The sequence below is a fragment of the Schistocerca americana genome, chromosome 1 (assembly GCF_021461395.2).
Source record: "Schistocerca americana isolate TAMUIC-IGC-003095 chromosome 1, iqSchAmer2.1, whole genome shotgun sequence".
Classification (NCBI taxonomy): Eukaryota; Metazoa; Arthropoda; class Insecta; order Orthoptera; family Acrididae; genus Schistocerca; species Schistocerca americana.
The window spans coordinates 987,832,288-987,965,578 of record NC_060119.1 but is presented as its reverse complement, the minus strand read 5'-3'; the positions used below and the strand labels follow the sequence as shown (position 1 = coordinate 987,965,578).

The 133,291-nt window shown below is 39.6% G+C and overlaps 1 protein-coding gene across 1 annotated transcript; it reads right to left on the bottom strand.

Moving 5' to 3' along the window:
* Window positions 1–27,662: 27,662 nt before the first annotated feature.
* LOC124615964 (protein PBDC1) lies at window positions 27,663–96,801 on the bottom strand. The gene is made up of 5 exons (XM_047144168.1): window positions 96,660–96,801; window positions 96,500–96,565; window positions 82,837–82,896; window positions 56,220–56,360; window positions 27,663–27,933 (listed from the first exon to the last, which is right to left on the bottom strand). Exons 1-5 carry the CDS (start codon window positions 96,681–96,683, stop codon window positions 27,724–27,726), a joined length of 501 nt encoding a protein of 166 aa, XP_047000124.1. The 5' UTR covers window positions 96,684–96,801; the 3' UTR covers window positions 27,663–27,723.
* Between the last annotated feature and the right edge of the window lie 36,490 nt (window positions 96,802–133,291).

Here is a 133,291-nt window from a genome sequence, read left to right as displayed (position 1 = left end):
ACTTCTGACCTAAATAAACTTCTAGCAACTTACATTCCAATACTTAATGTTTTTGAAAAATTTTAACTTATTGCACCCTTTCAACAACAATCTTTTTTGTTGCTAACATATGTTCTCACGCGCCCGCACACACACACACACACACACACACACACACACATTTACCTACCTCCCTCTCCATTGCCAAATTGACAATTCCTTGATGCCACAGGATGTGTCCTAGCAAAAGATTCCTTCTTTTCCTCACATGCCATAAATTACTTTTGTCCTGATATCATTTTCAGTACCTCATAATTAATTATCCATTAATTAAGCATTCCTAATCTTAAGCATTTCTCTTTACTAATGAAATATCTATTCTCTTCTTCTTGTACATGTTTCACATCCATAGAGGCTACACTTAGGAAAAGACTTTGTAACATTTAAATATATATTTGATATAAACTATCTTCTCTTCTTTTAGAAATTCATCTCTTCCTGTTATCAGTCTGCATTTTATATCCTCTTAAATTCCATCATCAGCTGTCATTTTGCTGTTCAAATAATGAAAATTCATTTACTGCTTTTAGTATGTCATTTCCTAATCATAATTCCCTAGGCAATACCTGATTTAATTCAACTCCATTCTATTGCCCTAGTTTTACTTTTGTTAATGTCCATCTTTCAACCTCCTTTCAAGGCACTATCCATTCCAGTCAACAGATTTTTAAAGTACTTTGCACCTCTTCCACAGTTATAATACCATCGCGAAGCCTGCCCCCCCCCCCCCCCCCCCCCCCCCGCCCTTTCTCACACACTAATAATATCTTCTCCCTGAACCTTAATTCCTTCACCAAATTTCTCCTTTATTTCCATTACTGATTGCTCCCAGTTGACCCCTTACCTAGCTTGCATTTACTGCGAATATCTCGCTCAGTACAAAGTCCCAAGCGACTGGAAAAAGGTGGAGGTGACTCCATTATATAAAAAGGGTAAAAGAATGGACCCACCGAATCACAGACCAATATCCTGACTTCTGTTTGCTGCAGAATCCTTGAACATACTGTCAATTTGAATATAAAATTTCTTGAGACTGAGAAGCTTAGGTCCACAAATCAGCATGGTTTTAGAAGGCATCACTCACGCGAAACTCAACTTGCACTTTCCTCGCATGATATCCTGCAAACTACGGATGAAGGGCTACAGGCAGATTCCATATTTCTAGATTCCCAGAAAGTATCTGACAAGGTGCCCCATTGCAGGCTGTTAATGAAGGTACAAGCCTACGGAGTAAGTTCACAGATATGTGAGTGACTCAAAGACTTCTTAAGTAATAGAACGCAGTACGTTGTCCTCAACAGTGAGTGTTCATAGGAGACAAGGGTATCATCAGGAGTGCCCCAGGGAAGTGTGATAGGACTGCTGTTGTTCTCTACATACATGATTTGGCGGACAGGGTGGGTAGCAATCTGCGGTTGTTTGCTGGTGATGCCGTGCTGTATGGTAAGGTGTCGAAGTTGAATGACTGTAGGAAGATATAAGACCAACTTGGACAAAATTTCCAGTTGGTGTGATGAACTGCAGCTAGCCCAAAATGTGGAAAAATGTAAGTTAATGCAGATGAGGAGGAGGAATAAACCTGTAATGTTTGGATAAGTATTATTAGTGTCTGTTTGAAACAGTCAAGTCATTTAAATATCTGGGCATAACTTTGCAAAGCAATATGAGATGGAACGAGCATGCAAGAACTGTGGTAGGGAAGGTAAATGGTCAACTTCAGTTCATTGGGAGAATTTTAGTAAAGAGTATAAAGGAGACTGCTTGTGAGGGGAGGACCCAAAAGTAACGGGAATTGGGCTGTGGTGGGTAGGGAGAGTGGGCGAACACATTGTTCGACCAAGTGTACGTTACAGTCACACCATCTGAGTCAGTGTGGAAGTTGTGTCGCTGTGAGTGCATCGGTTTGCCCATGAGTGGCAAAGGGACATGAAAGGAAATTGTTTTGCCATTGTGAAGGAGGTAAAACAAAATCACCGGAAGGCATAAAGAACAGTCCAATAAGTGAATATAAAAAATGTTTTGAACAATGGAAGGATCATCTGAAGAGGTGTGTTGTGATCAATGGAGAATACTTTGAAGGTGATCAATTTTTTTTTTTTCTAGATTTGTCACCAGTAGGTTCGAACAACATGTAAGTGTTACAGAGATGCTTCGGGAACTCGAATGGGAATCCCTGGAGGGAAGACAACTTTCTTTTCAAGAAACAGTGTTGTGAAAATTTATAGAACCGGCATTTGAAGCTGAGTGCTGAACTGTTCTACTGCCACCAACATACAAAGCAAGTAAGGACCACGAAAATAAGATACGAGAAATAAGGGCTCGTACAGAGGCATATAGGCAGTCGTTTTCCCCTCGCTCTATTTGCAATTGGAATGGGAAAGAAAATAACTAGTCGTAGTACAGCCTACCCTCTGCCACGCACCGTATGGTGGCTTGCGGAGTGCCTATGTAGGTGTAGGTGTATGTGTACGTACTGAAAATCAGTGGAGACTGGCTACAACTTTGCCTCACTCCTTTCTCCACTATTGCTTGCCCTTTCATTCACTATATTTTATCCCTGCTACCTTCAGAATTTCAAAGAGTATTTTCCACTCAGCATTGTTAAAAACTTTCTCTAAATCTACATGTACTATAAACATAGGTTAATCTTTCTTCAAACAGTCTTCTGTAGTAGCAACTTCTGATGCTGAGTGTAGCAGCAACACCAAATGTAGCGGGAAGAGGTAGAAGGCAACATATTAAGACTCGTCCGGCTTTCCAAGTGATTTGTTGTTTCCAACTACAGTGCCGCATTCCCCTCGGTCTGTCACTGGGTCCCGCAATGCTGAGGACACCACTTCACTGTCCGTGAAACAGCTTGGTGTAGAATGGCTGCCTCAGCGACCCTTGCACACACTGCTGTGTGTCGACCTCGTACGGCCGCGGAGTTGCGTCATCGTCTGGATGTGCTGGCAGCCGACTCAGCAGCCTACATCGCTGTTGCCTCAGCTCCGTTTGCTGGGAAGCCACAAGGTGACCTAGTGGCGTGCTTCCTTGCTGGCGTGGCTAAGATCGCGGCGACAACAAGTTCCCACGATCCAGCAGCTGAATCTGCGGACCTCATCCTGGATGTCTCCAGTGCATGTTGGGAGCTAAGACGCCTGCCCACGGCAGCGAGCTGTGGAGTGGCCCGCCACCGGCTGGCTATGGACCCCGCATCAGCTTCAGAGGGTTGAACCAGCGACCCACTGTGGACTGGAAAGCTGGCGCCCCACCTGCTGTTGTGTGTAGCCGGCAGTGTGACACGCCCTGCCGTCCAGGAGAGCTGCCACACTTGAATGCTTTGTTAGTGAACTGGCACCTATTTATATGTGGCTGTGCGCCTCTGTTTTGCTAAACGCACTGCTTCGCACCACGTACGCATAACACTTAGGTTGGCCAGTGGGCCCCCGCTGCCTGTGGTGTGTAATTTTTCCAGCGGTTCTGCACCCCTGTGGCCTCGATTTTACTTTGCAACTGCTGGTGAGTGTAATTTACTGTAAATGGGCCTGCGCCAGTCTGTAACTTTCACGCTCAGAAATATTGCACCAAAACTGTCTTTTCCTGTCCCAAACAGTTGTGCCGCTACACTTCTTAGGTAAGTCATACGATGAGTATTGCCTCATATTTTCCCACATTTCTCCAGAACTCAAACTGACTTCCCCAAGGTCGGCTTCTAACAAGTTTTTCATTCGTAAGTAAGTAATTAGTGTCAGTATTTTGCAGCCATTACTTTTTAAACTGATAGTTCTGTAACATTCACATCTGTCAGTACTTGGCTTCTTTGAAATTAGAATTATTACATTCTTCTTGAAGCCAGGGGAGGCATCTCCCAGGGATCGTAGGGGATACCTTCTACCCCAGTGTCTTTGTTTCAGCTTAAATCTTTCAGTGCTGTATCGAATTGCACTGGTAATATAGCATCCACCAACTCATCTTCATCTACTTCCTCTTCCCTCCCTTTAATACTGTCTTCAAGTTTGTTTCATTTCTATAGCTTTTCTATATATTCCTACCACCTTTCAGAGTTCTCTTCTTTAGTTAGTACTGGCTTATCATCTGAGTTCTTGACATTCATACAGCTGCTTTTCTTTTTTCTCCAAAGATTTTTCAAGTCCTGGTAAATGTAACATCTTATCTTTCTCCCAATTATGTATATTTCTACAACACTGCGTTTGTTGTCTATCCCTTTCCACTTGTCCAACTATTTACCTTAGTGGTCAGCTTGCCAGGCTGCTATGCAGAGGACATGGGTTCAATTGCTGGCACTGCCAGGGAATTTTCCTGGGTGGACGACTGGAATGTGGTGTACTCAACTTCATGTGCCCAGTTGAGGAGCAGTGGCTGACACGGCGATCAGTCAGTCCTGATTGGCGGCCAGAATGTGGAGCTTTCCTTGCTTTTGCATTCTTGCTTGACCATTTTGCTGTTTCTGTCAATCCCTTTCTTTAAATGTCTGTATTTCATTTTGTCTACTTTACTTTTATATTTGTTCATTTTATCATTGAAATTCTGTCATAAACCAGCTCTGCTGAAACTTATGCACACCTGAATGAATGACCACTGTCAAGCTATGGGTGAGGAAAGAGGTAACCACCACCCAGTGGTGGAATGCATTGTCGAGCACAACAGGCTCAATTTCAGTGACTGCTTCACAACCTGTGCAATCTGGATCCTTCCCCTCCAACACTAGATTCTCTGAACTACACTTGCAACACTTCCTTTGTTTCTGTAATCCTCCTGGCCTCAGTCCATGCTAAACTCTTGTTCTACACTCACCTGCATCTTAATCCCTGCAGTCTCCCCTTCCTCTATCCTGTGATCTCCTCCCATTCTATTCTTCGACATCATCCTAATTGTGCACTGCACAAACTCAGTGCCAGTGCCATGTTGCATTGCTATCCCATGAAACCACTGCTTCACTCCCATCCATGAGCCACCCTCCCATAACTACATAAGTAATTTCTGTTACCTCATAATATATTGTTTCAATCTCTTCATCTGTGGACTTGGTTGGGATATAAATCTGTGCTACTGTGGCAGGTGTTGGTTATGGTTATGTATCTATCTTGTCTACAATAAGGTGTTCGTAGTAGGTTACCTGCATTCCTATTTCCTTTTTCATTGTTGGGGCTATTCCTGTATTGCCCCATTTGATTTTGTATTTTTACCCCTGTGCTCACCTGAACACAAATACTGTTCTTCATGGCACCACACCTCACAAATTTGCATGGTATCTAATTTCATCCTATCCATTTCTCTAACATATCCATCCATTTAAGGGAAAGTAATATTTCACTCTTGGTTTTTTTGATAACAACATCCTCCTGAGTAGGCTCCCACCTCAGACATCTGAATGACGGACTGTTTTACACCAGGGATATTTTAGCTAAGAGGATGTTATCATCATTAAACCAGTACAGTTGAGCTGCATGCCCTTGTGAAATATAAGGAGACTTCAAAAAGCAAGTCACACATTTTTATAGCAGGCCAAGTAACTTGTATAGAATGCTCCACAATGCAGATACAGGACACTGTTTTTCTGCATAGTCACCAAGTCTATAGAAAACAACCAAAACATCCTACATGATTTATTTGTTCTCTTGAATGAGATGAAATGCATATTCCAAATAATCCAAGAAAACCATTTTTAACGTTTCAGTAACAGTATAAGTTTGTTCCTCCATTGTTTACAAGCATATCATTCACAAGCACGTTTACAAATATGTGCTTGCGAATGTGCCTCTTGAATGAAGTGATATGCTTGAAAACGCTGAAGGAAAAAACTTATAATGTTACTAAAATGTTAAAACGGTTTTCTTGGATTATGTGGAATATGCATTTCATCTCATTTAAGAGAACAAATAAATCATGTATTAAGACGAATTACACCTGAAGATGAGCCCACAGGGTCTGAAATGCATCATGTACTGAATAAAACACAAAAAATTGTAACTGAAGGCATTTTTTAATTCATACCTTGAGTAAAAATGGTTATAGTTTCCCCTTGCTTTCAGCATTTTGCAGTACCGACATAGAATGGGCACACATGAAGTTACACGGCTACATGAGTCAATCATCCAGACAGTTGCCTCTGGCACTATTGAAAACACTTCTGCCCTCATTCAGGAACCATATGTTAATCTGGCCTTTCCAGACACTGCTCTGATATAGGCGCACCTATAGTATGACTATCTGTGCAGACGAGGCATGCAAGCCAAGATGTATGGTTCTTGGAGGGGGTGCCTACATACATCACATTTTCATGTCTAACACTGTACAATGAAAATGGTGAGGTTATTGCAGAGCTAATAAAAAACCTTTAATCAGTATGTTGCTAGTCCATCTTTTCCTTCCTCAGGGCAGATATTCAAAATGTCCCCCACTGGCGTGCTTTTCCATTGTCACCAATAAATGTAATGGCATTTGTAGCAAGCTGTCATGCCTATCAATGAAGACATTTTCTGTGATCACTCTCTTACTTACATGATGATGTAACAAGCACTGTGGTTGTATACAGTCATTTTACCAAGTTAATTACCCTTTAACTATCTTTACAGTTTGCTTTATCAAGAAATATGGTAAATACTATCATAGAAAATACACGCAGCTTAAAAAATAAAAGAAAATCAAAAGCAAACAAGAGAGAACAAATGCCAACATTAGCTTTGCATCATTGTGACATGATGACAGTAAATATACCTTCAGACAATGGAAATTACAAGATGGAATAGTGACATAAATTATGTTATTTCCAGAGACCTTTTCAAGACCAACATCAATTATGTATATATGCAAACTGAAGCAACAAATTAAAATTTGTGCCAAGGCTGAGATTCGAACCAGGATCTCCTGCTCACTAGGTAGATGCACTAACTACTACACCACCCTGACACAGAGACTTTGTACAACTGCATGTACTACCCTAGCACACCTCCGTCCTCAATCCAAATTCCCATTCACACCACAGTGCACTTGGTAAAGTAAACAAACAAAGACCAGAACTATGTTGTGTTCAAATATAAATTCTACCGGGAATAAAGTTACCTGCATGGAAACCAAAACCATGTCTGAAACCCAATTCACGTTCTTCACAAAGGGGAATGTTACAGATAGATTATCATAAAGCCTGTAATACAGTACCACACTGACACCTACTAAATAAAAGACATTGATGTGGTACATCTAACAACATTTCTGTTTGGACTGAAAATTTCTTGACAGGCAGAACGGTGCGTTGACAGTCTAAAGACACAGGAGTAATATCCAGTTGGCTTCAGAAACGTGTATTACAATCCTTATTGTTAATGTTATATAGTGAATTAGGTGTTAGTCACTGCTATCTATGAGGAAATTTGCTTGGTAAAGTTCTAGTAATATCCAGTCCAGTGCTTACAAAATACAAGCATATTGCAAAGAAGTGCATGCAGTTTTTAAATGTTCTACCAATGAATAACATGTAAACATACCATACAAATACCTCGTGGTAACAGTGTATAGAAATATCAAAAGAAATCTAGCAGCAGTATACAGTTTGTAGTTTAGTCATTTTAAAGTACACTTGTGTGTCAAAGAGAACAGTAACTGTGTATTGGTCTGTATTCAATAGTGTTTATTATTTTTTGTTGCAGTGTACATGTATTTTGCAGATGTGTGTGTCATGTGAGCTGACTGTATAGTGTTGTTTCCTGCCACTATAAGTACCACTGTCACCTGTTTCAGTCTGAATTTGTGATCATTACAAGTCAGTAATGTTCCATCCATAGAGCAGCAGTCAGCAATAGCAGTTTACATACTTTGTGAGTGCTAGTGTCACATGATTCTGGCAGCCATCCACTTTTAGCCTTTTCTTAAAGACTAAGTTCACACTGCTTTAAATCCTTTCATGTGCTTAATTAGTCTTAACCAATGGTGAAATATGTCCAGGTATTTTTCTTGATGAGAATGAAGCCAGGGAGAATTAGCCACAGTCTGCAAATAACTAGAAAGTATATTGTTGATCTTCAGACTGCTGCCCAGGATGTTGCTCTTGAAGCCTGATACCATTGCACCTTCCAATGAGCTTGATATGCCTGGTTTTGTTCACCTAAAGATTAATTATGGACAGACACAGAGATGAATATCTCTAGTTAAGAGTGCATACATGGGTACGGTCATACTGCTGCCCCCACGTAATTTATGAGATGTTTCCCATTGCTACAACTGCTACTGAGCCAGTAAGACACACCTTAACCTTTGGAATTACCCCTAAAGGGCTTACCTTAAAAGTTCCCATCTCCGGGTGCAATTTCTCCTTCCACCAGTCTCTCCTGGACTTCCAGAACTTTCAATCCTTAGCCCTTACCCAACTTGTCCTGAATCTCTACACTACTTCATGTAACCACCACTCCCAACAGCTCCTATCTCTCTTCAAAGTCCTCCACCTCTCAAACCCTTGCTTGGAGAACACACTCAGGAACATCATCCTAGAAGCCAGCTGCAAACTTGAGTTCCATGCCACACACCACCTGAAAAAACTATCCACAGTGCTAGTGCAACACCTAAGAAGTGGGGTCCCTCTCCCTATCCCTCACAAACACCAACCACAACAGAACCTTCAACAAACCCCCCTCATAGCCAACAAACCTAGCCTAGCCACTCTACTCAATCTCCCCATCCCAGCACATACCCCACTCAGACCAAATCTCAACTATAACCACAGTCAAATGCCACATATCACCAGTCCCAATTCAGTCCTAAACCTCTCATCCAGATCCCTCTCTCCTCCAGAGACATCTGTTCTATCAAAAGGCTTAACCCTTAGCCCCACACCTAAATCCAACCACACTGCCCTGGTTAAAGATCTCCTCTCATTCACCCGGAACCTCAACTGGAAATATCACTTCACTACCCAAACACAGCCCCCAAATACTAGACCCAGTGTTGAACCCTGTCTAGAACAGTTCCGACTGCCTTCTCAAAGGGATCCTCCTCCCCTCCCCCAAAACCATCCCTTGCAGACATTTCAGGAATTCCTCACATCCAGTGTTGCCTCCCAGTCCTTCTTGAAGAACATCCCGACAACCCCCAACATCACACCAGCTGAATCCCGTGCCATTAAGGAGCTGAAAATAGACCGCTCTATTGTCATCCTCCCGGCGGATAAAGGCTCCACAACTGTCGTACTTGACCGTGTGGAGTATGTGGCAGAAGGACTGCGTCAACTCTCTGACACCTCAACCTACAAAGCTGTTACCCAGGACCCCATTCCCTCCATCCAGACTGAGCTGCAAAAAATCCTAAAAATCCAAGGTCCCTCACAAGACCTCACAACGGCTTCCATAGACTTACTCACTCCACCTGAGCCACGTACCCCTACCTTCTACCTATTACCCAAAATCCACAAAGAGAACCATCCTGGCCGTCCCATTGTAGCAGGCTTCAAAGCCCCCAACCGAACGTATCTCAGCTCTGGTAGACCAGCACCTACAACCTATCACCCGCAGACTCCCATCCTACATCAAAGACACAAACCACTTCCTAGAACGCCTCAAATCCATTCCCACTCCTCTCCCACCTGAAACCTTTCTTGTCACCATAGATGCTACATCCCTTTACACAAACATCTCACATACCCATGGTCTCTCTGCCCTTGAGCACTACCTCTCCCAACGCCCACCCGAAGATCTTCCAAAAACCTCGTTCCTTATCACACTTACCAACTTCATCCTCACCCATAATTACTTCACTTTTGAAGGCCAGACCTACAAACAAATCAGGGGAACGGCCATGGGAACCAGGATGGCTCCGTCCTATGCCAACCTCTTCATGGGCCGCATGGAGGAGGCTTTCCTGAAGACCCAACAGCTGCTTCCCCTGGCCTGGTATAGGTTTATAGATGACATCTTTGTGGTCTGGACTCATGGTGAAGAAACACTCCTTAATTTCCTCCATAACCTCAACTCCTTTTCGAATCTGAATTTCACCTGGTCCTTCTCCAAAACCCAAGCCACCTTCCTGGATGTTGACCTTCATCTTGTTGAAGCTCACATCCACACCTCTGTCCATATCAAACCCACAAACAAACAACAGTACCTTCACTTTGATAGCTGCCATCCTTTCCACATCAAACGCTCCCTTCCCTACAGCCTAGGTATTCGTGGCAAACGTATCTGCTCTAGTGACGAATCCCTCAACAATTACACCAATAACCTGACCAGTGCTTTCCTCTCCCGCAACTATCCTGCAGACCTTGTCCACAAACAGATTTCCCGAGCAATACATTCCTCCCCGTCCAACAACAATGTTCCTACCCCCAGACCTCACAGAAGCATCCCCCTTGTCACCCAATATTATCCTGCCCTCGAAAACATCAACAAATTGCTCCGCCAGGGATATGACTTTCTCAAGTCAACCCCTGAAATGAGATCACCCCTTGACAAAATTCTCCCCACACCACCCAGAGTTGCCTTTCGTCACCCCCCTAACCTCCGTAACATCCTTGTTAAACCCTACAATATTCCCAGACTACCTTCTCTACCCAGCGGTTCCTACCCCTGTAACCGACCCCGCTGCAAAACCTGCCCCATGCATCCCCCCACAACCACCTACTCCAGCCCCGCTACTGGTAAAACATACACAATTCAAGGCAGGGCTACGTGTGAAACTACACACGTCATTTATCAACTGACATGCCTGCACTGCACAGCCTTTTACATCGGCAAGACAACAACTAAACTGGCTGAGCGCATGAACGGACACAGACGAACTGTCCGCCTAGGAGATGCCCAATACCCAGTAGCGGAGCATGCCCTCCAGCATAATTCTAGGGACCTAGGAACCTGCTACACCGTATGTGCCATTTGGCTTCTCCCACCCAACACCAGTCCCTCTGAACTGCGGAGATGGGAACTTGCACTCCAACACATCCTTTCATCCCGCCATCCCCCTGGACTGAACCTACGTTAAACAACCTCACTCCCATTCACTCTTCAGTCTTCTCAGCCATTCACGCATCTTTTCATCCTACATAGTTGTGTTTATCTTTATACTATATACCTCTTTACTTCTATATGCATCCTCTTTGGTTTGAAGCTGGCACAGTACTTACAGTAGAATATCTTTGGCTTCCCTCTGACAACCATGCCTCCATCCTTGCTACCCTCCCTATTTTCCTTTCCCTGTTGCTTCATAACCTGGGTTGTGAGTAACTGAATCTCCTTTCCCTTCTTCCCTTTCTTTCCCCTCTCTCCTCCCCGATGAAGGAACATTTATTCCGAAAGCTAGGAACGTAAATTTTCAGTTCTGTTTTATGTGTATCTATCGGCTGTACTGAGCTGAGGTAAGTACTGGCCAGCCCCTCTATCTCTTTGTTAGTATAAGACCACTAATCTGACAGACAGGTTAAAAACACTGCTTGTGGTTCATGGCAGCATCCATAGAACTGACTATGGCCTTCTGGTTTGAAGTGGGTGCTAAGAAGAAAAAGAGCTTTATTTCAGAAAATAAATTATAGTGAAGAACTGAAACTCCATTACATCTAAATACTCATACACATACATACTCTGCAAGCCACCGTATGGTGCATGATGAAGGGTACCTTGTACCACTGCTAGTCATTTCCTTTCTTGTTCCCCTCATGAGCTGAATGAGAAAAATATGAATATCTATATGCCCCCATACAAGGTCTACATTTTGTTGTCTTTGTGGTCCTTACACAAAATGCAGACAGTAGAATTATTCTGCAGAAAGCTGCAAATGCTAGTTCCCTAAATTTCCTCAACAACTTTTCATGAACAGAATGTCCTAGGAGATCATAAAGCATCTCCACGATACTTGCAAGTTAATCAAACTCACCAGTAACAAATTTAGCAGCACACTTCTGAATTGCTTCAATGTTTCCCTTTAACTTGACTTGGTGAGGATTCCAAACACTGGAGTAGTGCTCAGGAATGAGTTTGACTAGTGGTCCATATACAGTCTCCTTTGCAAATGAGCTACACTTTGCTAAAGTTCTCTCAATGAACCGATGTCTACAATTGGCCTTCCCTGCTGTTGTCCTTATGTGCTCATTCCATTTCATATCGATTTGCAGCACTGTGCGTAGAGATTTAATTGATGTGTCTTTGTCAAGCAACACACAACTAATATTATATTCAAAGATTTCAATATTGTTTTTCCTGCTCATTTGCGATAACTTACATTTAGAACAAGCTGCCATTCATCACACCAAATGTGAATTCTGTCTGAGTCAATCTGCATCCTCCCATAGTCACCCAGTGAGGACACTCCAGCAGTATTGTAAAATCCATGAGTCTGTTACCGAAAAAGCAAAGTTTATGTACTATGCCTAATAAATAAAACACTCAAAGAACATACTTTTTAACATTATTAAATAAGAAAAAAAGTGATCTAAATGAAACTGAGTTCTCAGAAAATAGCTCTGACAGAAATTGTGACTTTTACAAATAACTGGTCACTGAATTCAGTGATTCACTTTCCCAAAGTGGGAGGAGTATTGCACTAATAAACAACAATCACGTATGCATTAAATTTACTTATGCACCACCAAGTTTCAAACACTCAATCCAAAGGGAAATTACAAAATTTACCAACTCAGTAAACAGTTTTAATTCAACTGGCTGTGATGGTGTTTCTAGTATAATATTAAGAACTTCTGCTGACTTCTCAGGATTACCCTTAAACTATCTGTGTTGTCAATCAATGATGCAGTGCAGGTCTCTTGACAGACTTAAATATGCTGCAGTAACATGCATCTATGAAACTGGAGATAATCACAACACTTCTAACTAGATTTATTCCTCTCTGTTTGAGAAAGTAGGCTATGGCATAATAATGATTTATTTAAGCGAGTAAAATGTGTAAGGTGCCTCTCTGTTTGGGACAGAAATTATGTATGCCTGTCTGGTTGTCAAAACGTTCGTGAATCACATAACTAACAACTTGCTGAAACCCACCCTGAAATATTTTTCACAGGAAGAATACACCGAAAGAAGTGTACTGTCAAAATTTTAGCTGCTAAGGTGCATCAAAGCATTCTAAAACAAAATGAAGTTACTCTGTTGTGCTACAAGAAGAATGTAACAGCAGTTTGTGCATACCTTCTCAAGCGTGATCCAGCGAATTAGCAGACACAGCCATCACAAAACAATGTAGCGCTGCATAGAGGGAAGCCCAAAGTGCGCCCACGCAAATTTTAAGCATTTAAACCATATCAAAACTGGCTCAAATTGTTAATTATTTAAGTAACTTGCAGTTCATACTGGCTGTTGACCTGTTGGAAATGTAATTGTTACAAATCTGTCTGGCAGAGGAAACAAAATTAAAGTAGCGTATTATCTAACATTACAGATGACTTCCAGGAGTTGGGGCTTTAATTTGTTAACTCGAAATATTTTATAACAACTCCTGTATCACAGTTTTTGAATAATGTTTATTTTACTAGCAACGAAACAATTCCTTGTCTATTCTCTGTAGACCCCACAAAAATTGAAATTTGCAAACTGTGTACTGGATGATTGAAACAAAATATTTTTCATACACAAGGTACACCTGATAAAAGAAACATTAATGCAATCAGGCACTTAACAATATTTAATAGTTTTAGTTAGACAGACTTGGAATGGAGTAAGAAATGGTCATGGCCGTTGTTCTGCATATTGTAATGCGTACTACGTATACTTGATCAAATTCGTAAAACTTGATGCAAACTGACACTGCACAAATGGCTGGATTTTAACAGTGTTACACTGATAAATCTGAAAACACACATGCCTATCTTGAGTGTATTGTTCAACAGGTTTCCGAAAAATCCTCCACACTATTGAAAAATTTTGTTGTTGAGGGCCTGAATCAGACCATTAATTCCGGGTAGAATCTGAACTATAATGTCTTTTTGTCCAGCTACTAAAGACAGAGGTGTCGTTATGTCCAGGCCAAGAATACAATGAGAGCAATGAAACTGGTAAGAAGATTGTTCTCCCTTTTTACATATTTTGCCATGTCAATCAAGACTTTTGCAACTAAACAGTCCTCTTTTTTTTTTTTTAAATTATTCCCCCCGATTGCCTTGAGGTTCCAAAAGAGACAGATATGCATCGGAAATAGTGATCCAGTGACACTTATCACTGGCATTTTCATATACAAATAACGTCTTACATTCATCAACTAAAAAAATGATACTGTGCAGTTTGCACACAGTTCCTGATTGGCTTTGTAAGGGGATAACAAGAAGCTATCAATTTGTCTTTAGTAGTACATATTAATGACATCTCCTCTACACATTTACTTGAGGTAGCCTTTGTAATTTTGTGGCTCTCTTTCCAACACAATTTTCTGAATATGATTAACCAGTTTGGAAAAGCCTCGAAGTCAGTAATGTCCACCTCACTTGCAATTCAGAGGGCCTATAGTCTCATAGATTTCCCTCTCAAATAAGTTGCGACTTTTGACAATTCATTGGTAGTGCGTGGAGGGAAGTGTAGCTGCCAGCATTTCCTAGCCACATCAGCAGGCAACCACAGTCCAATGCCCAGCTACTCAGTGCGGAACCTGGGGCTAGACCATGCTGATTACATCTGGTGCTGTTTCAGTTACCTAGTGGCATTTGTCTCAATGTTATTACAAGTTAAAATTGGGTCATTCATGATGCGTGAACAGCAAGCCACACAATTCGGCCGATCTGCAATATTTCTCAAACAATTTTACAGAAACCATTCAGTAATAAACTCTCATTCTCACACATCTTATAGTATAATTCGTCAGCTTCATGACGAATGACCCATCATTTTGTAATGACCTATCATTTCATTAATGGCCATAGCTATTATAATATTTCGATAATAGGTAAACTACTGCCAGAAGTTCTTCGTTTGCAGTTAAAAACAGTTGTTGCTGTGAATTTGTGTTTGGTGCCTGTTAGGTTACATGCTGCTGCTTATTAAATGTGGATAATATACTGAATTATTCTTTAAACTTGAAGCGATATTGCTGTCTGTTTCCTACCTCGAGAAAATGGAATGTATGTAAAGCGCTCCATCACGAACTCGTGTTCGTGTGCCAGTGGAGCGGGGGGGAGGGGGGGGAGAAAACCTAGAATGAAATACTCATAAATTCATTGTATCTCATAAATCATTTGAGATATCGAAATGAGATTCTGACAAATGAAAGTGTGCAAAGACGAGTGTATTTTCCATATGACTGATATGCAAAACTTAAAGCGACTAGAATTTTTTTTTTTTTTTTTTACAATGAAATAATGTAATTACTGAGCCCCACCAATAGCCAGTGAAACAAGAACACCTGTGGGTTTTGTAACAATGTGAAAGAGTTATACATTTATTTTTATACTGAGAATGGACCATTTCATAAACTACTTACCTGACATGCACTCAGTTGTTAGTTTAATAATATACTACTTCAAGACTCTGTCGCAAGTTCAGCTGTGTTAGAATGTTAGCGAGATGAACATTTCTAAACTCTGTTGTGTTCTGACAAAAGAAGCCGATTTTAACATGGCAACAAGCCACATACTCCTCAAAACTCTTCACAGTTCTTGATGAATCAATGTCTCCTCAAGTACGTTATTGGCAAGGCTGACAACTCAAGACCACAATTCTTCATGAATCATTGTCTCGTCAACTGCCGTCTTGGTATGACTGACAATGCAAGACCAGTCCTGACGTGTACAACATTTGCAGTGGCCTCTTTTGTCAGCATTTCAACCTCAGTGAGAGTAAACTACTAGTTGTTTCTCGCCACGTTACTTTTGAGCTAGGCCCATTAAATGATCATGATATGAAGAAAGCCTATGCCCTTTACCATTAGCCAGTTCGTCGACTTGGTTGCGTGAAGTTTTGGCTTATACAGCCCCTACAAGTTCCATTAACTTCGGCTAATACATGCTAGGTTCAACTTTATTTCATGGAGCATTTCTTTGCACCCGGAGCAAAATATCAGCTTTCCTCCATTGCATTGTTGGAACTTTAAGCATCAGAACAGAGTGGTATGGCGTTTCGTCCGTTACTGTTGTCGAATTCCGAGGAATGTTTTGCAGCAGAACGTATCTTCCCAAACAGTGAACGTATTCACGGACGACATTCTCATTGCAAATTTTGTATTCAGGTACTGTTGTTGTTGTTGTTGTCTTCAGTCCAGAGACTGGTTTGATGCAGCTCTCCATGCTGTTCTATCCTGTGCAAGCTGCTTCATCTCCCAGTACCAACTGCAGCCTACATTCTTCTGAGCCTGTTTAGTGTATTCATCTCTTGGTCTCCCTCTACGATTTCTACCCTCCACGCTGCCCTCCAATACTAAATTGGTGATCCCTTGATGCCTCAGAATATGTCCTACCGACCGATCCCTTTTCCTAGTCAAGTTGTGCCACAATGATCTCTTCTCCTCAATTCTATTCAATACCTCCTCATTACAACACACTTGTTCACAACACCTGACGACTACAGAATACTTCAACGCCAGGCAATGACGACTTTACAAAGACAGCTGACGAATGCTGATGCATCTAATGCATGACACTACGTGACATTGTTTACTCGTGGTGTGGCAAGGCTAGCAGAACCACTGGTAGTGTGGTGTTGTAGAGAAAGCCGGCTCACCATTGGTGTTTCCTGGGCAAACAGCGCCACGTCCCTCTGCAGACAGCCAAACGTCAAAAATCTCAACTAATTTTAAACATTCTATAACTTCAAGCTTTTTCTCCCTCCTTCATTTAACCAAAAAATTTACAGCCTTTTCCTTGTCACAGAACATGACCATCACTTTTTTGAGCATCGACAGTCAGAAGAATTCCTGAGCATTCACACTACATGGCACGTCAATGTCGAAAGAATGTCGTGACAGTACACCTGGTTCATAAAATATTCACCAAAGGCACTAACTAATTCATAGTTCATGGCAGATCATCGTATAATGCCGAAATTTAGGTTAAAGCAGTTCGCAATGATTGCAATTGCACTTGGTAATGAGGAGCAGAGAGAATATGGGCTAGAAAAATGTTAAAAAATCAAGACTGTGAAGGAGAGTTCCATACTCTTTACAAGGAGCTGGAAGGAGAGGGGTCATCATTCTACAAATATTGGTTTGCCTATGGTATGTCTAGATGGGGCATTCTGGTATACTTTAACTACAATTACATATATTTTTGTTACCTGCTGTTTATCGTTAATTTATTATGAATCTTATTTTAAACTTTTGCATGCCACATCAGCTTTACTCCCAGTTTTTCTTTTCGCTATTCCACTGGAAAATCGTGAACAAACCACATTGAACAAGATTCGTATTGTTTAGTCTGAGATGTATTCCTTCAGTGTATCAAATAAAATACTTTAACTTAGTATTGTCTTCCACTACATATTAAGGCCTTATTGCAATAGTAGTCAGTGGAGAATACTTTCGTAATAGTTCACATTGTGTATTTAATGTAGCAGTTGCTCTCCAAGTAGGTCTGTCGAAACAAGATAGATTCACACTTGATAGAATGTCACTGTCACATCCGTCGTGTGAAAAGATTCTTCTATGCATCTCAGATGGTAGCATTCACACACCCCTTCCATGGAACATCATTGACATGTCATGTCAGTGTCGCATCAAGGTTTCTCGGGAAGAATATTTCAACGGACCATAGTGTAGCCTACTTGGCGAGCAATTGTTAAATTAAGTACACAGTGTGAACTACCACGAAAGTATTCCCCACTGACTCCTACAGCGATAATACCTTAAATATGTACTTGAAGACAATACTCAGTTAAAGCATTTTATTCTATACACCGAAGGAATAAATCACAAAATAAACGATACATAGCTTGTTCAATGTGCTGTACCCACGATTTTTCCAGTGGAATAGCGAAAAGAAAAACTGGGAGTAAAGCTGATGTAGCATGCAGAAGTTTAAAATAAGATTCACAATAAATTAATGATGGATAGCAGGTAGCAAGAAACATACATAAAAGTGTTTCAAGTACACTATAATGGCCCACCTAGACATACTGTAGTCAAACTATCAGCTTCTGTCGAGGTGATATTGGATGCATAAATCTTGAATTTCTCTTTGTAATTGTTATTTCCATCTTGCTTATTGCGTAAAAAAAACTGTTGCTTGGACATTCTGAAATATTTGTAGAATGATGACGCCGCCTCTTCATGGAACTCTCCTTCACAGTATTTATTTTTTAACATTTTTCTAGCCCAGATTCTTCTTGCTCTCTGTTCCTCATCATCAAGTGCAACAACAATAATTGTGAACTGATTTAAACTAAATTTCGGCATTTTATGACAATATGCCATGAACTACGAATTAGCACCTCGGGTGAGTATTTTAAGAACCAGCTGTAATTGACGTGCCATGTTGTGTGAATGCTCAGGAATTCCTCTCACTGTCGACGGTCAAAATCGTGATGGTTACTTGACAGTGACGTTCCGTTAAGTGTGAATCCGTCTACATTCTTCCCGAGAAACCTTGACATGACGCTGACTTGATGTGCCGATGACGTTCCATTGATGGTGTGAGTGAATGCCACCATTTTAGCTACACAGAAGAATCTTTTGACGCGATGGATGTGACGGTGACATTCTGTAAAGTGTGAATAGCCCAGAGAGGCTATTTCATAGTTCATGGTAGATTGTCATAAAATGCCCAAATTTAGTTTAAAGCAGCTTACAATGATTACTGTTGCACTTGATGATGAGGAACAGGAACAGCAAACAAAAATAGTCTGTTATAACATAATAAAAAAAACCGAGTCTGTGAAGGAGAGTTCCACACTCTCTATAAGGAGCTGGAAGAGGAGGAGTCATCATTCTATAAATATTCCAGAATGTCTAAACAAGAGGTTTTTTACCTGTTAAGCAAGATACAAACAAAAATTACGAAGAGAATTTCAAGATTTAGGTGTCCAATATCACCATGGCGGAAGCTGATAGCCTGCTTAAGGTTTGTCTGATCTAAACAAAACAAATATGAAGGTGCTACTTGTTGGCAGCAATAGGGAAATATCACATGACTCCATCAATGGCCCACTGAAACATCCAAAAAACATCCTTCCCGAGAAACCTTGATGTGACGTGATGTGTCAATAATATTCTGTTGACAGTGTGTGACAATGCCACTATTTGAACTACAGGCAGAGGAGAATCTTTTGATGTGACTATGAAGTTCCATCAAGTGTGAATCTACTTTCACTCTCCATGTTTTCATCGGGCTAGGAAGGTACTGGCTGATGGCTCTGAGCACTATGGGACTTAACTTCTAAGGTCATCAGTCCCCTAGAACTTATAACTACTTAAACCTAACTAACCTAAGGACATCACACACATCCATGCCCGAGGCAGGATTCGAACCTGCGGCCATAGCGGTTGCGCGATTCCAGACTGTAGACCCTAGAACCGCTCGGCCACTTCGGCCGGCCTAGGAAGGTATTGTATTTTTGCTCTAGACTGTAATTAGTGCAATAATCATCGTTCAAACCACAATTCACAGAAGCATCACAGTTAATATTTATGCAAACAAAACTGACACTTGGCCCGATAGCTAAGGGAAATGCCTTTATGTTCGCTCCCATCAGCCACTGCGCTGAGTGTCAACTTTGTCTGCACATGTAGTACTTCCTCTTTCTTCTAATGTTTCCACATTTTCTAATGAAATGTTTACACCATTTGAACGAATGTCCAAGCAAGTAGCTAATAAGTAACACATATATAGGTCTTCAGGAGAAGTGGGTGATTTCGATTGCATACCAACTTCTTCAGATTTTATCTCTCTCTCTCTCCATGACCCTTATTTATTGTTTAATGGCTTAAATGCCCTGCTACCGTAGTTGAAACTGACATTGGGAAAGAGAATCACACATTTTCACAGCACAGAATTTTCTTTTGCACAGTTGGTTTTAACAGTAAACCTGTATAGTGTTGCTTAAAAAACATATAGCCTACATCTTTCTGCTTGAGTATTTTATAAAAATCTGAAGTAAATCGGCCAAGAGCTTTTCAGGAGGTTTGCTAACAGTGGTTCCATTTTATATTACATTACATTTACATTCAACAGATGGTGCTCCAGTAGCTACAGAAAGACATGCACTTATTCGAATGCAACATTGTGTCAAAATTTCACGGGAATCAGTGAAGAACTTTCGAAGATATAAGAGTATGAAAAATAAAGATTTACAATTTTATTTACATAGACATCAGCCATACAGTACTTCAAGCAACACAGCCATTTGCCTAGGTATGTTGCAGCACCAGTGGTGCTGATATCACTACTTTCTCAGGTCCACTTTTATAGAACTTCTCTCCACTTACGCGTAAAATAAGATCTTAAACTGAATCACGTAAGCTAAGAGTAAGTTAGTTTCAGTAAATTTTATAGAACTTCTCTCCACTTACGCGTAAAATAAGACCTTAAACTGAATCATGTAAGCTAAGAGTAATTGAAAGACATCAGACTGGTCCTCCAGTGAAGTAATGTTTGGAACTTAAGACTCCACAAATACTTATCACTCATTACTGTGCAGAAACTACTAGGTGGGTGACAACAACTGTTTATAATTATGATATTTCAGTGCCTCTGTTGTTCAAATGTACAATGGAAAGTTCCTTCATACATACATGCATGCATGCATGGCTGAAGGAACAGGCACTGTGACGACTACGGCTGTTGTAAAATCCGTGAAATGTATATGCATTTGTGAATATAGAGAACCATCAGCTGTTTAATGGAATGACGACAGTGAAAAATCCATGCCCGACCAGGACTCGAACCCAGATTTTCGATTTATTGTGAGTGGTCGCCTTAACATCAGGCTATCAGAGCATGACTCATGGCCACACCCAAACTTCCAAGTCATCAACCACGTGTCTGCAACCTGCAATAGTACATTCATGATGTATGTTTCTGTACAAGGGAGACTTTGCATCATACATCTGAACAACATAGGTACTGCAATATTGTATCTATCCACAGACATGGGCAAGCAATTTTCAATTAAAATGTCTCCCCCGCACAGTAATAAACATAATGAATGTACGAGTGCAAGTTGTAGGCACATGGTTGATGACATATGGAAGTTTGGGTCAGGCCGTCAGTCATGCCCAGATAGCCTAATCGAAGGACAACTGCTGGAAATAAGTGGGAAATCCAGAGTCAGTTCCTAGTCCAGCACGGATTTCCATTGTTGTCATTCCATTACACAGTTGCTGGTTGTCTATATTCGCAAACAAGAACGCATTTCATGTATTTATAATCAGGCTAGTGCCGTACAGCTTAGTTTCATAAGTAAACTGTGGTGCGATTCTCTCAAGCAAAACATCAGTCTTATTTCACAGAGACAATATACTTACTCACTCGTTGTGCAACTTCAGTAACATTCTCTTTTATGAGATCTTCACTTGCATGTGTATTAGTATCTCTCTTACTTTTTTTGATATATCATCCTCTGGTTTCTGAATGACAATCGACACTGTACAAGGTTCAATTTTTCTTTTTCTGCATTATAATTGTTTGCCTGCAAATGATTTATTACTAGCAAAATCAATCTCTCTTTCTGTATCATGTAGCTCTTTACATATGTGAACCTTTATACTTTAGTTGACACCCTAATGATCATTATCACTCAATTTAACCTTTCCAATCCATTTTTTTTCTAATAAATGCATTCTTACCAACCGTTATTTATTTTATCTTGTTAAGGATGTAAGACATTGCAGGTTATTACTGTAGTGTTTCAAATGAAACTAAAATGCAATACGATGTCACTTGACACCTTTATTATCTTTTACAGTAATTTTTGAAACTATGTTAGTGTTTGTCTATAAATATGTTCTGTATGGTACTTCTTAAAACATTATCCCAGGTGAAGACTACACCTCCTCTTGCATTTTCCAGAGTAGAAAATTCTCTCTCTTCTTCCTACATTCTTCTTGCGTTTCCTGCAAACCATACAATCCTCTCACAATTTTTTCCCTTCATTTTGCATAACTAACAACTGCATCTTTCCATGTAGTATCTCCTCCTTTTCCTCGAATTTGTATTTCTAACATGGCCAACTAGAATTGTTTAGCACATTCATTTTTATCTATTAATAATAGAATATAACTGTTCACTACAGCAACTTCAATCAGCCAGAATAATTCTTTTGCCACCACATTTATGACCATCTTCTAAAACCATAGCAACCACAGTAAAGGTCAGCTCTGTTCACTCCTCCCATAAACCCTAATTCTGTGTACTCCAAAATAACAGTGGGTTTCGGAACTGCGCACGCTCTCTCTTCCTATAATAGTGATCAATTGGGTTTGAGAACTAAGAAGTGTACTCAGCATAGTCATTAGCCTACTGCCATGGAATGAAATACACAATTTTCATCTCTCCGATAGGCACATAACCCATATTAAGCAGGTTTTCTCTTCTTCAAATCGGTGGAAAGCTCCTTCCTAGAAGGCATAACTGTACCTGTTAGATGAAATTTAATTTTTTGCAGTTAGTTCCAAAGCAAGTTGAGGGCTTGTGTAGCACCTGTCATTAAAAATGTGACTGCCTAAAAGGCTAACAATAGCTGTTCCAAATGAATCACTATTTGGGTTGGAAAACAAATAGAGATGAATTACACTTTCCATAGCTTTCTTTCAATAATTAGAATGTGAGGAGGAAGAACCATTTTCTAAATCACACAGACAGAAATCTTGTAAAACCCACTTTAAAAAATGGTTCAAATGGCTCTGAGCACTATGGGACTTAACTTCTGAGGTCATCAGTCCCCTAGAACTTAGAACTACTTAAACCTAACTAACCTAAGGACATCACACACATCCATGCCCGAGGCATGATTCGAACCTGCGGTCGCGTGGTTCCAGACTGTAGCACCTAGAACCGCTCAGCCACTCCGGAAAACCCCACTTCATAGGCTTATTTGGATGGTAGCATTTTAACTGAATTCTTCCTTATTCTTCCATTGAATCCTACTGTGCTCTCATTTCCAGCCACATTTCTTTTCGATACAAAGTTCCTTGCATTTATTGTCAATATACTCACTAAAGTTCTTCACCTTGCTCCCTCTCATACGTGACACCCCTGAGCTGTGACAGGTGGAATTAAATGTGACACCCAAAATATTTGCCAAAAAAGCAAGATTCGAAGAAACATTTTTGACAGACACGGTTCATTCTAGCTAGCCTTCTGTAAAATTGTCAACTAATTTAAATTCAAGGACATGTTCAGTATTGCTCCAAGAAAACCTTTCAATTCTTCTAATGAAATGTCCCTCCACAGGTGCCAAGTTTAGTATTTTGTAAGTTGAGTGATTTCCTGTATCTTTTTTTAGCATGACAGTATTGTGAAAAGGAAAGTCCCACCGTCCAGCCACAGAGGAGCATTCCCCTCATAAATCAGAATCATTCAGGACTGGAGCAACTGAATTACATTCTCCACCATGGTCTCTGCTACCTCTTGCCGTACCCTGAAATGAGAAATGTCCAACCCACTATCCTTCCCACCCTTCCCATAGTGGTATTCTGCCATCCACTGAACCTACACAATATACTCATCCATCCCTACCCAACCCTGCTCCCAACCCCTTACCTCATAGCTCGTACCACTGTCATAGACCTAGATGCAAGACCTGTCCTATACATCCTCCCACCACCACCTACTCGAGTCCAGTAACAAATATCTCCTATCCCATGAAAGGGAGGGCTACCTGTGAAACCAGTCATGTGATCTACAAGCTAAGCTGCAACCATTGCGCTGCATTCTATGTGGGCATGACAGCCAACTAGCTGCCTGCCTGCATGAATGGCCAATGATAAACTGTGGCCAAGAAAGAAGTGGACCACCCAGTTGCTGAGCACGCTGCCAAACATGACACCCTTCATTTCAACAACTGCTTCACAGCCTGTTTCATGGATCATTCCCACCAACACCAGCTTTTCTGAATTGCACAGGCGAGAACTTTCCCTGCAATATATCCTATGTTCCCATAACCCTCTTGGCCTCAACCTTCATTAGTCATTGTCCTCTCCCATCCAGCCCCTTCTATGTTCCCATTCCAGCACTACACAGCCCTCATTCCTCTATCGCACCCAGTCTTTTCACTTCTCTCCTTTTCCACTACCTCCCCCCCCCCCCCCTCCTGACCTCACCGCTGCCCTCCATCTCACCTGCCGACTGCACATAGCTGCCCTACCCTCTTTCCACTCGTACCTGCGCACTCCCCAACCGTACTTCACTGACCGCCACCCCTACCCTACTATCCCTCCCCCTCAGCCCCACCCAGTCGCCACTTCCATCACGCACTGTAGCTGCTGCTCACAATGTGGCCCCAGTTGCCTGAGACTGCAGTTGTGTGTGTGTGTGTGTGTGTGTGTGTGTGTGTGTGTGTGTGTGTGATCTAATTTTGATGAAGGCCTTACTGGCCAAAAGCTATATTTGTGACAATCTTTTTGTTGTGCCTATCTACGACTCAGCATCTCCACTATATGGTGAGTGGCAACTTTCCTTTTCACCACATTGTTACATTCCATCCTGGATTTTCCATGATTTCATTTTTTTTTTTTTAGTGTACTTATTTCACTAATAAGATTGTCAGTAAAGACAAGTTGGAAATATTCAACTTCAGATTTTGGTTGAACACCATGGGGAATGGTGAAATCTTGTTGTGGGGCAGAAAAAGGAAACTTGATAAGAGTGCCATTGCCATCACAATAAACTTTCCAGGTATTTGCTATAGGTACAGGCTGTCTCTTCAATGCTGTCCACTACATCAGCAGATTCTGATTCACTAGAACTCATATCACTGCACACAGTGGAAGTTTCTTCCCAGTCACTTTCATCACTAAATTCTCCTTCATCCTAAGGTCTTTGAGAAGCCAACTAGCAATATCACCACACTGTCTACTGGCCATTATTGTACTATAAACAGGCAAATGCAACAAGCTTTGAGTTGTCACATCTTCATACTAAGTGCTGCCATGAGCGTAGCGAATTCCAGCAATGGAGTGGACAGAAAGCACAATAATGGAAATGTGTCTGACATCGAACGACAGCAGAGCCGTAGCAGAAAATCATGATGTTGGACGCAGTCCAATAGTGGTACGTAAAGGGTTTAATAGGAGTAACAAATGTACATTGCTCATCATTGGTACACGTTCAAACAGCTCACAATTTCACTTTCCAGTTCTGTATTTTGTGAGTTGCATATCAGTCCACAGTTACAAAATGGCTCTGAGCACTATGGGACTTAAAATCTGAGGTCATCAGTCCCCTAGAACCTAGTACTACCTAAGCCTAACCAACCTAAGGACATCACGAACATCTATGCCCGAAGCAGGATTCAAACCTACGACCGTACCAGTCGCGTGATTCCGTACTGAAGCACCTAGAACCACTCTGCCACCGTTGCCAGCAGTCCACAGTTACATTAAAGTGCTACCTTTCGAAATGCATCCCCTTCTCTGCCCACTTTAAAATTTTGTATAATGGGAATTTTACTTCCTTTATAGCTTTTGTTTAACTCATCATAAAATGCTAAAATCAAATTACTTACTTCACACGTAGGCAGTTGAGCCAGCCAGTGCTCACACACAAAAATAGACTAATTTCCTAGTATTCAGAACCACAGATTTCTTCTTTTAGACAGAAAAGGTAAAATACAGGAGATGTCAGAGCTGTGAGGATAGGTCACTCAGACTCCATGTCAATAAAGATTGATTTAGTCCCGAGATGGAAGCAAGCACAAAGATGATGCAAAAAGCATCTCAAGGAGTAAGATGAAAAGATAATGCATCAGTAAGAATTATCAAACTTCTGTTCAGAGATGACAGAAAGTGGAGAGGAGTTACATGGATGTACAGGAAAAGAAAGATAAATAAAACAAAAAATTCATAAACAATTATAACATATTAAAAGTAAGTCAATGGAAAAAGTTTAGTGTACTCCCTTAATTTACGCCCCATAACTTAGAACAGATTCATTGATGGTACATTCGTGGACTGGATTCAAGGTGAAAAACTCTTATCCTTATTACCACAGGTTAATTTCTTTTCCAAACTGAAATTTATCTGGGCCTTCTCCAAATTTTAAATCTCCATTTTACCTGTTGACTTTTACCTCAAAGGTATGCCTCCAACTTTTAGTATACAACAAACAATGATACCTATTATTTTGATAGCTGTAGTCCCTTCCACAGTGAAAGCTCCCTCCCCTGCAGCTCTGGCATCTGTACACACCTTCACGAAATTGTTCAACATGATACCAGACTCTGGCAGACCATCGTTCCCTGCAACCACTCCTACTGGCCTTAAGCAAAAACTAATCTCAGACAGTCTTCACTCTCCCACCCTCTCTCAACTCTTAGGAACGAGGTTCCTTTCCAAACACAGAAGTATCCCCCCCCCCCCCCCCCAGCCCCACCCCCACCCAGCCTTTCGACATCCGGAACCATCCATCCCTTCCATATCTCAAGAGAGTACTCCACCACTGATGCAATGTATATTATCAATGGCAACCCCATCCACGAAATTACATGTGTCATATACCAGTCAACCCGTTTAATATGCAGATTTCTTTATAGAAATGACAGGAACCATGAATCGACACTGGGAAGCTACCTACATAGTACATGGTTACTGAGCACATACTATAACATTAAATAAGAGACTTTAGTGCCTATTACAACTAATTGATCATTGAATCCTCACATCCAATGCTATGTTCCTCCTATATTCTGCAACTTACCCTCTCATCCCATTAACTTCCCAAACTCACTCTATGTTTGCCACCTCCCACTCATTCTTTACTCTGTTGTGTTAGTGCATTTTATTTATTTAACTTTCTTAAGTTCTTACCTTTTGTTCTACTGATTATATTTTGTTTTATTCCCACCATTTGTTGTGTGTTCTACTACATCCATCCTTACTTCTGTCTCCATTAATCATCTGTGACCTAAAACTAACACACTACTTACTGATACACTATTTTTTCTCTCTTTTTGTATTGGCCCACTTCCTCTGAAAACAAGATGACTCCCATTGTCCCCTCTCCCTATTTCCTTGCCATGAACTGTAGCCTGTTGTTCTGAAAGTTAAAGAGTCTGCATTTTTGTGGATATTGTGCTCTGATGACACACTGCCCAATCCATATGTGCTTTTTCAGAATTTAATAAATTTCTTATTGGAATTTTTTATTTTTAAACAGTTAGAAACAAAGGATTTCAGATTAATTAGGAGTACAAAAGTAAGGGGGAGAAAGGCATCTTTGCAAGTATAAAACTATGGATGACAAAAAAAATTAACAAAAAGTGCAGATTACAAAGAAGCAGCAGACCAGCATATAATAAATTACTGTAAGTAAGTTGGTCTTTTGTCTGCAACACCACATGACATGTGCACAGATTTCATACATAACTCCTACATTAGTGATTGTTAGGAACATGATGTACAAACATAAGCAGTTATGTATGGAAATGGAAGGGAGACTTATGCAACTGTACAACTGAAAGGTCACTGGATGACATGAGAGACACTTATTTACATTCCTACTGCTTAAGGAAGAAAGGAACAAGGGTATTCTGCTAAGATTAATACTAATTAAAATTTTAATGAAGTTCATTCACAAAAGAATAAAACACTTTTTTATTTTTCTCCTGAAATTAACAAAATCTGTAATCAGTCATTTCTGCGTGGTCTATATTTTTGTCTTATACAATCGTTGAGACCCTCACGGTTGCGAGCAAGCTCAATTGCTAAAAACTGTATCCGGGGTGCAAGGATACTGTTTTGTTCATTGTACTCTCCTGTGTGATCAAGTCGTAAGAGTGTCCCAAAACTGTAGTCTTCCACAATGTTCTTGAACCGCTCACAAAAAGGACGCCATTTCTGTTAGACAGATAAATCAATGTTAGCTGCACAAAAATCATACTGGCTAGTAGTAGTAGTAGGAGGAGGAGGAGGAGGAGGAGGAGGAGGAGGAGGAGCAGCAGCAGCAGCAGCAGCAGCAGCATCAGCATAACTATCAATTTTGTATGACTGTTGGCTTTTGAGCAGCTGCATTTGAATTTCTTAACAGTGATGAAACAGTTTTCATACAGGTTTGTGCATATCTTTGTGCAGTTCACTATGCTATGTAATGGAACCAGTTAGTGCACCTCTTTCCCACTATGTATTGTACGGTATGATACAGACAAATTTACAACATGATCCAAGATTATCAAAATTGTAACTACACATTTAGTGTAATTTGACAACATAACTAAATTAGTCTTCATAACTAAATTAGTGTTCATTTAACATAAAAATTAGTATTCTTCATAAAACGATTATTTTTCATATTTTCAATTTGATATGAAATTGTAATTACATTTGAAACTTTTGTTATTACTATTTTTGTAATTTATTCTGAAAATGTGTAAAAAAAAGTATCACTCACGCATGTAATCCTTTGGAAGTAAACTTGATACTCTGTAAGAGTGCTGTACTGCAAGTGTTTGTGTACCTTTGTCCCCCTTGGAGTTGTTCAATGCATGTGTTAAGGAGAAGTCATGTCTGTTATGTATTGTACAGGGAATGATGATGTATTTTGACAGACTGGTCTGAATATTGAGACTGAACTTTTAACAAGACGACAAAAGAATAAAAATTGTTTGTTGAAGTTACAATGCCTACAAACGCTCATTTCAAAGTACATATTTTTAAACTAAAACTTTACCTCCAGCACACACAGAATTTATATCACTGGACACTTAGCAGTAAAGACGACGTTGAAATACAATGGATGGAAACAGTAAGTTAACTAAAAAACAAAAATCATCATCTTATTAATTTTTTTTTAAAGTCATTTTAAATTCAACCTGTGTCCAAACTCTGCTGCCAATAAGGTATTAATTACTCAAGCATGTACGCAAAGTATACACTTGCAAAGTTTGTAATACTGGAATCATGTATTGTAGTTTTGAGTGTATGGGTTTGAACTATATTTACAATCATTTTATGGAAAGGAAAAATATGAAATATTTCAAAGTATTTATGAGAGTAAATCAAATAGAAATATGAAGCAGATATACAACTAACAATACTAAGGAACTGGCACATAAATTTTAAAAGTCCCCATTGTCAAACTTTGGCTCACCCCAAACACACAGTCCCAATGAAATTTTTTGCTGTAGGTTACACGTGAAAATGTATGGTCTCTGTTCTCATTCCACCTCTTTAACATAGCAATCTATATTACTAAATGGCTCAAACAGTTACCCAGTCAGTAGGTCCCAGCTGCAGGTTGCCTATCAAAGGGTTCCAGGGCCAATAAAAATTTGATTTTTGGTATTCCACAAAACTTTTTACCAAATCTGAAAATTTAAAATGCTACCATAATCTACTAATTAAGAGGTATAATCTTACACTAAATGTTTGACACAATAACTCAAATATTAAAGACAGAAACTGTGTATATGTCTTGAGGCAGCATAAATCACAGTGCACAGATTATACACACCATATTCACCAAGTATTTGAGGAGAGCACTTAAGTGAATCTCAACAAACTTCACACACAATTTCAAACCTTTCTGAAACCTTTGCTATCTTCCACCAAATAATGAAAGGAAATATTTCACAGATCAACTCATCTGTACAGTAATCAGAGAGTTGAAATTGTTTTGAACATAGGAGTTTGATTTTTTAAATAATTCAATGGGGGGTGGGGTTGTTACTGTCCAGACAATATTTCTGGATCAAAAGTAAAAGTTTTCCAGTTTCAACAAAGACCAGTTTTAGGGCCAGTTTTATAAGGGTCTACTGTTAGTCTAATGTTCACATGGTGTATAACATCAAGGATTGACAATTTGATACAGCCATGCATTAGGCAAAAATGTATACGAAGATATCAGCAGCAATTTGGAAACCAGGGCTAGTCAATACACCAGGTTTAGCTTCACAAATAACTAGGGACATAAACTTTCAGATATCAGATTTGCTGCAGCCAGCAAATTCTGCAGTCAAAGGTCATAGATGTTCTGAGATTGAGTGGAAATTCTATTGGTCGTAACTCCATTTACATTAAGGAAAGTACAGGAGAAATTTATGAAAGCTAATATGAATACTTTCTTTCTGATGAAAATAGATATCCCATTCTGCTTCTGAACTATATGTTGTCAAGCATCATCTGAATTAGTGGTAGGTGCTAACACTGGAGCACTACAACACTAGAAATTATTATATGAATGCATGCTGTCTGTTCTTTGAACATATCCAAAAGAACAGACACCATGCATTCATATAATCGATTCATTTTGGTGGGCAATGAACCCACAGCCTTCAGTGAGGATGCACTTCTATATTTAGCGAGCATGGAGGACATGGCCAAGGACTGCAGATAGGTGGTGTTAGGAGGAATGTGAGTCAGCTGGGGCGTGTGCCAAGACAAATCAAGCATTTGTGATAAGTGCTGTGTCTGGGTGGCACAATTGTTAACACAACTGCCTAGTAAGCAAGAGATCCCAGGTTCAAGTCCCAGCCCAGGATGCTTTTTCACTTGTCGCCACTGATTCCACAGAAAGTTCCTTCCATTTCCATTTCTTTCTTCCCCTTCACCTTCAGTTTGCATAATTAGACAATAATCTACATAAAAGAAGCAGTAAGTCATTATTAATGCTGCAGTTACAATGTCCCATGACATAAGATGTTAAAAATCTGACAACATATTACCTCACAAAGCCGATTTAGAAAGTAAGTACGGTTTGCATGTATCTCCTGCAAATCTGACTGCATGATGGTCAATCATCCGCAGTTACATCATTCAACTCGAGAACAAAGTAGCTTAGCTTCTTTTTCGATTTCGTTAAGATCTGAAGCCATTATTTGTTAATAATCACATTTGAGAAAATTGATTGGCCCACCAGCTGTGAACTAAGGGCCATTATCAACAAGTTAGTGAATTCAACAAATGTTCAACCTCATGAAACTTATTGTCAGATAAATGAAAATTAACATAGAGAAAATGATTAGTGAAAATACGTTGCAAAAGTGAGTTAGAATGTTTAAGGAAAGAAAGTAAATTTTCCACGATGACAAGCACAACGGATGACTGTTGATCACAAAAGAAATAGTGCCCTGTATCAATGAACGACTACTTCCATTAGAGAAGCAAAGATTTCTTATTAGTCAATGCATTTTCAAAATATTTCATGATTTTTATTACAAGAAACTGTGACTGAACATTTCCACCACAAAAAACTGTGTGCATAATGGGTACCAAAAAAAGACATCCAAAATGGAAACACATGGGAGCAGCCTTGAATTTATTGCAGCATTATGCGACAGAACGAAATGATTTTTTGAAATGGGCTGTCACTGACAACACGATATGGATTTGTTACAAGACACCTGAAACTAAATGACAGTTACTGGAATGGCAGTAGAACTTACTGTGAGATACTGAAGGAATTATGGTGTGTGATGACTGCATACTGCATGTATAATGACAACACAACTAGATTAATTTTGCTGCGGACAATACAGTCATCCACTTCAAAGTCCAGACATAGCTCCATCTGACGTCCATTTTTTTTTTTTTTTTTCAAATCTCAAGAAATTTGTTGCTGGCCAGTACTTTGCAAGTGGTGATGAGATGAAGGTAAATGTTCAAAACTGGTTCATTTCGCAGGTGGCTGAATTCTATCAAGCACGCATGTTGCAAGTAGTGCCATGATATTGCACATGTTCTAATTCACAAGGTGAGTATGCTGTACAGTAGTTTAAGGTTTTTAGATTTTTCTGCAGTAAAGTACAAATGAAAACAAATTGCAATTTTTTTTTATATCCAAGTGATACTTACCTTCTGGATCAGCTTTGTATTAAAAAAAAAAGCCTCTTCAGTCCCAATTCATTCTAACAGCCATTCACCTCTTGCTCACAAATTGTTAACCACAAATCTGACCAAGTTTCAAAATGTATTGTCAAAATACAATTACAGAAATGAATGAGACTATAAAAGTATGCTACAATGGTTTGACTAGCTAGCAAACTATATGAAAATGGATGAGCCAGCCACAGTGAGAAACCACTGAAGTGTACAGAAATGTATTCAACACAAGCTCTGCACGATGGTGGGTCCTGTACCAAAGGTCACTGTGTTTGTTACAGAATTTCCCTATTTGGAGGAGCATTAGAATTACTACATCTCACCTTTGTGGCCAGATGGTACAATCCTACAACAAAATCAATGGAACCGACCACAACTTCTTTTAATTTAGTTCCAGACACTCCTAACATTGTGTCTCAACAGGTAGGTGATAATGTGTACATGGATGGCAGTCGCAGTATCAAAGAAAGACATTTCCACGACACTGGCTGAAGTAAGTCCTTTGTTTAGCACTAATGGCCAGTTCCAAGCATCAGCTCATTTTCATGTGCACCACAATGCTCGTTTCTCACCAATGGCAAATTTATAATGGCTAATGACACACACTAAATCTGCAGATGTATGCAAGCCACAAGGCCACAGACACAAAATTAATTGCGAAACCAACATTTGTTAGAGGGAAAACGTTAATTGTGACTGTGGCCACTATTCAGTCACTTTGGACATTCACGAAACTGCTCAATATGTTTGTTACTGGTGCACATCTGTCTTGAGTATTCTGAAAAGTATGTTGAACTCACCAGTCTCTTGCATTTTACCTGTATCTGACAGTATAAACTCAATTTGAGTATTGTGCCAGAACATTTTTGGCAGTTACTGGCTATGGCATTTCTTTTCCTACCAGAATCAGGCTGCATCCAAGTCTGATGAGGAAGACAGACAATTTGTGGTTTTAACAACAACAATGAGGTACCTCTTATAGCAAATGTTTATTGTAGGTGACTGGAACCTGAGAGCATCATACACAAATGAAAAAGTACAGGTCATTTGCGTCTAAGTAAAAGCTCAGTATAGATTTATGGAAACAACTTGTTACAAAATTGTGGAAGATATTTTGTGCTCACATACGTTGACTTTTATGAAGACTAAGTAACTCTGTTAGAATCAATACATTCCACACTCATCAATCATGTGAAACCCAATATCATCTGTTCATTCACAGAAGAGTACGTGATGATGAATCCATGCTTCTTGTCTTCTGGAAGACTACAAAACAGTTCAGCAAGGCTGCAAGGTTTTTACATTGGACTACATAAATTTCCATGAATTATGTGACTGGACTGAAGACTTCTCAACTAACAGAATCCTGTGTATCACTCTTAAGGGAGAAGCACTGACAGAAGATAAAGTATCACAAATGACACCGTTGTCTCTAGGGAGGTCACAATGTTGTCAGATTTGCAGATGATCTGTACTTGGTGCAAAAATGTAGATGATCCTTGACATAAATAAATGTAACGTAATACATGTAAATAGATTGTACTGAATATTCTTTGGTTACATGAGTGACAATAAGTCACAACCATAAATTTATAATATGACTGGCTTTACCGGCCATATTACACAGTGCTGGATTAGTAAGTAAGTATGCAAAAGCTGTCATCATTCTGAAAGTTGCTTTGAACACCACAGTGCTTTACTAGGCATGGTCCTATTTGGAGGTGATACACTGTTGCCTTCGTCTGACCTCTGAACTGACTAGCCCAACCTGTTACGAGGAGAGGACAATGCTCTACAGTTTACAGTGTACTCCAGACTATAGTGTTACTAGATTAAGAAGTTTTATTCCAACAGAGTGACATAGCTGCTAGAATATACCCCAAACCCCAGTAAGGAGACAAGTAACTGCTGGTATATGTCAGTCACAGACTTTGTGATCTGAACTGGAAACAGATTTGCTTCTACAGACAACAAAACTAGGCGTGTACTGCAGCAATGGACAAGAAATGCAAATACTTCATACAATTAATATTTTTCACTAAATCTGTTAATACTAACAAGAATGCTATAAGGTACAACTTCTCAGTGTATGAGTGATGTTTCAAGTGTTTATATTGCCAAATAAGTTGTCATTTAAGTTACAGGCATTATCAGCAGTAGCTGAAGATGGATGAATGTAACACTGAGTGCTGGCTACCTGAAATGGCACATCAGTCACTTATCAGTGTAGTGGTAGGTTACATTGCCAGACACAAATATAAGTATTACTGGTAAAATGTCACAGAATGTGATTAATGGGACAATTGATTTATTTATTTATTTATTTATTTATTTTTTTTTTTTTTTTTTTGTGTGTGTTTTCCGGTGCTCTGAACATTATTACATTATTGTGTATAGATTTTTGTGTTTTACAAACCACAATGACCCCTCCCAAGAGAGAGCCTTACTGATGCCATCTTCAGTGACAGGTGGGAGGATTTGCGTGCTCCAGCTAAGTTGAGGGCTATGCCATTGGTAGCATAGATACTGCCAGGAGCACCAAAGCCTTGATGGAAGAGACACACAAATGTTTTCTCACTTAGGTTGGGGGAAAGGAGGGGGGGGGGGCAGGGGGGGGGGGCAGTTCTATAGGTGTAGGGAAGCCAAACCTCCTGGGGAAATAACCCCAAGGGTAAATCTTGGTCCTTCACATTGGGGGTTGGACTTGGGGCTAACCCCACTTCATGAAATGGAACACTATTGGATACTACACATCAGCCTGGGAAGGCTATGGATTATAGGCTGGCAAGCTGGGAAGGAACAACATTAATGAGAAGGAAAATGGATATTATGATAGCAACCTGGAATATAAAGACACTTAAGAGATGTGGAAAACTGCAATAAATTAGAAAAGAAATGGATAAGTATAGAATGAAAATAGTGACACTACAAGAAATACAATGGAAAGGACAAGGAATGAATACACTGGGGAACCACACACTGATGTAAAGTAGAGGACAGAGGGGCCATCACAGTATTGACTTTCTCATATACAGGTCAATTATTGCAAATACAATTAGTTTCAAAAAATTAGTGATAGGTTCTGTTCTTTGATATTTCAGGCAAATTTTTTTAATGTTGCAATGTTCCCCTACAGAGGAAGTAGATGAAGATGAGAAGGATGCATTTTACTCCAAACTGGACGCATTTTACTCCAAACCGGACTAGGAAACCAGCGAAGTTCGAAGGCATGACATGAAAATGATCCTTGGTGATCTCAATGCAAAAACTGGGAAAGAACAAGTATACAAAACATAATTGGAAAAGAAAGCCAGCATGAAGTCACTAATGATAATGGGCTAAGCCTGATAGACTTCACCAATTGGAAGGAGATGATGATAAAATGCACATGGCATGCAAGGAAAGGTACTAAGAAGTGTACCTGAGCATCGCCAAACAGAATTGCAAGAAACAAAATAGACAATTTAATTATAGATAAATGACAAGTTAGTACCTGTAGAGTTGTGCACAGATACAGATCATTACTTATCCCACATTAGATGTAGACAGATATAGCAAGAAACAAAATCAGAAGGGGAAAAGCAGAAACCAATACAGAAATTCTCCAAATTAAAGAAATGCAAGAAGAATACAAGAAGAAAGTAGAAGAAATTCTCGAGATACAGGGAAGGAACAGGATTTGGAAACTAAATGGAAAATACTGAAAGCAGACAACAATTTAGCCACAGATGAAGTACTGGGGCGGCTAGAATACAAATGAACAGCGAATGGTTCAACAAGAAGTGCTCACCGGTAATTCAAGAGAGAAATGAAGTGAGGCAAAGAATACTGCAAGAGAAAATAACACTATCAGTGGAAAATTACAGACAGAAGAGGGGAACAGCGAATAAGTTATCTATGATGAAGAAAAGGCAGTACGGAAAGAGGAAACTACAGCAGTTCAACAAAATGAGGAACAATAATGACACACAAAAGTTCTCTGAAAGATCTAGATAATTGAAGAGAGGATTCCAGTTGAGAGCAATCTTTCATAAGAATAAAGACAGAAACTTAGTTGGAGATAAAAATGAAGCTTTGGGAAGACAGCAAGAATATTTTACTGAGTTAGTCGATGGAAATGGGAGACGAAGCTGAGAGAGACCTTGAATGAGGAAGAGGAAGAACAGATTTGCAATTGGAATTAGATGTGGAGGAGCAAGAAGTGTAACTACCAGACTCAGAGGAAGTGAAGAATCAATTAAGAACTTAATAATAAAGCAACAGGAGAAGACAGCATATGGACTGAATTATTGAAATTTGGGAGAAAGAAGATGGACATGACTATTAATGAAGTAACACAGGAAATATGGATAAAGGAAGAAATGCCTAAGGACTGGAGTGTGGGAATCTGCCTATTACACAAGAAAGGTGATAAGTCAAAATACAGCAATTAACACAGGATTACTCTCTCAGGTACAATGTATAAGACGTTTTAGTAAGATTTTAGTGTCTCAGCTAGAACAGAATAGTGGGAGATTATCAGAATGGTTTTGGGAGAAATACATCCACAACAGAAGAGATATTTATACTGAGACAAGTCCTACAGAAATATTATGAGTATGACAAACAACTGCATCAGTTATTTGTTGATTTTAAACATGCATACAACAGCGTGAAAGAGAAGATGATTCTCAGAAGTATGAAACATTTTACAAGCCCACTAAAATTAGTGAGATGGAAATGACAATAAAAGCAACCGTTTGCAATGTCAGAACACAACAAGAATTGTCAGAAGAGCTCTTTGTAAGGTGGGAGCTGGAAGGAGCTGCGTCAAGGAAATACGATCTATGCATTACTCTTTAATTTTGTTCTAGACAAGGTAATTTGACAAATGCCAACAAACCCATGAGGAACAATATTTAAGTGGCAGGTCCAGGGGACCTATTCTGTATTTCTTGGCCAGTCTGCCGATCAGTTCAGTAGGTAAGCACACCTAGTGGCCTGGTTATCAAAGGAGAGCCCCCATGTTAATCCATGAGCATTTTGGAAGTGATGTCACATGGTTCTAGCAAAACGAGGTGCTGTTGTTGATTCTCCTTCGACCAGCCAATCAAAAGCAAGTGTCCACTGATCTGCACATGCACATTACAGTGCCACGAACCTGAAGTGCCTAGCAACTGACACAGGCATGCTATTCTTTGCAGTACAGAACAACAAGAAGAAAATGAGGTTAGTAGATTCACATCCTGTTGCATGCATAATAATGATGGGGCATTTGACTATATTCTGAAAAATGTCATAAATGGCATATTATGACATTTCAAACAATGGAAACTTCAGTTAGGAATATCATCAATGTAGGAAAAGATAGATTGCTACTACCGTAAAGAAGATACATCAAATTGCAGACAGGCACAATTAAATGACACTTACATGTAGCTTTCAGCCACAGCCTTCATCAGAAACAAACACACACAGACACACACACACACACACACACACACACACACACACACACACACGCACACACGACTGCCAACTCCAGTATCTCAGGTCTAGAGTGAGTCAGCGGTCATTTGTGCTTGAGGTGTGCTTGCTTGTATGTGTGTGAATGGTGTGTCTCTCCCTTTTACTGATGAAGGCTCTGGCCGAGAGATATATGTAAGCGTCTTAATTGTGCCTGTCTGCAACTTGACATGTCTTCTTCATAGTAAGCAGCAATCTGTCGTTTGCTACATTGTTGATATTATATTATTCTCATTCACATTGACATTTTGTTTTGGATTTTACATTTCAGAAAATTAATTAGGAATTGTAAGTAGCACCACATTGTACAAACATATCTGTAAGACACCCAAAAAATTGTTTCAGATAGTGTCAAAGAATAATCAGACGCATAGAACGTGGTTGTAACTCTCTCCATAGCCCCTAAGGATGAAGTAGCCTATTTCCCTATATGATATATCTACAATTTTGGTCTAAAAAACAAAATTTAAAAAAAAATTACAGCTTTTCGAAAGAGTATGGCAAATGCAGCTACTGAATTTTGTTAAGTTATAACATACAGCTGATCAATCAAAATATTTCATTTATGGTGGTACAGTCTAAAAATATTATGGCAGGGATCTTTCATCTCTGTCTACTCTTGTTAAGGATTTGACCGCAGATAAATACTTGGGACAAGCAAGAGTGTAAAGAAGACTGCCGCTAGTTTCATTCACAGAAATTCAAGTTGTGCTCTTAGATTCCTGTAAAACCACACCCTCGTAAACCATTACATATTCAGAAAAAATGATGAATTATTTGCAACAAGAAAAAAATATAAATGCCACTGCCAGTTGTTTCATGCACAGCAATTTTATCTGCAGCAATTTCATCTTTCATTTTTTAAATGTACGGAAGTAACAAAACTGAAACTGAGAAAGCACACTCTTACACTTAAATAACAATAAATATTGTAGAAAAATACTTAACTTCAAGAATAACAAAGTCTCAGAATGTGTTACAAACATGAAGAGGAAAAAAAAATTTGCACCCAGTAGGATGCAAACCAACGACCTTTTCCATGAGGGTCTCTTGCCTTATTCACTTCAGCGTGAAAATCACTTCTCATCATGCACTCTGTTTCTCCAGTGATTAAATAGAGGGATGCAGGCTGACTTCGTTTAAGAACAATGCAAGCGTAAACCATTAATGCATGAAATTTTGGAAGGTTTCCACTATCAGGCTTCAAAATATTCTGTTCCATTGTTACTTAAAAGTTGTAAATGCATTTCAACAATTAATAACTAAACCACTTGCAGGAAAAAGTATGCAAAGTCACTAGTAATTTCAGCGAATACTCCTGTAATAGACATAAACAGAGCTGATGTTTTAAAATTTAATGATTTTTAAACTCTTAAATACATGAAAATAACAGGTATTTTGGTTTGGTTTGTTTTGCTTTAGGGCACGAAAAACAACTGGGATCACAGGTGTCCAAACAGGTACTTTGTGAGAATATTGACTTTTTGTGTTATAATCATTCACAATAACAATACAAGCCATATATCTAACAAAGGAACAAAGTCTACTTTGAATTCACTTTCGTGATTCTTCAGTAAAACAAAACAATCATTAAATCTGAAACTAAAACCACTCAATATTTCTAAAATAACAAGTTCTAGTTGCAAATGAATCACACCAAACCAAATGAGTGACAATACCAAAAACTAACCACCTCTTGGTACAGTTGTAAAAAAATTGGTGGGCAGATCGATCGGTAACAGGTCTCTGAAGCTTACAGAATAGGGCCCAGGTGGTGGCATACACTGTGTAGCATTAATTGAAAGGAATGTCAGAGCTTTGAAAGATAATTATGCAGCATTGGAAGCAGCAATACAGAAATTTGGACTGGAAGTGCATATAAGCAACACAATGTATGTGATAATTAGAGAACATGATAGGGATAGAGGAGAGACTTCAATCAACAAAAATGGAAAAGAATGTTAAAGAATGGAAGAGTTTAGATGTCTAGGTTTGATCCCCCAGAAGAAGATAATAGGGCAGCCCTAGAAATTCAGGAAATAACAAGTGTAAACTGTTGCTATTATTCCTTGTAGTATATATTTAAGTCCACAAATGTTAGTAGGAATATAAAAATCAAAATATGTTTAACTATATTAAGACATACAGAAATATATGGATTGGAAGACCAGGTAATGACTATAAAGGAAGAAGGCTGGTTATTGAGATAGGGGATTTTCAGAATAATATTGGGGCAGTGAGAGAGGAAGAAAATTAGAAAACAAGGAAAAATGCAGAACTATGAACACTTTTTAGACAGGTGAATATTGTAATGAAAATCAAGTGAGGTAAAACAACATTGGCTGATCATCTACAGAGAATGTCAGAAACTCTGAGTATTAAGAAAATGTTTATAGCAATGCCTGAATGGAAAAGAGGAGATGCAGAAAAAAATAGCTTGAAGACATGGAAGAGGACCTCAAAGCAATGGGAGTCAGGAATTGAGAAGGAAAGCAATGGCAGACAAGAATGGAGGCAGGTAATGAAAGAGGTCAAGGTTCTACAAGGACTGTAGCACTGACCAGTAAATAAACCATGATGACTCAAGTTATATTTTTACACTTTTAGGAAGTCATAAATACATAAGGAAACCTCTGTTATTCATCTCAAGTACCACACCATATCACATGTAGCTAATTTCACATTCACCTTGCCACCTAGCAGACTGAAGAACCACAACTGATGGAGGAAAGGTAACACGGATATAAGCTATTGGAGACATGAGATCATTGGATAGCAACAGAATTTCACAAAAAGAACTGATACAGAAAAGGGAAAGTGTCTTACATGTCATCACAGCCCCCATGCATGCTACTTTATGGGGTTACAAATGAAAGATCATGAGGTGGATGAAAGTTTATAATATAGCCTGGTGCATCTTCCAAAACTTATTTTAAGGTTAACTGATGACTAATTTAGATGTAGGAAAGGCAGGTGGTAAAGAGATTCATCACAGGAATTCTAATAAAGTGCAATTCACATATAAAGGAGCCCTCTTATGGCACACATGTTCAACGAGTTCTCAAAAATTCTTTGACACTCTAAAGTTTTCTAGAGTGAAAAATAATGTGAAAACTGTAATATTTTAGCAAGAAATTTGAAATTACAGTTTTACAAAATGTTGCAAAATTTGGCATTTTTCCCATTCCTGTAAATCTGAGACTATCAGTTTACTAATATTGGTAAATGATAGTTATGAAATGTTGAAATTGGATTTTAACTATCTTCTTAACTTTGAGAATTGCTTGTAATCTTAAAATAACAGTTGATATATTACAAAAAGAACTAGATATCTAGATGTGACATTATCACACTAGATTCCAATAACAGCTTTACTCACTAACATTAACCTTCCTAACAATTTCACAAAACCTATCTTTAAAAAAGGGGGGCAGCACGTCTTCGGGAGATCTTCAATTCAGTGTGTTACTTAAGAGACATTTTAATAACATGCAACCACAAATATGAAAAACACAAGAAGTGGCACTGTTGTCAACACACAAATCAAGACAGCGTCTGATGCATTGCGACTCAACCTAGTCCCTGGCCTATGCCAGAGTTCAAACTGTTTCCACAAACTTCATTCATGAAATAGCAACAATAATATTCAACAGATATTAAAACAAATATTATCAGTGCTCTGTTTAGCTGCCGGAAACACATTTGCATGATATCACGTGTCCTGTGCTATGATGGCTGAGGAAAGCAAATGGAGTGGGTGGAATGCTGACTTGCATGTTAGGAAAACTAAAACCTCATATTTGGTGATTTTCATATTTATACTTGTGGACAACAAAAATACACAGTTCAATAGATGCTCTACGGTAAAGATCTCTCCAATCTGTGTCATACTTGGCATAAGTTGTGCAAAAATACCAGGAAATCTGAAGAAAACAGACACTGAAACACACTGGGTTGCACCTCAAAATTAGATTAAGAGCTCTTATGGAACAGAAGCATGTATTAAGTCTGTATTCACAGCTCTATGTTCTTGTTTTTAACCAAAGCAGTGATAATGAAACCTATTAATGCCTATGTGACAAAGAATCTATTGTGCGTACTTAGAAAGGCAGGTCTAAGCTGTGTAAGATGATATGAGTGGGTACAATCCGCCCCTCATAATTTAAAGGAAAGCCAACTTTCCATGCCAGCAGGTTATGTGGACAGAGACAGATGTCTGGTGATGTGCTGAAGGCAGTTTCTTTCATTTTCAAATTTAGATCCCAGACACCTGTTTTCACACCATAGTAAGGTATTCAGGATCAGTGGCATAAGTAGTCTCAGAAGAGATTTCTTTTATTTTTTATTTTTTTGTGGGGGAGGCAGTGTTACAATAGTGTCAGTTGAATCTTTTCTAACTGATTTCATTTAATGAGTCAAAAAATGTTTCCTTTTCAATAATGTAAATAAGTGTGATATTTGATGTCAGTTAATATAACATAACTGGTAAGCATATTTTCATCTTCAACATAAAACTGAAAAATATGAGAAGGAGAGCTGCTACTCACCACACAGCGGAGATGCTGAGTCGCAGATAGGTACAACAAAAAGACTCTCACAACGAAAGCTTTAGGCCATTAAGGCCTTCGTCAACAATAAGACATGCACGCCCGCGCGCACCCACACCCACACCCACACCCACCCCCCCACACACACACACACACACACACACACACACACACACAAAACTACAGCCTCAAGCAACTGAAATCACAGTTTCGGCAACTTTCCTGCTAACAATATTGTTACATTCCATCCTGGATTTTCCATTTTTGATAATACTGAAAAACAATGAAATAAGACAAATGTAGTACCCAAAAATTAACTATCAGAAATGAATACCACAACTGGCAAAACATTATGGCAAAAAATAACATCAAAATTGATGTAGCAGTGACTAGGACATTGAAATCAGAAATGGGAATTAAAAATATTGTAGAAGCCTACCTTCAACTGAACTATGGTAGAAGATGCAGAAAGTGTATCTCTAACAAAATTTGAAATTTCCTTGGCTTGTACTACTCAACAGATGGTTTGTAACTATATGCACTATGGAGAAATGTCACACAAATAACCACTGGAACATAATTTCACAGGGTGCTGGTTATCTTGAAAGATGCAGAATGGACATGTGGCGTCGATAGCTCACATCGACCACGTAAAGCATGATCTCTAACTGCTCTGACAAGCTGCCATGTTAATGTTCCAGTCAGCCTTTGTACCTTGTACAGTGTACAGGTGTATCTTTCTTTGTGTTGAAATATATGTATGTAAAGACTTTTATGGGAACAGTTTGTTGTGTATACAGTTATCCGTATTCCCGTTTCCCATATTGGTAACCCCGAAGTTTCTACGCCTTCCACTACTTCCGCACCAACTGTGTGGAATCAACAGGTTTTATGTTTGACGCCATGGCTGCCTCACCCAACATTTTATATGAGGATTTGGAGGCTCAGCTACTACTACCAGGCTACTCCAATCCCCTGCCAATGATTGTTTCACCACTAATGGACAGTGATTTGCAATCTCCAACGAAATTAACCTCAAACTTTGTAGCTCTACAACAGCCGAATGTTACGCCGTTACCTCAAACAATGGACTCAGGTTTCGTGTCACCGAACTGTGCACGCCAACATGTGAAAGGTGAAGCTGACGATTTCCTGAAGTGTGTAACGATCGATCGCTCGTGTAATGTTCAAAGAGACCCAAATTCACACATGTGCCTTGATCCTCTACGTGCCGCAATGTCGGTTGCAGTAGTGCCGTGTGCAACGCCGCCATTTGTGCAAAACGCACACGTGGTCAACTGCTATCAAGCCATGGCAGTTTTGCCTTCCTCACAATTTAATAACGGACATTTTTATACATCAAGTTTGCCAGGCTCAACTGCAGATCTGTGGCCCAGTTTCTCGACCACATGGGTTCGAGCACACCCGACGGCACTTCGTCATCCAGGAACGTTGTACCACGACAATGTGACCGCCAGCAGGCTTCGCCAGTGATTCATGGTCCTACTACACAAAGTGCACCTCTGATATGCACAGAAAACTCTTACTGTTGCCACACCAAGTACCACCCCCGCCCCCACCCCACCCCACTCCTCACTCACGGGGGGCCCGATTCCAACCATACAGTTGTTCGCTCCCTCCGCAGTACCGTCTGCGCCTGCCGTGCCGGGCTTCCATGTCATTTCCAAGGTGGACTATTTAAGTACTGTGCCTTCAACCTCCGGTCCAGTTTACGGGCCTACCTTGGGCGCGGCTCACCCATTCGTTTCCACGGTACCGACCGTGCCTACTGCGTCGTGCTTCCGTGACTCATCAGGGACATTGCAGCTGGCCGTTGTTCGGGGCGTGTTTGCTAGTAACACGCTCACACCAGTAGTGTTGGGTTACACGACAGCCTATCCTACCGCAGGCAACCCCCCCCCCCCCCCCACCACCACCAGCCGTCTGCTGAAGATACCACCTTTATACAAGGACAACCCCGTTTCATGGTTCGCACTTGTGGAGCACCTTTTTGAATTACATAAGGTGACCGACGACAACTCTCAATTTCTATGTCTCATCACACACCTCCATGACCACTCAGATTTAATTTGTGACCTCCTCCTTTCGCCACCATCACCGCCAAAATACAAGTTCGCCAAGAAGACAATATTGGACTGACTCACCTGCTCGCCACCGGAATTAATAATCAAGATCCTGTATGAGGAACACCTGGGGGGCCGCACTCCGTCACAACTCTGGTGCTACCTTTGGCTACTTGTGAGTGAACATACGATGCCGGACATTACCCTTTGGGCAGTATGGTCTGGCAAGTTACCTACCGACCTGCAGATACACCTGCTACCACACTCCTTCGAGTCTATCGGATCTCACCTTCGCATTGAAGATCAGCTGTATGCACTACTGCGACAAAAACAACCAGCACACCTCTCACCGCTGGTTGGCACTACGCCGCCATCTGCGGGCAGAGGCAGGGCTCGTTCCGCCTCCACACCATGCACACCACTGGGCAGTACTCCTTCGCTTTCTCCTCTTTTTGAGCACTCAAGAATCGCACATGCACCATACGTCCCGATTTACATTTCAGAACAGATCAACGAGGACAAATCTCCTCCACAGTCACAATCACCACCACCGCCACATCCGGCTCATCCATACTGTTGGTACCACAAGATTTTCAGGGATGAGGCCAAGAACCCTTGTCAGCACACAAATACTGACCGCAGGATCTAAATGATGCCGCGTCCTGCGGGGAATTTCACAGGCATTCTCAAACAGTGCACGCCATCCACTCGTCCTCTCGGCCGAGGGGTCGTTTATCCGTAACCGACATTTTGTCAAGGTTTGTTTTCCTAGTCCACACAGGCGCTGACTTGTCCATCATACCTACATCGTTGGCTCCTCCCGTTTCTTCACTGACAACGTCGCTTCTACACGCTGTCAACGAATCAACATTACGAACTGTCGGCTCTGCTAAAGTTATGGTGCATCTATCTGCTTCTCTACGTTTCCCGTGGACTTTTTACATCGCCGACGTTGATGAACCATTTCTTGGTATGGATTTCTTGTCCCACTACAAACTCTCCCCGAACATAGTCCAAGGTTCAGTGCTACACCACCCTTCTAACACACAGATACCATGCTCAGGCACTTATGCTCGTCGATCCGTTTCCGTCGCGCCATGTGATTTGGTTCGTGAGTGCTTCACCCCCGCGGACAAAATTGTGACCTGCGTCACTAATTTACTGCCAGAGTAAGACGCAGCGACGCAACTCCATCGGCAAAATGACGAGTTGAAACAACGCATTGCTCACACTTTTTGCGAGCTCACTGTGGCTTGTACCTCACTTCTGCAACTGCAATCCACAGTTCCTTCACCTGTTCGACCTTCATCAGCAGGCACCAGCATGGATACTCATCAGGTTAGTTCAAAAACATTCACTGCGTGTGACGATTCGCGTTCAGTTATCTCTGCACCCACCACACGCCCACTACGTGCAGTGCCATGTGTTTCAAACAGTGCTTCTAATGACAGTTGCATACGCGGTGCGAACATGCCTACCGCGCAGTCTGCCGCCCCATGTGTTGGTAAACATTCCCCCTTTCTCGCGCGCCAACCATGTGATTCAGCAGCCATCGCCTCTCTCGCCCGCACCAGTTACTCAAGGTAAAACTAACAACAGACAGTCGCTGTGCACCCAGATCCACTACGTGCTGCGCGTACAGCCAACCTCTCCAAACAAGCGCATGCCGCGCTCATGTAATAGGCATGTGACTTTCGTGCTGCCTTTTCCCACTCGCGCTAATGGTTACGCCTCATAGCGCCCCACTCATCCCAAAACTTCACGTCCGGACATTACTCAGCCTCGTGTGCAGTTCTCAGTCTCTTCCGTCAATGACTGAACGACACACAAGATAATTACCACTGCCGGCCCTCCTGTTAGGCACAAGGTTAGATGCCTCAATCCCATTAAGTTGCACGCGGCCTGCCAGGAAGTTAATGAACTTCTGCAGGCAGGCATTCTATAGCCATCGGACAGCAATGGGTCTTCACCCATTCACTTCGTCACCGAACACAATGGTTTGTTTGAATTTGTGGTGATTACAGATGCTTACACGCTCGTACCATCATGTGCTGAACCTACCCAGTGCTGAACATAAACGATTTCACCCATATGTTGTCAGGTGCCACAATCTTCAGTGTTATTGACTGTAAACGTGCCTATCACCAGATACCTGTAGCGCTGGAAGACATTACAAAGACTGCTATCATCACACCGCTTGGTTTGTTCCAATACAACTTCATGCCATTCGGCTTAAACAATGCGGCACAAATGTGGCAACATTTCATTGATACAATCTTACGACAGTTCGAGTTCTGCTTTGCATACCTGGATGACATCCTCGTTTTCAGCAAGTGGACTGAGGACCACAAAGATCATTTATCCCAGGTCGTCCAGACCTTGAACTCCAATAGTGTCGAGGTCAACAAAGATAAATTACAATTGCACCAGTCTTCTGTGACATTTTTGGGTTACACCATCTCCACAGACGGAATACAGCCTCCCAAATTTCACGTGCAGGCTATCGCGTCATTGCCAACCCCGGCAATGTACAAAGAGCTCCGACGTTTCCTGGGTACTGTAGGGAAGCAGCCTACTCACGCCTTATAAAATTCACATCAGACTTTCCATTGTGTGCCAGCCTAGTCCGCTGCGACTAGCTCTGATGTCATAAATGTTGCGCAATACTTTAAAAATCAAGTAAATAACCTGAAACGTTTCTAGCATGTCAGGAGTAATACTAAATCAATGTGTGTTGAATATCAGTTCAATAACTTTAACCATTTTCGAAATTTGGACATTTTTCTGTAAAAATCATTGGCACAACAGAAAAGAGCTAGAAACTTAAAAATTTATATTTAGATTCCTTTTTCATAATAATTTAGTAGAAACAGTATTCTGGATCTCACAAATTAAAAATTTAGTTGAAATTCATGATTTTCTGGTTTTTGTCTTATAGAAATTAAGGAAGCAAGATAGATTAAGTAGGCGAATAAATAAGGCTAGGATGTTAAATTTAAGTAGAAAGGAGATCCGCTATAATCATAAAGATGTGAGAAGTTTCAACAGAACAACTATAAAACTATAGCAATAGCGTATCTCCAAAGGGCAAGTTCAGAGCTCGTCTACTGCGTGTAATGTAATTAAATTAATTCTCTCGCCCAAAATATTTGACTCAGCCACGTCAGATTTTTATTATGATTACTTACCTGTGTGCTGATTGCACATTTAAATTGAGAGCTTCATCAGCCATCAGCAAAGGAAGCAATGATTTATTCGATAACTTAAAGTGGTGCATTACTAGCCCAGCGGCTAGTCGGGAGAGCGGATTTGATCAGGCGTTCCCTTAGCCGTCCGCACCACGGCTTTATATATAAGAATGCTGCGCGAGAAAAAAGGCCCCAGTTCTCTCCAGACGCTGATTAGCGCACCACCTGTGCCGCGAGTCGCATCGCGTCGGTATCATTGCTGTAAACAGCCTCGGATGCTGTAATAAGTTACTCGGGATATGCGTAACCATGAAATCGTTATTGAGTGAAGTGTTAATTCTGGGATGACTTTAATGATCTATCTTCAGTTTGCGTATGTCGTATTTTCACGTGCCGCCGCGGGACTGACATTCTACCGTTATTTAGCGTGGTGTTTGATGAACATTATCATCAAATTATGGCGAGCATTCACTTAAACATTTAATTTGAACAGTTATAGTTGCATCAGCGCATTAGACTCTGAACTGCTCTGGTAGTTGGATTGTGTGGATTCTTTTTGGTCTGTGAATTTCAGAATATAGTGAACATTTTAGAGAGAATCGTTTTTGATTATGAATCCCAGACAATCTCCTAATTCCTCAGAGCTATAAGCTGTAGCTATAAATGTATTTCTCAGATGAAGTGGGCACTAGGAATTCTAATTACAGGCTTCACATTTTGCGAATCACTTTCTGGTTGCCAATATTGTAGTTAGAGAGCTAGTGTTGAGAACGGCAAACAACAGCATTAAATAAATAAATAAAAGGAACATTTAAATAAACAATAATTCCACCCGCCGCCCCACATATGTTGCTAATCGGTCAGGAAATGCATCTTTTCTACATTACATTCTACATTCATATACAATTTATTTCCACCCGCCGCCCCACAGTACCATAAATTACTACCACCGACATCTACCTTCTGCCACCACCGTCCAGGCCCCGCTGACGGACTCTGCTGTCCGGCAAAGAGACTTTGGGCCTTAAACCAGTCTGTTGGACTGAACCTATGCTAGAGGCCTTCAGGGCTCTAAAGACAGTGTTAGCTCACGCCGTCATACTTGCCCACCCCGATCCATCTGCCAAGTTGTTCATCACTGTGGACACCAGCGACATCGCGGTTGGGGCAGTACTACAGCAACGCAAAGATGACATGGTTTCAACCCCTCACTTCTTCTCTAAAAAACTGTCTACAGCACAGAAGAAACATTCCGCTTATGACAGAGAACTTCTGGCAGTCTATAAAGCCGTCAAACACTTTTGCCCTGACATCTAGGGCCTTGAAAGACGCAGAATGGACATGTGGCATCGATAGGTCACATTGACCACATAAAACATGATCTTTGAACTAACTGCTCTGACAAACCGCCATGTTTATGTTCCAGTCAGCCTTTGTACCTTGTACAGTGTACACGTGTATCTTTCTTTGTGCTGAAATATATGTATGTATAGACATTTATGGGAACAGTTTGTTGTGTATACAGTTACCCATATTCCTGTTTACCATATTGGTAACCCCGAAGTTTCTACGTCTTCCGCGACTTCCGCACTGTTCCCACAGACATATATAGCACAGTTGTTCCCTTTCTGTAAAGTAGGAAGTGTTGGCCATCTAACAATGTATGTTTACCATGAAGGAAACGCCAAGGAAATTTCTGATGAAGTTTGTAACTTTTTGTTGCACTACATTCAACAAAACATTAAGAGGAAGATGTGCAGTATCTAATATTGTTCAGTGACATGACCTGGACAAAATACAAATCATACACCGGTTTGTTTTCTACTCAATATGGTTGATAACAAAAATATTTAAAACTATAACCCATTATTTGCCTATATGCAGACACTCCTTTCTACCCTGTGACATGGACTTTAGGGCCATTAAATGACTCATCAGGAGGAGTGACAGAACATATACAATGGAAGAATATTGTGGGCTCATGAAAAAGAGCAGTGTGTCTGGACATTTCTCCATCAAAGTAGATGATATTCTAGCTTTCAGGAAATGGTGGCCCAGGAAGTGTAAAGTGTAAAAAGATGTGTGTATCAGATGAGACACAAGGAAATGATATTCCTAAGCAAAATAAAATTACTTCTCAATTATCCAAATTGAAATATACTGAATATAAATCAGATATGAAATGGGAGAATGTTGCTTATAAGTATATTGACAGACTAAACAAGCCCACATATTCTCTTAAATGCTACAATATCCTACGAAGTCTACTTCATGAAAAGTTTGGAGAAAGCATACGTCACTGGTAGTGTTCCAATACTGAAAAAGTGAGGGAGCTGCAAAAATTTACACAAAATATTCCTGCCAGATACAGAGCAGTTTGTGTGTGACACTTCAAACTGCCCACAATATACATAGAAGAAGAGTCAATGAACGGAAAGAAAAGCTGCCTGTTATTGCTCTATTCTCATACTTTTTTGAAGATTCTTATCAGTTCCCAATTATGTAATATCTAAAATACTAATAAAGTTTTTCTGGCAGTTTTCTGTTTATTTCTTATTTCATTACAGTTTTTAAAATTCCTATGATTGCAGAAGTCATACTTTGTGAAACGGGCATATGTACAATATATGAAATGTACAGTAATTGCCTTTTATGTCACATTATCAAACTAGTTTTCCTTTCAGTACTGTGACAAAACTTTGACTGAAAAAGCTGCAGGAAAGTTTCATGTGCAGACTTTGTGTTCCAAATTAACTGTGAAGTTTTTTGTGGCTCCTAAACATTTTCACTTTCATTAGACATGTCCTTTCTGCACCTTGTAGTTCGAATGAAAGTAATACAAGAAGATGACCATTACATGTATAATGGCCTCAAACAATGTTGCAAAAAAATGAAGCACATGTTTTCTTCGAAGCTCGGTAGATTTTTTTTAGAAGAGAACAAATCAAGAAATACTGCCACTGCTGTAGTGACTCAGGATTTATAGCTTGTGCTTCAATAAAGAAATCACAAATATTAAAACAAACTGTTCTGAGCATGCAAATTTTGCTATAATGGATGTAAGTACACTGCATCATAATCTATGCACCCAGCAAGGAATACACATGAACTATGAAGGGGAGAAGTTTGTGTGTGATTATGTCAACATAATAATTAAAGACAGACTTGAATGGAACAAAACTATGCATGAAAATAGTGGTCTGAATAACAAGATTGTAAATCATTTTTTAAGGTGAAAGTTAGTGACTCTGTAGGTAATAAATTTCTTGTGCTTGAGCTGGATGCTGAAAGCAACACTTTAAAATTAGTGTTAATAAAAAGTAAAAATAAAACTTGCTTTAATGCAAATGAACACTTGCTGTACTATGAACAATGTTCTAATTTAAAACATTTTTGCAATGCTGAAAATGTTTACAATTGTATGTGAGTAGCCTAGATGCAAAAGCTGCTAACTGCATGAAAAGTGAAACTGAGGTAATCACGAAAAACCCATCCCATTCAAATTACTAAAGTTAAAGATTTCATATCTTTTTTAAAGTAAGTAAAAAAACTAATTAATTACTCAGTATTAACAGCTGAAATCTGTGATCATGTTTTATACATTAAAATCTTAATTGAAATATTGAGTTGGTTTCTGCATCCAATTACAAAACACACATTCCGTTGCAAAACCAGCTACTCAGTGATACATTAGGAATGACAGGAGAACAGAATTTAATCTTCATGAATATAAACAGAATACATTTTATTTTGAACAGAAGTCTGAAAATTCTACAAACGTTGCATATAAAAATACGAAAGTGACATTATTTTACTGGGAAAAACTGACTTATCTAACGCCAAAAAGAGAACACCACCCTCTATATTTCGACATCACAATATATTACAGAAAATACAATGAGTTCCAAATTGCATCTTAGTAAAACATCAACAAAATTTTAAAAAATGAAAAAATTGGTGGAAAGTTGCATCTTGGTTAAATCAGCAACAAAAAGTTCTGGAAAACGAAACTGGCTGAAAATTGCGTTTAAGTGACATCACCCTCAACAACACCATCCATCAGCTCAACATCGCTTCCAGCTACCTCCTTGTTCTGCGGGTTGGCAGCAGCAGGAGCAACTCTAGGAGTTCCTTCCTGCTCATCCAGCACCTCAGTGTAGAATCTGAGTTAGTTACTGGTCACCCAGTCTTCACCAAAGTGGAGCTCCAAAAGCTTTACGACGTCTCCACCAAATTTGGCTTATGGAAGTTCTACACCTTTTGTGATTGATGTTGGGCTGTTTCCTTTGCTGAACTTTATCCCCTCTTCAGAATGCTCCTCCACTCTCCAGCTTCAAAATTGTAGAAGCACTCTCCAGAAACTGTACAAGTCATCTTGTTTTTACTTGTTATGACCACAATTTTGTTTGCTTTTTGAATCTGGAAAGTTACCAGTAACTTTCACTGAGTTTTCTGCATATTCTTTCAAATCTTGAAACAGGACATTCATTTTGTCCTAGGCATACTACTGTTGCAAATTTCTCAATGTGCTGAATGTATAAAGACAGGTTTTCAATTGTGCTCAACTTGCAAAGTTTTCGATGTTACTGAAAACTCTGTCAGATGGTATGAATGAGTGGCTCACTACTGGGAACCACAGTTCGATTTCTTCTACACTGCTAGGAGCTTCAAGAAAAGACCAGTGGCATAGCATGCTGATCATCGTCCTGTTTTCATTATTACCCCTACATCCACCAGAAACCAACTGAAGTTTTTTCGCTCTGTCAACATTTAGATGAGGTAATCTGTGGTGAACCATCAATGCTAGTTGGTTTGATCCTTTGGCATAGCCATATTCCAATCAAATGTGTGAAAACGTGTGTGCCCCTTGGGGGCCTCCAAGGAGCCCTGACAGATTGTAAAGTTGTAAGGCACGTTTGACAGAAATAATACGCTGCTTGGTAAACCACCTTTGGTGGTACTAGTTTCTTCTGACAGTCATACGTGAGAGTTATTTCAGCATCATTATTTTCTTTCAGCTTTGTGTAGGGCACCTCAGCTCTCATTCTGTAGACTTTGAGATTGGTTTGCAGGCTCTCCTTTTTGGCACTTCGCTTTTCCACTTCAGTAGGAATTTACAGTGATGAGCATATTAAGCAAGTATCAACAAATGGGGCACCAAAGCCTTTGCAAAAAATGTTCCTGTAGTAACCGTATTTGACAGTGTTTATAGGGTTCTCTTCACAATACGAGGTCCATATCTTTGTTATTGTCAGTTCACTACTTAAACATACTCTGTGGGTGTTGGTCCCTCGCGAGCATTGACATTGTAATGGGTTCAGCTTCATAATGTGATTTTTAACACTGTAGGAAAAGACAGACTACTACTTACCATGAAGACATATCAAGCTGAAGACAGGCTCAATTAAAAGACACTTGCATAAAGCTTTTGGCCACAGCCTTCATCAGTAAAGACATACACTCACCATTCACACAAACAAGCAGACACACCTCACAGACATACGACTGCCAACTCCAACATCTCAAGCCAGAATGAAGTTGTCACATGGGATGCAAGCAGCAATCTGGAGGGGCCATATTTCTGTGAATCTTAGTGTATTTTTGCGCATCTTTATGCATCTTTTTGCTCATCCCGCTCCTCTCAACAACCATCAACACTTATTTTGCCCATTTCTGTGACATTCCAGTTTCCTTTACAATATTCCAGCCACAATGGACCCCTACTCCATCTTTCTGCACCAGTTTAATAAAATATCCCTCTCCCACATCCCGTTTCTCAAATGCTGCTTAAACAATGGAATCTCCCCCCCAACAGCCTAACTGTAAAGATTCCTTCCTCTGGATCCCATCCATCCTTCCACAATGACTTACACCTTCAGATTCCACCAATCCCTGGCCTTCACAAACACGATACTGCAAAAACACATCACCATGCCACAGGCATCCAAGAAGCACCTCTGCTCCCTCTGTTAAGGTACTACGGTACTACTGCTCTCCAGTCCCTACTCCATACAACACATCACTGAAATTGAATCCTTCACTCTCCAGCACCTGGAGGAGCTTTCCAGACACCACCTCCATGAGTTATCCAATCTGCTGACATCCTACTGCCACCTTTGGGCACCACTATCCAACCCCTTCGTACCAACAATTTTCCTCTTTGTCCACCTCTCAAGGCAGTTAAAACCTGCCTAGCTGATATTTTCAGCTTTCCACATACCCCAAAACTCTCTACAAACTCTCCACCACATCCAGAGCCAAAACATTCCTGTCACACTGTTGTTAATCTTTCCACCAATACTCTCAGCTCCACAGAAGTTTCAGTCCCATCCAAAGGCCCCACTTTTAGCCCTATACTCAAATTTAACCACACTGGATGTATCGAAGACCTACTCTTCTTCTCCAGATCCCTGCAATGTAAGCACTCCTTTGCCACCAGTCACTCCATCCAAAATCATCCAATCATGATCCTCTCCCACCCCCACCCCCTCCTCCTCACACCTATCCACCCACTGGTCACCTTCCTGGAATTCTTTACCTCTTACTTAGCCTCACCATCCTTCCTCATTTCCCTTCCTCAGAACGCCAACCTTTCAGTAGAAGAAGAAACAGTCATACATAACCTCAAAACAAATCCTGATCATAATCATCCTATCTGCAAACAAAGGTTCCAACACTGTTACGAATCGCAGTGACTACCTTACGGAAGGCTTCTGTCAATTATCGACCCCTCCACCTATAAAGTATGCCAGAGTGATCCCAGTCCAAAAGTCCAACACAAACTCCAGTCCCTGCTTAAAGACTTACGCCCTCCCTGGGACACGCCCCTGAATCCATTTCCCTCCTTACCCCTACGACACCCCACACATCCACCTTCTACATGTTCCCAAAAATCCACAAACCCAACAATCCTGGACATCCCATTGTGGCTGGTTAGTGTGCCCCCACTGAAAGAATTTCAGCTCTCATTGACCAATATCTCCAACAAATTGCCCGTAACCAAGTCTACCACGGCAAAGCCATCACTCACTTCCTTCACCAACTCTCCAACATCCCTACCCCTTTGCTCCTGGATCCGTACTCGACACTGTTGACGTCACCTCCCTATACACAAACATCCCTCATGCCCATGGTCTTACCTCTATTGAACATTACCTTTCCCAACTTCCTTCAGACTCCAAACCCACTACTCATGCCTCATACACCTTACTAACTTTATCCTAACCCACAACTACTTCTCATTTGGAGGGAAGATATATACACAAATCTGCGGCACAGGCATGGGCATCCACTGGCCCCCTCTTATGCCAATCTTTTTACTGGCCATCTACAGGAGACATTCCTAGCCTCCCAAAACACCAAAAGTCTGGTTCGGGTTCACTGATACTATCTTCATGATCTGGACTCGGGGGCAAGACACCCCACGTTTATTCCTTCACAATCTCTTAACACCTTCTGTCCCATTTGCTTGACATGGTGCTCCTCAACACAGTGTGCCACCTTCCTAGATGTTGACCTCCTCTCTGATGGTTCCATCTGCACCTCTGTCCATATTACACCCACCAACCAAAAATAGGATGTGGATTTTGACAGCTGTCATCCCTTTCACACTGAAAAATCCCTCCCATAGAGCCTGGTCAGTCAGGGATGGTGTATCTGCAATGAAAAGAACTCCCTTGCTCAGTATACTGGGGGCCTCACCAATGTCTTCATGGACAGGTATTATCCTCCCAGACCTAGTCCGCAAACTGATCTCCCCCGTGCCATTTCCCTTCACACAGTGAATCCTTCCCCCCACCCTCCCCACCCCCAAGAATCAGCCACAAAGAAGTGTCCCCTTCATCACCCACTACCATTCCAGAATGGAACAACTGAACCATGTCCTTCATCCAGGGCTTTGATTTCCTATTTTCATGCCCTGAAATGAAGGGCATCCTACTGAGATACTTTCCACCCCTCCTAAAGCAGTCTCCCATCACCCACACAACCTACACAACATCCTAGTCCATCCCGACGCCACTCCCAATCCCAACCCCTTGCCACAAGAATCATATCCCCATGGAAGACCCATGTGCAAAACCAATCCACCCACCCAGCACTTCCTATTCCAGTCCTGTCACAGGTCTATCCTACCCCATCATGGGCCAGCATCCAGCTATGCCACAATCACTGCACAGCTTTTTATGACTGCCAAACAGCAGTCCACCATCAAACAGTGGCCAAGAGCAAAGTAGATGACCCCATGGCACAACATGCGGCTGAACATAACACACTTTATTTTAATGGCTTGTTTTGTTAATTGCAGTAGAAAATTCTAGATCCCTGTACTCTCTTCCTGTAGAGAGGAATTTTAACTCTACCATCAACTGCCCTGTGGAGAAATTGCTTTCCTGATAGAAGTATTTTTTGGTGTCAAAAAATAGTTGTGAGTTTCTCCAAATTCATCTGAAAGTACAGTGAAATTCCGCCTTTACACTTTACAAGGAACTAACAAAAAAATAAATAAAAAAGTGTAAAATGTGGGAAATAATGTTTTAAGCTGTAAAAGTTGCATATAGGATACCCCTTGCATTTTCGCATTTTATGTATGATATATGCACATAACAGGCATCAAAAGACTTGTCACAGACCCTGCTACTCCTCTCCCCTCCCTGCCCCACTCCAGACTGTTGCCTTCCTTCAACATAACAGCTGCCTATATGTGTATGTGCCTATCTGCAACTCAAGGTGTCATCTTCATGGTGAGTAGCAATCTGTCCTTTTCCTAATATTATAGGTATTCCAACCTGGAGTTTCCATTATGTGATAGCGGCATTGTGTTAGTTAAAGTATTCCAGAGGTAAAACTGTCCCCCATTCATAACTCCAGGTGGATACCCAATTCTATAAGAAGTATGCCATGAAACACCATCCAGCATAGAGAAATAAAAGATGTAAACAATTCACAATGATAAGAAATAGACAATACTTTTTTAAACTGTTTACCTCCTTTCCTTGTGCACTTTTTAATTCATCCTCTACTAGCATATCCACTTTCATATCTGGAAACTCCTCACGGAAAATTTTGTAAATCATGTCATCATGGGGTGTCAGTCTTAAAAGCTTTGGATCTACTGAACATAAAATCTGAAAAGTAAAATTGTTGAAAGATAAACATTGTGTAGCATTAATGCTTGTATGTGTAACAACTTTTATCATTCCTGTTCAAGTTAAATCAGATATTCTTAACATAATTTAGGAGAACAAATACCACAGGAGAAAGTAACATTACTCTTTGAACAGTAAGTGACTACAACTAGCAAGCTACAGATGTCTTTAACAATACAAGCATGAATTATTTTATAGAAAAATTATTTCATCTGCAAATTCATTAGGTGACCTTGTTCTAGGAACATGAACTGTTAATTGTACCACCTCAGAACAATAATTAGTAAGAATATATTGTGGAGATGTCCGAGTTGAGAGGAAGAGTAAGTTGAATGAAATATTTCCTAAATCGAAACTGATTTTAATGTTTTATTCTAATTTCAGTAAAGAGGCAAACATTCTACACATTTAGTGCTCATTTAAGACAGAGGGAATTGTAAACAATAGAAGAGAATCAGTTAAGAGTAGTACTAAAAATACAACCACATATTACAACCCACTTTCATACAAGAAGATTTTAAATAATTACCTTAATCAATAACATAAATTAGCAACAACTGAAACTGGAGATACTTTTCCCAAACAAGATACTGTTGCTGCGACATTTCTCAAGATTTTTTGTGCATACATATGTCTGGCTGCAAAAGATTTGATAGGCATCTACACCCCCAGGTATGGTAAGGCTAAACACTGTACCTACTGCACACTTCCAAACAGATGGAAGACAGAAAGCTCATTTTTCTTCTAAAAAAGGACGTGTGCAAATTGAAACTAGCAAACAAAGTTCAATATAAATTCACAAGTAGTGAATATTTTAATAAAGAAACACGAAGAAATAATACTGTTTCAAAACACTTCAAATTCCTCTAGCCTGTCATTGTGAAATTAAAATGATGATTACTTCTTTCCGAAGTATGTAATTTCATTTTCAATTCAAAACTTTTCACACAAATTTTTAAGACTTGGTCTCACTTAAGTGCTGCACTTGGCTGTTTGAGAAATTTGTATTGGTTGTAGGTTACTTTCTGATAAAGTATACATTTGCTTGTCAAAGTTTTGTCATGGTAAACTTTCAGGTGCCAAGAAATCAACCTGGTAAAGAATTTCACAATCTGGTGGCGTGAAGTGGTCACTTGGCCACACTAAGACAGTTTCGGAAGCACTTTTGAGTTGGTGACTGACTGAAGATAAGCTTCCTGGAAGATAATGACAAACGAAATCTACAAATTTAGTTTAAGAATGCACAGACAAGTGGCAGTAGCACCGAGTAAAATTTTCTGTCTTCCAGCCACATCAAGTGGTTAAAATGCCATAAGCTTTACACCAAGTATCCCTTGGCCACTGTCAAGTGGAATGACTGCTCGAACACCCTTACCTGCCAGCCGTGACATCCCGAGGGCCCATGGTATCAACATATATCAGCCTATGTTGACGGTGTTCAATGTGGCCACTGCAGTCCTGCAATCACTAGATTCTGGAATGCAGGCCACTGCTTCTATTAAGAAAGTTTTCAATGATTTTTATTTCAATGGCTTCTTTAATTCCTGAAATTTTTAGTGAGAGCCATGACAGAGGTGTCATCAAATTTCACCTGATGACTGTTTTCTACAGCATGCTCAGTTAAAGCAGATTTTTTGAAGTATTGTAGGCAATAAAACCTCTCCTGCTCTTTCCTGCATTCCTCTACAGTGCACGCTGTCTGACATAACACTGCCCACAAACTCAGGGTATTTTGTACATCCTGAGAACTGCCAGGCTTCTGACAAAGGTCTGAAGATAGATTTAATTTTGTGTCCTTTCTGCACACTGCTTATCTAACATGGACCCAAAGAACACCAGTAGAAATACAAACTTATTTTACTGTTCCTCATCAGTGGTTTTACTGCAACTCTTGTTTGAGATCACTTCATTTATCAGGCGATCACTGTACCATTTGTCTCTGAAGTGCCTCAACATGCAACAAATTACTGGGGTCTGATGGTGTTATTGCAAAATGTACCAATGTTTATATCACACTGTGTTCCTGTTTCAGGCAATGTCTGATGGCAGGTAGGTACAGATAAGTGTGCACTGGTTTTCTGTATATGCTGTGGACAAAGCATCCATTGCATTTGCGATAGATGAGGACATCGAGGAAGGCCAAAGTGTAATCATCTACTCTTTCCATAATGAAATGGTTGTTCCAGGCACTATCAACATAATGAAACAAACAACTAGTCTTTAATGGGGCCACGTCTCAGGCAATATCCTCTAACTTCTCCAGGAAGAGGTTTGGGATCGTGGCCAACAATGGGCTTCCCACTGTAACATCATTGATCTGATCATAATACTGGCCACTGTATAAAAAATAAGATCTGAAAGTGTGTTCAAATAACTCAAAACATATTGATGTCTGATAGGCACATTCATGAACACACAACCACATCAAAACTTACATGTCACCCTCAATAAATCAAAGACAGTTATTCAACTTGTGAACTCGGCTCAGTTCTAAAAAGACTGTGCGAAGTAACCCATATGTGAAGAGGGGTCTTGCCAAGTACTTTGCCAGTTAGTATGCCAGTAAACCAATGGTGGATAGAATGAGTCATATGGGCATCCAGTTCTCGTGGATCTTCTGTAGAACAAGAACAGTAGGTGGTATTCGTGCCTGTGGGAGAATATTCTTTACCGCACTTTCTTCCCCGATGAACGCTTATCATCAAGCTCAGTGGTCATGTTTATTGTTCTCAGCGTTGGGTCATTAGTTTATGGTAAGCATCTTCATTCAATACATCTTCATATTGATAGCCTGAATACAATATATTAATGTTCCACAATAATATTTATTAGTTCATCACGAACCAGCTTTCAACTTCTTAGGCCATCATCAGATAACACGTTCAACAGATAGTCCACACAACTTAAGCGAGCTGTCGACAAGTATTGTAATCAAGCCTAATGGTGTAACTTCAACATTTGAAAAAATAAATAATAATTTCTTGATAATTAATAACTCGTCTTCTGCAAATGGACATTACTGAATGTAGATAAAACACAATACATGTAATTCCGGGGTACACACAAGGGATGATCACACCATTAGAAGTAACACTGGAGGGTAAATCAATAAAAAAACAATACTTTAAATTCTTAGGTGTTTATGCTGTCAATACCCTCAACTGTGAGTAACGTCCAGATCATCTTAAATATCTTAGCTCTGTACTTTTGCATTACCAATAATATCAGATTTTCAAGATGAAAATTTAAAAAGGTTGACTTGCTTATCCCATTTTCATTCACTAATGTTTCATCACATCACATTTTGGGCCAACTCATCATTGGGAATAAGGTGTTCATTGCAAAGAAGCACATAATAAGGATAATATGTGGTGTCTGCTCTAGTACCTCATCCGCATCTACACCTACTAAGATACTCCACAAGCCACTGTACGGTGCACAGAAGAGGGTACTCTGTACCACTAATAGACATTTCCTTCCCTGTTCCACTTGCAAATAGAGCAAGGAAAAATGACTGTCTAATATGCCTCTCTATGAGGCCTAATTTCTTGTGTCTTACCTATATGGTCCTTATGCGCAATGTATGTTGGCACCAGTTGGGCAGTTAGCTCCAAATGCTGATTTTCTAAATTTTCTCAATAGTGTTCCTCGAAAACAACATCAGCTCCCCTCCAGGGACTCCTACCTCAGCTCCTGAATCGCCTCTCCAACACTCACGTATTCTTTGAATCTACTGGTAAGAAATTTAACAGCCTGTCTCTGAATTGCTTTGATGTTTCCCTTTAATCTGACCTGGTACAGATAAACACTTTAGCAGTACTCAAGAAAAGGTCACACATGCCACCTATATGCAACCTCCTTTAGAGATGAGCCACACTTTCCGAAATTCACCCAATAAACTGCAGTCAACCATTTGCCTTCCCTAGGCTGAGCAAAGTAGTTGAGTTTCAAGAGTCAAGTAAGCGCACCCGGATAGATCATCTAGAAGGTGTGGTTTGTAGGTAAGAGGCAGTATTTCATGAACTGAGTCTCTGTGAGCAATGCAGGGAGGAGTTGGGGGAATAGGAAGCTTCTTTTGATACGTGGTTGTAATTTATGTAAAGTATTTTGTGGACAAAAATTTCAAGTGTTACACACTGTGACATTGTAGCTGAACATTTACTATATAATTTATTAGCACTCTATGGCTTTGTTTGCTATGTGATTCGATAATTAAAAGGTGCTAGCATCCTTGATTGGCACTGTTTATTTGATAGTGTTGAGACTCTTAGCCCACTACTCAGTAGAGTGTTTCATACAGCTTAACACCAACAAACACGAATCTACAACCAGAGTCCTGTTTCTGAACAGGAATATTTACAAAAGACACAGGTGGGTGGACAATTACAAACTGTGTGTTCTGAATTCAGACAGCAGAGGACAACTAAGCCCCTGATGTTTTACATTTGAAGTACAAATGTGGACAGGCACATGTAATCTTTACTAATACACAGGGCGCTTGTTGTATAGAACACTGATTCTTGTTACAGATTGGCTGCAAAATTTAACTGACTAGTCCAAACAGGTGTCTGGTAATATTATTTTACAGCTTTATGGCCACAGTGAAAAGGTTCAGCAAATAGCAAATTATCAACAGTGAGCAGGTTCCACAAAATGAACATGTCGATTACTGTTTTAAGTGTCTGACATTTGGATAGTGTCCTGCAAAATGATCAATGTTGTCTATAGGAAATTTCACACCACCTCCGTGCTATACTGTGGTAATGAACATCAAATCTTTGCAACGGAAATCTACCTCCATCATATTATTTCAAAACACAGAATTATAGTGCAATTAAAACAATTTCGTAGTTGACACTTCACACCTTCATGATTACCTAATCAGCACTTTCGAAATGCTTGTTAAAAATACCTACCACTGCCAACATACAACAGCAAGTGTCAGTTTACTTGCAGTTGTTAAGTAGCGCAGTCTACAAGTGTAACCCCTTACAGGCAATGCTGGCACCCTATTTTAACCACTGCCAGCTTCAGTGGGAAAAACTTAATTTTGCCCATATTGGCAGCCAGCCCCCTGTTGTCCTATTGTTAACTGTATCGTGGCCGGCAGCCAATGCATACACAAGTCATGATGCGTGGCACATATTTAATTTTCATGTAGACTTTGGTCCCTTGTCGGGATTCAGAATGGAGTTACACACACTGGTAATAAAATATTCAACAAACTTGTGTCTAACACAAAGCCAGAAATTGGGACTACCTACCAGTTCAAAAGAAAATTGAAAACATACCTCATTAGTCACTCATTCTACAAATTATTTGAACATCTAGATTCACAGATTTAAAATTTCTGTTAGCTACACGGCAAGTAAAAGTGATTGTTATACAATTGTGTGACAAGTAATAATGTCATCGTCAGCATTATCATCTTCAGTCCCATGATTAGTTTGATGCAGCTCTCCATGCTACTCTATCCTCTGCAAGCCTCTTCACCATTTAAAAATTACTGCACCCTACATACATTCGAACGTGTTAACTGTACTCATAACTTGGTCTCCCTCTACTATATTTACTTACCACACTTCCCCTCAATACTAAACTGAAGAGTCCTCGATGTCTCAGAATGTGCCCTACCCAGCGACCCAATCTTTCAGTCAAAAGTTCTGAATCACTTGAAACTGAAGAACATTACTGAGCTTCTCACCAGTTCTATTCAGTACCTACTCATTTGTTACACAATCTAACCATCTAATCTTCAGCATTCTTCTATAGCACCACATTCCATAAGCTTCTGTTTTCCACCTTTCTGAACTGCTTATCATACAAATTGCACTTCCATACAAGGTTACACTCAAACCTACTTAATGTTAACAGATCTCTCTTCTTCAGAAATGCTTTCCTTGCCATTACCAGTCAACATTTTATAGCCTCTCTACTTTGTTGTTGTTGTTGTTGTTGTTGTTGTGTTCTCCAGTCCTGAGACTGGTTTGATGCAGCTCTCCATGCTACTCTATCCTGTGCAAGCTTCTTCATCTCCCAGTACCTACTGCAACCTACATCCTTCTGAACCTGCTTAGTGTATTCATCTCTTGGTCTCCCTCTACAATTTTTACCCTCCATGCTGCCCTCCAATACTAAATTGGTGATCCCTTGATGCCTCAGAACATGTCCTACCAACCGATCCCTTCTTCTGGTCAAGTTGTGCCACAAACTTCTCTTCTCCCCAATCCTATTCAATACTTCCTCATTAGTTATGTGATCTACCCATCTAATCTTCAGCATTCTTCTGTAGCACCACATTTCGAAAGCTTCTATTCTCTTCTTGTCCAAACTATTTATAGTCCATGTTTCACTTCCATACATGGCTACACTCCATACAAATACTTTCAGAAATGACTTCCTGACACTTAAGTCTATACTCGATGTTAACAAATTTCTCTTTTTCAGAAACGTTTTCCTTGCCATTGCCAGTCTACATTTTATATCCTCTCTACTTCGACCATCATCACTTATTTTGCTCCCCAAATAGCAAAACTCCTTTACTACTTTAAGTGTCTCATTTCCTAATCTAATACCCTCAGCATCACCTGACTTAATTCGACTACATTCCATTATCCTCGTTTTGCTTTTGTTGATGTTCATCTTATATTCTCCTTTCAAGACACTGTCCATTCCATTCAACTGCTCTTCCAAGTCCTTTGCTGTCTCTGACAGAATTACAATGTCATCGGCGAACCTCAAAGTTTTTATTTCTTCTCCATGGATTTTAATACCTACTCCAAATTTATCTTTTGTTTCCTTTACTGCTTGCTCAATATACAGATCGAATAACATCAGGGAGAGGCTACAACCCTGTCTCACTCCCTATCCAACCACTGCTTCCCTTTCATGCCCCTCGACTCTTATGACTGCCATCTGGTTTCTGTACAAATTGTAAATAGCCTTTCGCTCCCTGTATTTTACCCTAACCACCTTTAGAATTTGAAAGAGAGTATTCCAGTCAACATTGTCAAAAGCTTTCTCTAAGTCTACAAATGCTAGAAACGTAGGTTTGCCTTTCCTTAATCTTTCTTCTAAGATAAGTCGTAAGGTCAGTATTGCCTCACGTGTTCCAGTGTTTCTACGGAATCCAAACTGATCTTCCCAGAGGTTGGCTTCTACTAGTTTTTCCATTCGTCTGTAAAGAATTCGTGTTAGTATTTTGCAGCTGTGCCTTATTAAACTGATAGTTCGGTAATTTTCACATCTGTCAACACCTGCTTTCTTTGGGATTGGAATTATTATATTCTTCTTGAAGTCTGAGGGTATTTCGCCTGATTCATACATCTTGCTCACCAGATGGTAGAGTTTTGTCAGGACTGGCTCTCCCAGGGCCGTTAGTAGTTCCAATGGAATGTTGTCTACTCCGGGGGCCTTGTTTCGACACAGGTCTTTCAGTGCTCTGTCAAACTCTTCACGCAGTATCGTATCTCCCATTTCATCTTCATCTACATCCTCTTCCATTTCCATAATATTGTCCTCAAGTACATCGCCCTTGTATAGACCCTCTATATACTCCTTCCACCTTTCTGCTTTCCCTTCTTTGCTTAGTACTGGGTTTCCATCTGAGCTCTTGATATTCATAAAAGTCGTTCTCTTATCTCCAAAGGTCTCTTTAATTTTCCTGTAGGCAGTATCTATCTTACCCCTAGTGAGATAAGCCTCTACATCCTTACATTTGTCCTCTAGCCATCCCTGCTTAGCCATTTTGCACTTCCTGTCGATCTCATTTTTGAGACGTTTGTATTCCTTTTTGCCTGCTTCATTTACTGCATTTTTATATTTTCTCCTTTCATCAATTAAATTCAATATTTCTTCTGTTACCCAAGGATTTCTACTAGCCCTCGTCTTTTTACCTACCTGGTCCTCTGCTGCCTTCACTACTTCATCCCTCACAGCTACCCATTCTTCATCTCCTGTATTTCTTTCCCCCATTCCTGTCAATTGTTCCCTTATGCTCTCCCTGAAACTCTGTACAACCTCTGGTTCTTTCAGTTTATCCAGGTCCGATCTCCTTAAATTCCCACCTTTTTGCAGTTTCTTCAGTTTTAATCTACAGGTCAGAGTCCACATCTGTCCCTGGAAATGTCTTACAATTTAAAACCTGGTTCCTAAATCTCTGTCTTACCATTATATAATCTATCTGATACCTTTTAGTATCTCCGGGGTTCATCCATGTATACAACCTTCTTTCATGATTCTTGAACCAAGTGTTAGCTATGATTATGTTGTGCTCTGTGCTAAATTCTATCAGGCGGCTTCCTCTTTCATTTCTTACCCCCAATCCGTATTCACCTACTACGTTTCCTTCTCTCCCTTTTCCTACACTTGAATTCCAGTCACCCATCACTATTAAATTTTCATCTCCCTTCACTATCTGAATAATTTCTTTTATTTCATCATACATTTCTTCAATTTCTTCGTCATCTGCAGAGCTAGTTGGCATATAAACTTGTACTACTGTAGTAGGTGTGCGCTTCGTATCTATCTTGGCCACAATAATGCGTTCACTATGCTGTTTGTAGTAGCTTACCCGCATTCCTATTTTCCTATTCATTATTAAACCTACTCCTGCCTTACCCCTATTTGATTTTGTGTTTATAACCCTGTAGTCACCTGACCAGAAGTCTTGTTCCTCCTGCCACCAAACTTCACTAATTCCCACTATATCTAACTTTAACCAATCCATTTCCCTTTTTAAATTTTCTAACCTACCTGCCCGATTAAGGGATCTGACATTCCACGCTCCGATCCGTAGAACACCAGTTTTCTTTCTCCTGATAACGACATCCTCTTGAGTAGTCCCCGCCCGGAGATCCGAATGGGGGACTATTTTACCTCCGGAATATTTTACCCAAGAGGATGCCATCATCATTTAATCATACAGTAAAGCTGCATGCCCTCGGGAAAAATTATGGCTGTAGTTTCCCCTTGCTTTCAGCCGTTCGCAGTACCAGCACAGCAGGGCCGTTTTGGTTATTGTTACAAGGCCAGATCAGTCGATCATCCAGACTGTTGCCCTTGCAACTACTGAAAAGGCTGCTGCCCCTCTTCAGGAACCACACGTTTGTCTGGCCTCTCAACAGATACCCCTCCGTTGTGGTTGCACCTACGGTACAGCTATCTGTATCGCTGAGGCACGCAAGCCTCCCCACCAACGGCAAGGTCCATGGTTCATGGGGGGGGGCTCTCTACTTTGGCAATCAGTTATTTTGCTGCCCAAATAGCAGAATTCGCCTACTACTTTTAGTGTCTCATTTCCTAACCTAATTCCCTCATTATCGTCCGATTTAATTCGACGACATTCCATTGCCTCAGTTTTGCTCTTGCTGATGTTCATCTCATACCCTTCTTTCAAGACAGTACCCATCCCTCTCAACTAACCTTTCAGTGACTGATAAGAAAGAAAAAAACTGAATCCCACAGGGTCTATTTTGGGTCCACTCCTATTTCTTCTATATGTAAACGACCAAGCACTTAACATTCAGCAAACAGAATTGGTCGTTTCTGGAGATGATACTGGTGTTATAAAAAATTCCATTTAAAGAGAAAGCCACTGAAGAGAGTGTTAATTATGTTTTTCAAAGAATTATTAAGTGATTCTCTGAAAATGGACTCTCCCTTAATTTTGAGAAAAAACACTATATTCAGTACAAATAAGAGTCATACCAACAACTGAAGTAGAACATGAACAAGAGTCAGTAAATAGGGCAAAATGCTCCAAAGTATTGGGTGTACATCTTAGTGAAAACCTGAAACTGAAGAACAGTACTGAGCTTCTAAAACAACTAAGTTCACCTACTTTTGCTCTTCCTACAATTGCTCGTCTTAGGAAAAAATAAATCAACATTCTGACATAGTTCGCATATTTTCACTCAACGTCTTACGGAGCAATTTTCTGGGGTAACTCATCTCTTAGAAACAAAATGTTGATTGCACAAAATTGGGCAGTTATTAATATGTGTTGACCCACAGCTGTCGTGTAGATACCTCTCCGAGGAGGTAAGCTATTTAATTATACCACAATAAATACAATTGCTAATGATCACAAATAACCATCACAATTTGAGAAGAATAATGATGTCCGTAACTACAGCACCAGAGGAAAAAAACTGATGTTTAGTGTCCATTGTTAAAGTTGTAAGTGACTCAGCAAGGTGGTCAACAGAGAGCAACAAACGTTTTTGATCATTTGCCCAATACTATAAAATGCATGACAGGCAACAAAGGAAATTTTAAATATAACAAAATCATTTCTCCTGGACAACTCCTATTTCATTGATGAATTTCTATTTAGAAAGTGGTACCCTTAGGGGTGAGGCAGAGGGCCCACCACAACTAGTTCTTTAGCCTGGTTGCACAAGATGAGCTAAAAAATTATAGTTCAATTAACACCAATCACACATACATACACTGGAAACTGACTCACTCAACATAATTTAGATAAAATAACTGTTCAAACGAAATATGGAACACACAACCGACTAACCAACCAAGTCCTTTGCTGTGTCTGACATGTTGTTGTTGTTGTTGTTGTTGTTGTGGTCTTCAGTCCTGAGACTGGTTTGATGCAGCTCTCCATGCTACTCTATCCTAAGCAAGTTGCTTCACCTCCCAGTACATACTGCAGCCTACATCCTTCTGAATCTGCTTAGTCTATTCATCTCTTGGTCTCCCTCTACGATTTTTACCCTCAACGCAGCCCTACAATACTAAACTGGTGATCACTTGATGCCTCAGAACATGTTCTACCAACCGATCCCTTCTTCTAGTCAAGTTGTGCTACAAACTCCTCTTCTCTCCAATTCTATTCAGTACCTCCTCATTAGTTATGTGATCTACCCATCCAATCTTCAGCATTCTTCTGTAGCACCACATTTCGAAAGCTTCTATTCTCTTCTTGTCCAAACTATTTATCATCCATATTTCACTTCCATACATGGCTACACTCCATACAAATACTTTCAGAAACTACTTCCTGACACTTAATCTATACTAGATGTTAACAAATTTCTCTTCTTCAGAAACGCTTTCCTTGCCATTGCCAGTCTACATTTTATATCCTCTCTACTTCGACCATCATCAGTTATATTGCTCCCCAAATAGCAAAACTCCTTTACTAATTTAAGTGTCTCATTTCCTAATCTATTTCCCTCAGCATCACACGACTTAATTCGACTACATTCCACCCTGACAGAGCCCCGCTTGCCTGGGTAAGCCTAATACAACCGGGGGGGCGGCAGGTTCCCCAGAGGTCGCCCGCTGGCAACTGTTCTACCTCAACAGCCATGTGTCTCCTCGGCGCGCAGCACGCCTTGAGATTGAGGTGTTTTAATATCATCCTCGCGACCCAGGCAGTTAAGCCAAGATCCCCATGCTCTGTACCATACATCGTTCCACTGTCGCGCCTTCCGGTGATTGTTGAAGCACGGTCAGAGCTTATGGTATTGAGGACTTGTGGCGCTTCCCAGTCCCCAGCTCAGGCCCCCCGGGGTCGCCAAGCCCGTACCCAGCAACGAAATGCTGAGCCCCCTGAGGGGTTTAATCTACAGTTCATAACCAACAGATGGTGGTCAGAGTCCACATCTGCCCCTGGAAATGTCTTACAATTTAAAACCTGATTCCTAAATCTTTGTCTTACCATTATATAATCTATCTGATACCTTCTAGTATCTCCAGGCTTCTTCCATGTATACAACCTTCTTTTATGATTCTTGAACCAAGTGTTAGCTACGATTAAGTTATGCTCTATACAAAATTCTACCAGGCGGCGTCCTCTTTCATTTCTTGCACCAAATCCATATTCACCTACTACGTTTCCTTCTCTTTCTTTTCCTACTATTGAATTCCAGTCACCCATGACCTTTAAATTTGCGTATCCTTCACTATCTAAATAATTTCTTTTATCTCATCATACATTTCATCAATTTCTTCGTCATCTGCAGAGCTAGTTGGCATATAAACTTGTAATACTGTAATAGGCATGGGCTTCGTGTCTATCTTGGCCACAATAAGGCATTCACTATGCTGTTTGTAGTAGCTTACCCGCACTCCTATTTTTTTTATTCATTATTAGATCTACTCTCGCATTACCCCTATTTGATTTTGTATTTATAACCCTGTGTCTGACATAAGTACAATGTAATCTGCAAACCTAAGTTGTCCTCCAAATTTTACTTTGCTTCATTTACTACTTGCTCAATGTACAAATTGAATAACTGGGATAGACTAAACCCCGTCTCTCATCCCTTCTGAGCCACTGCTTTCACACCAATCAACCCCGTACAAGTTATATATAACCTTTTGCTCCTTGTATTTTGTGCCAGCTACCCTCAGAATTCCAAAGAGTGTATTCCAGTCAACATTGCAAAAGCTTCGTCTGAGTCTATCAATACTATGAACATAGGTTTGCCTTTCCTTCACCTGACTTCTAAGATATGTTGTAGAGTCCTCCCATGTTCCCACATTTCTCTGGAACTCAAACAAATCTTCCCGGAGGTCAGCTTTAACCAAATTTTCCAATTTTCTGAAAATAATTCACATCAGCATTTTGCAGTCATGATTGCTAATTCAATAATATTCACACCTGACAGCACCTGCATCCTTTGGAATTGGAATTATTACATTCTTCCAGCAGGTATTTGTCACACACATCTTGCACACCAGGCAGAACAGTTTTGTCATGGCTAGCTCTCTCAAGGCTATCAGTAGTTCTGAGGGAATGTCATCTACCCCAGGGGCCTTGTTTCCATTTGGGCCTTTCTGTGCTATCAAAATACCTCACAGTATCACATATATCTCATCTCATTTCCTTTCTCTTCCGTTTCTATAATACTGCCTTCACTTCATTCCCCTCGTACAGCTCCTGATATACCCCTTCCACCTTTCCCTTCTTTGCTTAGTACTGGTTTTCCATCCTAGTTCTTGATATTCATACAGTTGCTTCTCTTTTCTCCAATGGCCTCTCTGATTTTCCTATGGGTGGTATTAATCTTTCCCCCAATTATACATGCTTCTATAGCCTTACTTTTGTCCTTTATGCATTTTCTGCTTAGCCATTTTGCACTTCCTGTCATCATCATTTTTTAGCTCTGCATTTACTTTTGCCTGCTTCATTTGCTGCAATTTTATATATTCGCTTTTCATCAATTAAATTCAGTAGTTCCTGTGTTCTGAGGATTTATACTAGGCTTCGTTTTACAACCTTTTTGAGCTGCATTCACTATTTCATCTCTCAAAGCTACCCATTCATCTTATTTTTTATTTCTTTTCCTGTTTCAGTCAATCATTGCCTAACGCTCCCTTTGAAACTCAACAATGTCTGGTTCTTTCAACTTATCAAGGTCCCATCTCCTTAATTTCCTACCATTTTGCAATTTATTCAGTTTTAATCTGCAGTTCATAATCAACAAATTACAGTCAGAATCCATATCTGCCACTGGAAATTTCTTGCAGTTTAAAATCTGGTTCTGAAATCTCTTACTACTGTATAATCAGTGCCTACAGCTCTCCTTCACTTATATTTACACAACCTTCCTATATGATTTTTAAAAGTGGGTTTTTTTCCCCATGGGGCATAAAAACAACTGAGAACATAAGCACGAATGTCATAACCTTAGAACATTAATAAGAAAAAGAGATTAAAAGCGACTATATGTTAAGCCCAATCGACAGAAGGAAAGAGCTAAAAGCAAGGACTTCCTCTTGGAGAAAGACTACAAAGTACGCCTTAGAGACAGCAGAGGTCCCAAACCAAACACTGAATGTCCTTCACCATACTGCTATGATGGTAAAGTAAAATTCAATCAACAGCCCGCACATCATTCACTACAACAGCCTTCAACTCAAATGGCAAACATTCACTAGTACATAAGTGGTTAAAAAAAGGGGGGGGGGGGGGGGGCATTCTGTCAGGAAATGATAATGAGCGCAAAGTGCTGGGGGATCACCACTTAACACATAGTGATAGCTAACAAGCCAATGCCCAATAAGAAACATAGCTAAAATGATCTCCTCATGGTGAGAGGACAGAGGCGGTCGGCCAAACCAGTGGGAGATGTTTAATTCCCCAGAGCTTGTCCCTTGAAGTGAAGACCAGTGGTGATGCCAAAGTGACGCCACCTGCCGACAGATGGGAACATGGAGATTATCTGAAGGAAGGAAGAGCTAGCAGACCATGATAGGAGGACTGCAGCCCTGGCAGCAGTGTCAGCAGCCTCGTTTCCCATCGGACTGATGTGACCCAAGACCCACATGAACATCACAGTGGCCCCCTCAACAGTGAGCAAGCGAAAGCTTTCTTGGATCTGTTGCACTAAGGGATAGACATGTACAGCACACAGAGGATCTGAAGGGCACAGAGAATCAGAGCACATGATAAAATTAAAACGCCTGTGCTGCCAGATGTACTGAATGGCCTGATAGAGGGTGAAGAGCTCTGCTGTAAATATTGAGCAGTGTTCTGGAAGCCAATAACGAAAATGGTTGGTGCCAATGGTGATGGCACACCCAACACCACAATCCCTCTTAAGGCCATCAGTGCAAATGAAGATTCTGTCGCTAAGTTGCTTGCGAAGGTCAAAAAATTTACAGCAATAGATTGAATCTGGAGTAGTTTCTGTGGGAAGTGAATGAACTCCAAGATGAACACAGGCCAGTGCATGAAGCCAAGGCAGTGAAGGGTTCATAACAATTGGGAACGTGGCAGGGAGTGTGAAGTTAAGCTGCTGGAACAGTAACCGAAAGTGAACTCTTTGAGGTAACAGAGAAGGATGCACCCCATAGTGGCAGACAAGGAAGTCATTCAAAAAGAGGGCATAGAATGGGTGGCTGGGCATGGCAGACAAACTGCAAGCTTATCTGCTGAGGACAACTTCACACTGATATAACACTGATATGAAACTTCCTGGCAGATTAAAACTGTGTGCCCGACCGAGACTCGAACTCGGGACCTTTGCCTTTTGCAGGAAAGTGCTCTACCATCTGAGCTACCGAAGCACGACTCATGCCCGGTACTCACAGCTTTACTTCTGCCAGTATCTCGTCTCTCGGAGACGAGATACTGGCAGAAGTAAAGCAAAAGGCAAAGGTCCCGAGTTCGAGTCTCGGTCGGGCACACAGTTTTAATCTGCCAGGAAGTTTCATATCAGCGCACATTCCGCTGCAGAGTGAAAATCTCATTCTGATAACACTGGTAGTTCAGTAGTTTCTGCAGACATATTCTCAACAGAGCTAGTGTAAAAGACACCAGTGGCCAGATGTTTTCCATGATGGCAGATTGCATTAAGATGGCATAAGATGGATATATCGAACTTGATATCCACGCAAGACAACAAATGGCATATAAGGTTTTAAAAACCTTAAACACAGCAGAAAAAGAGAAGATACAAATAAATAGTACTGAAGAAGAACAATGGATAAACCATTACAGCAAACTGCGTATGGTCAAACAGCACAAGAAACTGAAATTTAACAACTGGACAAGAAAGGATTAGATGAAATACAGTCTGACAAATTAACATTTGCACTAACATCACTTAAGAACCGAAAAGCAACAGGAAAAGACAGCATTAATGCGGAATTATTAAAATATGGACGAATGATGCTACACCAAAGACTGCTACATTTCTTTAACTAATGTTGGAAGAAGAGTATTCCCAAAGACTGGAAAACAACTAGAGTGATATCATTTTTTAAAAAAGGAGATAAAAGCCCACGGAGTAATTACAGAGGAATAGGTTTACTGGACTCAGCATACAAGGTGTAGGATAAGATTTTAAATACGAGGCTTAAAAACACAGCAGAAGCAGTACTGAATGAGGAAGAAATGGGTTTTAGGAAAGGGTGCTCCACAATAGATGCAGGTTTTATTCTGCAGCAAATAACAGAAAAATGGAGAGGGTATAATAAAGGAAACACACAGTGCTTTTATTTACTTTTAAAAAAAAGCTTTTGGCAATGTCAATAGACAGAAATTTTGGGAAATAATGACGAATCACGGACATCCATAGCATCTAGTAAATGCAATAAAAAGTTTATATCACTCTAAATCTTAATGTTAAAACAACTAATGAGATACCAACTAACAAAGGGGTACGACAAGGCTGTTGCATCTCACCAACTCTGTTCAACATCTACATTAACGAAATAATACATACATGGAAAACAGAATTTCAGGAAGGCATCTACCGTATTTACTCGAATGTAAGCTGCACTGTTTTTCCGGTTTTTGTAATCCAAAAAACCGCCTGCGGCTTAGAATCGAGTGCAAAGCAAGCAGAAGTTCTTAAAAATATCAGTGGGTGCCGCCACAACTTAGTTCTGTCGTCGAAAATATGTAGCGCTACACAGGCATGCCTTATAGGCACAAAGATAAATACTGGCGCCAAAACTTCTGCGTCAGTAAATAAATTAAAAAAAAAAATAAAAAAAAAAAAAGAAGAAAAGGTGGAAGACGAGCTTTTTTTCTCCGTGCCGAGTTTCGACCACTGCATTTTCATACATTATCCAACGAAGTAAATACAAATTCCGTATTGTTCATCTTTGAATGTAGCAGCATTTCAATGTACTACGAAAACCCGACTGGCTAGAATGTTTGTCAATATGGCCAACTCTACATTCTGAATTTTTTCCTATCTGTGAGAAGAGATGGTTGCTAATAGGAACTTTTATAAATTGTGAATCACATGCAGTATTCTCGTCACCATAAGAATAATACGAATATAAACATTTTGCCATGTATTGTTTCGTGTTTGCTGCTATCTCATTTACATCCTGTCTGCGTAATAAACCACAAAACTAGAGTGAGACAACAGCAAACGCGGAAGAATATACATATCATGTCATGTTTATATTCGTATTATTCTTATGCTAAACAGTGATACAGTCAGAAATGAAGCGAGGCAATTGACTAGATTTTTAAATCTAAAATGACTCTAATTTCTGTGCAGAATGTTATGTACTAAAGAGGCGCCTGCAAAGATTTTCAAACGCTGAAAAATTTTCGCTAAACTCTAGTTCAGAACATCTTCTATCATACACAGTCTATTATTTGGTTCTTGTTGATCATTATCAAAGAAGGCAGCAGTGTAAGTAACAACAAGTAGCAGTCTCTTGCCATTGTTTCGCTAGTGAGACGATTTCCCCCCCCCCCCCCCCCCTCTCTCTCTCTCTCTCTCTTTTTATTTGTAAGCGGCGGTAGCGCGCACAAAAGCAAGTCATGCCGCGATCGGCGACAGGCCGTAAACACAGTATCAGAGTACGACAAACAATGCATGACACAGTACAGTAATGCATTTTCAGCGTAGAGTGACGTAAACACCTATAACAAAGAAAACTGCGCTTATCAGATCAAAGAAAAATAAGCAATCAATTCAAACCAGATGAAGCACGTGAAAAAGGAAGGGTACCCGTATAAATACGGACGGAGCGCCTGACGTATAGCAATGGCTACCTGGTAAAGCTTAACTGCTAAGCTTACGACTCGAACCAAACTACTGTAGCTATATCGTCATTCATTCGACCAAAATTGTCTCATATTACAGTGGACCAACTTTGTTTAGATTTGGAGATGCGGCCTAAAACTTTTCTCTCCCCTTGAATTTCGAGTCTCAAATTTCAGGTGCGGCTTAGATTCAGGAAATTTTTTTTTCCTTGATTTCGAGTCTCATTTTTCAGGTGCGGCTTAGATTCGAGTGCGGCTTAGACTCGAGTAAATACGGTACCTAGACAGGAACATTCTTTTTAATAATTTACTATTGATGCTAATGCAGTGATCCTAGCAGATAAGGAAGATGATCTTCAGAAAGGACTCTACTTGCTAAAACAAATAAGTGCAAAATTTAACATGGAAATTTCAAAAGAAAAAATAAGACAATGGCGTTCATGGGGAAAGAACCAATCAGAACCAAAACCTTGATAGATCAGAAGATTTTAGAGCAAGTAAACCATTTCAATTAACTCTGTTGTGAAATGACATATGACTACAGCAGAGACATGAAATTAAGCTTAGTAAATTCAGCCGGTTATGTGGAACAATTAACAGAAACCTACAAAATAAAACCAGGAAAGACACTAAAATTAAATTTTACAAAACTGTTGCAGTTCCCACACTGCTCTATGGAAGTGAGACATGGGTGATTACCAAGAAGCAAAAAAGCCGGATTCAGGCACAAGAAATGAAATTCCTTAGAGGCGTTAAAGGTTACACAAGAGAAAACAGACTAAGAATTCAAGATATTAGAGAAGAATTAGCCTCAATGATAAAATTCGACATTACAGAAGAAAATGGAACAAACATCTACAAAGAGTGGAGATCGAGAGACTTCCCTTAAAGGCAAGAAATCATAAGTGCCATGGGTAAAGAGACAGAGGAAGACCCAGATAGAGATGGGTACCATAACACACAATTCCTATCTAATACCTGAAGAGAAGATGAAGAAGAAGATGGTTGGACGTGTAGATGAATAAACAAAACACTCATAGTTTAGTTTTGAATGGATAAGGGATGGTACAAATCGAGGAGATTGGTAAAACCGCTCCCCAGGAAGTACTGCTCAGGACATGCAGGACATTGAGGGACCAGGTACAACTCGTCGAACTGACGATGACAGTGAGCATGTGATATTATACAATTAACAGCTGACATGACTGGCTTTAAATCCTCTGACATATCCAAGCACTTTATGCACAAAAACTGTTGATGAATGATGCAATGTACGATTAATGGTTTTGATCCATCATCATTTTCTACCGTCTTTGACACAAGATCAATGACACCTTCATTTTTTCCCCTACATGTTTTTGCCACCATCAGTTGTGATACATCTTAAGCTTTTCACTGAATAGCATTTTCTACTCCTTTAAAAATATCTTCTCCCGTTGCCATGCTGTGAACATCAAGGAGGTCTTCATACACTTCATAATTTTTGTTCATCACTGAAATAAAAGCTAACACCTGCTCCGTATCTGAAACATCTGTTGACTCATCCAGAGCCATGGAGAACCACTAAGTGTAGAGTTTTCTCAGGCAATTGAGTTAATATACTTTCAGCAGCACCATTTACTCTTTGAGCGACAATGTTTGCCATCAAACTGATGTTTTAAAGTAAATTAGCTATTTCTAGAGACATTTCTTCAGCTGCTGCAATCATGCAGTTCTTTATTAATTCACCATCAGTAAATGGTTTTCCATTTTTTTCTATACAGTACGCCACGTGGAAACAAGCACAAGTTGCTCCTGTTTGTTCAGAATTTCTTTTCCATTTCTTTTCCATATTTACACAAACCCACACAAAGGCGATGTAACTGCCATTCAAAATGATGTCAAATGTTATTACTATGAGTAAAGATTCTTAGTAAAGAATTGCACTGGATTTATCCTTAAGGCAATTTCAATTAAATACTCACTATTAACACCTTATCTTCACTAAGAAACTTTAGTCACAAAACACATCAGTCCCACTATATTTTGCTTTTCAGATCGCACATTTCTCTGTTACCCATAAGATAGTGCTGTACTACAGCCCGTAACATTCCACTCTCTGGAAGGAGAGTGGAAGGAGTCTTAACCATATGTAAAGTGCAGTGCATGCATCGGCTATCACTGCAGCATTTAAATAACCTGGACATTTGCCCATAAGTGCCAACACAAAATGCGGAGTGGAGTTCACCCCGCTCCCTGCGCCATGGAGCTCTCAATTGCCGTCTAGTCCTGAAACGAAAATTTGGGCATAATTCAAAACTACAGCATTTTAGTGTGGTGAACTATAGTCTGTCCAACTTTTCTTTAGCCACGTCAGCAATAACTGCAGGGAATGAAGAGGTAACCACTACCGTTGCCACGGGGAAAGAAGTAGCAGTAGAAAGTATTCCACAGTGCTGATAACATATGTGCCTCACACTACATTCTGGCCATTTGCTATCATGCTAATAATGCACAAAAGTCACAGGAATTTGTGAAAACATGTTGCACCACACTTCACAAGTGATATTTATTTGTAGCAATGTATATAAAATGAAATAAAGGACACAACTTAAGATCAAATAGGCAGTTCACCGCATAATGATTACTATAGTGCCACAGAGTGTCAGCTTGTAGAGATTGTCAGCAGTGTTGAGTGTCAAGAAAACATCTGAATTGTACCGAGGAATTCAGAGCAATAGTAGGGTATCATGCCTAAAGAAAACTTAAGACAAGCTACAGCTGGGTCTATGTCCTTAGTACTTGGTAAAAGAGCCATTGTGGCCCTCAGCCTAAAATGTTTGGAGACCTGTGGTCTATGAGGGTAATCCCAAAAGTAAGGTCTCCTATTTTTTTTTAATAAGTACATAGACTTGTTTATTTCTACAATGGTTTACATCAGTTTACAGCTTGAACATTTAGCTATTTTTCGACATAATCACCAATTCTGTCGATGCATTTTTGTAGATGCTGTGGCAGTTTTTGTATGCCCACATCATACCAGCTCGCCGCCATGTTGTTCAGAAAGTTATGAACCTCTTCTTTCACCTCGTCGTCGGAGCTGAATTGCTTTCCGGCCAAATGTTCCTTTAACTTAGGGAACAGATGATAGTCACTGGGCGTCAAGTCAGGACTATAGGGTGGGTGGGTGCATGATTATGTTCCACTGAAATTCTTGCAGGAGAGCAACGGTTTGCCGAGCAATGTACGGGCGAGCGTTGTCATGGAGAATGTGTACACCCTTGCTCAACATTCCTCTTCTCCAGTTCCGAATTGCCCGTTTTAGTTTTTTCAGAGTCTCTCAGTACCTGTCAGCGTTAATTGCGGTCCCACTGGGCATAAAGTCAACCAACAATACCTCTTTCAGATCCCAAAAAACAGTTGTCATGACTTTACCGGCAGACCGTACTTGTTTGAATTTCTGCGGCTTTGGCGAAGAAGAATGCTGGCACTGGTGTGATGGTTGCTTGGTCTCAGGTGTAAAGTGGTATGCCCAGGTTTCATCACCCGTGACAATTGATTCCACAAAGTTGTCCTGTTTGGCAGCAAGGCGGTGAAGAAATGCGCGGGAAGCATCAACTTGTTGCCAGATGTGGTCCTCAGTCAGCATGCATGGCACCCATCTTCCGCCAAGTGCAAATTACGCATAGTTATTCGATTTTTGAATGCAAAGGGTACTATGCCAATTGAAATCCATCGCCAATTGACGGAAATGTTTGGTGAGTCGTGCATGGATGTCAAAAATGTTCGTAAGTGGTGTAGAGAGTTTGCAGCTAGTCGGACCAAAATTCATGACGATCAAAGGAGCAGGAGACCATCAATTTCTGAGGAGACAGTGTTGAAGGTTGAGCAAAGCATGTGTGAAGATCGGAGGATCACCCTGGATGATCTCTGCACATTGGTTCCTTAGGTTTCCCGAAATTCTGTGAGCGGTGCTTCGGGAATCCTCAGGAACCAACGTGCAGAGATCATCCAGGGTGATCCTCCTATCTTCGTGCATTCTTTGCTCAACCTTAAACACTGCCTCCTCAGAAATTGACGGTCTCCCACTCCTTTGATCGTCAAGAATTTTGGTCCGACTAGCTGCAAACTCTCTACACCACTTACGAACATTTTTGACATCCATGCACGACTCACCATACACTTCTGTCAATTGGTGATGGATTTCAATCGGCATAGTACCTTTTGCATTCAAAAACTTAATAACTGTACGCAATTCGCACTTGGCAGTAACATCCAACTGGCGCTCCATTCTCAATGGCTGCCAAGCCAAGACTGAGCGCCTCAGCACGGCATGCACATGTTTACACACAGCACGTGAAGCACTCTTCATAACAGTGTGACCAACTGCCATACAAACAGAATTCTGTACTTATAAAAAAATAAGAGATTTTACTTTTGGGATTACCCTCATATATCGTTGACACACACACACACACACACACACACAAGCCACCCCACCTCAGCGAGGTTCGTGGTTCATAGGGAGACTCAGTATTTATACATGTAAAAATATTTTCTTTGAGAAATAATACTGGCCCTAGTTGCTGGAGTTCGCAATCGTGTGCGTGAGGTGTGCTTGCTTGTGTGAATGAATGGTGTGTGTTTCTCTTTTCCCGACAAAGGCTTTGGATGAAAAGCTTATGGGTAAGAGTCTTAATTGTGCCTGTCTGCAACTTAGTGTGTTATCTTTACGATAAGTAGCAATCTATCTTTTCCTATAATGTTAATATTTTCATTCAGAAGTACCATTGTATACAAGTAAATACTAAGCTAATAACAGTACATAAACAGTAGATACACAGGGTGAGTTACTAACTATTGCCACCAAGAATAACTCCGAAAGTATGATAGGAGGTGAAAAGTTTGTGGGACAAAAGTTGCATGGGACAACGGCGGCCATAATATGACATTGGCTTTTTGTTGCTAGGTGAGGTCGCTTCAGAGATATGAAGGTCAACTTTGTTTTTTTAAATGGGATGCTATAGTTTGGTACTTATTTTCTGATAGCGGCTATCAAGACAAATCCAATGATGTAGCACTAAGGTCTTGGAAGGTCACGAAGGTGGCATGAACGTCCATTTACAGAAGGTGTTCGAAGCGATACCCATTGGTATCTATGCAGTGCTGCAATCTTCTTATCATGGATTGAGCGGTATTCCTTATCGCATTGGCACTTATCGAAGCACATGCCCTGACAATTCTCTCTCGCTTATCTCCAGGTGTAGTTGGAACATCTTTATGTCTTTTACGAATCCCCACAAGAAAAAATCCAGAGCCATCGAGTCTGATGAACGAGCTGGCCATGACACATCTCCTCCACGTCCAATCCAATGATTTGGGAATTGTCTCTGGAACTCAGTTCTAGCCATCAGCGAAAAATGTGCCAGACACCCATTGTGTTGATACCACATTCTGTTCCTTGTTCCTAAAGGTATTTCTTCCAATAACAGACCTAATGTTTCTTGCAGGAACGTGGTGTACTTCCTACCACTAAGATTTCCTTCAATGAAATAGGGGCCTCTAATTCTGTTCTCCAGAATCCGACACCTTACATTCACCGACTACAGTTTTTGGTGTTCAACTTGCTGCAACCAACATGGATATTCAGTTGCCCAATAATGCATGTTACGCAAATTAACATTTCCATGGTTCGTGAATGTAGCCTCATCAGTAAATACAATCAAATTAATAAATGTGTCATCCCTCTGAATCTGAATTTGAGCCCATCGGCAGAACTCAATGCAACACATACAATCATTACTAGTTAATTCTTGGCGGAGACTGATATGGTAAGGATATTTATGGTGATTCAGAACACGAACAACACTACTCTGGCTCATGCCAGATTCCCTTGCAATTTGACGCGAACTAATACAAGGACCTCGAATCACAGTCGCAAGAGTACCAATTTCCGTTTCCTCATTAGTAACTTTCCTTTGCCGGATATGTTTCTGATGTGTTAAAGATCCAGTTGTTCTCAACTTATCGCACACATATTTAAATGTACAAAGTGTAGGGTGAGAATGTTGAAAATATCTTTCAGCGTTTAAGTCTCTAGCTCTCACTGCATTTCACTGGCATTCTCCGTAAATGATAAACATATTGACTTGGTCTTCAAAGGAGTACATCATTCACATTTGCTTGATTCGACAATGCTAGTCTTACCATTCCTATTAGTGTCTTATTGCAGAACTGTCGAACAGTGTTTACATGCCAATGGCACGTTACATGGATACGCCATATTCAGCGAATATTTACTATTTGCACAATATATGAGAGAGAATTGTCACAGCACGTGCTTCGATAAGTGCCGAAGTGATTAGGAATACCACTCAATCCATAAGAAGATTGCAGCACTGCATTGATACCAATGGCCATCACTTTGAACATCTCTTCTGTAATGGACGTTCATGCCACCTTCTCAGCCTTCGCTGACCTTCAGAGACCTTACTGTTACTCATCATTGGATTTGTCTCGACAGCTGCAATCAGAAAATAATTTACGCGAAAGAACTTGCTCCACTTCTAGCAGTAATTTATCGTAGATCTCTTGAGCAACGAAAGGCACCTAACGACTGGAAAAAAGCGCAGGTCATTCCCGTTTTTAAGAAAGGTCGTAAGATCCACACAATTAGAGACCTATATCGTTGACGTCAATCTAACACATAATTATGGAACACGTTTTATGCTCAAGACCTATGACGTTTTTGGAAAATGAACATATCCTCCATAAAAATCAACATTGATTCCAGAAACAGAGATTAAGCGAAACTCAGCTCGCTCTGTTCCTCCATGAGATCCACAGCGCAGTGGACAATGACGCTGAGGTTGATGCCTTCCTTGATTTCAGTAAGGTATTTGACCCTGTCCTGCATTGCTGTTTAGAGAAAAGAATACAAGCTTACAGAGTATAGAGTATTAGAGCAGACTTGCAATTGGATTCAAGACTTTCTTGCAGGTAGGACTTAACACATCGCTCTTAATGGAACAAAATCAACAGATGTAAAGGTAATATCTGGAATACCACAGGGAAGTGTGATAGGACTGTTTGCTATTTACAATGTATATAAATCATATAGTAGAAAGCTTTGGATGCTCTTTAAGGCTATTCGCAGATGATGCAGTTGTCTATACCGAAGTAGCAACGCCAGAAGATAGTAAAAATTTGCAGAACAACCTGCAGAGAATTGTTGAATGGTGCAGGCTCTGGTAGGTGACCCTGAACGTGAATAAATATAACATAGTGTGCATTCATACGAAAAGAAATCCACAACTGTACAGCTCCACCATTGACGACGAACAGCTGGAGACAGCGTCTGCCGTAAAATATCTATGCGTAACTATCAACGACTGTAAGTGGAACGACCACATAAAACAGATAACGTGACAAGCACACACCAGACTCAGATTCATCGGAAGAATCTTAAGGAGATGTAGCTCATCCACAAAAGAAGTGGCTGATAAGGTGCTTGTTCACCCAATTCTCGAGTATTTTTCATCTATCTGGGATCCCCATCAGGTAGGACTGATAGAGGAGAAAGAGAAGATTCAACGAAGAGTGGCGCATTTCTTCAACGGAATCGTTTAGCTGGGGAGAGAGCTTTACAGAGATGCTAAACAAACTCCACTGGCAGATGTTACAAGAGAGGTGTTGTACATCACGGAGAGATTTACTATTAAAATTGCGGGACAGTACTTTTCAGGAGGAGTTGGACACCACGTTACTTCCCCCACATACAGCTCGCATACTGACCACGAGGAGAAAATTCCAGAAATTAGAGCCAATACAAAGGCTGACCAACAATAATTCTTTCCACACACTAATTGCAAGTGGAACAGGGTTGGCGGGATCAGAAAGTGGTACTGAAAGTACCCTCCGCCACACCCCATTAGGTGGCTTATGTAGTATGATGTAGATGATAGAGAGGCAGCATAATTCCTACTCCTGCCAATAAAACCATGAAACAATAGTCCTAGTTTTCGGGAACTATACTATTCTTCTTCAGGTGGGGAAGAGGGACTGGTTGGGGCAGTGTGGTGGGAAGGAGGGGAGGGGGATGGCGAGGGCAGGTGGAGGTCATTCAGACTCTAGATTGAGAGCGACTCTTCTTTTGTAAGAAATCATTCTTCCTCATGCTAGTGCCACTTGTGGATACAGTCATTGTGACATCAAAGCAATTTTAACATTTCCATCAAGCCATGTGGAATGTAAAATACATTTTACACCTGAAGATTGGTTTGAACAACACAAAGATTTTCCTATTGGTGGTGGTATACCTTAACCCCTCTGACTGATCAAGCTGATTACAAGAGGACTTATGGTTAATATGGAATCCAAACCACAGTGCTATTTGAATTTTTTACATAGCAATTCAAAAGGTAAGGGAACAACACGTGTCAAAAAATACCCAGGGCAGATAGAGCTTGTGGACCGATACTTACTGCTCACTGAGTCACACCTATGACAGCAATTTACAAATCTCAAAGTGGAACAGTACACATCATTGTAATGTTAACAATGAATTAGGGTAGACAGAGCTTTGTTACACTTTTGAGTTTCTTGCTGACACCTGTTACCCTCTTCACATTGTTCTGTACAGCACTGTAGACTCCCTGCAAGATTTTATCCTGTGTTGCTCATTCAAACCTAATCCTGTAAAACTACCAAGTTATATCATTATCAAAGATTGGTGCATTGCTTTCCTTGCCACTGTAGATGCCTGGTAACTGAGAATGAAAAGATCCATTGCTCTCCTTGTCGCTTAAATATTTATCTGTTGTTTAGGTGTAAATGGAACTCCAATATCTCATTACATGATACTTTATGACAGCACAGCCAATGTTGAATATGCAACACTAATATGCAGCATTGGATGTTGATATGCTTTTTCCTCATAATGATTAAATAATATGGCACTTAGTATCATTCAAATGTTAATGCTTGATCACTTACATTGAAATATACTTCTGCATGTTCATAGGCCTTAACAGCCCACATCGCCTCCACTGATGCCTGCAAACAAATATTTTGAAACTGATTATGAGCTGCTTTCTGTACATAAAATAACTGACAAGAACTTACTTAACTAATGCAATAAAAAATTCCATTCACAGCAGTGATCATAGCAATGATTCCTCCAAAACAGCTCATTACATGCACCAAGATTTTAGAATTAGCTGTACTGGATTTAGTTACTGTATATATTATCAGGAGTATTTTTTATATAAACCATTCAAAAATAAGTTCATAAAGTCATCAAATTTCCACACACTCATCAGACCTTGTAATTCTTTGCAGAGAAATGTCTTTGATTATCATCTTGTAACAAACGAGAATCTCAGACCATATTATGAACTTTAACAGAATGAAGTATGGTATCTCAAACAGAATAACTACTTCTATGCCAACATGCCAACCAGCACTGATAATGCAAACAATGATTATGCAAAACCCAACATTCACTTTCTCACACGACATTCTGAAAGCTATCAATGAAGCCAATCAGGTGGGTGCAGTATTTCTTGACTTATAAAAAATACTATGAAATGTGTGACAAAAGATGACTTCTTAGTAGGGAGGACACACACCATCTTAGATGAAGAGCCACCGACAGATGTCTGACTTCATACATGCCCCAGATAAGTGAATTGAGACCCTTGCTGTTAATGCTGAATGTTAATGACCTGGTAGTCAACATTAACAGCGACATTCAGCCTTTTTGCAGATAATGAAGTTATTGGTAATGAATGCTATCTGAAAGCAAATTAGCAGAAATATTCAGTTCATTAAACAAAACACAGAATCAATCAGAATCAGTCAATTCATATACACAACTGGATATAACAATTTGTAGGGGTATGAAATGAAATTTCACATACACTCATTCAAAATGTAAAGCATGCGGAAACTTTGATTCACTGGTTTGGGAAAATACAATCAGGCTAGAAAGGTGATTGGTTAAGAAACACTCATGCAACACTGCTCAAGTGTGTGACTTACATGAAATACGTCTAGCAAGGGACATTAAACATAAAATAAAGGCCAACACAAAAGATGAGATCTTTGTTTGAGCTGAAGGAAAGTTGGGATGTTGAAGAACATGAACTGGCAGGTACTTTAAGATAGACTTCAACCAGGCTAGAAAGGTGATTGGTTAAGAAACACTCATGCAACACTGCTCAAGTGTGTGACTTACATGAAATACGTCTAGCAAGGGACATTAAACATAAAATAAAGGCCAACACAAAAGATGAGATCTTTGTTTGAGCTGAGGGAAAGTTGGGATGTTGAAGAACATGAACTGGCAGGTACTTTAAGATAGACTTCAACCATCCTGAGAAAGCCTACTTACGAAGTTTAAAGAAAGCTGGAAATTTACTGTGACACCTTATGTATCGCTCACACAGGAAACACAAAGACATTATTACATTAATTACAGCACACAATGGGGCATTTATGCAGTCACACTTCCTATGCTTCATATGCAAAAGTGACAGAAGAAACTTATTTGTGGTACAATGGGAAGTACTGTCTGCCATGTACTTCACAGTGGTTAGCTGAGTATGGATGTGGGTGCAGAAAGAGTCATTCTCCAGTTACTAGCATTAAGTAATTTGATAGTGTTGAGATTAACCCTTCCTGACTTGAATTTTTTCTGGAGGAAGGAAAATTTTTATTTATGTGGCAAGGTTCTTAGGTGACTTTTTTTAATGATTTTATATGCAAGATTTATATAAAAATATATACCCATTTCCAAAACTTACTTTGTGCACTTGGCTTTGTTTTATGGAATAAAATTAATTACTAATTATAATTTCAAAATTTTCTCTATTGTAATAAATAGTAAAATGATAATTCAACAGTTACCATGCAAAATAACAACAACAATATTCAGTTGAACAGTCGTATTAGTGAACCAACCAAATCTGTGTATTCTGGTGGTCACGAGCTACTGTGCACTGTCACAAGCTGCTGCACTACACTGATTTGCCTGATATTTTCATAGTTATGCTCACCAGTTGGCAGTACTTTCGCATGATGAAAATGTTGAACATTCACAAATGTGTACCTTAGGTTTCCATTGGGAAAAAATATTTCTGTTGCAACTAAGACAAAGTAAAAGTTAATGTACACAATTGTAGCCAGAGAGATTGAAAGGGTTAATTTCATGTTTCCAAGACACCTTGTGAGAAAAGCAAAACAATCACTGTAGAGTTCAATGACCACAAACATCAATCGTCAACTAGATACATGTAGGGCTACATATCACTCTGCCAGAGAATATGTTACATCACAATGTGCTGTTAATTTGACAAAACTGTAGTGCCGCTACCATTTTAAGATCCAAATCTGTGAGAAGGTACAGGGGAATATTGGATTAGCTGCATGAAGCTGGTGAGCACAGTGTGTTGTCATTAGGGCTATGGTAGTAATGGTGCTGAATTACTCCAAGCGGGCTATGCTCGCTCTGTGTAACATGCTAGCAGAGCTATTATGCATGGCACAGGCAAGGGGATTTCGCCATCAACAGAGTTTTAGTGGTGTTACCAAGTAAATGATGAGAAGCGGAGAATTGGCATAACAAGTGCGCTACTATGTGGAATAAATAGTGTTGATTTTGTAGCAGAATCAATCGCAGCCCAGTATTCTACCAGGATGAAGGAGCTATGCCAGATGAGGTGGCAACATAGAGTCACCAGCAGAAGCCACAGGTTAGAGTCTCCACAGCAATACCAGATACTTGCACTAAGTCCACCCACCAGACTTGGTGCCACACCACAGTGGGCCTTCCCGGTTCACTCTAGCAGCAGCCGGACTCCTGCCCAGGGGCAGCAGGTTGCAACCGGACACAGCAGCTGCATTTCTACAATGCGATGGGTGCACCTACTGACTGCACGCTTTGGCCACCTGTGTGCAGTCATTCATCACAGAGTTGGCTATCCCTGCAAGATTCCTCTCCTGCCACATGTTGCCAACGCTGGTGCTGTGGCTCATGCAACAAGGGTGCATGCCAGGCACCGGGTGCAGGTGTCACCAAAGCAGGGCATGAGCACATGTTGCAGCCAAATGGCGAGTCACTAGCAGCCCACTGGTCTGCTAGCAGTCCTCTTTCCAAGGGGCAGGGACATTGTCACTTCCCCGTATCAATGAAATTCTGATGTATAAATAGAAAACATATTACTGATTTTGACAGATGCTCCTCTCTCGACTTTTATTGGCCTGCCATCCAGACTCAACGCTCAGCCAGTCGACATTCTGACAATGTGGCCACTCTACAACCCCCGGGGTTGGCCACAAATTAGCATCAGAAGTGGTGACATCATTTTCAGTGGGCAGTATGGGTGTGTCATCCATGCAGTGTGATGTCTAGATCACAACCTGCTGTGTCGACATAGTGGGTCAGTGGAAAAACTGTTAGTTACTCTTGGTGTGTGCAACAGACTTGGTAGTCTAGGAGAATGTGTCGCCGTAACTTGAGAGTTAATTTGTTTAGGCCAGAGGATTTAGCTGATGTGTCTGAGTTTTCGGGGAACAGCAATGACCATTATTTGGAGCATTTTAGATGATCACAGTGTAATCTGCTTGGGGATTATGCATCATGTGCTGAATCAGTATAGTACCTTGTTTTATGTGCCACCATTTTGTTCTTGTTGCGAAGCACTATATGTAATCTAGATAGATGATGATCAGGCACAATAATATGTTGTTTGTTCTTCAGTTTGGTAATTAATGATTGGTTAAAGAAGTAGCACAATGAAGAGCAAGCAGATGATATGGACTTATGGAAAAAGCTTGCAGTGAAGAATGAGGAAATCGCATTACTCTGCGCATGAAACCTTGTAACATATATATCAGCCACTAGCCTAATTAGCCACTGAAAGGTAGTCTGAGGAGTTGATGTTCGTGGAGGGCCCAACAATGTGGGTGGGCATTGATGATTGTAGCAGGAAGCCAAATTATATCTGGCATGAGAGGTAAAAACCTCTGTAAGATGCATGGAAGCTCAGAGGAAAACAAAGATGTTTGACCACTAAAAACAGGGGCTTCTGCACAGATTCAGAAGCAGAATAGTTCGAGATTTTCTCAGGAATAGTTTGTTTTGTTTTATGGTGCAAAAACAATTAGGATCATGTGCACCTTTGTCAAAACTGTAGAACATGAAGGCAAAGAGGAGTTAAAAACAACTACATCTCAATCCCTATCGATGGAAGAGAACACAGTTAAAAACATGGACATGGAAAATGGTCGGTTAAACACACCATTGAGAAACGGATGTCCAGAACTAAAAATTAAAAAGAATAAAACGTGGCTGACAGCCCATGCGTTGCTCGCTAAAACAGCTGATAATGCAGACGGCAAACACAAACGAGAATGTAAGCAGTTAAAAAAGGGCACTCCATCAGGAAATTGCAGACCGTCAGAAGTTGAGCGCAATGTACACAAAGTGGTGGGGGAGCACCACCTAAACGGTGATGGCTAAAAAGACAATGATCAATACGCAACCTAGTTAAAGTGATCTCCTCACGGTGAGAGAGCTGGGAGGAGGTCGTCCAAGCCACTGGGAAAGACTTAATAACCTGGAGCTTGTTCACATGAAGGGAGGATCAGTGATGATGCCAAAGTGATATCACCTGCTGACAGACAGCAACACACAGATCTTTGGAGGGAATGCAAGAACTAGCAGGCTGAGGTATGAGGGCTGCAGCCTCGGCTGCAGCATCAGTGGCCTCATTTCCTGTCAGAGCAACATGACCAGGAACTGACACTGGGAATGGTTGAGTGCTATCGAAAGGGGGCAAGGGGAAGACAGAGGATCCTGCTGACGGAGTAAGGAAACTGAACATACATACATATGAGCTGGATTGAGTAAACAAGTAAATGGAATTTTGCAGCAGGACGCCAAGCAAAGGGAACTCAAAGATTCTTAAGAGGCTTGTTACCGGATATATCAAGGGTGTGCACACGAGTACTAAGGACCTCCATTCAGCTCATAGATTACGATGGAATGTGAATAGATCGATGTGTCAAGGGGTGTGGCATGTTCTCTGTGAATGAGATGTGGGTGTACAAAGCACGCGCAGCAACAATGCTGTCAAGATTATACAGAGAGGAAGGAAGCAAACATTAAATACAAGAGGGAACCTGAAGACCACTGGAAGCCATTCCTGTTGAAATAAGATGCAACACGTACACATGCAGAGGTATGATGAGCAACAGTGTGTGAGGGAGAGGAAGTGTAAGTTTTTGTTGGATCCAGGGGCACATGTGTCAGCAACCAGTAGAGACATAGTGGGTCAGAGGTGCACCAAATTCCAACAGAACATGAGCATCAGTGTACTGCAAACCACACAGAAATCCTTAATATTTACATTTCTGAAGTAGTTTATCAACCAGCAGTTGGCTATGAGATAACAGAAGAGAATAATAGTCCATGGGGGAAAGGAGGATCACCGATTGGTTGATTCGGGAGAGGGAACCAAACAGCGAGGTCATTGGTCCCACTGTTTTCGGGACAGGTGGGGAAGGAAGTCTGCCCTGCCCTTTCAAAGGAACCGTCCTGGCAAAAGGCCCCGAGGTTTGAGTACCCAACATAATTGGAAACTAACCATCCTCCCTAGCAGCTTACAAAGTACATTCGTTAGGCTAATCGGGTGGTAGCTGTCGAGAGATGACATGTTCTTCCCGGGCTTAAGAACAGGGACAACACTGCTTTGCCAGGAAAGTACCTGTGAGCCAAATGCAGTTAAAGACCCTAAGCAGATTTTGCCTCTGGGTAACATCCAAATGTTGAATCATCTGGCTGTGGATGGAATCCAGGTCTGGGGCTGTGTCATGTGGAGAAGTAAGAGCCTGCAAGAATTCCCATTTAGTGAAGGGTTCATTACAGGGTTCAGCTTGTTGGGGGCTGAAACAGAGGGAGATCTGTTCAACTTGGCGTTTCTGCTGGAGAAAGACAGCAGGATAGGAAGAAGACGCAGATGCCATCACAAAGTGTGGCGTGAGGCGTACTGCAAGGACCAATGGATCAGTACACAGTGCACTTCAGAGGTTATGACCCTAGACAGTTGACTGTCACTAGCAGCCCAGGTGGCTACAGAGCTTGGACCAAACCTGCGATGAAGAAGCATACATCAAATGGCTCTGAGCACTGTGGGACTTAACATCTGTGGTCATCAGTCCCCTAGAACTTAGAACTACTTAAACCTAACGAACCTAAGGACAGCACACACGTCCATGCCCGAGGCAGGATTCGAACCTGCGACCGTAGCGGTCACGCGGTTCCAGCTTGAAGTGCCTAGAACCGCACGGCCACACCGACCAGCAAGCATACATGCCCAGGGAAGAAATGTAGTGGTCCCAGCATTCCTTTTTTGCTCACCATCATAAGGCAATGAGTCTTAGAATGGAGACACTCAACATATTCTATGCCTATTTCTATGCCATCAGTGTTTGCTAAAGTTATTGATAAGACTGTGTATGTAAGGATAATTGATCACTTTATATCACATAATTTGCCCAAATGTACAATTCGGCTTTAGAAGTGGTTTAACAACTGAAAATGCTATATCCTCTTTTCTCTGTGAGGTACTGGATGGATTAAGCAAAAGGTTTCGAATGCTTGGCATTTTTTTAAACTAAGGTATTTGTTTGCGTTGATTCCAAAATATTGCTCCAGAAGTTGGGCCATTATGGAATACAGGGAGTAGCTCACAATTGGTTCACCTCTTACTTTCAACAGGCAGCAAAAGGTCATTGTTCACAGTGATGAAAATAGCTGTGATGTGGGGTCTGACTGGGGGATTGGTCAAATGGTGGGGTGGGGGGCGCAGCAGGGGTCAGTGTTGGGGCCACTCCTGTTCCTTATTTATATAAATGAAATGCCCTCTAGTATTACAGGTAATTCTAAAATACTTATGTTTGCTGATGGCACTAGCTTGGTAGTAAAGGATGCTGGGTGCAACATTGGCTCCATTTGAAACAGTGCAGTTCATGACATAAGTTCTTGGCTTGTAGGAAATAAATTAACGCTAAATCACAAAACGACACAATTCAACAAAACCCGATGTTTTAATTTGGCAGAATGGTCATATGATTAGTGAAACTGAACAATTCAAATTTCTAGGTGTTCAGATAGGTAGTAAGCTGTCATGGGAAGCCCACATTCAGGATCTTGTTCAGAAACTTAATGCTTCCACTTTTACTATTCGAACAATATCTGAAGTAAGCGATCGTTCTACACGAAAATTAGTCTATTTTTCTTATTTTAATTTGCTTAGGTCGTATGGTATTATATTCTGGGGTAACTCTTCCCATTCTCAAAGCATATTTTTGGCTCATAAACAGGCAGTTCGGCCAATAAGTTGTGTAAGTTTGCGAACCTCTTGTCGAACCCTGTTCACTAGTGCTCAGCTTACCATGTACCTACACGTTTAGTTTGACGTTGATACTACATCCGAATATTTTATGATCTGAAGATGTCAGTAGCCGAAACAGGTCATAGTGAACAGTAAAAGATTATGTAATCAAGGTGGACCTGTAAAATAAAGTGCAAAAAATTTAGCATCTGCCATAAAGCCTTTACGTCACACTGAAGAACTGCTGATACTAATGCCTACAAAGAACGTGACAATGAGTGAAGACAAATAGAGTGACAAAACCACAGGAGGTGGCAACTGTGAATCAAATGGGTTACACTTTTTGTCCAAAGGGGATCTCCATAATTTTGTTTGTAATTTCAATTTGTCAGAGCAACAGCTTAAGCTTTTGGCTTCTTGATTGCAAGGAAAGAACCACCTCTGAGTGTTGATCATAACCACCATTCTGTTTTTCTGAGTATTTCCCCAGGGAAAACAATTTGGTTTTTCATAACGATATAGAGTCTGCTATGGAGAGACTCAGCCATAACTTAACTCTACAGGAAAGGAGCCTGTTCATCGATTCCAAAAAAGTTGGCCTGAATGCAATAATTCTCCACAATGGGAACAAATTTCGCTCTGTTCCAACTGCTCATGCAGTTAATCTGAAGAGGCATATGAGAACTTTAAACTGCTAGTCTCACTTACCCAGCATGAGAAATGTAAACGTTTACATGTGGAGATCTCAAGCAATTCCAATTCTTCTAGGAGTGCAACTTGCACATACAAAAAACTGCAAATTTCTATGAGAGCTGGACAGCAGAGTCACTAAAAAACTCCATTAGAGAGAAATATGCCCTGTTCAGACTTACCTATTCTCTGGGCAGAAGAATGTGGTGCACACATATCTTGTTGATCCCAAAAATGTGTATCCACATTAAACTGGGTCTCATTGAAACCTATGTGAAAGCTGTGGACTAAATTTCACATAGATTCATTGACATATGAGAAAAGTTTCCAAGGATCAGTGAATCATAAATAAAGGAGGAATGTTACCAGGCTCACAATATAGAGAATTACAGTCTGATGAACATTTTCTTGATTTGTTGAGTAATGTTGCAAGAATGAAATGGCTGTCTTTCACAAGTGTCTGCAAGAACTTTTCAGGAAACCATGGGGCAGCGAACTAGCATGATATTGTACAATAACTACTGAGATCATACTGCCTTAAGGGGTGTAAAATGTCACTTAAACTAAATTTTGTGAATAATCAATTGGCCTCCTGTTAGGATAAACTAGGCACATGGAGAACAGTTCCACCAGGCTATTTCTCAAATGGAAAAGCATTATCAAGGCAAATGGGTACAGTCATGCTGCCTGACTACTTGTGATCCTTGTGAAAAGTATTGCAGGAAATCACAAATGAAATATTTTTAGGTATGAATCTTTACTCTTACAGTACTCATTCATTATCTTTGTGTACTACAGTTTTTTTAAAGTGTTTAGTGGGAATGCCATTTTGCTAGATATATATAATGCACAGGCTGCCATAAGCATTTACAAAAACCATTAATACAAACTAAATTCTGAAATTGAAATTACATTGGGGTTAAGGGGCACATTAATTTCCAAAAACACTAAATTAAAAAAAGATTTGTTGGCCAGTTTCTACACCTACACTTCGCAAGTTCCCTTGTGTTTGTGTTCGTGGGAACTTTGAGTAACACTGTCACTTTCTCCCCTTTCACGTTCTAGTTATGAAAGGTTCACAGTAAGGAAGACTGCAGGTAAAACTGTGTGTGGGCTTGAATCTCTCTAATTTTATCTTCATTGTCTTTTTATAAGATATACATATGAGGAAGCAATATATTCAGCGACTCTTCTGGAATATATGTTCTTGGAATTTTAACAGTAAACTACACATAATGCTTAATGGATCTCTTTCAGCACCAGCCACTGGAGTTGAGAGATCATCCCCATGATGTTTTTGTGCTGACTAAGCGAACTTGTAATGAAATGCGCTGCTCTTCAACACCAACCAGTGAAAGCTGTGGTGCTTGTGACAACAGCAAATTTTTCTTCAGCATCAGCAGCAGTAATAATGGCAGCAGCAACAGCATAAATTTTGGCAACTCTAGGTACTTTGCAACTATTTTATTACCTCTGTTTTTGAAGTTTTCGACGGCAAAAAAGCAACTGTGGTGAGTATCTGATAGCCTAACATCTTCAGGCTATTAGCACAGAGCTTTTAAGTAAAAACTATTCTCAGTGATTTAAAAAGAGCATCCATCATAACTATATATATATAAAGAAAAGGCAGCAGAATTGATGCACAGAACTATCGTCTCCAGCCAGTTCTACTGTGAACATCAATCCAGAATACTGTTGAAGTTTAGATAAATAACTAAAGCAAAATGAATGACTGTAACAATCAGGTTGTATTCCAAAATGTGTAGAGGAAATTATGATGCAAGAGTCTGATGTACCAGTTTTAAAGTGCTATGTAACAACTGGATTACTTAAATTGCTTTATGGTGGCACAAAAATGACTGCCTGGACCAATATTATTTAATGAGCTGTCCGAGAGGCGAGGTGAATAAAATCTTATTTTAAGAAATAAAAATAAATACATAAGAAATACTAACAACAGTTTTTGCAACACTGATCTCTAGTCTTTAGTTTGAGGATTAGTAATTTTCCTGGTTTTAGTAGGAACATCATAATGTCCTCATATTGATTTGTAATAAAATTTTACTTATTAGATTTTTTTTATCAGAGAACATTGTACAACCTACCTGGTGTTGGACATTTTCTCGTCAACCACAAACAATAGCACTCCTGGTTAGTAGAATTGAAAAAGTTTCTATATTCATATTTTCTTCCCAAAAAGAACACACATACTCTGAATGTGGTTAGATGATACGAAATGAAAGCAGTCCACCAATACCTACATCATGTCATCGAAAAGGGTTGTAAGTACTTAATGTCCCAACTCAGTAGTTACAAATGCTAATTTGCCACTGCCAGAGTTACCTTTCTATAGCAACTAACATGGAAGGGGAGACTAACAACACTATCCCTACTTAATACGGCCAGTTTTCTAGATTCACATGTTGAAACACAGAAATAGGTGATATTTCCTTCAAATGATCTGTGTTGTAGTCTACCGACTGTGACCACTGACATTAATTTGTCAATTTTTTACCAACACTAAAAAGCCTATTCATTTTCTGCCTGAATTCAGTTGCAATTTCTTTGTTTTTCTTATTTTACTTTCTTTCTTGTATGCACTTAATCCAGTTGCTTCCAAAAAAACTGACTGAAATGGCCTTGCTGTTAACTTCAAAAAGCACTTCTGTGTGCAAGATTCATCTATAAGACAGTGGGCCATACATTGTACCTTGCCACATTCATGTAGAATATCTGATTTATCTGGGACAAGCCTACCTTCTGCATGTTGGCCTTGCAACACAGCACTCCCACTTTTATCCTTCACCAGACAGGGTAAGAGATCTCACTGCCAGAGGCAGGCTCTGCTCTTGGGGCATATCTCCAGTTCTGCCATCCATTTTTCCTCTATGTGCTTGTGATAGGCAAGCACAAGGACCTGCATTCTCCGAATGAAACTTTTCCTGGATTGGAGGTGTCTTATCAATGGGCTGTGATCTGTGCATTCAGGGTTGGCTTCCAATTTTATCCTCTCACCACTGACACCATGTCCTGTTGGGTGTGAAGGGGGTGAAATGTCAATGTGCGAACAGAAATTCTGTACTAGTTCTGGCTTCTTATCCCATCACAATCCACACTGACTCACTTACTGCAGTGTCTGCCTTCTTTGCATTTGGAGATGTGCTGCACACAGGTACTGTTCCTGTTATATCTTAGCTTTGGTGTTTATGTAGCTCTGTTTACATATCACTGTGAGATCCAAGTTCTAACCTAGATATTTAAGCTGTGAGCAGTGCTAGAGTCTTTCACCTCATTAGCTTCTCACCATGCTGTTACTGGAGTAGAAAATGCTGACTGCATCTTGCTGAGGTTTGATTTCAGACAGTTAGCATTTTAATAGACAAGAGGGGTATTAAGGTTTAGTGTCAACATCAAGGCCATTAAAGAGAGCATAAGCTTGGATTGGAGACAGACGCTGGTCGAGCTCTTTTGAAGAAGCCAAACCAGGATTAAGTGATTTATGGAAACCACAGAAAATCTAAATGTGGATGGATGGACAGAGATTTGAGCCATTGTCATGCTAAATATGAGTCCAATGACTTAAAGAGCACACACTTTCACTTGGTATCTTAATACTGTGTGTGTGTGTGTGTGTGTGTGTGTTTTTTTTTTCAATAATTGTGTCAGTTTCTCTTCTACTTCTGAGGCACTCTAACGTTAGGTTGCTATTACTGTATTGTTGGGGTAAATGAATTGCCTGGTGCAATTTGATGCAGACTTTTCCTTTACATACATGTTGTACAGTATCTGCGTCAGGATGCTTCCTTTTGTGCTAAGCCATTCTTCTGATTCCTCTACCCATTACCCCTCCGCTCTCCCATAGAGACTGACTATACGGGATCTCCTGCTGTTGAGAGTGGTTCCAACCAAGTATATCAGACAGTTCCCGCACATCACATCATGGGCCTATAATCAGCAGCTTTTGATGGTCGACAGTTTCACATGAAGCTGTCAGGTTGACGACTGTCATTACAGTAATCTTTTTGCTTAAATCCATCCTTAACATGTAGTCAGTATAGCAGCTGGCCAGTTGTTACCACCATCTTCAAATCTGCAAGCAATTTGAGGTAAATCAGGGGGTCAAAACTGTGTTTAGAATGCTGATTTGAAGAGCTATTTCAATAAACTACAAACAGTATCACAGTACACTTCCTGTAGTAGTGTGAAGATGAAAGACAGATGGTAATGCATATTCATTCTGTAAAGAGCACCACTGAATCACTGTGTAGTCTGACAACCTGGACAATGTATACTTTTGAACACACTTAAGCTTTCTCAGTGAACAAAAAAGTATTTCCCATTGGTCTTTACTTGTCAGATGATTTTGTAACTGCCTTATATCATTCAACACAGCATTACACAATTGTGTTACACCAATTATTGAAGCTCAAAGTAACAGTAGTAAAACTAAAGCCTACTGTGGGTCTAAGAGCTCAAAGCAATTGTTACAATGATTCACTTCCTCAATTAAAAAGCTCTAGCTATTGACTGATTAAAAAACTTGTTTTTGATTTTAAAAACTTATTTCTGACATGGAGTGTATTTGTTCAATAACATGCCAGTAAGCATATGCACTGATCTGAGAAATGCACTATCTTCATATTCTCCCATGTGATTAATGGTACAACTCGAATTATTGGTAATTCTGGGTTTGCTGAGTCAGTTATTGTTTTCTCTGATAGTTATTTATGGAGTTCAACTTCTCTCGGAAGAAACTGAAACAATCTGCATAATGCCAGAGTGTGTAGTTTCCTGACCCCTTCCACGCCACCTGAACAATTCTCAACCAAAGTAACACCTGTCTATGTTACAGATCAGTACATCACCACAACGTAAAATCCAGAACATTATAAAGAAACAACAATTTTACAACTTTATCACCCCTTGAGGTAACCGAATGACGCACACCAGGTACCCAACAAACACACGTCACAAAAATTGTACAGTTCAAATCTTCTTCTGAAAGAACCATGGCATGTACTTTCGAATTCAGAGACGTTGCTACACCCTGGTCATGCTTCTATGAGTTGCTGTTACGAAACACTGAGCAATGTAGCCCACGTCGCTGCAAAGTTTTGATGTTTATACAGTTGAAATGAGAATTGTTACAGAGAACAACCTGACATCTAGCACAGGGGTCAGGTCAATTAATTATGCAAACAAAGGCCTTATATCTATTCAGTATTACAAACATTCATCTGATAAGTACCACTGAACCTAGCCTTGAAATCCTGGGCAAACTTCACAAATGACCGTCAACGAACCGTATACGCAAATATATGGTTCTTATTTTAGCAGCACGTTTCCACACATTTAGTATGTGATGGCTGCAGGTGTGGTTGACAGCTTTATCACACGGGTGTACTTCACACAATACAGTGATCTGCAGCATCTTAATGTAGTTTAATGGCAAAAAGTAACTTTTTTTTTTTTTTTTTTTTACAAACTCTCCACAAAAACATGAAGCATTATAAACCCGCGTCGTGTTGTCATACATACTTCAGACGACAAATATTTTCGAAATATCTTACATCGTTCTCAAATTCTTCCGCTGGGCGCGATAATATTCCAGCTCCCTTTAGCAGTTCATCAGCTCCCTAAAACAAAATAAATGAGAACTCATCATCTTCAAAAATATGGTAAGGAATGAAATAAACAAATCCTTTCAATACACAATTATATATTACACACCACGTTCCCCGACACTTTTGCCATTGCTCCTCATTTATATTGCCGCTTCCATTAACCACTCTGTGACATCACTTCAGCGTCTCGTCCAGCTGAATTTCTTTGCATGCCGAACTAACACTTAAAACAACACACAATTCACGCTACTTACCAAAGAGGTAGAATCTCTATATCTTTGGTATTACAGTGGGTTCTGGCAATTTTCCCTTTTTGCAGATAAAATTAAATAAGCACAAAATATCAGAATATTAAAAAAACCAGGAATTCGATAAATATTTAACATTCTTGCTTCGTGGAATCATTGTAATAACGAATACTGCCATGCTACTACATTGTAGGCTATGTTACTGTTTTTGTTTGCTTATCCGTTGTAAATAGGCCACAACATAGTATGGGGAAAAAAACTTGTTTTTCTTTTTATTTGACCCTTAGATCGCTGTGTTAGTCAGGGCCGCTGCGAGACAGGACTGGGTCTGGGGCAAGATGTGTGTTCGGACCTTATCTCTAAATATAGCAAACCAATTTTATTGTTATTTCAAAGAACGTCTGACACCATTAGAGCGTAACGCAGTTCGGGGAATATTGGATATACGCAAAGAACACTTACTGGGACGAAATACAGAATAAATATAATTTCTTACTAAACGCTGAACATAAATGCAAAAGGCGCGTACATGACAGTGACCTGGAGATCCATGTATTGTAGTAATGGCTGCTGAGAGCCAGGACTGTGCCCGATGAAAGCTGTGTGATGGGGCCGTATCTCTTGACATACTGGCCCAGTTTTATTGTTATTTTAGAGAAGGTCTGGCATTATTTAAACATAACAAAATCCAGGGAATATTGGATATACATACAAAATACTCATTTTGACGAACCATAGAATAAATATAATTCCTTATTAAACATGAAATAGATCTTCAAAAACGCAAACAGTTCATACACGTCAGGGCATGGTACTAATATGTTCCAAAAGCCGCGCTCCTCAATGCAATTTTTCAGGGGGCCATATTTCGGGTTATATTGACCTCAGACAAAAGAGACCAACTGTTTGGCATATCAATCGGCCTGGCGACCATTTCGACAACCATTGGAAGAACTGCTATCCTACAGTACAGGGTCAAAGTTTAGATTAGATTGGACTCAGTTCTCATTCCATATATCCAAAAATGACATGATTCTCGTGGGTGTTGAATAAGTCAGAAAGTATAACATAAAAAGGTAAAACAGTTGAATTAATGCTCACTATCCTGATCATTTGTCAGGAGATTTCCAAAATAGGTGATAGGTTACAATGAAGTGGAACTGCTAATATATGTAGAATTAATATCAAAATGAAACATAGCTATGCACTTTTAATAAATATATCACACACAAAATACCTAATCTTGACTGTTGTGGCCAAGTGATGTCAAAACCGAAATCTAGCAGACATGTTTCTGTAAGCTCGGTAACAGTCCCTGTTAAGATATTCATCTACAGACTACAAGCATTTGCCAATCAAAAATTCTTTCAGACCCTGTTTAAACAGGACTTTATCTTAAACCAAGTTTTAATGGTTGCTAGAAATTTATTGAAAATGTGTTGGACCCCTTCATGGACCAAGGTAAGTGATTTTAGCTCTTTATGTAGATTGTTCTTATTAGTAGTATTGATACTATGTATTGAGCTATTGGTTGGAAATAGATGTATACCACTAAATTTCATTAAGAAATAAATATACTGAGAAGCAGGGGTTAGAATACAAAATTCCTTGAACAGGTTTCTGCATGGCGTTCTTGAATTTAAACAAATGAGTCTTATTTTGGACGCTAAGAACCTTTGCTCATTTTGACGTGTTACCCCAGAATATGACCCCAAATGGTGTAATAGAACAAGAGTAAGCAAAGTATGCAATTTTTTCATGTTTATATCTCCTACATCTAACATCATTCCCACTGCAAATACAGACTTGTTTAGCTGCTTTGGCAGTTTTGCGGTATGCCGTTTCCAACTGAATTTATTGTTGTGTTGCAATCCCAGAAATTTAACACTGTCCAACTCTTTGATTTGCATGTCAACATGTTAAAAACATTCTGGAAGGAAATCTTCTACCGGTTCTGAACTGCATATAATGGGTCTTTTCAAACTTTAATGTCAGCGAATTAGCTTTAAACCATTTATTAATGTCAGTGAAAATTTGATTAGCAGTCATTTCCGAATCTATACTTGACTAGCTACTTATTGCAATGTTTGTGTCATCTACAAACAAAACAAACTTAGCGTCTGGCAATGTAACAGACTAGAGATCAATAGTGTACACAAGAAAAAAGAAATGGACCGAGAATGGAACCTTGAGAAACGCCACATATAATTAATTCCCAGTCAGATGAAGACTGACTGCTTGCTTCACAGTTACTTCACAGTGACACTCTTTGTTTCCTGTTAGTTAGATAAGACTCACACCATTTTGCAACACTGCCAATGGTACCATAATATTCTAATTTACTTAAGAGAATGCTTGGGGTTCACACATTCAAAGACTTTTGACAGGTCACAGAAAATGCCAGTAGCCTCTAATTTGTTATCTAATGAATTAAATACACTCTCATTCTATGTGTAAATAGCTTTCTCTATATTGGAACCCTTAAGATACACAAACAGTGAAATATTTGCAGTCAAATGCTCTAGGGGATGTTTGAACACAACCTTTTCAAATATTTTTGAAAAAGCCAGCAAAAGTGAAGTTTGTTGACAGTTTGATGGCATCTCCTTAACCCTGTTCTTGTAAACAGGCTTAACTTCAGCATATTTTAGCCAGTCCGGAAAATTTCCGCTGATAAGAGAGTGATAACAGTAATAACTTAAGAAAGAACTCAGCCCAAATGAGTAATCTTTGATTAACAACGTTCATATATTATCATAACCACTGGAATACTTATATTTTAAGAATTTTATGATGAATGCCCCTTTTTTGGGAGACATGAGTGCCATTTCCATTTTACTGAAGTTATTTATAAAGACTGGTCTCAGATACTCCATTGTACTGTTTACTGAACCTGATAACCCTAAGCTGTCAGTAACGAAAAAACTACTTCTTTGTGGTTTGCAACACTACATCCACTTGTTACCAATGTCTCATTTATTTTGAGAGCTATCTGTTCCTCTTCCTTTATGGCCCCATGAGTGTCTTCACTATATCCCATACAGTTTTTATTTTGTTGCCTGATGTAATTATCATTTTCTCATAAGAAAACCACTCAAATTTCTGGTTACTTGCTTCAATTTTTTGCAGTGTTCTTTGTAATCCATTACAATGCTAACATCAGAGCTGTCCGTAGATACTACATACAATTTCCTTTTTTCCCACATGATATCTTTATACCTTGTGTAAGCCATGGACTACACAAGGAATAAAGATATCATGTGGGAAAAAAGGAGACTGTATGTACTAGATTTCTGTTTGATTTGTGTTACAATTAGGGGAAGGCAATTTTCAAAAGAGAAAGTAACACTATTAATGAATGCTTTGTATTTTCATTCAGAAGTACTCTAAACATCTACCCACTTCATGTCTTTGAGCAATCTCCTAAATTTCACATTTTTGATTGATTTATTAGTCTCCTGTACTCTTATTGAATAGGTCTTTTATCCTGACAAATTTCAACATGTAACACTAAATGCTCCATGTCATGATCAGATAGCCCATTTGTAAATGGTTTTTGTGACAGGACTTTTTTTCCTAGACTTGTCTACAAAGATCTTATGAATAGCGGTCTCAGAGCATTTACATACCCTAGTTGCAAAATTCACTATGGGAATAAAATTGAATGATAGTGTTACTGATTGGCAGCACGGGGTGGCCGTGCAGTGTGAAGTGCCTTGTCACAGTCTGTGCGGCTCCCCATGTTGGAGTTTCGAGTCCTCCTCAGGCTTGGGTGTGTGTGCTGCCCGTAGTGTAGGTTTGTTTAAGTTAGATTAAGTAGTGTGTAGGCTTAGGGGCCAATCACCTCAGTAGTTTGGTCCCATAAGACCTTACCACAAATGTTACTGATTGCAATAATTGTTCACTGACAGAGCTTTTCAATAAATCCACATTAAAATCACCAACAACTACTACTTCCTTGTTTTTTACTGTGAGATGGGACATCAGACGATTTTTTATGAAGAGATTGAAGTTTCATAAAGGTGCTCTGTAAATTACTTGCTATTATAAAGGACTTATTGTGAAATACTACTTCTGCTGCACAAGCTTCTAAGTACCGCCCTCAACAAAATTTATTAATATCAGTATTCTTGAAATCAAAACAGTTTTTGGCAAATGTGGCAAAAAGCTAACCTGCATCCTGTAGCATTTAACGTATCTATACTGGTGGTCACATAATTTTCAGAGAGACATTGTATCAACTGGTTTGCTCAACTCTAATTCTTCAACACAAATAAGCAACTCATTAAGCTTTTCCCTTAGCCATCACATATTCTGATGTAATAAGGATAACTGATTTTGTGCACTGGCTGAATTACAACTGGATGAACCTAATTCTCCCGTTAGTTTTTTTAATGTCTCAATTTCAATCAGAGGCTGTCTGCATTAATGGTGTATATTAAAATTTGCTTTCTGGCTGCCTGTTTTATCAATGTGAATGCCATTTTCAGCCTGTCTCTGAACATCTTTTGTTTCTGCCCTCCCAACACTAAAAATTGCTCTTCTGTAACTTGTAACCATTGGTACTTTACAACTTGTGATTGTGACCCCCATTAAGTGTTTTGCTGTTAGCCCTGACAGTTTCCCCTTCCCTTTCCTGTTGAGATGAAGACCATGCCTAGTATAGTTCTTGTTATTGATAGAGTCAACAGGAAGCACACTGATATGGGGAGACTCCATACCTTATCCAAGCAGCCGTTTCACCTCTAAATTAACTCTCATACCAGATGAGTTTAAATGAGCCCAGTCATAGCACCTCTGGACAGATATGAGGCCAACATCAGTATGTCTCATTGCTGAAGCTATCTTTAGTCGTCACCCTCAATTGAATAATTAGGGTCCTTGTCTATGTTTTTGCTTCTTCTACCCAAAATCCGTGATGCCTTTCTTTATGAAGTTTTTTCAAAGTGAATCTACATCCTCCATCACCTCACCCAGAGTTGCATTAGGTTTAAAGAAACTTGTGACCTGGTAACCTGACCATAGTTCATCCTGCAACCGTTATCCAACACCCCCTACATCAACGTCTATACTCCGCATACCACCATAAGGTGTGTGGCAGAGGGTGCATCCCATTGTACCAATTATTAGGGTTTCTTCCTGTTCAATTCACATATGGAGTGCAGGAATAATGACTTATTGAATGCCATTGTGTGTGCAGCAATTATTGTGATCTTATCCTCATGATCCCTAAGTGTGCAGTACGTAGGGGGTTGTAGTACATTCCTGGAGTAATCATTTGAAGTCACTTCTTGAAACTTTGTTAATAGACATTCTCAGGATAGTTTACAACTATATTCAAGAGTCTTCCAGTTCAGTTCCTTCAGTGTCTTTGTGACACTCTCCAATGGATAAAACAAACCTGTGACCATTTGTGCTGTCCTGTGAGCAACCTAACAATAAAACTTTCTTCTTCTCATAACTTTTTCTGTCTTCTAACTTCTCAAACACTTTTTGAAAGTTTGATGTGACCTGCCTACTCCTGCATCAACTTGTAGTTTATCAGTTTTCAACTGTGACAACTAATCAAACCTACTGATTGAACATTACACACTTTCTCCAGGCCAGAAAAATTGAACAAATCGATTGTTTCTTTTGCAGTAGGTGTGATCTAGTGTGGACCTTAACCATCTTCCAAAAGCACCGTTTGTTCATGAGCGAGTCTTCAGAAAATAACAAAAAAGCACGATTTTTTTGGTCCGAAAAGTACCAATTCTGGGGATGACCACTTCTAAAATTTCTATTCATGACAGATTGTCACAAGTCGTACGATATTGTCTTATGATATTTCTGAGAAACTTTGAAATTTTCCTTGATATTACTATCTGTTACCGATGCCCAGAGGTTCAAAGTTACCAAATACGTTTTTTTGTCATTTTTGCACAATGGGTCACAATTAGCTAAATAATTAACCATAGCAATTGGCTCAAATTTTTACTGTAGCGTTTTTTTTTTTTTTTTTTTTATCATCTTATTCAACTTGTAACATACATTTACATATCATCTGATCATGCTGTACAGGAGACACACCAATTTCAGCATTACGATACACATAATTCCCTAACACCACTTTTTACCAGTACAGGTTGATATTGGACATAGTAGTATTATTAAATTGTTTTTTGTATGATGTAACAGTATATTATTGTTATACATGAATACAAAATTATACACAATGCTATAATATTAAACAGTCACACTATACAAATGACAGCCATAGTAATATTATTAAATTGTTTTTCTGATGATGTAACAGTACATTATCTTTATATGTGTATACAGTATTATACACAATGCTGTAATATTAAACAGTCACACTATTCAAATGGTGATGTCATCATTCATAAATTCCTCAGTTGAATAGTAGCATTTTTCCACCAGGATATCATATAGTTTCTCTTCAGCGAACCTATCTACATGCTCAGTACATCTCTTCCCTTGAGTTTATCGTAAATTTTCATTCCCATGTACAGGGGTGTCTGTTTATATAGTTTTAAGTGGGGATGTAACTGAAAATGTAAACATTTATTAATGCACAAATCTAAATTTTTGCATGTGTAAAGCAAAAGAGAAATTTGAATTTTAATTTTTCTTATTGTCTTTTTTATAAAAATCTGTAACTCAGTTTCAATCATATAATTAATGTGAAAATTTTATTGTAGTGTCCTGAGAAGGTTATAAGACCACTGAACTACAGTCATTAATTTATGTTACAAACCGTATCATTAACAGAGTTTTTAATTTTGGACATTCAAAATTGACTTATTTTTCTACAAACAGCCATATAAAAATCGAAATGTAATTGCAGGATCTCGTATTTTTAAGTTTCAGGGAGTCAGCAACACGCTGTGAACAGTTCCTGAAAATTTCATAACATTAGTACATATACATAAAAGCCTTCTAATAACATAAAAAAATGTGAAAATGAGGGCCAAAGACTTTCTTCTCATACTTCTACATTCAATAAGCTTACTTCAATTTTAAAGTTATCCATACTGATACTCTTCATCCTTCACGTCTCTCTTCTCCCCTCTTTGGAACTGCATGGCGGTATTGGCAGGTAAGGCACTGATCTGTTAGCTTTATTGACCCTGCTCTTGTCGATGATGTAAAATGCTTTTGTTGTAAACACACCAGGAGCTATACCCACTCTCTTCAGCACTTCAATTCTGGGATTATTTCCGTTATTGTAGCACAAAAGTGCATCATAGACACATATTTTCAGTACTTCAAATCCACAGAATGTCCTTTTTGAGCATCTAATCTAAATTGAATTACTGAGGCTTTCATTTGGATTTTGTGTCTTTCTGTGAAGACACTTTTCAATAAATCAGGGTTTGTAAGAAACCAGAATGTTGGATTAAGTGCATTCATCACAGGTTCTGGTAATGAGTGTTTATATGAATACATTTCGTTTCTGTTGTTGAACCTACACTAATCGTCTTTCATATACAGATTGTGCATTGGGGTCTGTTGAAAAAAAAAATTGCCCACACAGCACACCTCATTGCCTCTAAATTATGTGTATTTTTCCTGATAGCTCTCCCATAAAATAATTGAAGAGAATCAATTTCTTTCAGAGTAAGCCTACCTTTTCCTCCTAGTGGTTTTCCATCTCCAGGTACTTCACCTTTCTTCTCTTTCAGCTAGCGACAAAGCCTACCACCAAGACTCTTTTGGATGGGCCAACACATTCCAACTATTCTGTTGTTGTATTGTACGTATTTTTATCTGTTACAGCTTTGAACAAAGAGGAGTCTCCATCACCAAGGAATTTAATGTATCTAACACCAGACTGGTCCACATACCTGGAGAACATCGTCACAACTGCAGCAGCCTCCATGCCCCCACATGAGCCACTATATTTTTTAGAGCATGTTACTGCATGCTTTTCTTTCCACAGTTTCTCACTGTCTTCTTTGTCGGACATTTTCCATGTTGCACACTGGTGGCAGTATTTAGACATAATTTTTACATCTAAAACTTTACCTGAGTCAAATCCAATAACAGATGAAACTCCATACAGAGATGTGTGACCTGTTTTCATCCAGGTCCCATCTACAGATGTACACAGGTAAGTAACATTTGTAGGGGATTCACTGTCATGCATATCTACCCCAGGACCTATTTCGTTTTGGTTTATTTCCACCAATGCCTCCACTGCTTTCTTCATAGAAACTTTGGCAGTATCACATACAGTATCAGACATTTCTTTATTTATTTCTTCAAACCTTGATGAAGGTGGAGGCATGTTTAGAAAACCACACAATAAATTACCTCCTTCCCTGCAGGCATCTCAGAGTATATGCTAACCTAAAATTACTTTCATAGAGACCAGTGTCAGTTTTTTTTGGAGGAGGAAAATTAAAATTTAGAGCCACACAAATCACAAATTAATTTCAAAACACAAGGCACTCCCACTCGTCTTCCTTCAACAACATTAATGCATTCCATATTTTTACAGCTAACACATGAACATGAAAACTTTATAGCCTGCAAAGAAGGTCTAAATGAATAATTCTGAATCCAGTGGAATCCATATCAACATCACTCGCCTGTACAGTTCTTCTGTCCTAAGTTTTGATGCTGAAGCTGAGAGCTTATGTTCTTCATTTCGAGCTGCTACCTCTTTTTTGTTGGTAAGCCGTTTTGCATGCTAATATGTGTTAGTATTGTGAAAACATAAATAAATTACGTAACGTTAGCTCCATTCAGCAATACTAAACAGTCCTCCAAAGTAGTATGTTCAGTCAACGATTTAACAATTGCAAATTTCAGGGAAAGGCTGCAGCAGTTAGACTGGGATGAGGTGTCCTGTGAACCTAATGCCAATTTAAAATATAATTTATTTCATGACATTTTTGTAAATGCATTTGAAAACTGCTTCCCCAAGAAAATAGTTAAATATACTCGTAAGAAACCTTGTAACAAACCATGGCTTACTAAGGGTATAAAAATATCTTGTAACCGGAAAAGGGAAATGTATCTGACAGTAAGAAAGAGTAGTGACCCAGAAACTATCAAACATTATAAAAACTACTGTGTTATATTAAGAAAAGTTATTAAAAAATCCAGAAGTATGTGTATCATGTCTGAAATCAGCAACTCTGATAATAAAATTAAAACAATTTGGAATATTATTAAAAGAGAAACATGTCAACTAAGAGCACAGGAAGACAGTATTACCATCAAATTGAATGAAAACTTTACGAACAAAAAGTCAGAAGTTGAAAATATTTTTAATAATCATTTTCTAAATGTTGTGGATATAATAGGATCCAGGTGTTCATTAGAAGATGCTAGGCTGTTAATGGAAGAGGCCATACCTACGAAATTTGATACAATTGAAATCTCACCCACTTCTCCCTCTGAAATTAGGAAAATAATAAACTTGCTTAAAAGCAAAAACTCACATGGAATTGATAGCATTTCCAGCAAAATACTCAAAGCTTGTTCTCAACAGATAAGTAAGATTCTCAGCCACCTGTGTAATAGCTCTCTGGAACAGGGCATTTTCCCTGATAGACTGAAATATGCGATTGTTATACCTTTGCATAAAAAGGGGGATAGATCTGATGTCAACAGTTACTGTCCAATCTCCCTTCTAACAGCTTTATCCAAAATTTTTGAGAAAGTAATGTATTCAAGAGTAGCTTCACATATCTGTAAAAATGAAGTACTAACAAAATGTCAGTTTGGTTTCCAGAAAGGTTTTTCAACAGAAAATGCCATATATGCTTTCACCAATCAAATTTTGAATGATCTGAATAACCGAACACCACCCATTAGGATTTTTTGTGATCTCTCAAAGGCTTTTGATTGAGTAAATCATGAAATTCTGCTAGGCAAGCTCAAGTATTGTGGCATGAGTGGGACAGTGCACAAATGGTTTAATTCGTACCTAACTGGAAGAGTGCAGAAAGTTCAAATAAGTAGTTCTCATAATATGCAAAGATCAGCACATTCCTCAAACTGGGGAACTATCAAGAATGGGGTTCCATAATGGTCAGTCTTGGGTCCTTTGTTGTTCTTAATATATATTAATGACTTGCCATTCTATATTCATGAAGAGGCAAAGTTAGTTCTCTTTGCTGATGATACAAGTATAGTAATCACACCTGACAAACAAGAATTAACTGATGAAATTGTCAATACTGTCTTTCAGAAAATTACTAAGTGGTTCCTTGTAAACGGACTCTCACTGAATTTTGATAAGACACAGTACATACAGTTCCGTACAGTGAATGGTAAGACGCCATTAATAAATATAGACCTTAATCATAAGCATATAGCTAAGGTAGAATATTCCAGATTTTTAGGTGTGTCCATTTATGAGAGATTAAATTGGAAGAAACACATTGATGATCTGCTGAAACGTTTGAGTTCAGCTACTTATGCAATAAGGGTCATTGCAAATTTTGGTGATAAACATCTTAGTAAATTAGCTTACTACGCCTATTTTCACTCATTGCTTTCATATGGCACCATATTTTGGGGTAGTTCATCACTGAGGAATAAAGTATTTATTGCACAAAAGCGTGTAATCAGAATAATAGCTGGAGTCCACCCAAGATCATCCTGCAGACATTTATTTAAGGATCTAGGGATATTCACAGTAGCTTCTCAGTATATATACTCTCTTATGAAATTTGTTATTATCAACGAAACCCAATTCAAAAGTAATAGCAGTGTGCATAACTACAATACTAGGAGAAAGGATGATCTTCACTATTCAAGATTACATCTAACTTTGGTCACTTACCAAATAGTATAAAAAGTCTGACAGATAAGCAACAAGTATTTAAGAAGAATTTAAAAGAATTTCTGAATGACAACTCCTTCTACTCCATGGAGGAATTTTTAGATATAAATTAAGAAAAAAAGAAAGAAAAAAACAAAAAATATTTTAAAAAATAAAATAAAAAAACACAAAAAATAAAAAAGTTGTTATATTAACTTAAGTATGATGTTAAATTATCTTAATTATGTCATGTATTGGAAAATTTGACTCGTTCCACATCATTACGAAATATCGTATTCATGATCCATGGAACTAGTATTAATCTAATCTAATCTAATCTAGCCCCGGACATTGCACAAGTCCCGCCCATTCAGCCCCCCTCCCCCCCCCCCTCCACCACACCTATCAATGTGTTTAGCCCCGCCCACGGTCTGCCGAATGTTCCGACATCAAAGTCGTTAGTGTTATAGATATGCCAGTCATAAAAACAAGGGAGAAAATCAGTAATTTGTACGAAATTCAGTTTCGCCAGTACCATTGTGAAAAGAGCGTACTATTAAGGAAATAGAATCATGTACATTGAATATGTTAGTTGAAAAATCATCAATAAAAAACAAAAATAAAATTGGTATCCATACTCTTTTTTACTTCATGGGCTTTAGTCTGCAGTATACCAGAAAACCTTATATTTGTTAACTGCAGTGAGTGTCAATTTCCATCAAGTCACTTAGTGTAAGAAATTCTGTTGGGAGTAACGCCAAGGATGCAGTCTATTATCTCGATTGTCTATAGTCAGTGTTGTGCATAAGCTAGCCAAAATCGATGTGTCGATTTGTTTCTGATTACCTCATCAAAATTAAAGAATATAAGAGTGAGACAATGTATATGTGCGTAAAGCAAACAGTCAAACATTTATATATGTGACATACTTCATTAGTATTTGCATGTGGAATGGGTGGATTTTTACTTGTGAACTCTTGTGACTACTTGCTTATTGCAGACACGAGATTGCTTTGAGACCTTCTTTTGTGTCTGAGATATTTATAGCTATCTGTTGTTAAACATTTTTATATAATTTCGTCAGTGTCATTCAAACCCATCTTGTCGTACTTTAATGTCTGTTAGATTTCAGGTTTGACAGCAGTTGGTCACAACAATCAAGATAGGTATCTTGTGTACGATAATTTTATTGAAAGTGCGTATCTATGTTTCATTCTGTTAATAGCATTTCCAGTTAACTGTATTGTATTCACACAGTTTGACAACTTCCTTATAAATAATCAGGGTAGTGAGTATTCAAATGTTTTGTTTTTTTATTTCACACTTTCTGACTTGTTCTACACTCATGAGAATCATCTCATTTTTGGGTCTATGGAACGAAAACTGAATCTAATCTGAACTTAATAATTGGGACGTGGATGAAAACATTTTAGCAGAATGGAACAGCATGAAACAAGTACTAAATGGCGTTTTTATTGCCAAAACCAATGTTCTTGATTGCATTGCTAAATTCTTTTTACACCCTTAAAACTTTGCAGCAAAACTGTGTGAATCATACACATGGAAAGTTTGGGTTGCACTGGCAGCAATACAGTGATTTGGCTCCCCTGCAGAACTTCAGTCAAAATTTGTATTTTGTCACATACTGTCTAAATTCTGAAAGTTACCTCTCATCTACTATGTTGCTCTACATTCTCTAAGTTATTCTCATTATTCTCTTTCTGATTGTGCTACATAAATATGCCACAAGCATTGAGGTTACAGTTTTCAGTTTGGTTTTACTTTTCACCACACTGAGGTCTATTCTTCCGAAGTTATTCACCTAAATACCGAGTACTTGTGTTTAGAGAATCTGGTGTAAGTTCAGGTGCTGTCATTTTCACCTACATTTTCTGTAGAAGTTCCTGTCACAGGTGAAACCAAATCAGCGAGGGAAATACGTAAGCGTCCAATCCCACACGTCTGCTTTGACCCATGACGTCACAAATATGGCGGACATGACCATAAACCACGAATCGAATATGACGCATATAAAGTCGTTACGTAAACATTATAAAGAAGAAAATATATCGAAAAACACACACAAGTTCCACAAAAAGCCTAATGGCACTAACAGGACATTCGTGGGAAATGGGGGCTTTTTGGGTGGGCACAAACTATATATAAACAAATTTAGACACCCACCCCCATACAAAAGCAGAGACAAAGACGAAAAAAACCGACAACACAAAACTTCCCAAATTTCACTAAACACAATATCATCAGGAATCGGACACTTTCCTTGACCTATATAGCTGAACAGCAGCTACCGATCCCATAAATTGGGATCGAACACTTTCCTTGACCTATATAGATCAACAGCAGCTCCCGATACCACAAGTTTGAATCTACCACTTCCCTTGCCTGTATAGCTAAACAGCACTTATCGATCCCATAAATTACGATCGAACACTTCCCTTGACCTATATAGCTCAACTGCAGCTCCCGATCCCACAAATTGGGATCGAACATCTCCCTTGACCTATATAGCTCAACAGCAGCTCCCTATACTACAAATTAGAATCTACCACTTCCCTTGGCCTGTATAGCTAACCAGCTAATCCCAATACCACAACTTAGAATCTACCACTTTCCTTCACCAGTATAGCTAAACAGCACCTCGTGATCGCATAAATTGGGACTGAACACTTCCCTTGACCTATATAGCCCAAAAACATCTCCCGATACCGGAACACCAACAGCCACAACCACACATTATAATGGAACACTTCCCTTGACCCCAACACATACACTAAAAACAAAAAAATAAAAACTTACCACAACAAAGTTCCGGCACCACAACCTAGGTCAGCCACCACAATCACACACAGGCGCGCGCGCACCCTCCCCCCCCCCCCCCCCCCACACACACACGCACTCAAACCAACGAAAAAAAACTCAGCCAAAAGAAAGACCCAACCCACCCACACCTCATCCCCTCCCCAACCAATCCAACCTCCCCCCCCCCTCTCTCACAATCACTCTAAGACGAAATAAACCCCCCCTTGAGTTGCAGCCACCCACCCACATACCCAAACCACCATAACTAACCATTTTCGGGCTATACATTTTACTAATAGCGCTTTAAAAAACACGAAAAAAACAATAGCCCTCAGGGACGCTCTTCCGCCAACAGTACTCATCTAAATGAGACTGAAGGTTGGAAGAGCGCCTGTTCCCCCTCCCAAGAACTGACTTAACAGCCCCCACATCCCCTCTATAGTATTTGTACAAGCCCCCGTATCATAATTTTTGAACTCTAAGTTATGGTTAACAACTAAATGATTGAATCCCCTCTCACCCAACCCCCTAAATGAAGAAAATGTGCTGGCCGCGGTGGTCTAGCGGTTCTAGGCGCTCAGTCTGGAACCGCGCGACTGCTACGGTCGCAGGTTCGAATCCTGCCTCGGGCATGGATGTGTGTGATGTCCTTAGGTTAGTTAGGTTTAATTAGTTCTAAGTTCTAGGGGACTGATGACCACAGATGTTTAGTCCCATAGTGCTCAGAGCCATTTGAACCATTTTTGAAGAAAATGCATCTGAAACTACTATGGACCCCTGTTCTATATTCTCCTCAGTTAACCCCACTAATTCCGCCTTAGACCTCCCTTCCACAACCCTGAAAACACATTTGGAACACCAACCCCCCCGGAACAACATCCCCCACACCCAGACACCGACCACAGAATTACCCCTCCCATACTTCCTTTTCCCAAACTGCGACTCGTCCACCTCCACAACAACCCCAGCCCCCCCCCCCCCCCAAACTTACCCCTGTACTTAATAAACTCAGAACATACTTCACAACTAAATGAAAACCAGTCAAGCACACTCCTCTCACTCACACCAGTCTCATGCGTGCAAAAACTATGTGAGGATCTATAATAAAAATAATACCTCATCAGCACAATCTCGCGCATCCCGAACCTAGACATCTCGAACAAGGAACTGCGCTATATGGAACGCCAAATGCCATCGTTTCGGTAGCCACATATAACCATCCCTGGTCTGAGATGCCGGAACTTTAGCCAATCTCATTTCTTGCCAACAAATGGAGCACTTCACGATCTCGGCTAGTAACCCAAAAAGCTATAAAAACTTAATCAGCTCCAACGAAGTATTTCCCGTCATAGCATGCAGATGAATGCTGTTAATCTTATCCTTCATATCCATAAATGAACAAAAACAACAACCAATTAATTTACTCAAATTAACACACGACCTACAGTGAACAGCACTACATTAACTTTCACACAAAACCACTAAATCGTTAGCTCACTGAAACGAATTCCGCTAGAAACACAGCCAACACTCGAACAATTCAGTACAATGAGCAAGACCAAACTGAACCCATTACACCACACAAACGAAAGCCCTAAACACACCACCAGAGGGCACAACAAACCACAACACGATGACATCTACAAGCACGCCACACTCACAAACCAAACTCTGTGTCGTCATGATGTCACACACCACAACAGCCTTATGTCAAGGGTCAAAGCCGATGGGTGGGATCGGACACTTCGGTCAACCCTCAGCAAGTGTTCAGTTTTGTAATACCTGTCTTCCATGTAGAAAAGCAAGGATACTTATTTAATGCTCACATCTGAAAATACTTAAATTCTTCTGCACTCTTGCATGACCTTTATATGCATTGCAGTTGCATGATACTGACTTGAAATCTTTTTGAAACAAGCACTGTTTTTTATTGTTTGCTGTAATATGATATTAGCCAATGCCACTGTGCATCCTGTCATTGTATGTTCCATAGTGTGAATGTGACATTAATTCGTTAATTTCACTAACAAAAGTGCTGATGATTGAATGTGAGGGAATATTGGGTGGCACGATGTTAAATAAAATCTATAATACAAGTGTATATTTCCTATGCTGTCCTCATCCCTGGATGAATAAATACAACACTGCAACCATATGAACAGTTTTAAGTATTTAAAAAAATAATAATTTCATGTCGATATATGCACCATGCAGACAAAATTGGAAGCAGCAGATATGCAGACTTACAACATTCTATGGACCTCACCAGGCGACAATACACTGATATGAGTATTAACAAAGGTTCCACTGTACCCCAGGAGACCTCGACTGCTGTCCAACAACAGCCTGGAGTATGGAGGGAAAAGTAGTAGCTCTTGGAAGTGAGGTCATGTTATCTAATAATGTGAAGCTCTATTAATTTATTTTCCTATGAAAAAATTTCCATTGCTGCACCTGCACTAGAATCACAATACAGTCCTTGAACGTGAGACATATGTGTCTAAAATTCATTGTTTCTGAATTTGCAAACCTGTAACTTTCCACAGAGTTGTCATGTACCTCTAAAAATTGGCATTTTTCATCTCTTACCAGGATCATTGACTGTAGCAAATCAGGGATGTTTAAGTTGAAAATGTTTTCTTTTCGTGTTGTTTACAAGGATGATCCATTAATGTACGATTGTTCATCACATTCTCTCAGAATCAAAGAAATAAACCTTCCTCCCCCCCCCCCCCCCCCCCTGCCAACCTATTTTATCTAAATTAGGTTAGTTCTGCTGAGTGTCAATATTTGCTCTCTTAGCAGCTACCACCCACATAACACTGATCCAAATAATGTTTTCCACCATTACAGTTTTTATGTAGAACAAACTCAGAAAGCCATTATGTTACTCACTATTATTCATTTGCATCCACAAGGGCTCTTTTCACAACAATGTAATAACAAACGTCCAGTTTTATGTAATTTTATTATGTGCACTAAGTTTTGTTTGTGTTGTCAGAGGATTCATTTTAATATAAATTTGATACCATGTGAATAGCAAGCTGAAGTTTCAGTGTTGACAGATTCTCCATGTAAAGTAACTAGATAGATTGCTCTTTCTGCATTCACCTACATATAACTAAACCAAATTACTGAAAAACTGTGTGCATGTGTTTGTTTCTTCAATATACTCCCTCAGAAGATCACTTTTTAGATGATGTTTTGTTTCCTCTCACCTCACACTTTCATATCCCTCGCGTCCACGGATTTTTTGTTCCATTTAACCTGTCTCAGGCAAAATCATTCACTATGCAGCTGGGTGTGAGGTGTTTTTCAAATATTAATGGAAGACTGAAATATCCTTACTGGTGAGCACACTGCTCTAGATAATCAGGTACCTGCATTCAACTCCTGGCCAGTTCACAATTGTGATCTTCCATTAATGTTTCAAATAAAAATCTAGCAATGGAAAGTCATTAATACTATGAAAAGGATAGATTGATACTCTTCGTAAATATACATATAAGCTTTTCGCCAGTGACCTTTTCAGAAAGGAGAAACGCACACACGTTCCTACAAGGCAGAACACTTCATACACACAACTGCTACCTCCACCCATACTGCAACAGAAACGTGTTGAACAGAAGCAATAATCCAGAGCAGGGCAGGGAAGGGGGAGGGACAGTGGAATATGGGTGAGGAAAAAGGAATCTGCCCTTCTGGCAGGGCATGCAGGAACTAGAGGGGGCAGGATATGGCAGACAGGTGCTGCATTGGGAAGCTGTGTGGGAGGGAGAAGATGGGGAGCAGAAAGGAGAGAAGCAGAGAAGAAAAAAAGACCGGTGGATACAATGATTGAGAACAGCATATGGTGGGGGTGAGAGGAGGCAAATTGTGAGGTGACAGGACAGAGGGGGCTGGAAGCACTTGGGTAGAAGATGCAGGGTCAGTAGGTTAGCTTAATTTGAGGAGGATATAATTTCAGGAGTGGAGAATTTGTTGTAAGGATGACTCCCATTTGTGCAGTTTAGAAATGCTGGTGATGAAGGGGATGATCAAGATGGCCTGGGTTGTGAATCAGCTATTGAAATCAAGTATGTCATGTAAGCTGCATGCTGTGCTACAATGTGGTCCACTTTGTTCTTGGCCACAGTTTTGTGGTGGTCATTCATCCTCACTGACACCTGGTTGATAGTCATACCAATATAAAAATCTGAACAATTACTGCAGCAGAGCTGGTATATAACACAACTGCTTTCAAAGCAGGCCTGGTCTCTTCAATAGGGTAGGATAAGCCTGTGGACTGGAATAGAAAGTGCTGGGCTAGTGAATTGGGCAGGTCTTGCACATGGATCTTCCACAGGGATATGACCCCTATGGCTCGGGGTTGTGATAGGGAGTGACATAGGGATGCACTAGGATACATAACGTATTTTGAGAAAACTTTACTTCACCATGTTAAGCACTCAGCTGCTTTACAAATGTGTGTGTATGATGACTGTAGCATGCAAAAAAGTTTATTTCATAACAGTGTGCTGTAAGGTTATCCACTGGCCAGATGTAGAAGTTGACACTAGATGGCAATAAAAACTCCACAGATTCTAAATGGAATTTTATGCAGAATCAATACTCACAGGAAAACACTTTGCCTACCTCATTAATGCAAGGAACCCCTCTCGTGCAAAGAATCTTTTAGCTTTGTTTCCTAACAGTTAAATCGTAATTAAAAAAACAGTTTAGAGTTCGCATGTCTTGCGTGAACATACCAGCTGAAGTCACATGAAGATGGAAATTATTCTATGAGTTTTCACATATCTCCATCAGACTTTCAAATATTATAAACTGTTAGCTGCATAAGGTCCAATATTTTAATTTTGAAAGGGCTATATTTCAACTCACCACACACAAACACAACAAAAAGACTGCTATACATGTGAGCACTTTTGGCCAAAAGGCCTTGTTCATGGCCAGACACAGTGCTCATTTGTGAGAGAGTTGTGGTTGCATGAACGGCATGTGTGTGTGTGTATTTTCTACATTAGAAGAAGGCCGTGAATTTTTGATTAGCCAGAAAGAATCCTTTTGATGAAATAATCTTGGGTGTTCAGTGTAGAACTACACATTGAGAACTGAGCTGCTCGGGGGAACACAATGGTAAGCGCCATCGCCGTGTATTTTGCGGTAGATGGCTAATGACACCACCTGTGGGATGCACAACGCAGTAAACTTACTAGTAGTTCCAAATTCACTCAACAGATGTCAGGGCGGGTCTTAATGGTAAGCGGCACTATCCGTCTGTTGCGGAAACATAATGGTAAGTGACAGAGAGAATGGCAGCAAGTAAAATCATCTCCGAGAATATGGCAACAGTGAACATAGCAGAAGACGAGGAATATACTTCCAATGATACTAATATCTTCGAGAGGGATCCAGAATACATTCCTAACGATTCAGATGCCTCAGAGGTATGTTATTTTGTAAATATACTGTCTTTAGTACATTTCACGAACATAATGGTAAGTGCATGTACATACCATTATGTTCCTGAAGCACGTTAATTTTGAGGTTATTTTAGAATGGCTACATTTTTTTGGCTATGTGGTGTGTGACTGCGCATTTCTCATTTATATTGGTACATGTAATAATAATAATCGTAACGGTAGTAGTAGTTTTTGTTGTTATACAGGTTAATAGCGAATCAGATCATATTGCCCACCCCAGGACAAATGCGGCAAGCATACCGTACATCCGCATGCTTACTCTGAAACTAGTTGTAACCAAGTCAAGGAACACATCGACAAAATACCGAAATACGAGAGTCATTACAGACGCTCAAACAATCGTTCCAGATTGTACCTGGGCACAGATGCAACAATCATCTCCTGTTACGAGCACTATACGAGTGTTTCCTGCAAGAGCCTGTATCTACAGACAAGTAGAGGCGAATTTTCAGTGAAGAGTATAATATAGGAGTAAAGTCACCAAAGAATGATACGTGTAAGACTTGCTCAAAGTGCAAATTGAGAGCACTGATGCCCCCCCCCCCCCCCAACTGAAAGTAAGTCTGGAGGATCAGTTGGAATTACACTAACGTCTGGCAGAAGCAGAGCAAGATAACATTGAAATCCAGACAAAACGAGCAGAAGCAGACAGTAATCTACATGTTGTGACTTTTGACCAGCAGACTCTCCCAGTTCCTAAGTTAAGTTGTGGTCCAGATTTTTACAAAAGGAAGATTTGGTTGTATAATCTCAATGTTCATGATTGTGTCAAGAAGAAAGGGCACTGCTTTTTGTGGAATGAGGCTACTGCTGCCCGTGGATCAGAGGGAATTTTGAGCTGCCTTTTACATTACTTTGAGGAAAACGACATAAAACGAGAGACTCTCATTGCAATATCTGCTAACTGCTGTGGCCAAAATAAGAACTGGAACATGGTACTGTTTTGGAAATATCGAATTTCAACTGGTAGATTTCGTGTGATTGAACATCACTTCCCCGTGAGCGGGCACTCAATGTTGCCTTCCGATAGAGATTTCGCGACAATTGAATATTATGTTCGCCGACAAGTACAAGATGTGTACTGTCCAGATCATTGGTGTGAGACCATCAAGAAGTCAGCTAAGAAGAATCCATTGCTTGTATATAATATGAAAAGAGAGGATTTCTATCAAATACGACGTTCTAAAGAAGCGTTTGTCTTCAGAAAGAAGACAGTTGATGGTCGAGATGTCAACTTAAGGAAAGTATGTAGGTGGAAGGTGACCTCCGAATATCGATCATCTTTATTCATCAGCGAGACATTTTGTCATGACATTTGGCATAAAATAAGCTTCAGGAAATGTGGAAGGCAAGGCCCAGTTCCTACGCTTCGACTTCAATACAATGGGCCAAGGCTTATTGTAAAGAAGAAAGTTGCTGATGTCCTGTTGTTCCTAAATTACATACCTCCTGTCCACCATGGATTTTTCCTGTCTCTAAAGCCAACAGTTTTGGATGAAAAAGACATTAGTAATGAGAGTGATGAATGATTTTGCAGTTTCAGTAAAGTGTTCAAGACTTACTGTAAAAATTAATATGTAATGTTCTATTACTATGTGCTGTTAATGGTGTATGGGAATGTAATAATTTTTGTATATTTCATTTGTTTCAGTCAGTTCTGAATTTCATTTACGTCTGTCCAGTAGGAGATAGATGTTAGAATCACTACAGAATAAAACGATTGTTCAAAAAAAATTATTCAGATTTGCAGATCAATTGAAACTTTAGATGCGCTGTATATCGAAACTGTGATTTTGGTGCTTACCATTTTGTTCCCCCGAGCAGCTCAACTATGTACAGCACAGACATCATAAGATAGCACTGACAGTTGTCAACACTAGTTCACAACTCAGGCAGCCACAGGTACTGAGAAGGATATACGCAGCACATTATTAAACAGCCGGATTTTTGTGATGGTGAGAGCTGGGACCATGCATTGTGTATTGACTGAGAAGCAATGCAGCACCATTTGTAAGGTGTATATCACTACATAACATTGCTAGGATGACCATTTCATTAACAAATACTTATCAAGTGATGAGCTTTTAATGGTACCCCTTCATTTCTCCAATGGGTTATTCCAGTTATGTTAAATGGACAAGGTAATCAATAAGAAACAAATTCTGTAAGGATATACTTTTATTGACATCTGACAGACATCCAAATAAAACAAATAAGGGAATAAGCTGTAAGTGACCAACTGTCAGATATCTGTAGTTCAAAATAGTAAATCAAATGCTTACTAAATGAAATATTGAACTCTGAACACTTCAAGAAAACAAAAACATTTTTCCCACTACATCGAAAATTTAAATCCTCCTCAAAAGCTTTGAAACAAATAACGCAATTCGGTATGATTACTGTTTCAGGGAGCCAAGTACTTTAGTTGGTGAAACAGATAATAATTTGGTTGAAACATATTACAGTACTCATGGCTAAAATTATCTAAAACTGAAAAAAAACAGTATTTGCTTAGCTTAGTAATGATCACACAAAACAACAAAATATCAGGTAAACACAAAAAATAAAAAAAGAATGTACTGTGTACGTTAAATTAGTTGGGTGTCACAGTGTAATAAATTAGGATAGGGATAGGACATCACATGGGCATTATGTAAATCAAATCAAAATACTGAACACGAAAAATATAGTAAATTAGGAATAGGATCTGCAAATACTTTGATTAAAACATGAGAGAGTTATCACATTAACATTCATTCATGTGCAATGAAACACATACGCTACAAAAGCTCTCACAGGGACACTACTGGCTTCTTTTGGACTGTCACAACAGCCTCAATAAATCTGAAGGAGAACATTATTCCACATGCTGTATTTCATATTACATTGTGGAATAGTGCAACTCCTGCAAATTTACTTCACTTTAACTGCATCACCTCTTCAGTGCAAAGGAAATAATGCCCAACGGAAATATTAATAATTTAATAGCCCTAAGCTACTTCCAGGATGGCTACTCAAACATGGAAAAAAATTTCCTGGGAATTCAAGGTGTGAGGAGTATGAACGTGTCAATACACTGCTGAAAAGTAAAGGTAAGAGGGGAAGGTAGGGTGGGGTGGGGAGGGGAGGTTGGGGGAGGGGGGGGGGGGCAGGATACCACAATAATGACTTTTCCTTTCTCTTAGCTGTACTATATACCAGCCATAATCAGTAGTTTAACCAATTTTTGAACATCACTAATTTATATGGAATAATATTCATATAAGTAACACATTTTCAAATATAAGTTATTTTAAAATTTGCAATTTATAAAACTCAATAAAACTCAGTTTCAATGCTACAGTTAAATGTAGAATTCTTTGTGATTTAATAACATTCCCGAGTTTTCCCTGGTAAAATGTAGAATAACATCTCATAGGTACTCCGCAAGCCACTGTACGGTCCACGGTGGAGGGTACCCTGCACCACTACTAGTCATTTCCTCTCCTGTTCCACTCGGCAGTAGAGCGGCCACCACCTTGTACTTCTTAGCCGCTTGTGTAATTGCAACATTTAGAACGAGTGCTTTTAAGAGTGAAATTTGTGGAAATGATTACAATTATTGGAAGACTCTGAGGCAGCATATTTCCACATTGCACCCACAGTAGTTGAACAAAATCGTATCTCATTTTACAAATATTGAACCTTCATGTTCCTATCAGTGCTACATATGTGACAAAAGTTTTACTTGGAAAAGAATTTTAAAACACCACCAACAAGATGTTCATGGTATAATGAAGCAGCAGAAGAGGTTGAAGTGTATGATATGCACATTTGAAGCAGAGTCAAATACGTGTGAAATCTGAAGTTTTCTAGTGAAGGTGAATTTTTGAAGTGGAAAGAGAAAATTGAACATACTACACAATCCAGATTCATCAAACATCGTGGCATTAAATTTGTTGATGATTGCTCAACCTGTAAGTATGTTTGCCATAATTCAGGTCAGTTTCTTTCCAAAGATGAAGGTATGAGACACCTCAAAATGGCAGGTAGTAACAAAATTGATGGAAAATGCCCTGCAGAGATTAAAGTCCTCTATAACGATGAAAAGTGCCTTGTTAATTTTGTGTCGACTCATGTTGGACCTGATCTAGACTTTAAGTCATTTGAATCCAACGCCACAAGAACATGAGAGCATAGCTGCAGAAATTGCTGTAGGAATCCTGTTTCCCATTGTTCTTGACAAAATCTGATCAACAGTGCAGGATTCAAATTTGGATAGAGTACATCTCGCAACATTACAGGACCTGCATAACATTGCAGCTTCTTATAATTTGGCTTCAAAGTCAGTCAGACATCAAAATGATGCCATCAGTGTCAAACCTTGGGTACAAGAAGTTAAGCAAAGTGATAATTCGTGTGTATTATTTTATAAGCCTCAAGAAAAAATCACTGACCAGCACCCGGAATTGAGAAGTGAGGATTTCATGTTAGTGATAATGAACACTGCACGTGATGAATTATTGGCATAATATGGAAGTGATTATATTTCTGTTGTGGGATTGATGGTCTAAATGGCTATGATTTTGAACTTAGCACAATACTAGTACAGGATGATATGAGGCAAGGATTTCTATCCACTTTCTCTTTTCCAACAGAAATTACAGTGATTTGTTAAATATATTTTTCAACTACATAAGGACTCAAGTTGGACATATCTGCCCCAAGGTATTCATGTCAGATCTGGCAGAAACCTACAGTACTGCTTGGAACAGAGCAATGGGGCCTCCTAAAAAGAGACTTGAATGGCACCTGGCACGTGGATGGAGCATGGAGGAACAACATTAACAGTAAAGTTTTGCATAAGGACAAGAGAACTGAGGTGTACAAGCTTGTCAAGACATTAATGAAGGTAAGAGATGTTGCTGTATTGGAAGAATCACTGCAAAAAGCAGTCCATAAGCTGTATAGTAATCCAGATACATCCAAATTTCGTCATTAATTCAAGACTTATTATGAAAAAAATGCAAACTGTTTGGCATATTGTCACAGGATGCAAGATGGACTCAATATAAATATGCACCTGGAGGGGATGCACAAGGCTTTGAAATATGTACATACTAACGCAAAGTAAGTGAAAAGTCTGGAGAAAGGTATATCTGTACTGATGTCATTTGTAACTGCAAAGCTGTTTGATAGGCTTATTGTGATTGTGAAAGGAAAGGTAACTAGTACAATAAAAGACATTCATGCTATGCACAAGTCTATTTTAACAGATGACTTTGAGTCTATTCTAATGAATGACTTCATTACTAAGGAAGACAGTGGTTGGGAAGTACTGTCTTCAAAATCAAACGATGTCTGCCTTGTGAAAGACAATTATGTTTTGCAAGTGTAAATTAGTGTGCAGTAAATGTGAAGTGTGCATTCATCGGTATTCTTATACATGCATTGATTATAGTATTAAATTAAACATGTGTAAGCACATTCATATTGTTTGCCAAACAGAAAAGAAGGGCAGAGGTGAAGTTCCCCTTCAAAATCGTGTAGTGTCAGATGCACTTGCTATTGATGATGAAGATGTGTCTGTGATTGATCAGAGGGAAGCAATCTTGGCCCAAGTAAGCACAAATGCTAGCCCAAGAAGCATTATCAGATAAAAAGAAAAAGATAGTGTCAATGTTTTGGGAAGTCAAAAAAAAAAAAAAAAAAGAAGAAGAAGCTCTTTCATCAGCCCAAAAAAGATCCATAGATCCATAAGAGGAAACTTGTGCCACAGAGGATGCTGTTTTTGACAAAGAAAAGGAATTCATTAAACACATACCTAAGGCTGTTCCTGATGTAGAAGAAAATCATGGGATATTGAGAACTCTTCTTGGTGAAGCTTTGTACCACTAATTATCAAGAATTTCATGGCAATATTTCAATACCTCAAATATTCATGTGCTCCATTCTGGTTCAGTAAGATCTACACCAGGATATATGTACATTATTAGCCATGTAGCCATTAACATTCTCTCAAAGTTTAATATAAAATTTATTTTCAGTGCCCAACAATGACGTTGATGGCATCATTTTGATGTCTGACTGTCTTTGAAGGCAAATTATAAGAAGCTGCAATGTTGTGCAGGTCCTGCAATGTTGTGTGCTCTCTCCGAATTTGACTCCTGCACTGTTGCTTGGGGATAACAGAAGCGTCCGATTCCACCCCTCTGCTTTGACCAATGATGTCACCCCTATGGCGGAAATGACCATTCACAACAACTCCCATACCGTTCCTATGACATCATCATGTAAACATCACAACAAACACAAAAATAGATCAAAAAACCACCAAACAGATATTCCTCCAAAAAATATAATGAAACTAACTGGACAAGCGGGGGAAATTGGGGGTTTTTGGGTGGGGACAAACTAAATACAAACACACACCACTACACCAAACGACGAAAAACACTAAAATAACATGAGCCCACAACCTCCTCTACACACAAAAATCCACTGGAATTGATCACTTCCTTTGACCTATATATGTCAATAGAAACAGCCGCTACCACACTATAACTCTCAAAAATTTCACCGCCACCACACGTAATCCTACCACAAAAAAGCACCTAGAAAATCAAAATTGTAATCAAACACTTCCCTTGACCTGTTATCCTTACGGCATCTCCACATATAGCTGGCCCTGGTCCGAGGCGCCGGAACTTAAGTGAGCCTCATTTCTTCACAACACACTGAACACTTCATACCTTCAGCCAACAGGCCGAATAGCTGAAGAAATTTTATTAGAGACAACGCACTGTCCCCCATCATTGTCCAAAAACTGAAAACTCTTGACCTTGTCAGTCATATCCATACCTACCAAAGACATAAACAAAGCAATTTACCAAAATTCACACACGACAAACAGAAAAAAAATTACTATAACGTTGACATGACAGAACCAAAATTGTTAACTCACTGAAAAATATTCCTCTGAAAGCACAGTCACCACCGATACCACACATGTGCAACGCTACCACGCAAATGAAACCCAAACGCCACTTTACGCGCTACCCATAAACACACCACCAGAGAGAACCACCGATCGCAACAATATGCCATCTACAAACACACCACACATGCAAACTAAAACAAAAACATCACCTAAAACACGACACATAAACACACCACCAGAGAGCACGACCGATCACATCAAAACAACACCTACAAACACGCCACTCTCACAAACTAAACTTCGCGCCTTCGTGATGTCACACACCACAACAGGCTTACTTCATGGGTCAAAGCTGACGGGTGGAATCTGACACTTCCTTTGACCCATAAACAGTGCCTGAAAGACACAGGTGTTGATTTTCACATAATATTGAGCCAGAAAAGCACCCTGTATCCTTAAACAATTTGTGCACTGTCCCACTCATACCACAATACTTAAGCTTCTCTAGAAGAATTCCATGATTCACACAGTCAAAAGCCTTTGAGAGATCACAAAATATCCCAGAGGGTGAGGTTCAGTTATTCAGAGCATTTAATACTTGACGGTGTGGAGTATACCAGAACAGTGTGGAATATAGTAAATAAGGAAAGAGGAGAGAGAGACAATGCAGTGTGCAATAACATAATAATAAGTGACAATGAAAAACTGCTGAGCAACCCAAAGGAAATATGTGAGAGATTCAGAGACCAGTTTAGTAAGATGAGTAGGGAGGATGTGATCGATCCACCATAGGTGCTAAATCCCAGAAATGTCAGTAATTCATTCTTCCTGAAGTGTGTTACAGAAATGGAAATTTTGAAAACCATTTCCAACTTAAAAGCTAATACATCCAGTGGCCTGGATGACATTTCACCGAAATTCCTAAAAGAATGCAGTAATGAATTAACAAAGTCACTACAACATTTAATAAACAGCTCTTTCAGTAAGGGGTCATTTCATGAGCTCTTAAGTCACTGAAATAAGACCAGTGCATAAAAAGAGAATAACTACAGATATACAAAATTATAGGCTTATTCCATTGACATCAATACACAGTAAGCTGTTGGAAAGACTACTTCTTGATCAACTTGAATCTTTTTTCTATAATTGCAATCTATTAAAAAAACTGTCAGCATGGTTTCAGGAACATCCGGCCTACAAAAACAGCTGTAGCTTCATTTTTGCAAGTGGTATTAAATAAACTTGATGATGGAAACAAAGTTATTGCACCTTTTTAGAGCTATCCAAGGCTTTTGACTATGTAAGTCATTCTGTTCTTCTATATAAATTCGAAACCTATGGAGTTAGAGGAGTAGCATTAGATTTGTTAAGATCCTACCTTGCTGACAGGAGACAATGCGTAAAGCTGTAGTATACAACTGGGAGACATACACAAACAGTAAAATCATCTTATAAAATTCTTAACTATGGAGTACATCAGGGAAGCATTAGATATAGTCCTTTTTTGTTTATTGTGTTTATCAATTATATAATAATTCCACAAAATTCAAACCTAGTAAATTGTGCTGATGATACCTCCTTCATAAGCTGGGGCCCTACAAAGTAGTTAGCAGTGCAAAATAATGCATAGAACATTAGCCTCATCACAGAATATCTCACCAAAAACAAATTGGCACTAACAGAACCAAAGCTATCAGCTGAAACAGTTGTGAAACATAAAGTCCTTAGTATTATAGTAGATGAACATCTTAAATGAAAGGAACACATCAGCTACATGTGTAAAAAAATTTCCTGTAACACCTACTTGCTAAAATACCTTCCTAGCATAATAGCACAACCTGTTTTAAGACAAATCTGTTTTGGAATTGTACACTACCACCTACAATATGGTATCGAGATTTGGGTTGGCACCAGCAATATATATGGATAGGGCTTTTAGAGCCCAGAAAAGAGCAATTAGGATAATAGCTAATATTAGTAAGCATCAGTCCTGTACAGAATATTTCATTAAGTATAACATACTAACAGTGTATTTATTGTATGTTTTCAGAAATATACTGTTTGTAAAAGAAAGTATAGAGCATAGTGTAATCAACGGTGAAATCCATAATTATAATACAAGAAAAAGAGAGGATTACTACATAAAATTTAATAATAAAAGAGCAACAGATCATAGTCCATTTTCTGCTGGAAGATATTTTTATAACAGATTGCCAAATAATATAAAATTGTTAAAAGGAAACATATTTAACACAAAATTAAAGCAACTGTTAATTGATAAATGTTTGTATTCCATCAAGGATTTTTGATGTTATTGTGTATAATTTATCTTTACTGCTAAACCTTTTTTTATGTTCTTGTGTTTGTAAACTATGTCCATGACTGTTAAGTTATTATGGACAAATAAACCATTTATTATTATTATTATTTTCATTATTATTAGTGAAAGCATATACATAGCATTTTCTGTTGAAAAGCCTTTCAGAAAACCAAACTGACATTTTTTTAGTACTTCATTTTTACAAATACATGAAGCTACTCTTGAATACATAACTTTCTTGAGAATCTTGAATAAAGCTGTCAGAAGTGAGATTGGATGGTAGTTATTAGCATGAGCCCTATCATCTTTTTATGCAATGATTTGACAATATCATATTTCAGTCTATCTGGAAAAATGCCCTGTTTCACTGAGCTTCTACATATCTGGCTGAGAATTGTACTTATCTGTTGGGAACAAGGTTTTTGTGCTCTGTTGGAAATGTCATCAATTCCATGTGAACTTTTACTTTTGAGTGAATTTATTATTTTCCTAATTTCAGTAGGAGAGGTGGGTTGAATTTCAGTTTTGTCAAATTGCATAGGTATTGCCTTTCCCACATACAGTCTTGCATCTTCTAATGGCTAGCTGGATTCTCTTTTTCTCTGCAACATTTAAAACATGATTTTTAAAAATATTTTCTGCTTCTGACTTTTTGTTAACACACGTTTCATTCAGTTTGATGTAAATAGGTAGATAAAATCTACTCACCAAGCAGTGGCAGGGAAACACACACATACAGAAGGATTTAACTTTCACAAGCTTTCAGAGACCGTGGCTCCCTCTTTAGGCAGAAGGGTTGAAGGGGAAGGAAGAGGGGTAAAGGAAAAGGATTGGAGAGGTTTAGGAAAAGGGTTGCAGTTCTGAAAAGTCACCCAGGACCTAAGGTCAGGGGAGACTCAATGGCTGGGATGAGAAGGAAAGACTGAACAATCAGTCTTTCCTTCTCATCCCATCTGGTAAGTGTCCCTTGACCCGGGGTTCTGGATGACTTTTCTCAACTGTACCCCGTTCCCTAAACCTCTCCAGTCCCATTCCTTCACCCCTCTTCCTACCCCTTCAATTCTTCTGCCAGAAGAAGGAGTCACTGGCTCTGAAAGCTTGTAAAAGTTAAATCCTTTTGTGTGTATGTTGCCCTGCCACTACTTGGTGAGTAGATTTTCTATCTATCTGTTTACATTACGTTATCAATAACTGATTATTTTCATTAAAATTATTTAATTGGATAGATAAAAAATCTACTCACCAAGCAACAGCAGAACACATAATAAAAGATGGTTATAATTGGCAGGCTTTTGGAGCCAGTGGCTCCATCTTCAGGCAGATGTGTTGAAGGGGATGAAGAGGAGTGAAGGAAATGGACTGGAGAGGTCTAGGAAAAGGTGTAGATTTGAGGAAAGTCACCCAGAACTGCAGATCAGGGGAGACTTACCATACAGGATGAGAAGGAAAGACTGATTGTTGGGGACTGCATCGAACGAGATTTGAAAACCTGAGAGCTTAAAGCTGGAAGACAGGGTAATATGCAGAGAAAGATTATTGCTTAAACACCATGCACGAGTTAATAAGAGTGAAAAGCTAATTGCATTGTATGTAACATAGGTTGGAGGGGGTTGGTGAAAAATAGACAGGAAAGACAATGAAAGATGTAGAAAAGTAAAACAGAGTGAAACAAAGTGTAGTTACGGTGAAGAAATACTGAGATGGAAGAAATTAAGGCCAGGTGGGTGGCAAGAACCAAGGACATGTTGTAGTGCTAGTTCACAACTGCAGAGTTCTGAGAAATTGGTGTCTGGGAGAAGAATCCAGATGGCACATGTGACGAAACAGGTGCCGAGGTCATGAATATCATGTTGTAGAGCATGCTGTGCAACAGGATATTGTGAGTAACCAGTATGCACCCTCTGCTTATGCTCATTCATCCTAATTGATAATTTGGTGGTAGTCATGCTGATTTAGAAGGCTGCATAGTGTTTACATAACATCTGGTATATGATGTGTCATTTCACAGGTGGCTCTCCCTTTGATTGTATATGCTTTGCAGTTACAGGGCTGTAGGAGGGTGCATAGGACAAGTATTGCAGTGGGGACAGTCATAGGCGTAAGAGCCAAAGGTTAGGGAGATGAGAGCAGAAGGAGTATAGGGTCTGACAAGAACATTGTGGAGATTCGAAGGGTGATGGAAAGCTATTCTACATGTGGTGGGCAAAATTTCAGACAGAATGGATCTCATTTCAGTGCATGATTTTAGGAAGTCATGACCTCTTCTAAATAACTGATTTCCAGACCAGGATAATACTGAGTCACCAATGGTGTGCTCCAAAGCTGTCTTTTGGAAGGATCAGCAGTACCAAGATCGGATGTGATGGCCTGGGAAGTCTGCTTTTTAACTACGCTGGTGGGCTAATTATGTGCAGTGAAGGCTGAGGTGAAAATGGTGGTGTATTGCTGTAAAGAGTCTGCATCCAAACAAATACATTTGCCTCGGATGGCAAGGCTATGTGGGAGGGAAAGTTTGACATGGAAAGAATGGCAACTGCCAAAATGTAAGTAGTGTGGTTTGTTGGTATATTTACTGCGGATGGAAGTGTATAGCTGGCCTTCAGTGAGGACAAGATCAACAGCAAGGGAAGTGGCATGGGATTCAGAATAGGACCATGTGAAATTTAACTGGGAGAAGGTATTCAGAGATTCCAGGAATTTTAGCAGGTCAGCCTCATATGAGTCCTTATGGTAAAGATGCCATCAGTGTATCTAAAACAAACTAGGGGCTGAAGATTTATGGATCCCAGGAAAGCCTCCTCCAAGCAACCCATGAAGAGGTTGGCATAGGGAGGAACCATCCTGGTTCCCACGGCCACGCCCCTGGTCTGTTTGTAAGCCTGCCACTCAAAGGTGAAGTAGTTGTTGGTAAGTATAAAGTTGATTAAGTTGAGTAGGAAGGATGTCATAGGTTTGGAATCAGGTGGACACTGACTGAGGAAATGTTCAGCAGCAGGCAGACCATGGATGTGGGGGATGTTGGAATAGAAGGAGGTGGTATCAATAGTCACAAGCAAGGTGTGTGGTGGGAGTGGGATGGGCATGGATTTCAGATGATCTAGGAAATGATTGGTATCTTTGATGTAGGAGGGGAGTCTTTGTACTGTGGGTTGCAGGTGTTGATCAGCTAAGGCAGATTTACATTTGGTGGGTGCTTTGAAGCCAGCAACTGTGGGATGGTTAGGGGTTTGTGGATCTCAGGAAAAAGATAAAAGGTGGGGGTGCATGGTTTGGGTGGGGTGAGGAGTTCTATGGACTGAGATGTTAGCCCTTGTCAGGGGCCTGAGGTTTTAAGGAGGGACTGCAGGTCAGTTTGAATCACAGGGATGGGATCTTGATGGCAGACACTGTGTGTAGAGGTGCCAGACAGCTGGCATAGACCACTATTATACTACTTTCAGTCAAGTGTTACAGTGGTAGATCCTTTGTCTGCTGGGAGGATAATGATGGAGTCATCAGGTTTTAGGGACTGTGGAGCCTGGAGTTCCGCAGAGGACAGGTTATAGTCATGTTGTAGGGACCTGAGGAAGTGTTGTGAACCAATGATGGATGTGAGGAATTCTTGGAGGGGATGATTTTGAGGTAGTGGTGGTGGATCAAGTTGGTATGGTAGTCTGAACTGTTTGAGGCAAGTTTCAATGTCAGGTTTGCTGTTGGAAAGGTTTTGGGATTAGGTTGCAAAATGATATTTGCAATGTATATTATGTGTGGCCCTTAGATGACACAAATAATTCAGTAGGGGAGAGTGTTTTAGATGAGAGGTTAAGGACGCTGTTCTGTTGTGACTGGTTCTGGGGTTACGGGTTATTTTTTGTCTAGGCAACAGTAGTGAAGGCTGTGGGATGTTAGGGAGGATGGCCAAGTTCGGTTTGTAGGAGAGGAGTGGTGGTTGATGGTGTGGCTGTTTAGGGAGCTGCAGAGAAACAGGAAGGGAAAAACCACTGTTTGGGTAGTTTAGGAGAAGGTGGGATAGCTTTTTGATGTGAAGTCTGGCATGTTGTTGCAATTTGATGTTGGATTGGCGGATGATACCATTCAAGGAAACATGAAAGGTGGATAACTGCAGGATGAAATGGGATTCATCATGGCAAGAGAGGACAGTGTGGAGAGTTAGAAATTATTGGAGCGGCAAAAAATAAAAAATATAAAATAAATAAATAAATAAGCAGAGGTTTTTTTTTGAAACAACTGGTTCCCTGCTGAAAGTCTGTTGAGTATCAACTACACTTACATCTACCTGGGCCTCTTCCTTAGTTCACTGAGGCAGTGGGGCAAATCTGTCACTTGTGCCATTGATGAAACTGTCAGATACTGTTCTCTTTCTGTGGCCCCTGTTCCTTGCCACCACTTCCCATCTGTCTTCACACTTCTCCCCCCTTAACCTCATCAGTTCCTCCCTAGCACTGTTCAGTTCAGCCTTTATCCAGCTCAGCCTTAAGGGCTCTTATCTTCCCTTCCTATTAAGTTCTTTTCCTATTCCATGAACATACTCTTCAATACCATGGAAGAGACTCATTTGCATCCGCAGACCCCATGCCACTACATCCCCCCCAGTGTTACCATCTGGCACAACACCTGTACAGAACCCCAGAGCTTACTTTCCTATGGCAGCTCAAACACTTATTGCTTGAGGTTGTTTACAATATTTTTATGAAATTTATCTAGACAATAACAGTAATACTCCATTAACTACAGATCACAAGAGTCACAGTTAAGTGCTAAGCTGATGTTGCAGACTACCCTATTAGCTATATTAGTTATGTCACGTTCCATACCTTTCATAACAACACTTGTGTCATCAACTAAGCATGTGTCAGTGGGACATCTGCTATGACAATGAGGAATAGGAATGGAAAATCAAGATAGAAAAGGATGGAGGACAGAATTAACTATTTGAAAGACTGAAGACTTAAACATAGAAAGAAAAAGATATACTCTTTTGGATAAAAGTGTTATTGCAAGAAACATGGAACACAATATAAAAAATGTAGCTGTTAGAGTAGTCAACATTGTATGAAAAGATAGATTGCTACTTTCTGTAGAGATGGCTAATTAAGTTGCAGACAAGTGAAGCTAAAAGACACTTGCACGTAAGCTTTCAGCCACAGTGTTTGTCAGAAAAAGAAAGAGAAACATGCACCATTCATCCACACAAGCAAGCAACATTCATGCGCACATGAGTGCCAGCTCTGGCAGCTTGGACCAGAATGTAACTATCATATGCAATGAAAGCAGCAATCTGGAGGAATTGTATTGTATTGTATGTTAATCGGGGGCCTAGAAATGATGGAGAGGCTCTGTCCCCGCCGCAGCTGCAGTGGTCCACAAACCCCACGATGACTACCGCAGGCCACTTCACCCCTCTGCCACCCCACACTGAACCACTCTTTCAGGGTTATTGTGTGGTTCAGCCCCCGGTGGACCCCTGGACCCCCCCCCCCCCCCCCCTAGGGAACGTCTCACACCAGACAAGTGTAACCCCCCTATGTTTGCGTGGTAGAGTAATGGTGGTGTATGCGTATGTGGAGAACTTGTTTGCGCAGCAATTGCCGACTAGAACAGGAAGTGCAGCATGGACAGACTGCTCCTGGGTCTTTCACAGTAATATGATCCTTGTGGCAAGGTGTTGTAATCGGGAGTGGCATAGGGATAGACAAGGAGTTTGTGGAGGTTAGGTGCATGATGGAACAGCACTTTAGCAGGGGTAGGAAGGATCTCTGATAGGATGTAGCTCATTTCAGGGCATGATGATAGGTAATCAAAGCCCTGGCAAAAGATGTGGTTCAGTTATTCCAGTGTTGCATAGCATTTGGTGATGAAGGGGCCACACTTTTGTGGCTAGTTCTTGGGGGTAGTGGGAGGACAGGGGGTGTGAGGGGAAATGGCATCATATCATTTGTTGATGTTTAACTCACTTCATATTTGACTCATTTAATAAGCTTCGAGAGGAGTAAGATTTACAATAAACTTTTTACTTATCTTCTTTTTTTGTAGTTGGCTCCAGTTCTTAACGTCTAGGGGTTGATTCTTGCTGCTGAAAGTTTTGACATTGAAGGTGCCAAATTACATGATACTGCTGAAGTAAGCCTACTCCATAATTTATGTTTCTGCAATTTTTCTTAGTCTATCACATTTTTCTATATCACACTGTCTTTATAATTTGCACTTTAAGAACAAAAATTACATTGTTATTTCCAAAATTAAAACCACATCAGATCACATTAGTGGCATGCCCACTACTACTCCATTCCACAGTACTAACAATATTCTGAAGAGTTTACAAATTTTCTTCGCAAATGACTTTTTATTAATTTCTATTATAATTTTATAAATGAATCCACAAATAAATTTAATAATTAGAATCGATTGCATAATTAATAATAGGAATTTTAAATGTGCCAAATATTTTGTAGTTTCAAATGTTTCAAAAAGGAGAGTAATTTTAACTGTACATACAGAGTTAGTACATATCAATGGTAACAAAGAAAATAAAGAATTTTTTTTACACATTTTAGCCTGAAATTTAATACATTGTATACAAAATCATATGGCACTCTTTTAGTTATAAAGGTGAGATAATATTAATCTGTTTTAAAAGGTAAAAAAGTATTTTAGGCTTCGATAACTTCTGTTGAAGATAAAAATCAAACAATGGAAAATCCAGGATATGTGAGTGTGTATATGTGTGTGCGTATGTGTGTCTACTGCTAACAAAGGCCTTAATGGCCAAAAGCTTTAATTGTTACAGTCTGCTGAAGATAAGTAATGCTAGGGGAGGGTGTCCATTTACACATGGGATACCTCTTTCCAGACAAGGTCTGGGGGATAGGGGCTGTCTATGAACACCTCCATGAAACCCTCAGTGTACTGGGCAAGCAAGTTCTTGTCACTGCAGGTACACTGCCCCAGGTGACCAGTGGACAGAGGTGTGGACGGAGCTATCAAAGAGTAAGAGGTTTATGTCTAGAAAGGAGGACACTGGGTTGAAGAGTGAGACATTTGCCCGCTTTTCTTTTTTTCTTTTTTTTTTTTTTTGTTGGTTGTCCTCAGTGTCGACATACTGCATTGCTATACTGACTGAAAAATAGGGGTGGAAGTTCAACACTGACTACTTTAAAAGATGTAGCTGACAGGTGCACATTTGCATTTCACAGTTCTTTTCTTTCACTGTTCACAACCTCCCCCCCCCCCCCCCCCCCCCCCTCAGTAACACATATGGCTAGTTCAATACTGGTAAATATTGATAAGCCTCATTAACAATTTGCAGGAATACATCAGCATACTGCTACAACAGTTTACTGTCGAACATCTATGAGCAGTAAAAACCTAACCACACAGTTCTTGCAGAATAATATGATACATATTGAACAGACACTGTCATTGTTTTAACACATGACCTATTTGTCATACACTTATTTCATGGTTAAGTTGATGCACTGTTGTTGATCTAATTAATACGGGTTCCTCACCTGAAACTCGGACGTGGACTGACTGTCTTGTGACCAAAAGTTTGGCCTTTATACATCATCACAAAAATAGACACTGAAACTACACATTGTTAAATGTTTAAGGTGCAGAAATTACAATTAAAACATTACTCATTAAATTAATTGAATATATCAAAAAACTGCATTGTTCTAACAGTTTCTTGTACTACGAGGATTAAGCCATATTATTTGTTTAAATGCTGAAATTAGCAGATATAGCTACGCAAACAATACTTTTGACAAAACTGGTAATTACTTTGGAATTAATTGAGAGTTGGCTTTGCTAACATGTTTCCAAATAGAACCAAATAAATATATAAAGAATACTATTAGTTGTTCCTCCAAATGTTTGTAATTAGTACAGAATTTTGTTTGTTTATAAGTCAACAATAAAATTTAAGTTATGAAACAATTATTGATTTCACCCTATAATAAAAGATATTAACTAGGAGCAGTCGAAATAAATCAGGAAATTAATTACATGTACATAACTAAGCACAAAATTTGATCTGATGTTACATTCTCATATATACTTATATACCATATGTTAATGTTAATTAGTTGAAAATAAAAAAAAATGAATTTAAAGAGGCAGATGGCAAAGCAAGAGGAGAAGTAAAAAGATCCCAGCTTGCTTTGTCA

Coding starts and splice junctions, on each gene's coding strand:
- LOC124615964 (XM_047144168.1), bottom strand. CDS start 96,683: ATGGCAAAAGTGTCGGGGAACGTG. Junction 56,361..82,836: donor ATGCAGAAGTATATTTCAAT/GTAAGTGATCAA, acceptor TTTACTTTTCAG/ATTTTATGTTCAGTAGATCC. Junction 27,934..56,219: donor AAAGTGCACAAGGAAAGGAG/GTAAACAGTTTA, acceptor TCTGTCTAACAG/AAATGGCGTCCTTTTTGTGA.